The 144,179-nt window shown below is 45.5% G+C and overlaps 1 protein-coding gene across 1 annotated transcript; it reads right to left on the minus strand.

The window, feature by feature from the left end:
* Positions 1-35,100: 35,100 nt before the first annotated feature.
* GPR62 (G protein-coupled receptor 62) lies at positions 35,101-101,646 on the minus strand. Its single transcript, XM_069643034.1, has 2 exons — positions 101,331-101,646; positions 35,101-36,538 (listed from the first exon to the last, which is right to left on the minus strand). The coding sequence occupies exon 2, from the start codon at positions 36,402-36,404 to the stop codon at positions 35,181-35,183; it is 1,224 nt and encodes a 407-aa protein (XP_069499135.1). The 5' UTR covers positions 36,405-36,538; positions 101,331-101,646; the 3' UTR covers positions 35,101-35,180.
* Positions 101,647-144,179: the final 42,533 nt, after the last annotated feature.

Raw genomic sequence — 144,179 nt, forward strand, 5'->3', positions numbered from 1 at the left:
ACAGTAATTGCCATTGAGGAAGGGTACAGATTGACATCACTGATGAGGATATGTTCAGTGGCAATCCATCAGACGATGAAGTGGTGTTCAAAATGAGCATTACTTATTGGATTAGAATAGAAATGAGGGAAATCCCACAGCGAATGGTGATAGAGCCGGAACGCCCAGTATTTTTTGATGAGAATATGGAAAAGGTGCCAACCTCTTTATGGTCTACAGGCCCCTGTGACGTAGGTCTATTGAAGGGGGTGGGAGAAGTTAAGATTAAGCTGAAACCAGGAGCACATTTGCCTCAAGCAAGGCAATATCTGATGTCCTGAGGGTCAGATGAGGGGATTTTTAAGACTATATCAGCCATGATGGAACAAGGTATTTTGGTGATGTCAGAGTCACCATGTAATACTGCAGTGTATCCTGTGAAAATGGCGTTTAATCCAGGACATGAGACCAATTAACCAGATTGCAGAGGCAGAGTTTCCTCTAGTTCCGAATCCAGCAACAATTTTATGCATATTCCCACAGAGGAATGATATTTCATGGTGACTGACTTGAAAAATGTGTTTTTCTCAATCCTGTTGCCTAAGGATTCTCAAGATTTTACGTCATTTACGTTTCGTCAGATGAAGTTGAAAAGCACACGTTTGCCCCAAGGGTACTTTGAGTCTCCATCGATCTTTAATAGGATCCTGCAGATGGACCTCAGCAACATTGATTTGCCAAGTGTTGTGCTGCAGTACATAGATGACATTTTGTGTAGACGAGACTCGATTCAATTGATGACTATCCTTGCAGACAAAGGATATAAAGTAGAGAAGGAGAAATTGTAATATTGTCAGGAAGAGGTGTTGTACATAACACAGTTAATTTTGCATGAAGGAAGGAAAGTTACACCTAAAAGGGCTGAGGCAATTATGAAAACGCCAAAACGGCACACGATAAAGCAAATTCAGCAGTTTCAGTGAATGTGCAACTATGCTAGAGCATGGGTATTTGATTATAGTTCATACACAAGACCTCTTTTACAGGCTCTGAATCCATGCAGACAACGGATATAAAGTAGAGAAGGAGAAATTGCAATATTGTCAGGAAGAGGTGTTATACATAAAACAGTTAATTTCGCATGAAGGAAAGAAAGTTACACCTGAAAGGGCTGAGGCAATTATGAAAACGCCAAAACCACACACGATAAAGCAAATGCAACAGTTTCTGGGAATGTGCAACTATGTTAGAGCATTGGTATTTGATTATAGTTCATACACAAGACCTCCTTCACATTCTCTGAAGAAAGCACAAGTAAACAATAATGAAATAGAATGGACTGGGAAAATGGAGGAGGGGTTTGAGAAATTGAAAAGAGAAATTTGTACAGCTCCAGTTTTTGGAATTCCAAATTATTCTGAGGGGTTCTTGTTCTCACACAAGCATGGGGCAGTTATGACAGTGGTGCTTACACAAAGAACCACACTTGGGTACAAACTTCTGGCGTATTATAGTGGAATTCTAGATCCAGTTATGAGAGTGCACTTTCCTTGCGAACAATCACTAGCAGCAGCCGCGTTTGCTATTGAGAAATCTACAAGCATAGTAATGGGGTGCTCCATTTATTTTATGTTTTGAGCATGCATTGTTTGCTGTTTTGGACAAACCTAAAGGTACACTGATGTCTCAGAGAGCTTCTCCTTATGAAGTGGTTATATCGAACCTGGCAATCAAAATAGTCAGATATTGAACCCTCCCACGTTTGTAGCTGAACCATTGGCAGCGAATGAGCAAGTGCATGAGTGCTCAAATTACGAAGACTTCTATGATGAAATCCTGAGGGTGAAGGAGAATGCTCTAGCAGGGGGGGGGGGGTACTCTTTATTGGCAGGTCTTTAAGAATTGATCAAACTGATGGACAAAGGCATTCAGGCACTGCTGTGATAAGGCACAGAGCTAATGGGGAATTTGAAGTAGTGACGAGAGCAAGACTACCGTCTCACTTTTGGGCACAGGCTGCAGAATTGGTGGTGCTCATAGCAGCACATGAAAGACATGCAGAGCAGGAAGTGACAGTGTACAGTGACTCCGCCTATGTGACATCAACAGTGCACGCAGGGTTAGCACGTTGGAAGAGGAGGGGCTACCTCCAAGCGGACGGCACTCCAGTGCAACACGCTGCATGATTGGACAAGCTTATTAAGGCACTACAACTCCCAATAGCCATTGCAATAGTTAAATGTGCAGCACATACTAAGAGAACTGATATTATCTCTCGAGGTAACCAAGTGGCAAACGAAGAGGCCAAAAGGGTTGCATATTCACCTGATTTTATGAGTTTGATACTCCAAATGTGAAAGAGAAAATGGTCCCAACTATGATTGTAAAAGAAGGGTTTAGCCATTTGTCTAGAACACAGCTAATGGCAGATCAAGGCTGTGCTTGACAAGAAGAGGAGCAGCTATGGACAGAGTGGGGGTATTCCTTATCCCCTTCTGAAGCATTGTGGTGGCAGGACAGCACTGGAAAGCCGGTGATGCTTGTAGCCTTATTAAGGGTGGCGTTACAACAGCTACACTACCTTGCACATGTAACTAGGAAGAGCATCTATTGCAGAGGACTGGATCGTACCGATCCTATTAGAACACGTTGCTTTTCATGTAGTAAATTGCATCGTATGTCAAATGTTTACTGCTGGACACACACTGTGAACAATTAGAGGAGTGATTCCTCAACCAAATGGTCATTTTCAGCATTTGCATATTGACTATGTTGATATGCTGCATGTATGTAATGGATACGGGTATATGATAGTGGTAGTGTGCCCCTTTTCGAGCGGGATTGAAGCTGGTCCATGCACACATCCTGATGCCACTTGTGCTGCAAAGTTTTTAGTTCGAGAAGTATTCCCTAGATGGGGAGTATGTGAGGTGCTGAGATCCGACAATGGGCCCCATTTTCTAGATGAGATATTTGAGCAGATTAGTTTATTGCTTAGTATTTAACATGTTTTCTTCTGCTTATAACCCACAAGTGAATGGAATATGTGAGAGACTCAACAGTCTTCTCAAAGAAAGAATAGCCAAGTTGAAATTGACGCTGACAAAGGGGTGGCTGCACTGCCTAACCCTTGTATTATATGCATTGAGGAACCAGCCCGGGTCTGACCACCACCTCACGCCCATAGGTTAGTTACAGGGAGGTGGGTGAGAACGCCTCTGACTCCTCCATTGAGGAATAGAAGTGATGCCCACACAACTGCAGAATTGTTAGGAAATGAGCTAAATGCATATTTGACATGTATGTCATTTCAGATCAACTCAAGGGGAAGGTGTGTCTGTCTCAGAACACAGATGAAGACAATACAACTTGACCTATGAAGTTATGTCTTCCCAAACTTTTTGCCGTAGACTTTATTCTAATCAGAAACTTCTCTAGAAAGTGGCACAAACCTCGATTTAGTGGTCCTTTTTATTGGGGAAGACATTACTCCCTCAGCAGTTAAAGTCTAAGCGAGGCATGCCTGGATACATTTGGGTGATGTAAAATTGTATGCTGGTGAGCCCGATGTACCCCCACCCCATTCGGAAGAAAGTCAACAAGACGTTCAGCATGTGCAGACTCGATCGATCGCGAGGAAGAAGGATGCAAAGACTGTCAATTAGATAAATGCAAGTGTTCATTTGGACTGTGGCTCTTCTCGAACACTCTTTATAGATATTTTAGCAGGAGTGTGCAAGTAAATGTTCTTGAGTCACAGAAATCTTTAAGTTCCCTAATTTGTTTCTCACTGAGCTTCTCTTTGGTCGGACACATGGAATTATCTGATGTCAATATCCACAGACTACTTCTCGCTGTCTTCATTTTTATACTCCGAGCTTACCCAGCTCTTGTTGGGTGCAGCACTGGTGTGCGCACTTTTGTCCAAAATCCTAAAAATTGCCCTGTAATTAGAAGGCTACTTATGGCAATAATTGAGGAAATTCAGCAGCTACCTACCAGGGCTGCCTGAATAAAAAGGTTTTTTCTTCCTTAAAAGTAATTAGAGGTCTATTGAGCATAATGTTCCAGAAAGTGAGCAGAATCAACGATTTATGGAGAGACACCGTTGGTGGGGTCTAATGTATTGGTGAATTCTAAATGCGTGTTCAGCATTTATTATTGTTTTTCTGCTTCTATTGGTTCACACTGTTTACTTCATTGGCCCCAAGAGAGTCCCTTTGATCCTTCCTAGTCCAGTCACCTATGCAGAACTAGACATTTCAAGAAGGCCAAGGTCATATGTGATGATCCCCACTCCAGTGACACATGTAAAGTCACCAATCTCTCTGACAGATGTTCCAAAGATTCAAATTGTAGGACAGTCTGTTTTTGATATGCTCTCTGATCATCATGTATGAGCTCAGTTGGCCAGAAAGAGACCCAAGAGAAGTGCAATGGAAGATGATTATGTGTTAAATGATTATCTATACTGTGGGATGTTTTTACCCATGCATCCAAGCCCTACCATAAAACTGTGCAGTACTGGCATGGAAAACATCATGATGGCCAGAACTCCCCAGAGAGTGCACAGGGAAAACATGAAGAATAGGCTGCCACCCATTTTTGCCTATGTTGTGAGCACAGGAGGGCACTTCCTAAAACCACCATTGGGCTACACACACAGTAGCCTGAATCCATTGGGAATGGCAATGCTGATTGCCAAAAAGCAACTCAGAACTGTGGGGAATTCATTTTCTGAATCCCATAAATGGTTGCAATACCGGTACTCACCACCATCAGAAAGCCGGCGTTTTAAAACCACCACACTTTTGTATAAAACTGAACAGAGGAACCCAAACCAGACCAAGGAAAGACTTGCTAAGAGGTGGATACAATGTAGAACTATATTCTGAAATTACTTGAAGGAAGTAATTATTTAATGTATAGGTAAAAATTGTAAGTTTGATTTAAACTGGGAACTAAAGTGACATTTAGCTGAATTCTGCCTGACAACTACCCCCGACAGGAGAAACCTGCTCAGCCACTCTTCCCAGGCCTAGCTGCATCCTGCTTCCCCACCAAAAGGAGTTGACACCTCTCTGATTAGATTAGGGGAGGGGGACTGCAGGAAACTGAACTATGGACTCAGGCAAATGTTATATTGGGGGGGCGTAAAGTGGCTTCCTCTTGGGAGAAGTGGGAGGAGAAGTGCCTGTGAGAGCCAGCTGAGCTTGGGGGAAGTGGAAAAACCAGTTCTTCCACCATGTGATGTGGGAAGCCACACCCCTTTTTGACCAGGGCATATTTTAAAAAGATAGATAACTCATAGTGCGGACTGGTCAAAATTATATAAGTAATATCATTATTCTTGTGATTTTTCTGTGCACGTTTTAAGAGGCGTTAGGACCCTGTAGTGTATTCTGGGGGGTTGCTAGCGGAAGATAGGGTCTTACTCCAAATGTCTGCATGTTAAAAATCGGACACTTCATCAATTAATGTCCATACTCCTTGCGCACATGTGTGTAATTTTTGGTAAATGTCCGATATTGGTAAACCAGTCAAAAAGCGCAAAATGTTGTCATTTTTTAATGCAAGCCCCCAGGAAGATCAGAGGCGGACAAGCATGGACCATAAGGAATATATAATGTGTACATGTAATTTCAACAAATTGTGTATCTGGGAAATATGTATTTGAATCAAATATAGATTTGTGGGAAAATTGACCAGGGGAGGATCCTCTGACCCATAAACAGACCTCATCATGATGACAATCCATTTCCTTCCCCAATCATGGGAGAGGGGAGAATTGGGCCAATGACAAGTAGAGAGGGGCAGGCTCAGTTATGCCACGCACACACCCACTTGCAAAACACATAAAAAGAGACTGCTGGGACAGGTAGAGACATTCAATTCCATTTTCTGCTGGACGCTCTGCCGGGAGACTCCAGACTTCACATCCATCAATCTTCAGAGACCAGAAATTTACTTCAGAACTTAAAGCAAGGGCCTAAACCCACAAACTGAGAACTCTTCTCAGCAGGCCTCAGCATCCTTAAAATCATTTGCAAACTATTCCACAGCCGGGCGAGCTGTCTGAATTCTTTTGCCAAGAACTTTTGCCAGTACCCAAAAAGCAGTGTTACATCCAGAATCCACTTGATCCGGACCGGAAAGCAGAGCAGAGCTGACACAGACTGCTGTGAGCAGAACCAGAGATCCGGATCGCTGTGAGCAGAACCGGTGCCTGATTAACCCGCCGAGCAGACAGAATCGCCGCCGGACGTGTTGACCAGATCCATGACGAGGCCTAGTTCAAATTTATATTGTGAGTACCTAGCAGAACTGTGCAGAACCAATCTCTTAGTTAAAATAATCTAATTCAAGCTATTTTAACTTAAGTAGAACTGCCTCGTAGTAATCCTGTAATCTGTCATTCTAAAGCTGCGAGCTGTCATCTGTCATTCTGCCGCTGCAAGCTGTCACCTGTCATTTTGAGTTTTACTTTAAATCCGAAAATCTACCTTTATTAAATCGTCCGTATCTCTGGAACCGATTGTCCTAGGAACGAAATTTAACTTTCATTTTAAAGCTGTGATTCTAGGCTTTCCAGCAAATTTAGAACCTACTCCTTATACTTTTTCCGCAATCGCGATTTGCGCACTGGCGAAATTTACCGCGATTTGCGATTTGGCTCAATTTCTCCACTTGTCAAAATAGCAGCTCCATTCTTTCCTTTGTTAAAAATCCATTTGCAACCTGGTAATAACTCATAGAGCATTGCTAAAGTGAGCCTGAACTAATACCAACAAGCATCTCTCACTCACCCTGAATCTCTAGAGGGAATTAAAATCAGTTAGCACATTTTTCCATCCATTGACATCACATTTAAAAGCATTTTGGGCCTGTGCTTCAAACTTCTACCTGTTTCCTCTAAGCTTGCTGGTGGGGGAACTGAGTTCCGTATTGTATTTGATTGTATTCCTGAAGACTTTGTTTGTTACTTCCATCTCCTTGCATTGCATATAGGGGGGGTGAATTGCCACCAGGGGAAAAGTGAACATATTATCTCTTGTGAAACCATATCAGTTTATTTTCTGTACTGCATTTATTCCACCTTGCATTTCCTTGAAACCATAAAGCATTTCAGCTACCTCATCCTCTATACTACTCCCAAGTAATCAAGTGTACCACTGTAACATTACCCATTGTGGATCCACATCATATGTCTAAGTGTACAATCAGATATTAATTTGTTATAAAAGTGTGACACATATATATTGTTTAATTTTTCAAGTAAACCTTTTAATTTGCAAAACAAACCTACTTCTTGGCTCAGTGTGGTCAGGGGGATTCTAAGAGGGGGGTGTTATACAAGGATTGTCATCCAGAGTACTGAACTGGACATAAAAATACATCAATAAGGGTTTTCCTCAGCATCCCAGACTAGGCATTGACTAAGCTGTAGTGTTGATTGAATATCGCTTACAAGACAGAACAGCACACTTGGGAAACAACATGTGGTATCAACACACGAGGGAGGTGGGAAAGAGAACTTCTGAGGAGGATTGCTATGTATGTCCTCTCCTGCCTTATGCTATGGGAAAATCCAATATATTTATAGCTATAGAGATAGACGTCCAAACAGCTCATTGCCTGACTCACCTTGCACTCTGTCATACAAGAGGCCAATTCCATGGTCGAACGGCATCCTTGGTATGTGTGACAGAATGGTCAGCACCAGATGAAGATGATTATGTTCAAGATTAAAGAACAAAAGCAAGGTTGTTCACCAGGCATCATGTGATAAGATACGAACAGCCTGGCATAAAAGGAGCCAGAATCAGATGGGAAGTAAACAGAAAGCTCAATTGTCAAGGAAAGACTGATGAAGAAATATGAAGCTGTAAAGAAAGAGGCCAGATGCAGATCTGGGGAACAGTACTTTCGCCAAATGGCTGGGAAGAAGGTGTAGTCATATGCAGAGCTGCGGCAGTAACTGGTCATCACAAGCCAGTTATAGACCGAGTGGAAAAAGGATGCAAACCTCTCTGGCCAAGGATTGTGAAGTTACTGACATGGGTTGAAGACAAAGGAGGCCTGTTGCAGATAGTGCCTTTGGCTAGTGCAGAGCTATGCTTTAGCAATAATGGCACAAGAAAAGTTGGGGAAAATCACCAGTGTGGTCCAATCTTCGATGTACCATAAATGAAGGAGCTGCCCTGAAATTGGGGAGGATTGTGCTCTATAGTACTTGTCCATGTTCCAGCATTGGTGATTCCGAAGAGTGACCTGAACATTGGAGAATTTCCAAAAGCAGATGCACACCTGAGAAAGAGGAGATCAATCAACTTTCTTAATCAGAGAAAGAGGGAGAAGTATTTCTCAGCAAAATCGATAGAGGCCTTTAGTGACATTCCATATGAACACAGGTTGTTCAGTCAGACTTCAGCAGTGTTCACAATATGATGACAGCAATGGATGGAGGTGTTTGTGCAAAAATCGGAGAATCATGTTGCATATTCATACCTTCTCACGACAACGAGAATGGCACCTTGGCAGAGGCCATAAAGATGCTGACAAAATTGCACATAAAGATGGAAAATGAAGTAGAAGACGTTGCAGATGACAGCTGGTTTGCATCAATCTTCTAATGAGTTCCACAATACGTGGCAAATATTTTCAAGTTTCTTGGAGCCTTGTTGGTAATGATCATGTTTGGATTCTGTGTGATCAGGATAGTAATCACACAATGTAAGAAGACTGCAAAGAAAGAAGTAGGAATGAAGATCATGATTGAGGTTGAATCTGGGTTCAAAACCAAAGAGCTGATAGATGAAGAAATCAGAGACTATGTGAAGGCCAGTATTCATGCACCTAAGGGAACAAATTTCCTCTACTGGAGGCACCACAAGACGTATGTGTGAAGATGGATCTACTTTAGTTCGAATGGACAATGCATTCACATGACCTGAAGGGAGACATCAAGACATGGACTCCTAAGAAACACTACTTCAGAAGAGGATGTCTGGATGTAAAGGTTGATGAGAGAGTGGCCAATGAATCACCCAGAGGAGGAGTTTAGAGGAGGAGCCAAGTACCTCTACCATCCACATGTTGCCTATATGTTGGGAACTGGAAATTGCGACATGCACAGTACCAATGAGGGTGCCTATATCGCAAAGAACCTTCAAGACATGGTAACCATTGAGAAAAACCTATGTGCATGCACATAGAAATAACGGTCTTCTGGGTGAAGTCCTGGAAGAAGTATAAAAATGAACGAGAAAGAAGACTGGTGACGTCACGCAAAACAAGAATGAGGCACCCAAATGAGATGCCAATGAAGAAGAATATAGACTCTATGGAGAATCTGATGATGAATTATTGAAGTGAAGCAACATTTCGGAATCGAAAAGAAGATTGCTAGTGCGAAGAAGCACTGAAGAAAATGCAAAGTAATGTTATATTTGTACAGATTCAGTAACGTAAGTAGACGAAGTAATCATAAGGCTGGCTATGTAGTAAAAAGACTGCAGGTGATATGCCAATGTATATTCATAGGAATGTATAGAATCTGGATGTTCCACAACGCACTTTAGCAAACTTGAACCCAGTGAATGGAAAGGGCTTGACGTATGGCGCAGTTGAATAAAATAGCTGATGGCGAAGGAGGATTCAAGAAAGGCTGGCTGGCACAGTGTCAAGAGTCAAGACCGCCGTGAGCCTGACTGTCTGTTCGAGAAGTTCTTCATTTAATAGTATTTTATGCAACGAAAGAGCTCAAAACGTGGTCTACAGTCACATGGTCAGATGAAAATAGACTTTGGGTCGAGCTACACCAAAACCAGACGATAAGGCCATGCCTTTAATCCCCTTTATTCTCAGGCGCAGACAGCTTCTACAAGGCCAAGTTCAAAGCCTTAATTGAATGGCAGACTGCAGAAGTGATGATGGATGTGGGCTAATCTGGTGTGGAGGCGCATCCAGGCCGACCCCCATGGCACCTGGGGTATCAGCTTGCGTGCTGCTTGTGAGTGGAATATTCCAGAAGGTTACAGCATGCCAACCAATTGTAGAGGGCCACGTAGTACATAGCCCTATTGTTTGAGAAGCCGGTGTCATGTATTAGTATGACACGGAAGATGACTTGCACTTGGGATGGGCTTAGTTGTCCACCTGATCTTAGAGACCTAATCATAACACCCAGCTATGTAGAACATATACCTATATGTTCCTTCTGAGCCACCCACAATCCCAGTTAGGATTTCTTAGTTTGTCACGTAGTATGATGTCACGTATGACAAATTGCTGCTATAAAAGTACACTTTTTAATGAAATGCATTGAGAGAACGCTGTGTGACATCCGTTGATGTCCGTTGTAACTCCCTGTTTTAGGTAATTGTTAATAAAACAGTACCCTGTTTTGCCAACTTCCTGAGTCGGTCTGATTATTGATGTATAAGTAAGGTCTGCACCCCCATCCATCTCTAGTACTGCTACCTCGCCTTAAATTAAAGGGCCCTAAGTCTAAGGGTTCAGGTCAACAATGAAGTTTCTATAATGCACTGTGGAAATCCACAAAATACTTCAAGAATGATGGCCTGCTCCTGTTTTGAAAAAATAAAGGGATTGGACAGATAATTTAAGTTGCAGGAATTAATGGACGAACTGCAGTGTTAATGGATCGATATTGGGCCTGTGGATCCAGAGCCTACATACAGTTGCCTAAGAAGTGGAGAGTAAAATGTTCTACATTAATGCTACATGTACCAGCATTTGTGATTCCCCAAAGTGACCTCCATATTGATGAATTTCCAAAAATGGATTCACACCTAAGGATAAAGAGATCACCCGAACTCTGCCGACTGAAGAGAAGCAATCATTTTTTGGCAAAATCAATGGAGTCCTACGACAATATTCCAGATGACCATAAACTGTTCAGCAAGACAGCAATGATAATGACAGCTATATTCTTGCCAGGACTTCAAGATGCAGTGAACGCCAAGTGACTACAAATTACAAGATGGGAGCTGCTGCAGATGATCAATGCAACAATAAAAGGATTCAATGCAATCAGAGAAGAGTTAAGAGCCATCAGGCTGATGACTCTCCAGAACAGGCATGTCCTGGACTTAATTACAGCAATGGAAGGAGGCGTGTGTGCCAAGGTTAGCCCTTCTTGCTGTACATGTACACCATCTTATGATGGAGGAAATGGAGCCCGTACAGAAGCAATAACCATATTGTCAACTTTGGACACAAAGATGGTGGAGGAAGCAGACGAAATTGAAGATAATGATTGGTTTACATCTCTGTTCTCATGGATTCCGACTTGGCTAGCAATTTCTTTCAAAATGCATGGAGCAATACTAGTGATTGTGTTGCTAGGATTCTGTCTCCTAAGGTTCATTGTGGGACAATGCAAGAAGATAGCCAAAAAAGCTATTGGAATGAAAATAATGATTGACATTGATGATGGAATGCGTGAGCAGATGCAAACTGAAGCCAGCACCTGTGAGAATATAGAGAAAAGTACTCTTGCACCTCCAGGAACCAAGTTTCAATACCCCAATGATCGGAAAAGATATGTAGGACGTTGGATATTCTGTTCACCATCTGGAGACTATCTGGAGAGTGCTGTCATGGGACCTGGAGTGTGGATGAACACATAAAAAATGCAGTGCACCAGAGGGGGGTGACAAAGATTTTGATCCCACAAAAGAAGCAGCATGAAGAGAAGATACTAATGAATGATGAAGAGGAGATAAAGACAATGGAAGAAAAGAAGGGGGAAGGTAGAGGAGCAGGTAAACATTTTCTTGCCAGTTCCCACCCCCTCACTGCCATCATATTGGAACAGTCAAAGAAAAGCCATAGATGGGACCCCCTGCATCATTCCAATACTGCATCGAGTGTATGAGAGATGTTATGCACTCAGACAGCCCTACAGGATGAACCCTTGCACTGAAGAAATCTACATGGAAGGATGTCACTTGCCAAGATGTCAAAATGCATCAATGAATATTATGGATGGATGTCATATGGCACCATGCATAATTAAATCAAATAGCAGTAAATGGTAGGCTGAATTTGACAAATTCGTGGTCTTTTCACATGTGACTCAGAAGTCAAAAACAAAGGCTATTCATTAGAACCTTAAGCTAAGATAGTGGTGTGTTCACAGTCCCTTGAATGTTCCAGGACAGTGAGCAGCAACAAGGTCAACTACAAACATAACACTTTGGCTGATGGCCTACTGATGATATATGATAGACTAATTGGGAAAATGGGGCGTAGTCTGACAGGATTCAAACACCTAATTTTGTTTCACAAACGTGCTGCTAAGGAGCTAAAAGTCCAAGGTTGGGATAGAATCCCAACCAATCAGTAGGCTTGGGGGAAAACCTAACATACAATGTTGCAGGAGCTAATCCACTGGTGTTTTGTCCGCTATAATCAGTACTATATCTGGTTATAGGTAGTTCAAGGCATGCCTACAGACAAGGGGTAACAAATGAAGCACTGATCCTTACATGTTCTATAAGTAGATAAGTTCCCTTCACCAATCCCTTGCCTTGATAGGTTTTGTATTTTGCCACATAGAATTATGTCATAGATGACGCAAATTGGGGTATAAGACCTCCATGTAATCAAACTTGTTTGCGAGTGTGCAAGCATCAGTCCAATGTCTGCCAGTTGACCCTGCTTTATTACATTGATAATAAAGTAGTACTTTGCCATACTCTTTGAGTCTGTCCGACTATTTAGCCTAAGATCTATTATTGTAATTCCATCTAGCACAAGAACTGGGGCTATGGTGGAAGGGGGTGGGTGTGTTTTTTTTGTTCTTTTAAAGATGGAGTGGCTGGGGTCATGGTGGAAGAGGGGTTGGGGCTTTTTTTAAAGATGGAGGGTCTGGTGTGGTGGAAGAGGGGTGGTGTTTTTTTTAAGATGGAGGGGCTGAGGTTGTGGTGGAAGGTGGTGGGTGTGGGGCTTTTTTTTAACCTATGTGCACTGACCTCTATGCATTAGCAAGCCAGGGTGGGTCACCTTTTGCCCAACCGGTAATACCCCTTTGAGCTTGGAAATGTGGGGGCAAAGTGAGCGGGATATGTACACCCCAATACACTCATACTTCCTACACCCCTGCGTATTAGTATAAGTACCTGTGACACGTTCTGTACACAGTCAGAGGTCAGGTTACTAGTCATCTACTTCCAGGCAGCTCACGCTCACTTGCCAGATAGATAGCACACTGAGGTCAGTGTTTTCTGCTGCGATTTCTGGTTTTCATCATTCTGAGGATATTATGTATGTACCATTAAAATTGCTAATATGAACGCTGTTCTGTGTATGTGTGCGTGTGTCTGTGTGTCTGTGTGTGTTTCTGGTTGTGTGGGTGTGCTTGGGAGAATAATATGATAAAACAAGCGTCGGAAAAATATATTTATACCTCACTGGCCACCCACGTGCGCACAAATCTGGACCAAACAATTCAACATAATCTGCATTGCGATGCTCTTCAACATGGAGGAAAGAACACTAAAACAATATTCTAGCTTGCTGAATAGCTATTGATCAGGTTCTTGGCAAAGTGGAATAAGATGTGTGCCAAATCTCTCTTACCTTGAAGGGGTGGAGGTAGATAGAGAGGTTGTGAAATCAAATCCTGAGGTGCATAGCCAACAACTATTAGGTTTTTGGCTGACCAGATTCAAATGAAGTGATGGATTTTTCTGATATTGAAGGAGAGGAGTTATTCCGATGTGGGGGTAGAATTGGTAAAAGAAAAGTCAATGTTTATGTCTTTCCTGAATAAAATCCAGAGGTTCTTGGCTGATGGGGGTGAGCTTACGGGCTATGGGGGGTATGGTAGCTGGACAATTGGAGGGCTGTGTGAATGCTGAAGGACGATAACCAGATGATCTCAGTTTTAGATGATTTTTGCATTTGGCAGTTCTGGGCCTTCCAGCAAAGATTGACAATCACTTTAGTATGGTGATAAGGATTAAAGAAAGGGCAATTAGAGCATGTTTTCTGCTATTTAGACAATCAGAAAGTGTGGAATGTAGGTTCCAACCATCAGTAGATGCCCCTGTTCCATGCATTTCCTTTGTTTTTCTCATTATTTCCAGGTCTCTAGCCAACCAGCCAGTTTGGAATGCAGGCTCTAACTGCTTGTAATGGCTACATCCCAACATACTCTGTGTGATGTGTACACAGCAGGCAATGGGCAAGGAGACCTAGACAAGCTGTGTCACAAGAAGCTCCAGGTGAGGCTGTTCTTTTTACCACTATACAAGCTCTGATAGAGTTTGAACCCTTATCATTATGCTCTATTGTGTAGGTGACCTTCATCTAAAGGGCCCATATCTACTCCTCAACACCATTACAATGGACGATGGTCCCCTACCACACGATAAAGCCCTCTGGTACAGACTAGAAGGCTTCAATAAGTGATGGATGAACCTGAAAGTGAATATGTTGTTCTCAAAAAGGTGGTGCATACAGACAGTAAGGAGGTCCAAAGAGGGCACTATCAAATGTGGTACAGGTATGATAGGGTGGAAGCTAATATGGCCCCAAGATACAGAGAAAGACTGGCTTGAGTGGAATCTGATGAAAGCGACAAGTGCCAGTGAGGCTTACAAAGAGAAGAGACTGGGTATTAACTGAGATGGTGTGATGCTATATGTCAAAGCAAGAGAGGTGAGGGGGAATAAGAATAGAAGATAGGTGGCTATGACAGGCCATAGTGAGATAGTTTAAGCTATAGTAGGTCCATCTCCTTGATGGCATGGCTGTTATATACATAATTCAGTGCTCTATGCATATTTTGAGCAAACCTTTATATATTGAGACCAACAAAATGTATGTGGGCTGTGTTAACCCAAGGCCCATATTAAAGAACATGTGTGCCAATACAATCATGCATTGTGCCATTTTTGTCTTAGGTGCACAGACTTGCAATGCTTCAGTAATATAAACCCAGATGTTGAATGTTGAAGAGTTGGTCATTGCTGTCTGATGGCACCCATAACTATCGTCTGCCTATATAAATGTAACCTCCATTGAGTCAAAAGGTTACACAGGTGAGCCTGTAGCACCCAAGTCCCACTGCCATGTTCCATGTTGGCACTACCACTGTGCTGGAGGGAGTGCTAGGCACAACCCTCTAAGAAGCCTACCTATTAGGAAGGGCCCAACCCAGGAAGACGGCAGGCCTTGATCTCGTGACAATGGGCGCGTAAATCAGAGCAAGTCATCCCAAACTAAATCTATCCTGTACGAGCTGTACAATCTGCGGGACATCGCCAGGCTGCCTTCCTCTCATGTTTGTGAAGACAGGGTGTCACGCATCCTCCTGGTGAGGTTGTAGTTCCGGTCAAAGCTACTGGGTAGCCTTGGAGAACAATACGCAGCCCCCAATGAACATGGATGGCCCTAGTCACTTCCGCCAGAAAAAATGTAGAAAACCTCGGACAGGGAAGTCACCAGTTTTCCGATCATAGGCCAGAGCACTAATATTATGCTATTTGAGGGGAGAGATTCGGGCAGTTCCTTGTGCCTGTGTGAACCTGCACCTAGCCCTACATTTGCCCTGAGCCAGAGTACATAGTTCTTTTTATGGGGTGGTGGAATGGAGCCCGAAAACCCTGCTGGCTGCGATGAGGGGCTTTCTTTTCCAGGTCCTCCACATGCTCTCCTACTGGGAAAGTGGGATGGAACTACTCTTCCAATTGGTCACCAAACACAGTAGACCCCAGGCAAGGCATTTTTTGGATAGCTGCTATTTCGTGATGGCTCAAGCAAAACCATACATTGATGGTTTTTAGGTTTTGAATAAATTATAACCACGGGCACAGCTCTGGGCAACCCTCCAGACCACTGTGTTTCAGCCAGCCTGGCAATTACAGAAGGGGAAAGACCATATGCAAATCAGGCTTGGTCCCACCCCAAAAGGGGTAGTCCAGCCCAATCTACTAGGTCACATCCCTTCGCACGAGACCACAAGCATCACCACACATGTTTAGGCCATGTTGGGCATCATCAGTGAGGTGTAGCTTGGGCCTCTAGGCCCAGAAGGCTTGGGACCCACATCTGGGCATTCCTCTCCCACTCAGGGTGACTAAAGCAAAACCAAAAGTTGATGGCTGGAAGGTTTTGAATAAATCATAATCACGGGCACAGCTCTGGGCAAGCCTCCAGACCACTGTTTGTCAGCCTGCCGAGCCATTACAAAAGGGGAATGACCATATGCAAATCAGGCCTTGTCCCACCCCAAAAGGGGCAGTCCAGACCAAACTGCTAAATCACATCCATTTGGCACAAGAAAAAGAGCATCCCCAGACATGTTTGTTTCAGCCTAATTGGGCATCATCAGTGAGGAGTAGTTTGGATCTCTAGGTCCAGCAGGTTAATTACGTGATGGCTCAGCAGCCTTGACCCATCTGTGCCTGTGTCTCTGGCTGCCAATGGTGCCCCTGCAGCTAGGACACTGGACCAAGGTGCCATTTAAGGAAACATCTGATCGCAACCCCACATAGACCTTTTATTATTTACATAATTCCTCCACACCCTCAACCCCTTTCTTTAACCTAAATGAGGTCCTTGAAGACAGGTAGCAGAACAGTTATCTTGAGTCTATGGGGTGTACGAGGTACAGATACTGGTCCTAAATGAGAGCTGCGACCCAGCACAGCATTCAGCTCAAATTCTCTTATTTAAGGCTTTTTGGAGGGATCACCTAGCTCTATGTCTGTGAACCCCATCTTTGAAGCCTCATGTGGAAGGACCTTCATAAAATATCTTATTTTCCAACAAGGTTCTCCACTGGGTGCAAACCCCTATATCATTGCTGCCTGAGAAGAGCAATATGTGTCATTGGAGAAATGGTGAGGCCGCCACCTTTTCCCTCGATTACCTCCTTACTCAACATCCAGCTATTCCCCCACTGCCTCCTTAAAGTCTATTTTATTCTTTAACCTGTGGGTGACATCAGTGCTTCAAATAGAGATACAGAAGTGTAGGTATTCACTACCCCAGGCCAGCATACCTGCTTATTGTTGAGAAGTTCTGGTACCTTCCCAAGAAACGTATTGGCTACCTGATGAGAATTGCCTGTGCTATTCCTTTTTAATAAAGGAAGGGCAGGTACTCAGGACAGGCAACTACCTGCCCACTTAAAGCACTAGGTGAAAGATAGGGGGAGAAAAGGTGTTATTCTTCTCTTGTTATACTGGAGAGCACTATTGTTGTACCTCCTTTATAGACCTATCCTTGTACAATGAGACCACATCCAGGAGACCCGGGATCCTTCCTCATTAAAGAGCTGTGTTAGTGCTGGACGGGTTGCTCTTCACTCTGCTACTCAATATGAGAATGAAACAGACCTGCAAGCACCCACCAATACATTCCTACTTCCTGTGCCACCTGGTGCAAGCAGGGCCAGTTCGTAGGATTTGCAAGGACCTGTGTGACCAAAATGTGCACGTGTATTGACATCAGCAAAGTAACAATACAGTGCATGTCGTTCCAGTGAGCAGCAACAATATTTGAAACTCTGTTGCATTCTGGGAGGTTACATTATATTATGGCCCTCATTATGAATGAGCCGGTCCGGAATTAAGGTGCCAGTAACAAAGTTACTGGCATCTTTCCCAGACCGGCTCACTCTGTGTTGGCCAGTAGGGGCTGTGAACTGCCGGCACGCCTGACCCGCCAGTAGTTCAGGCCCCTACCAGAAAATAAATTACTGACGCACCGGCACCGTTAAGAACGGTGCCGGTGCTTCAATGTTCCCATTCCCATGGAGTCCTCTGGGTTCTCCATGGGAATGGGAACTTACCGTTTCGCCACTGCACGTAATATCCTGGCATTATCGTGATATCGGTTGGCGGAAATTGTAAGCCGAAGTTGCCGGTCGACCGCTGATACTACCGACGGCCTACCGGTAAACCTCGTAATGAGGGCCCATAACTTGGTGATGTGAAGTACGAAAAGGTCAGTTATCATTATATAAAGACCCACGCTAAAGTCTGAAAAGCCATAATCGAGGATTCTTAAAAGGCATACACCCTGAATTCAGCCAATTCCACTGAATCTCGATGTAGGCAGAAGAGGCACCATGAGGGAAAGCTCTTAGTTCATGAGCCCAGGATCTGGTCCCAATTGCAATTAAGGCACCTAACTGCATATCTCCCCAGTTCTAGTTGGTATATATTATCAACCAGCCTGGCATTTATATAAATCTTTATACAAGTGTGTCGAGCAAAAATAGTCTCATTGTAACTTCACATTCCCTACCAGAATCGAAATCTACAAGCACCACAATGCAAAGGAAATTTCAGCTCAAGTCTCCATTGGATATTTCCACTCTACTTTAATGGGTAATAGACAGCCACGGAAACTTTAATGGCGAGAGTGTGTTTCACTGCATAGCTGCACAAATGTCATAGCTTCTGTCAAAGACAGTCTTTGTTTTCTGGAAATGGCCAGTTACATTGAAATATCAAGACACAAGAAGTCTGGTAATACTTGCAAATGGAAGCTGGACTTAATTCAAATTGTTACTAAACATGACCAGCTGGTAATTACCCCAAACTGAGAAGGAGCATTTGGACTTGAACTACTGGTGTATCTAATGTTTGATGCATCTGCCCAGAAATTGATTATAAACACTGACAACGCGCGGATTGTTGTACAACATTTTTTGGGCCTTCATGGGCTTTGAACTGTCTGTGGACTAACGCTGCAGATCACTATGTTTAGCTTGGTGGGCCATACAAATGTGAAGCTATTTCACGGATGAGGAAAAAGATTAAGAATATCCTATATACACTTTTCTAGGCAATGTAATGACGGAAATGATTTAAAAAGTGTAGATGGTTCTATACAAGTGAAGGTTGTTTAATTGACGACTTGCTATATGAAAAAACCTTGAGAAAGAGAATATATTTATTACTACAAGGTTAGTACAACCCTGAAGAATGTTCTAGCAGATAAAGCATAGTGAACAGAAACAAGTTGGGACCAGACTGAAGATTTTTCTTTTTGAGCTTTTGGTTAGGAATACATATTTATATGTATTTTATTCTGTATTATAATTAAGACTCCAGGTTTATGGCATTTATTTCTCTGTCATTTCCGTCTGTATTTATCCATATTTATTTTTTGGTCATTGTTTCTGTATTTAGCCTTATTTATTATTTGTCATATAAAACTATAATTTGCGATCAATATTTCTGTGTTTAGTCAAATGAAAAAAAAATGTAATCATTAAAATGCACACAGACATACAGAATACAAATGGAACTGGGTTATTCCCCATCAATGTTAGGTCCATTATTACCATAACAAACGGTTGCTTCTGTGATCGCTACTGCCCTAACATGAATGTTGTCAACATTTTAAAGAATTGTAATACTGTTTTTCAAACAGCTTTTACACTCTCCGTGCTGCCACTGTGCAATCTGATTGGCCTACAGTCATGTTTAACAGCATAGGGAAGCAAGTAAAACACCTGCTTTTCTGTTTTTTTTCAATTTTTTTTACATTAATACAGATAGAAAGCAGATTGATTTCCATCTGTTATATGTGTAAACATCAGTAAAAATGTAAAACAGGGTGCTTTAATTTCTGCTCCCCCACCTTTGCTGGACCACTGTTATTCCTACACCCCAGGCTTTCCAATTTGTTTTAACCCGTGGTGGCATTTTTTTTAAACCTCCCCCCATGACTTCTAGAACTTTTTCGACTATGACAGTGAATTATTTCTTGGATACATCAAGTATCTCCATTGCGTTCTTTATTCTATACCATATTCTCCCTTGCCCCTCATTTGCACCATTACCCCTCTACAATCTCTATAATACTCAATTTCATTAAAGCCATTTCTACCTATGACAAATGCTCAATGTTTGAAATGAAGTTATCCAGCGTCCTTAGCATAATTAATTGTGTTTTATAAAACCCAAATCCATTTCCTTCAGAAATGTTGCCATGGCTGCATCTAACCTCCTCCATGATTCTTCTAAGACACTGTGACATAGTGCGGCCTTCCAGCTCGGCCTTGCAATAATCGCAAACCATGAAAGTTTAGTGTCCTCCAGACTGCTTCCCAAATCATAGTACCCTGTTTTTTCTGGAGCAGTGCCCCCTACCTCTTACAGAGACGTCTCTTCGCATAAGTGAATTATTAAAATGTGGAGCCAAATAAATCACCATACTTCTCCCATTCATATCTTATGTAGTCCATTCCAACTCATGTCCCCTTTTCATAGCCACTCTCACCATGCCTCTTTGAGCCTAATATCCATTCTCACTTATCCTGGTGTATACGTTTCGCTGCTCTGCTGACAAATTAGAATCTGTTCTGTTCTGCAAATTTAACATTATTTACATTTCACATTCTGTTTCCTGAACATATTTCCTTGTTCCTTCCCAGTCTGCTTCCTCTTGAAGCTACCGTTTCTGCCTATTGCTTTACTTTTTGACACTCTGCACCTCATATTCCCATGTCCAGCCATTGCCACCTCTGTCTGTGCAAATGACCTAAAATATTCATAAATGTATCACTTGCCCTAGGTGTTACGACCTATCTTATGTACCTATTGAATCCGTACAAAGTCCACCTCTCTGTCTTTTGTACCCTCTCATCCTCCAAATCTTCTCTATGTGCCACTGTTACAGACTCTATCCAGAAAGACTGCAGCACTGACAGAGCAAATCCTAGCTTTGCTCTTCAGAGCTCTCCTGAATTGGAACTAAATACTGAAAAATGGTGTCCCTTAAATTCTGGTCTTACCAACATGTACATCCCCAAAGTGTAAACTGTACAGTACTTCTCTTGAACTAAAATGCCCAACGAACCTGCCTGCCCTTTCTCTTCTGGTTCTGTTTTTGATAGTCTGGTCCTAAGCCTGACGTGATAGCGAGACTTAGTTATGTCCTCGCCAAAGCCTTGTGTAATGAATTAGTAATGATTCCCCCCAAAACCTCTACCTGGGACCATCCTCATGTGGCCTGGGGAAGGCAGACGCTTCCTGATCCGGACCCTGGGGTTGGTGTTCTGTGGGAGAATCACATGGGGGGAGGAAACAGGTCAAGAAGACAGTGAGATTCCCCCGTTCACTTTCCACAAAGCCCTAATCTTTTAATGGCTTATTGCCAAATAAAACAAGTTAGAAAAAGCTGACTATGTTTCCAGGGAGTTCAAGTCCCGTAAACCCCCAGTACTGGAATGAGGAAGAGGGATGCAAAGGAACACTACAGTGAGAGTGCTCTCTTAATTGGTGTAAATGACCAAAACCTGAAGGGACTGGGAGGCTAAAAAGCCCCCTAAGGTGCATGCATCAAAAAAAGAAGCTGAACTGTGGAAGAGGAATAATCAGCATGAGCCGTGGTTGCAGCTGAGAGGGAAGCCTGAGGCAAGAGAAGATGCCGGGACCACTGAATCGCCAGGAGCCATCGCAGGTCCTGAGAGAGTCTTAGCCTGTGGCTCTCCCAATCGTAGAGGTCACGCAGCGGGAAGTGTAAAGATGAGACGGTTGCCCAAGAATATTACGTTGTGCAGAGTATGACTCGCGGGAAGCAGCAGCAGTGAGAGAAGTGTTCCCCCCTGTGAGGATCAAGGTGGCTGGATTGCACGTGACCCTCTCTGAAGCAGAGGAGGCTCCATTTGTCCCTGACCGCGAGAAGCCACAAGCCCTGAAGACCTGTGAACACTGAGTGGAGCATACAAGAGCAACTTACCCGGTGAGTTCACTGCTTGCAAGCGACGCTGGGGCGCTCCAACGCTGTCTGTGTGTTCACAGCAGGCACTTCCCTCGTGAGTGAGTGAGTGAAAGCAGTAATAGAATTAATTTTGAATACCAAACTTTACGAAACCAACTAATGTTTTACCTGTTAAAAGCGAGTGACTGTATAAATAAATGCTTGAGAGTGTGGAAAGCTCAAATACCCCCACAGGAAACCTGTAATTATTCCAAAAGCTTACAAGCAATACCCAAGTCAAGAGTTTATAACAAACCAGAAAAAACAGTATAACAAACAGTATTCACGGCAAGAGGAGAATATTGAGAGTCTTAATGACTGTAGAGTTGCTGTGTGTGTGCTACAAAATACAAATATACATGTGATAACAACCCATACTACCAAAGCCAAGTACAGTAAACGAACGACTATCATGTGATCAGACTTTGGTTGTTAGTGCAGAGGGGAAGGAAAGGTGGCAAACAGGCTTCACTTCTGGAGTAGATTATCCAGAAGGAGAGGAGCAGAGTTGCCAAGATGTTTTGAAGAGCACTGATGTTGTTTTGTGTTTCCCCCACACTATGTTTAAAGTTTGATGCTGAAGAAGTTCAATGAAATTACTGCTACACTAAGTTTGAAGTTACCACAGAAGCACTTTTCTGTTCCTGTTGTTGAAGAAGTAGACAACCAGGTGAGTAAATCCGTAGGGCAAGAGGCGTTGCCCAAAAAGCCTGGCAGAGACATAAGCCAGATAGTAGTTGTTGCAAGTGCTGAACTGTGGTTCTAACATAGACAACTCATATTGATTTGTGCCATTTAAAGAAGACTGGTAAAAACTTGTTGAGGAAAAGTTATAATTCTTCCTGAAGTCAAGTAAAACATCCTGAAAAAGATATGTGTTGTTGCTACGAAGGTGAACTTTGTTCTTACTCCAGGAGGAGTGGGAATAGTATATTTTCTTTTTGAATCCCAAAGTTGTGACATTATACTGGCAAAGACATTTGTTGTTGCTTATGAAAAAACCCCAATGTGAGACAGTTCTTCTTCCAGGTGGAGTGGGAACTTCTCATTTCTGGAGATAATTTATTCAAGCAGTGGAACTTTATACACAACTTTCAAACTATATTGGAACGTTGTGTTAAAAACGGATTTCTTTGAACTGTGGCGAAACCCCTTGTTCTGGTCCGTGGAAGGGAAATTCACCCAGGTTATGAGAAGAGAAACTAATTATATTGCGAAGCAGATTATATAACGTTGATGAATTAAATTGCCAGATATTTCCTTATTGTTTTATTTGTTATTGTTACATGTGTGAGGGCCAGATATCCTTTTTTTAGAGTTTTTCTTTTAGTTTATTTTAGGCAGGGAAATCCTCGACATGGTGGGGATAGTGAGCCGTTAATCCAACCTTTTTATTTGAATAAAATAGCTATAGTTGAAAACTCCTTTTAAAGTTGTCCACCTCACATGTCTGACCCCTCGCACCTGCCACTCATGTCTTACTTGGATATTTCAATTAGCTTGCTCATCTCGAATACTTTGAAAAATGTTAGAGTGAACACAGTCCTAAATTCCCTTTCCTAGTAAGAGGAAATGCAGACCTCCCCTACATGATCAACCATTTCTCTCAGAACCACACAGGCTATGGCCAGTCTTGCTTCTGTGCTTGGTTTCATACCCATGTTCCACCTGCACAGTACTGCCCTGATTGCAAAACTCTTAATTGGGTCATACCATCCCTCTACTTTCACAAAATAATGTGGTGGCTGCCAGATGCCCTGCTAACTATACCTTGGATTTCTGACCGTCCGTGTCCCTTAATCCTAGTCTCAAACTCTTCCTCAACGACAGGTATATCACTTGGAAAAAATGAATACACCTTTTGTATTTCTTTCTTGTTGCATCTGCCAGAACCTTGACTGTTGCACAAACAAAGAGGGTTGTTCCCCTCACTCCCTCCATCTTACTTGGCCTTTGACCCAGGTGCTCCCTATCTGACCTAGCTCACACATGGATACCTATGCAACCTCCCTTTTCCTGTTTACCCCTTTCTGGGCCCACCCCTTGCTTGTCTTCCCTACTTAACCAGGGGGTCCTAAGTGGTGGTTGATATCTCCACTAGGTGTGATAACCTCCAACACCTGTAGCCACTGACCATTAGTTTGGCACTCCTTCCTAAACCCGGATGGAATTGTTTAACTGCTGGCTATCTTCAAGCCTGCCAGAGGTTGGTGTCAGGCAGTGTAGCTCCACCAGAGGTGCAGCTCACTGCTCGCTGAAGCTGATATAGCTCCTGCTTGGTGCTAGTGTTGCTACCTCCTCAGTTTGTGATGTGTATCACTGAAACAATCCCTTATGGGCATTTTCACTTATTGAGTTCCACTGCTGGTGCATGACCCCTCCCACTCATGTTCTGGATAAGTTGTGCTCAGGCCTGAGAGGGTAAGGCTGGTCCCGAGTTTCATGGAACCGATGACCCTGGCGGGTGCTGCATCGACCTTGTTCTGTTACTAGTTCTGGATCGCGCACAGCCCAAAGTGGCAACCTAAACCGCAGGGAGAGCTGGTGCAGCTAGAAATTGGGCTATGCCATAGTGCTTCACGAGAGCATGTAAATCCTTGTTGATGGCATGCACTGAACGTAGACCAAATGTCCCCTCGGTCACGTATACTCTTGGTGTGAGTGTTGGAACCCCATGTGTGTTCTCAATGCAACCAATGCCTGATGAATGAAGGTCTCCTGTAAAAACACACACTAAAACCCAGCAGGAGCATAGCAGAATTAACTGCATATTCGACTGAAGAGCTGTTCCCTGCAGATCCCAGATCCCAATAAAGGAATATCCCTTTATCTCCATTGACCAACAAATAGGCAATACAGGGCACTAACTTTTCTGGAACAGCTGTACCAGGGACACCCTTTCATGCAGATCCAAAGTGTATGCCAGGGAAGTAATACCCAACCCGTAAAAACTGCCCAGCAAATAGGCAGTACCAAAAGGATCCCCCATCCGCCTTCCGCTGCAGGGAGAAAGCACAGGAAATTAGGTGTCACCAACATGGTGACCCCCAGGAAGGGGAAATAGGGCCATATACGGTGGCCTATATATGTAGCGCCTGTGCAGGGGGAGCGGTCTCTTTACACGCTCACTCCCCCTGCAGCAGGAGTAACTTTGTCAGTGAGACTTATTTAAAGGTGGCTGGCGGAGAAGAGTGGGACAGCAGCATTGCAGGACACCATCGCTGGAGTGCAGGCATGAGCATCTGATTGAAGTCTGATAGTGCAGCTGGTCGACATCAGAAGGACGACATCGAAAGGTGTGTGGTTCAGCAGGAGTCAAGCCCACCATGAAGAAGCACATGTCACCAAGCAGCGTGCTTGTGGCAGGAGGCAAGCATGGAAAAAGAAGCCGATGTCGCCTGGCATCCTATTGCAAGCTGAATAGGAAGTGCGGCCTCCTCTGCGCAACATCACACTGAAAGCAAATGGGAACAGCAACTAAGCCGGAAAAAGGAAGCACAGGCACGCTTAGCACATCTGAGATGAGGGATCCTGATTAAAGGAAAATACCTATGAGCGTGGGGGCTGCGCGGTGGCCATTTTGGGTCAGTAAAAAGAATGTGACCAAAGAAGAGTGGAAGGAGGCATCTTCTTTGTCACAGTACATGCAAGGGACATTAAGAGGAAAGGACCCGTGAATGTGGGGGCTGTGTGGCAGCCATTTTGGGTCATTCAAAAGGAAGGGAAAATAATTGTGACCAAAGTTCGTCACAGTACTTGCAGGAAAATTAAGAGCACTGGAAGAGGGGTGGCTCTTTTGGGTGAAGCATGCATTTAGCACAACCCGGGCATTGAGCTACTGCAGGGGGACAGCATTTGTAGCCTGTGTGTAAGCAGAGTAAAAGATGACCAGAGCCCCAACAGCAAAGCGCAATTCAGCAAGATACTAAACACAGCGGCAAGCAGGCAGCGGCATGAGGGCCAGTGGGTGGGGGCAACAGAAGAAGCAATAGCAGTAAAGGGGCCCATCAAGAGGGTCAATTGAAGGAGGAAGGAGAACATTTCCCTGGCCCAGCAGATCGGCTTTGTTGAAGAGTTTGTGAATTTTGGGTGACCCAGAAGGAGCATGGAGAATGCAGAGGAGAAGGCAACTTATTGAGGAGAATCAGCACAGCCACTAGGGAGAAAGGCATGGATTGGCTGATAGCACAAGCCACAGCTAAGGAAGAGAAGGAGCAAGAATACATCGTATTGTTGGAAGAGTTTGTCCCAGACATACATCCACAGAGTGGGTGGTCGCAGTCCAAGGAGAAGAAGAGCGAGGCGATGGAGGATTATCCCAAAGCACCAGCAGACTGGAGGATGCACTGAAAAGGAAAAGCACATAGGAAGAAAATGACTCTCCAGCAGCCAAAAGGCCTCAAAGAGTGAGGAAGGTGTCTGTGGAGGCGGCAGAAACAAATGGTGAGAGGAAAGCACTGAAGCAGAGGCAACAGATTAGCCCTAGAACTAAGAAGCCACTGGTGGCCTCAATGGCGGCAGCGGAGCATGACGCACTAGGTGAGAAAACTGCAAAAATTGTGAAAATGCATGTTGAAAAAGCACTGAAAGGATTGCATTAAAAGTTGGGTGTCAATGTTAATTCCTGCAAGGACAACTATGGGTTGCAAGCAGGGACAAGTGTGGAAGACAACGCTAACATAACACTGGGGGAAGAAAGGAGGGTCTCCAAAGTAGGAAATTATCCAGCAACATTGGGAAGGGGCGCCCAGAGGGAGGACAGAGAGGCAGTAAATCGGTTGCCACAGAAAAGGAGCACAGCTCCTGTACTGAGTAGTGTAGACCAAGGAAAAAATGATGTAGACGGTCCTCTATCAGTGGTTTATCCAGGGGAAGCCTGGGGGCTTCAGAGGAGGGGCAGCCAAGGGGTAGACAGGCAAGGAGACACTCTTGCTTCCGCAGTAGGGTTCAGAAGCGACACAGGGTGCACACCCATGGCCACAAGGGCAGCGGGCCTAGTCTGGCACTTACGGTTGGAAGTAAAAGAAAATATATGAAGTAAGGTATTTATAGATATGTTTACATGGCTCGAGCTGGAGCAGGTCGAGTTGGACATAGGGAAAGAGGCCAAGAAGGAGGAAGAGAGTGAGGAAGGAGAGCAGTATTACGAATTGGCTGTATGCCTTCAGGAGGTACAACTTCCTAATGGTTGAAAAATACCCAAGTGACGCTTTTTTGCTGATAACGTCTGAGCAGCTAATCCATGAGGCACTCAAAGAGTATGGAGATGATGAATTGCTGAAGTACGATGAGGGTTTCAGGCTAAAAATGCAAATGTACCCCAGCATGAACTGGGATGACGAGGATGTGTCAGGGTACATACAAACAATTATAGCCAGTAATGAGCACAAGAACATCTCAAGGGGTGAGTGCCACCCATTTAGAAAGCAGTACCCAAGTTGGAGGGGCAGGAGTTATCAGAATAATGAAAGACGGAGGCAGCCCTTTCGAGGAGGGGGTGGTGCCTGGTTAAGGAGTTTCGGATCAGGGAAAGACACCACCTGCTGGAAATTTAAAAAGGGGAACTGCACTTGGGGAGCCAACTGCAAGTTCATGCACACGTACAGCAAATGCGGCGGAGCCAACACAGCAGCTCGGTGTGGAACTAAGGAGCAACAGGTCTCTAAGCAAAGGGAGCAAACAAAGCAGAAGGGGGGGCTAGGTTGATGGAAACAGCCCAACCCTGATCAAGCTCGAGACGTTGTGGCCGCTGGTGAACACATATCACGACTGAATAGAAGCTGAGACACTCGCAGGTCAGTACCCAAAAACCTGTAATCAGAAGCCATCAAACCAGGCATAGTAGATCTAAACATTAAAAAGGAGATGAAGCTAGGCAGGATAGCGGGCCCATTTAAAGGGGCCAGTTCGAGGAATTTGTGGATTCTACCATAGGGGTGGTTCCTAAGAAGGAAGAAGGGCAGTTGAGATTAATTCACCATCTCTCACATCGTAAAGGAGCATCGGTAAATAGTGGGCTAGGTACATACCAGTGTTCAGTGGTGTGCACGTCTTTTGACAAGGCACGTGACTTGGTGAAAGAAGCGGGCATAAGAGCTCTTTTGGGCAAATCAGACATTCAGTGTGCATTCCGACTATTTCCAGTCCATCCAGAGAGCTTCAATTTTCCTGGGATCCAGTTTCAAGATAAGCTCTATCTCGTGCCACTACTTCGAGCTATTCAGCACCTTCATTGAGTGGGCAGTGAGGAAGAGATATTCAGGGGCAAAAGTGGCACACTACCTGGACGATTTTCTGTTTGTGGGGAAGGAAGGTGAAGACGGATGCGAGGTAACACTAAGAACATTTGAGCAATTGGTGGATCATTTAGGCATCCCACTGGCAAAAGATAAAACAGTTAGGCCAACAACAAACCTGAAATTCCTCACTATCGAAATCAACACCATCGAGGGTCTCTGCAGGCTCTCCGCAGAGAAGGTAGAGCAGTTTAAGCAGGCTGTGATGGACATGAGGAAGAAAGAGACAGCAACCTTAGCAGAACTGCAGAAACGTATGGAGCAACTTAATTTTGTGGGGAGGGTCATCCCGGTTTACAGGGTATTTGCGAGAAGGCTTGCCCGAAAAACTGTGGGTTTTGCGCATGTGCATCACCACCTGCGCTTTGGGGACAGGAGTGAAGAGAGACCTCTAGATCTAGGAAAGTTTCCTGGAATCCTTCAATGGGTTGTCAGTATGGAGGGATCCATGGCAGTCTAGCGAAGAGATAGAGCTTTGCACAGATGCTTCAGGAGGTGTGGGATTTGGGGCGTTTCTGGCAGGAATCTGGTGCGTGAGCGCATGGTTAGGGACAGGGAAGGAAGAGAGGCTAATGAGAAACATAATATTCCTGGAGCTATTGTCCATTGCAGTTAGCTTTGACATCTGGCATAAGAGGTTGGCCAATAAGAAGATCACTGTGTGGCGATAACCAAGCAGTAGTGAAGGGGGTGAATAGCAGTGCAGCGAATTTCCCATTGGTGCTTGCCCTGCTGCATTTTTTGACACGTACCTGGCTGAGACTGAACACAGAGGTTAGGGCAAGGCATATTCCATGTGTGCAGAACAGCATATCTGACGCTTTGTCTCGTTTGCAGTGTCAGAGATTCAGTAAGCTCACAGTGGGGGCTGACGAGGAGATGTTAGTAATGCTGGAGTGGCTCTGGGGGATAGAGAGGATGCTCGGACACTTGTGAAGAATTTGTTGGCCCCAGGAACGTTGCAGCGTTACAAGGGGCACTTTATAACTTCCTGCCAATAACAAAGCCCAGTGGAATAATCATAGAGCAGGATGTGGACAATTTCATAAAAGAGGCCTGCAAGGCAAAGAAGAGCAGGACATGGGCAGCAACTACCTTAGCAGTGGTGGCATTCTTCAGCCAGACCAGAGGAGTCAAAGACCCCACAAAAAGCGAGGTTATGAGGGCAGCCATGAAATGCTGGGGGAGTCTGGAAAGCAGGGAGCCAGATCAGATGTGCCCCATCACTTTCCAGGATCTGGCAGGTATGATGATCAAGACCACACTCGTATGCGACGGTGAATACGAGACCAAACTCTTCAGAGCAGCATTCAGACCAAACTCTTCAGAGCAGCATTCAGCTTAGCATTTTTTGGGGCATTTAGGGTTAGAGAGCTTACTGCGGCAAACAAGGCAGGTAATGGCCAAATGGGCCTCAAGGAGGCTGACGTAGAATAGCAGGAGATGGCCATATTGCTGAAAAGGTCAAAGACGGATCAGGCAGGTAAACAGCAAGCGGTCTGGCTGCGCTGCGTAAGATATATCAGCTGCTGCCCGTCATGTGCGCTAAGCAATTTTCTGCCCGTTAGAACCAGGGGCGCAAGGAATCTGTGAGTCTACATTAACGGGCTGCCTCTTACAGTGTTTCTGTTCTGGGCAGTGATGGGTATGGTGTTGAGAAGAGTGGGTAGGGACCCTAAGCAGTACAGCACCCACATGTTCAGAATATGAGCATCCACCACGGTAGTGGGAGCAGGGGCAAGCGTCCAGCGGATTAAGGAGATCGGGCAATGGAAATCGGGGGCCTATAGAAAGTGTATTAGGGCCAATAAGAAGTAGAACACACCAAATGATGGATGTATATATTTTTCTTCCCCTATGCTAGAGGACGACATGTGTAGCAGAAGGGTAGCATGGGAGATTGGCCACTCCTTCGTTGTGAGAGCAACGGAATGGGCGAACGTCAGTAGGATTGGAAGAAAGAGGGCCTTGATTAAAACCGACATTCTTTGATTTGGTAAGGAAGGCATGAGATGGGATGAACTGGAGAGAACGATGGGGAGATTGGCCAAGGAGAAAGCTCCCCCTGACATACTAATAATTCATCCAGGCTGGAACGACTCGGCCCAACTGAGCAGAGGTCAACTGCTGAATGAAATGGGCCACACATTGTGGGCTTTGAGCAAGGACCTGGGGGCTTGCGTGTTGATTTGGTTCTAGATCATGATTACGTGTGCTTGGAAAGGGGCTAATTCAAACTTAGCAGTGGAGAAGTTGAGGATAAAGTTGAACATGGCAATGGCAACATTTTGCAGGGAGGCTGGTTTATGAATGATCAGGCATGGGCTGATAAACCTAGGAGTGGCCGTGTATTAAGAGAAGGATGGGTTTACCTGTCAGACATTAGTTGGGATTTCTTTTTGATGAGCCTGTAGGATGCCCTTAAAGGGTGAGGCTTTGAATAATAAGCAATTTTAGCACTGTTGGGGGGTGGCAAAGGGCCGAAAACATCTTTATGCTGTAGCTGTAAATCAGGTGATCGAGCAGTGCCAAAACTAACCTTCTGGTGGAGGGTAAAGAGGACCAAGAGTAAATTGCCTCTGGTATCCTAGCACTGCAGGGGGCGGCAAGGTCAAAAAGGATGCGCCCCACCCCCGTGATCGTCAGCTTCAACCTGGGCTGGTGGAAAGGAAAGCATAACAGCATTCCTCACAACCCATCAATGGCAGCTGTCAATGTGTTTTGCCCAGAGTGGGAGGCTCAGGAAGGGGGAGTGTGGTGTGAAATGTGTAAGAATAAACTGTGCCTTGTTCTGGTCTAGCCTCTGTTATTTAGGCAAAGTAGGCTACAGTGGGATTGTATATACCTTGCCGGGTGGGGGGCAAACAGCCCCCTACTGCCTATATCAATTGCCTTGTTCACCCCTGCCCAGCGGAAATAGAAAGGCAATGTATAGTTTAGAAATCTAGGGACGTTCTCAGCAGGCGTCATAGCCCTGTCAGGAGGACAGAAAGTAATTATGAGAGAACTGTTGGAGCTTAGAAGTTACATCCAACAAGGGGCAGGGGTCTAAACAAACAAACAGTTAAGTACTTGGATGAGTAAGAGGGACGTAGGGTAATTGAATACAGAAGAGAAATTCAATGTAAGTACCTTATTCTGGCGGTGCGTGCACATCCGCGTTGGTTGAGTGGGAACACCATGTTGAAAATTGCTGCGTATTCATCCTGGATACAGGAAGTGGCGTAGCTAGCGCGAGTGTTTGGCCTTGTTCTGGCGCATTAGGCAGAGCCATGGAAACAGGGACATGCAAAGTAAAACAGGATGCGGCATGTTTAATTTGGGTGTAATGTAGCGGGGAAATGGGAAGTTCTGTTTGCTCAGAATAAATCAATCCAAATAGGTTCTGTTTGACAGGTTATGAAATCGCGCCAAGTAAAAGCATTGCACAGGCGTCCTCTTCGATAAAACGTCTTTGGAAATCTCAATTTAAGCGTAGGGCATTCATGGACAGTACCAGTGAAGTTGCTTTAGGAGCTTGGGTGACATCGTTTCATTGTGATACATTTGATCTTCCTCTTTCTACCCTCACATATACACACACACACGACAATTTACAGATGGAGGAATAGCACTCCCTCAAACCAAGTCTGAGTCGACACCGATACTGTAGAGGAGATGGTGTTAGGTAAATAAATATTTAAGTAAAACATGTCATGTCATGTTGATGGTTTGTGTAGCGCTTTATGTCAGGTTGTGTCAATGCGCTGAGGGGGAAAAGGAGGAGATGACAAAATAATGTTGCGCTAGTTGCTGCCACAGTGCTTTTTACAGCTGCCAGGCCACCTCCTAGCTCTGAGAGTGAAGAGGAGAAACGGAGGGGCAGTAGGGGGAAGAGAGATGGAGAAGTGGAGGGAATGAGATGAGACACTGTGATGGTATTTTTGTTGTTAGTTACTTGTACAGCGCTTTAAAACAGTGTCAGGGAAAGAATAAACCTAAACCCACAAGTGTACAGAATAATGAAAAAAGAGGTAAAAATAACTTCTACTCAAAATAAAGTAAAAATTGAAGAAAGCCACAATAATATTAATTTGGTTGTTTTCAAATTTTTTTTTAACTTATACCTTCACGGTTGGTTACCACTGGTGGAAGTGGTATTTAAGGAATACCTCTGGTGGTGGTATTCTAGAAATACCGCCTCCACAAGTGGTAAACTCTGAATAGAGTGGACTTGCAGAAATAGAAATACCAATAGTCGAAGAGCATTTACCATCGCAAGCAGTTCTGTAGAAACGTCTATCCCACTCTTGATAACCCCCTAAATCAATACAAAAGCAAAACACATTTTCATAACAAACCAAATAAATACACTTCGACAGAATTCCCTATTTCAAAATAACAAGCAGAAAAATGTATTTTACTTTTTTACTTTCTTCACTTAAAATGTCCTTCTTTTTCCTCTTTACATTACTTTAAATATAACATTATTTTTTACTCTCCATTTTTAGAGCTTCGGTCTCAGTGCTGGATATTATAACGTAGAGTCCTCAGTCAGGTTGTTTCCAATAAACACGCACCTCCCTCAGATTTGACTCCTCCTTCCTCCCTTTTCTGCCGCTGAAAGAACTATGCTAACTGAGAGGGCTGGAGCTGTGAGGTTTTTGGTTGATCGGGAGAGGGTCGGGTGACCTTGCAGAATCCTTTGTATGACTGCAGCGAGAGCTGAATCTGTGCTCCAATCTCAGGTAAAGCACAATGCTGGTTTGCCAAGAATTCAACATAATAATTCTAAATGAAAAATATGAAAGAAATCATTCAGCCTCACTATGAGTTTGGTGGTATCTCGGCAGTAATACCATCCCCATTAATTGGAGTCCATAGGACTCAACGGGGATGTCGGTGGTAATGCTGGGAATTTGTCCGTTTTGGGCATCAAGGTAAAGGAATTACCTCCAGCATTCTAGGAAAGACTTGTGCACTAGGAGGGGGTGTTTGGTTGCTGGTCACCTGATTGGTAACATGTGAAAACTACAGCTACCAGAATCCCTAGAGACTACAAGAGCTGCTAATTGGAATCACCTGCATACCAGCACAGCCTCCGTGATGAATGATTGTGACAGAAAAGCACTAGGAGGAGAACAAAAACAGAGCAACTTAACAGCAGATGGGATCCAACCGTGTTAATACTTTTTCAATGTTTAGGGATTCACCCCTGTTAATACTTATTAAATTGTTTTTGGGATCTAACCCAGTTACTTTTTGTATCAGGTCTAATTTGACTGGGAACTGGAGTACGAGCCTTGCCATCCCCCTTTTTTTTACCATGTTGGAGTCCCGGGCTCCAGAGGCAGCAGCACTGGGGTTATTGTGCCCCACTTTAGAAAACCGCACTGATGGTTTTCTCCCCTCCCCCAAATTAGGGAAAGACTTGTGCACTAGGAGGGGTGTCGGTTCCTGGTCACCTAATTGGTAACATGTGAAAACTACAGCTACCAGAATCCCTAGAGACTATAAGAGCTGCTAATTGGAATCCCCTGCAAACCAGCACAGCCTCCCTGATGATTGTTTGTGACAGGAAAGCGCTAGGAGGAGAACAGAAACAGAGCAACTTAACAGCAGATGGGATCCAACCCTGTTAATACTTTTTCAATGTTTTGGGATTTAACCCTGTTAACACGTATTAAATTGTTTTTGGGATCTAACCCAATTACTTTTTGTATCAGGTCTAATTTGACTGGGAACTGGAGTGTGCGCCTCGCCACCCCCCTTTTTTACCTCCAGCATTGTGCTGGAGGTGTTTCCTCTGCCTTACCTCCAAACCTATAGTGTGGACCTGTGGTCGTGCAGTGGTAATGCAGTGGTAACTCTGTCACCACTCCATTACCACCGTTTATTACTACACCGTCAAACTCGAAATGAGGTCCATTGTTCGGTAATTTTAAATTAACACTTAAGGCAGTTCTGCGTTATTGCAGAGTGGGCTTTAATCCGGGGCTCAATTCATCAACCTTTCAGTCAGCAGCCACATGTATCAACTGATTGTGCCACAGAGACTTCTTTGGAAATGTTTTGATAGGCAGGCGTGGAATAGCATCAGAGCACGAGAACGTTCTTTTTCAGTCACAGCCAAATGTGCACAATTTATATCCAGGAGAATGCCAGGAATCCCCCACACCCACCCCTTTCCCCAATACTAAAGTGTGGTCCTGGCAGCTACTGTCAAATTGTAGTCCTACTCTTATGTTGGTGACCTGTCTGCGTTTTTTAGTCTGAAAATCTGATCCCCCTCCTATCACAGGCCCACCATTCTTGCACTAACAGCGAAGAAGGTAGTACTCAATAGTAGGTCTGTTGCACATAGTTGCCAGCTGCTAAGTGCCACGCTGCTCTCTAACAGTGTGAACTCACAGCTCCTGTAGCAGAGCAAGGCCGCACTGGGCTTCAGGCATCTCAGTGGCCTGCGACTGAGAGCCGCGCAGGCTCTTTGGCAGCGCCTTTCTATGCTTCCCTTGGGTTTAAAGTGACATGAGGAGGCAGAGAAAGTACTGTATTCCTTGTGACATCACAGTAGTGGGATATGGTTTTCATATTCCACTGCTGTGATATCATAGTTAGAGGATAGGACATTTTGAAAATAAGCTATATATTAGTGGATTCCTATGAAAACCATGCATAGCATGTCATTTCTAAGGTCCTTGTGGGTAATTATTCAGTCATAATTAATCAGTTATTACTGTAATGATGTGTTTAAATACTTGCTTAGGATTCATTTGAAAACAAAATGCAAGGGGAACAATGACAACCAGGAAGGTACCTGGGCCTGGGTTCAGTTCTTCACACCAAATTATTAGAAGACATCTCAGTGAAGGGTAATTATTTTGAGTTAAATCTGTAAAGACTATGTGATGACCTTTCATATCAGGAGAACTCTTACTATGGAGACCAAAAGCCTACCCTGTGTTGAAAGCAAATTTGATGAGAACCTAGGGGAAGGCTAATCACAATATTAATCAGCAAAGTGTCTCTCCAAACACAGTGGATTCCTGAAACCACTGCATTCACATGAAGAAGGAGCACACATGCCATGTGTCTTATATCTGTTTAATATAAGTTACACACTCCACTCTTCCGCACACTTTCTAATTCCCTCGAACCAAATCTCCCCATTTAGCTGGTGTCCTCTGGGATCTGCCCAGGGATCCTGAAGCTGGTGATAGTTCGATCAAGCGTGTTCCTGGGGCTGTAGTTTACATAGCTGGACCTGGTCTCCATGGTGCTGTGGGTCCTCTGCAGGAACTGCAGGAAGTTCTCATGGACGGAGCCTTCCTGGCTGGATACCTCCTGGCTCGTGGGCCTGTTCAGGCAGTGCTGGCCCAACTTGGAGAGCTCCTCCCTGATCTGGCGGTTCAGGAAGCCATACATGAAAGGATTGATGGCGAAAGAGGAATAGGCCAGCCAGGTGACCACTATTTCCCCCGGACGAAGGGCCACTCCAGGTGGATTGATGGAAAAGTGGAGGAGGAAGGAGAAGAATGGCAGCCAGCAGAGCAGGTACTGCCCAACAATGATCATCAGCGTGACGGCTGCTTTCCCCCCACCTAGGATGCGGTCTGTAGACAGCCTGGGTGGCAGATTCCTGGTGGTGATGATGGTCACCTGACTGTGGAGAGAGTCTGACCTCCTTCTGGAGCTTGCTGGCCAGGAGGGCACTGGTCCATGTTGCAGAGATGCCATTCGGGCCACCCTGTAAATACTGCAGTAGACAGCAATGATGACGAAGGTGGGGAGCACAAAGCAGAATACGCTGAACACGATAATGAAAATGCTCTTGTAGGCACTGGGACTCCAGTACATGGAGCACCGGCTGGCACCAAAAGCACTTGTGTGCGGTGACCACCCAAGCAAGGAGAAGCCAGCAAAGAGGATGGCCTTCATCCAGATAAAAACGACCACTGCAACCACCAAGCCCAGGGTCATCCTGACTTCGTACCTCATGGGGTGAACAATGTAATAGTATCTTTCAATGCTTATGGCCGAGACTGTAAGTATGGAGGCACTAATGAAACAGATGTTCAAGAATACAAAGGCCTGGCATTCCATAAAGCTGAACTGCTCCACACTGAAGCACGAAGAGTTAGAGACGATGCCCAGAGGCATGAGAAGCACAGCAGACAGGAGGTCTATAAGGCAGAGGTGACCCACGAAGACAAACTTCCTCAGCAGCGGGTTCTTCAGAATGACTACCAACACTGCCAGGTTGGCCAATAGGGCTACTAAGGTGAGCATGACCATGAATACAGTGCCAAGAACATCCTGTAAGAGAGAAGCTCCTGAGAAGGGGAGAATTAGGCTCAGTTCCTCGGACGCATTCAGTCCACTTTCGTTGGCCATTCAGCTCAATGGGCTAACAGCGAGCATCAACCATATCGGGAGCAGGAACAGCCTTGGGTGGAAGATGATTTCAGCAGCGTTCATAGAAGACATGCATCTTCAGCTCTGGCTGGGCAGCAATTCCACTGCTTGCTCTAAAGGAAGAAAAAAATGGGGAAAAAATCAAAAATCATATTCATTGCATTAAGTTCACAGAAAGAGCTCCTATCTAGCTGAGAAGTGAGTCATCTTTCGGATAGTTCAGACGGACATTGGATCTTCCTTCTACAGCCCATGCTCTAACTTATTTTTATTTTTATGTATTTATTGAGCATTTGTTAGGCTCTTATACAACAAAATGCTGTTTCCAAGAGCCACAAGGCAAGTAGGGAGGGAATAAGGGTGATAAATATAAAGGAAAAAGAACAGTAAATATAAAAACGTGGTCCTACTAGGCCTTGTGACATTCAGATGTGCAAGTGCAGTGAGGAGAAGTGCAGGAGATAAGAAAGGGAAGGGGGAGCGAGGTATGGGCAAGTGCTGGTGAGCCGAGAGGGAAGTGCCAAAGGGTCTAGGGGAGGAGGCCACTGCCTAAGTGCTGGATGGAGAGATCCCAAGGGTGGGATGCATAGCCACCAGGGAAATGCTGAGAGGGGTTGGTTACTGGTGTCGACTGGACAGAGGGCCTGGAAACCAGTGAGAGTCATGAAGGACCAGGCTGCCAGTATCAGTGGCAGTGGGGTGGTTAGAATGGGAGGAAACCAGGTAGAGAAAAACAGAGTTTTCAGAAGTTTCCAGAACTTAAGGAGGTCCGGCTCAAGTTTGAGAGGGCCAGGGAGGCTGTTCCAGAGAGGGGCACCAGCCGAAGAGGGAGACCTGCCCCCCACTTTCTGCTTGGAGAAGCATTTAACAATCAGATAGTTGGAGTTAGAGGAGCGGAGGGCTTTAGCAGGGAAATATTTAGGGAGGGAAAGTTTGAGTTAGCGTGGATCCAGGCCCTAGAAAGCTTTGTGGATGATGCAGAGGGTCTTGAATCTGATCCTCACGGCCACCGGGAGCCAGTAGAGAGATTCTAGCACTGGAGAGATACGGTCCCTGGACTAGAGGTCAAGGATAAGTCTTGCAGCCCTATTCTGGATTAGCTTAAGGGGGCGTAGGGAGGAAAGGGGAGGATTGAGGAAGAGGCTGTTACAATTCTCCTGCCTAGAGAGGACAAGAGCTCTGGAGACATTGAGCTTCAGGCGAGGAGAGGGAAAATGCCTCTAAGGAGGTGAATTTGAAAGTGGGCCTTCTTGGCAAGATCCAAGATGTGAGGGGTGAAGGAGAGAGAAGAGTCAAAGATGACCCCAAGGTTTTTGGCCTCACAGGATGGTGAGGGTTGAGGGCCTAAGGAGGACAGCTGAAGGGTAGGAGGAAAGCAGGGCACAAGTGTGCCAAAATGTTGGATATCCAACTTACTGGTATTAAGACAGAGGTTGTTAGCCACACGCCATGCCAGGATAGAAGCCAGGCAATCATGGATGAGAGAGGAGTATGAGGCGGTAGTGGAGCAAAGTTTGAAAGAAAGCAGTGTATCATCGGCATAACACTGGAAATGAGAAGAGAAGGAGGAGATTCGCTGAGCAAGAGGGGCGAGGTAGATATTGAAGAGCCACACTGATTGGAGAGTGTTAAAATGTATTTCTAAACTCTGACCTGGTGAGCAGAAGTTTAGGAGGCCTTCCTCGGTTTAGCGAAACAGGGTAACATTCTGCACAAGCCAGACCAATCTAGGTAGCTTGGCAGGCAGTCAAGACTAAGTCTCAGGAGGGTTGAGAGTGATCAGAAGCCCACAATGAGCACACACAGCAACAAACCACAAATTACTCTTAGACAAGTGTATAAGAAAAATATCTATACATTTATTGTCAGCTGGACCAATAGACACAAGTAAACTTTAGGTATGTCAAACACGTACCACACAAAATCCTTATAATAAATAACATATATACATTATGTTTCCTAAAGCGACACAGCAGTAAAACACATCCACAACCTGTGAAGTGAAGAGAGGGTTGAGTTAACACACAAGGAGTCTTAGGCAATTTTTCGAAATTGTTCCCTAACTTTCAAGTCCAGACCTAAGAAGATGGGAACATTCTGCTGAACAGTACAGTTGTGCGTAAAAAGGCATGATTGCGCAAGTAGCACAAAAACCTGGTCTTCTTGGGGGTGCTGTAGCGAGTCAGGAAGGGGCATGAGGTGATGAAGAGTTGGTTCTCACTATTTGAGGATGTTCTGCCCTTGGCGGCAGAGCAGTTTTCAAAAGGTGAGAATAGCTAGGGAGTGCAGGCTTTCCCAGCCAAGACCGAAGGGATATTCGTGCGTAAAAGTGATCGGTTGTGGCAGGGGGCCACCGGTAAGTGATGTAAGTACTCACTGATGCTCGGCATAGTCCGGACCAAACTTTGCCAGTTTAGTCGAGGTTGCAAGTAGGTTCAAGTCCTGCAGTTTCACGGCGCTCCGACTCTTACCGGCTGCGGGATAGAATGATTGTCTGTTACGGGACACTTGCCTTTTCTTAGCTTCTGAAGGAGATATGAAGAACATTCTGGAGAGCAGGCTTCAGGGCACAGGAGAGCACAGCAGCAAGGAACCTACAGCGACCATCACCAACAGTTAATGACGCGGGACTCACAGATGCGGGCAGTGTTACACACTCTCCTAACTGAGGACCCAGAGGAGCTAAGCCTGCAAAATTAGGCAGAGGAATGCATAGGACCACAAGCAAGCGATTTTCCAATTCTTGGGTTTCAACTCGAGACAGCTGCGGTTCTGCAGAATACCCTGAGGTAGAGCTGGACAGTTCACTGGATGGCCCAGGAACACTTCCGAAGGGGCTCGTTCGGTGGGTAAGCAGGGGGCGCCAGGAGTAGTTGTTCCTACTACTCCAAATGGGGCAAAGCCCCCTTGGCAGGCCTTCTTGATCGATGAAGAAAGGAAGGGTCCGATGGGACAGCAGAGGGCAAAGGTTACCAAAACCTTCCAAAGCGTCTCCGGTGGTTTCACAGGTCTGTTTCTTCATGCAGGAGGCTTGGCTCCTTCTGTAGTTCAGTGAGAACTCAGGTGATCGACCTGGAATAGATGCAGGGCCCCTTCTCTTATCTAAGATTAGCTTCGCCCCAAAATCAAGGACTTCCAATCGAAGATCTGCTCTCATGCAGGCTTCCCAGTCATGGTCCAATCACGATCCACGGTGCTCTCAGTCATTCAGGCACTCCATACATACTGGCACCAGTAGTGTGGATTGGGACCAGACAGTCTGAACCCGTTTCCTGGGCACACACACGTAACAGGCAGAAGCATGCAAAAGAGATCGTTTTTTGCAGGAGGGTGCATGCCCAAATAAGGAAAACCTGGGTTACTCGACCTTGGGATAAAATGGCCATGGGGCAGAACACAAGACTTTGTGGTTCGTCCATTTCTGGACCTTGCCACAGTCTTGAACCAAATACGGTAAATGCAATATTATTCCGTAAAGAGAAGTAAAACACATATAAAAGGTAACTGCTGCCACTAGTTCGTCCCTGGCACACTCGTACCATCACCATAAAATCCTTCGAAGGTGTCTAGGGCCATAAAACAAAAAGGACCCCAGCGCATGGTACTGGATGGTACATTGTGCACTGTTACAAAGTTACCAAGAAATGGCAACATAGTCAAAGACTAAGGGAAACATATTTTCCCAGTACTGACAGTCTGAAGGACGTGCCAGTTTCCCCATAACAAATGAGCAATAGCCCAGGGCAGCACAGCTGAAGGCTGGGCTCCACTGGTAAAAGTCCAGGATAGGATAGACAAACAAAAGCAAAAGGTTTGGGGGGCCCACAAATGGAGGGAAAATTACACATACATGAAATATTTCCTAACAGATAGTGCCCTAGGGATGCCGCAGGTAGCGAGTGAGGTGGTGGAGGAGAAAGTGCCCAGTCGCAGCTGGGAAGGGTGGTTAGTGAGGAAAGAAGTCAGCCAGTCCAGTGCACTGTCCATGATGCCAAGGGTATCACAGAACCGTTTTAAGGGGATAGAATGCTTTATCGTGTGGAAGGCAGAGGAGAGATCAAGGAGAATGAAAGCAGCCGGAGAGTTAGAGTCAAGAATTCTGAGCATGTCTTCATGGGTGTGGGTGATTTAATTGTATTGTTTGGAGTATAGGTTCGATCGATAGGTTGGGGTGTTCACTTTTTGGCCGGCGGTTTTTATTGGGGTCTTCTTGAATTTTGCGTCGCATTTCAGAATTTAGGTTGATATTCACGATTGAGGTGGTTGTACAGTTTGAGTTAGTTTAGACGTTTTGATTTGAACAGTTATGTTTTATTTGTCAGTATAGATCATTTGTCCTGACCTGTTTTGACGGCTGATGACCCTTGGAGATTCCGCATGGACCCGGTTTTCTGTGCACACATTGCACAGATGTGAAATTAACATTCTATACATCAAGGTGCTAACAACCCAATCATGAGGTACATATGAGGGTTCTTTAGCCTCTTTTTTGATTTTCTCTTTGAGCTATATTTTTTGGAGTCACACTAGTTGTTTAACTGTGATACAACAGCCACGATGTAACATTTTGCATAATATTAGTGGATCCTTGTTTGTATCGAACTTGTAGAGAGCAACTCATATATGATGTGTTTAAGTATCCTAAACATTCAATGGACTATGTGGTGATTTATAACTTTGTGTGTATATGTATTTGCAGATTTTGCTCCTGAAGAAGAGGGTTTCCCCGAAACGCGTAGAGCTTGAAGTTGCATTTCAACTGTTGAATATTTTCTTCTTTGTTTTTCTTTGTTTTCCATGTTGGTTATATGTAAAGCCTAATATTATCTGTTGTTTGAACAAAGCAAATCTATGCTGTTATTTATGTTCTATTATGATATTCGTGTATATATGTGTAAATTCTATCAACATTTTGACTGATTTATTTCAGCTTGAAAGGTGTGCAGGGGACGGGAGTGTCTTTAAATTTAGACACTTTTTCTTGGTTCATGTCTTCATGGGTGCTCAGGAGAGCAGTTTCCGTGCTTCTGGATGCCTGAAATACAGGTGGTGGTCATGGAGGCAAACAACAAGTTTAGTATGAAGGGTCAGTTGGGGAAGGACCAACTTCTCCAGGAGGTTGCCCAAGAAGGGGTTGGTAATGAGGAGGGCAGAAGGGGTCAGAAGATGGCATTTCTAGCAGTGGGTGCACAAGGGAGTGCTTGAGGGATAGCAGGAAAGAGCCAGTGGCGAAGGAGAGATTACAGAAATCGTCCAGTACGAGGGAGGAGATGTTGTCCTTAATGGTTTTGGAACAGCAGTGGAGCACCTGTTTGGATGAGACCTTCATAGAGCGGACAACTTTAGAGACATCATCAGGTGTAATGGGCAGGAGGGAGGAAAGTGCTGGGAGTGGAGGGATGGGAGCCAAGGGAGGCAGTAGAACATAGGCGGGAGTGGAGATGGGGGTGGTGTAGAATGAGGACAGGTAGTCCTGAGTTTTAGAAGTGAAATGGGAGGCCAAAGCATTGCAGAGAGCCTGGGAAGGAAGGATAGAGGTGGAGACTGTAGTAGGATTGACAAGTTACTTGCAGATTTTGCAAAGTTCAGACATGTTGTTAGTGGCTCCAGAGATGTGGGCTTGCACGTGGGCCCTCTTCTTAGAGCGGATAGAGAAACGATATTGCATTTAAAGCAGGCTGCAGGCCAGTTTGTCAGAGGATGAACTCAAGGTCTGCCACTTCCATTCAGCAACTCTGCACTTACGTTTCAGAGACGCTAGATCAGAGTCATACCAACCATTACACTTGGAGGCATGCTTCAGGTGGATCCTAATGACAATGGCAATGATGTCAAGGGTGTTAGAGATGGAGAGGTGAAGGTTAGTAAGGACAGAGTCAGAAGAAGAGTTGGGTGACAGGGGTGGGGGAGATGAAATTGGAAGCAAAAGCAGCGGCTGGAACACGCTTCATGGGTCCAATGACGACTAAGGAGGCCAGCAGCGTGGGAGGAGCCCCAGATAGAGGACCGAGGGACCCCAAGCGGGAGGAGAGGAGAGTGGTCCGGCCAGGAGAGGGGATTGGTGACCGGGTAAGAGATAGAGGCTTTCTCCAGAGATGAAGGCATCCAAAGTGTGTCCAGCTGAGTGGGTCAGACAAGAAGGAAGAATAGTAAGGGAGAAGGAGTCACAGAGTACGCGGAACAGTGAAGTGGCTGTTTCAGGAGAGTCAAGGTGGATGTTGAAGTCACTGAGGAGGAGGGGTTTGGAAGTAGAGGTCATGAGGGAGGAGGTGAGGTCGGCCCATTCAGAGAGGAAGAGAGATATAGGACTGGGGTGCCATGTAGATGGTGGCAAAGGTGAGAGGGAGAGCGGGAGAGACTCAGAGCCTACAGATGAGGCATTCAAAAGAGGTGTAGGGTTGAGTAGGTATGATACAAGCAGAGACCCACTCAGGGAAAATCAGGGCCACTCCACCTCTGGCAGGTTGGGCCTGAGTTTGGAGAGGAGTTTGTAGCCCTCAGGACGGAGAGTGTGCAGATAATTGACAGAGCTGGCATTGAACCATGTCTCAGTAAGGGCAAAGACATTGAGGTCAAGGTCTTCAAGAAGGAGACAGATTTCAGAGGAGTGTTTGACAGTAGAGCGAGCATTCAGAGTAGCTTAGTGAAGCTGATTACCACCTTTGATCGTTTTCTGAGGAGGGATATAGGGGCGTGGGACACCCATCGGAGGTGGTGGAGAGGTTAGAGGATGGGAGGAAGGAGGAGTAGCAGGAGAAGAGCAGAAGTTAATGAGAGAAGGCAGGCATCAGTCAAGAAGGAGAAGGGTAGGTTGAGAGCCTTTGGTCATGATAGTGCCATTTGTGATAGACATTAATGATGCACCTAGAGGATGAAAAGTATGCCAAGAGTACTTCCCATCTAGTGTCACCATTAATGGGTGAAGAGGAGAAAGGGCAGAGAGTAGAGACCAAGTGGGGAGTCCATAGGTCTGAGGAGGGGACAGAAAAGACGATGTAGGTAATAGTCTGTCTGGAAGTAGCATTGACGTAGGTGTCAGCAATAGGTAGTCCTGGGTTAGAAGCCAGAAGGGCTTTTTTAAACTTTTTTCATCCAGACTTCATGAAGGGGATAGGATAGGTGATAGAGTAGAAGCTAGAGTAAATAGGGGAGATAGAGAGCACTGTGTTAGTGGTGGGGGCGAGAGAGACAGACAAGGGTACTGAACAGTGCACGAATAAACTCACCAGGCGACCTAGCATCCAAGCAGGAACAGAAGGAGGAGGTTCTTTAACACCAGCAATATACACAGGGGCACAGTTACAGGGAGGGAAGGCAGGGCCACACAAGGTTGCAGCAGAAAGTAGTTTAAAGGCTATGCTTTCAGTGTGCCAAACATAAGGATGAAATGATTGGAAAGGAGAGAAAAGGTTGCAAATCACGTTCAGGACATGAGGCTAGTTGCAGCACTTTACACACCAAATCAAAGTCCGGTACAGCCAGATTTTAATTTTAGAGCAAACAGTCAAATTACAGAAACATTGATGCGGCCAAGAACAAGGTCACGCAATAGTTAAATAACAAACTCAAGCAGAAGTTAACTCACAAAATCAAAGTCCTGCATAATCAAGGCAAGTCCCTGTTTACGCTCACGCCAGAATGAATACAACCATCTAGGGAAATAGACCAAGAGATAGCTTGCAAAGATAACAAGGTTTAATTGTACAGAATACAAAAATATCAGCAAAGGACTCTGCTGCTCAAGAACGTTCTGGCTGCAACTAGGACAAGCAGAGACATAAAGGTCTGCAACACATCTTCAACATATAGCAAAAATTAGCACCACTGATTGGTGAGACCCTATACATGGGCCTACTCCATAGGGGATGCCATGCTACAATTGGTTTGCTTTTCCATGCCGTCTGTCAATCCCTACATGGGTCAGCTGGGCTCATCTCTCCGCAGAGTGAAGGTCAGGTCTTTCATAAACTGCTATGATACTACATCACTATGGCATGCACCTGGGAGGCTCGTGGACTGGTGCCAGGGAGAATGGAGGAAGAAATGAAGTCACACTGACCCACACATTCAGTGCTTTGTTGATACCGCACCTCTTGCACCTCAAGGCCTCCATCCTTGCATTGATCTATAATGTATCCCTCTGTGTACCTCATGTTACAAAGGATGTATTTATGTGAAGAGGTGAAGCAGTCGCACATGCTTAGATCTTTTATGGCCAGTTGGTTTATGATTTGGGCTGGGGTCAGTCACTATCATGGAATGCATTAGTGTCGGGGTCAGGTCAGTGGTATGGTCCATGGCTATGGGTAAGCTAAGTGGGGGTTTAGAGGTCTGCTGGCAGATTTGCTGTGATGAATGGGCACTGCGAGGAGCCTGGTGTTGTCTCACAGCCTTGCAGGGCGCATTCTTCCCAGTGATACTGAATAATTGCAACAATGGAGGGACAAAGGGAATGCAAGCTTCTGTGAGAACTGGTGGTGCAACTCATTCCGCCTTAATGATCTGAGGCTAGTCGATTCCTTCCATGAAACTGAAGTTGTGCTGCGGGGCCCTCTCAGAATATGCGTCCGTCATAAGTACAAAATGGCGTTCCTTTCTACGCGCTCACTACATCTATGCATCTATCATTTGTGCTATATTATGTCCGTGCCGAGTCTCATAGCATGGTCCTCTCCCCCCTTATACACTACACAACTTAATATGGATTCGCTTCACCTTAAAGCGCCTTGGGGGACTCATTTCCATCCCAACAATAGCCAGATTCGAATTTAAATGCAAACAGCCAAATTGCAGCACATTTATGAGACCAAGAACAACATCAAGTAACAGTTAAATTGCAAAATCAAAGTCCAGCATAGCCAGATTCGAATGTAAGAGCAAACAGCCAAATTACAGAAACATTGATGAGGCCAGTTGTGTTAAGCAACCAGAATCGATTTTATAGCAAAGGGCAGTACAGTAGTTAAAGGAAAACACAGATGTACACAGGATTGTCTTAGCAACTTAAAGAAGAGGAGCACAGTATATATTGTGTGGTCAGTTTATAAAGGCGTAGAGAGAGCCACTCCCAGAGCAGATGAGTTAAAAAACACACCTAGATTCGAGAATCAAACACTCATGGAAAAAGGCAGCATTTTTTGAAGGGCAAAGGTGTTGAATACCCAACCTTCTGTTTCCAAGAGGAGTACAGGGGAATGCAGCTAATCACATAGGGGACAGATGAGTCAAAACACCCCTAGATTCGAAAATCAAACACACATGGTAACAGGCAGCACTTTAACAGGGCAAGGTTATGAGTAACCAATATGGTGCATACAGAAAAGGTATAGAATTCAACAAGATTTGTACAGTGTAAGGTTTCCGAATTGAAGCAGAGCTACCACTTCACCCGAACTGGGAATCCCCAGAGCCAGACACTGAACTCATAGCGAGAGCATGGAAACAACACAACGAAAAGGAAAGTCAGGCTCGCTGAGCACAACACAGAGTTACAGACTGGAGATCCGTGCTGGTCAAGAACCAAGCACCACGAAGAAAATGTCACTATCATACGAGTGTCACCCATGGACTGTGCTATCCTATCACATGGTGGTGACAGCTGCCAGAGGACACAAAGTAGTAACTCGGAATGTGTCCCAGTGGAAAGAACAACCTCCTGCCATGGCCGAGGGACCAGAAGCACCAGACCGGCAAGGAGAAGAGATCAGAGGGGACGAGATTCCCGGCATAGAGGACGACACACCCCCAGCACAGACAATGCCTGACACCGACACCCCAAGGCTGGAGGAGCAAAGCCGGATTGCAGGAAGAACCACCACATGATACGGACTGAGGCAAAGACCATGACTCTCGTCCCGCTTGCAAGGGTACGTCCTACATGAGATATATCGTCAGAAAGAACACGCCAGCGAACAAGGACTGAGAGACCAGTCCAAGGCACCTGGGAGATGTCACAAAAGAGAAACTATTTGCAACAATATTCAATATAACAATATAGTCTTGGAGGAATGTGGTGCTCCGTCGGACTCTTTGTCACGTGAGTGAGGGGGTGCCCGCCTCGTGAGATGAGAAGAAGGGGGAGGGAATAAAGTAAATAGAGATGGCGCGCACCAGAAATGGGGCAGAGCCTATCCGACACTATTCCGTGCTGGCTGTGTATTCATTTCGCTCCAGCTGACTGTGGCCCGATTACCCTGATACCCTCCCCGCCTGGTCAATGACACAGAGTCTGGGATACACATCACAGGTGGCAGTCTGCGCTTTTGTCCTCCTTCCTCTTCCACAGGTTCTCTTGCACTGCCACTGTTTAGGGCTTTGGTGTCTGACATAAAGTGGCACATACATCAGGAGATCTCTAGCAGGTTTATGGGATGGCACCTTCCTTCGTTTCTCCCAATTCTCAAGTTTGCAAACCCAACCTCTGCCTTTCTGCGGGCACTGTTCGTCAGCACCCGTTACGCTCTGGCAGTACCTTCTCCCTCTTTTCTTCTGGCAGCTTTTCTCTTTTCTGTAGAGCCATGGGTCCACTAGTGGTGAACTGGGAATCAAAAGTTGCCATGGACATTTTTTTCAAAGTGGCGCTAGAAATCACCTTCACCAGCTGAACCCAATATCAATCAACATAATCAACTTTCTTCTACAAAGGCAACATTATTAATTTTAAATAAAGTTATCTGTGTTCAAGCACCGTCAGTTAACCTCAAATTATCCCAAAGTGCACATGTAGACATTACTGAATTGGAGTAGCCATATGTCGATTGTTATTCCAAACAAGGGAGAACATCAGACAAAGTTATCATCAGTGTCTCCAAGAACTCCAACAGTACCTCTCCCAAAGTCGATTGACAGGGTATCAGAATTGAGCATTTCCAGGCCAGACAGTTGAAGATTCCCTCCCCCTCCCGCGCCCCCACCAACACACATTATAAGACCTCACCCAGCAAACCCCCAAAGTCCAGCCATACAGTTACATATTGCTTCCGGGACATCATCCAACTCCATTTGGAGGCAACTATTTCCAAGCAAAATGCAGGAGGACATTGATTTACAGCACGGCTCACAGTTCATGTCCAGACCAACGTCCGTGCATACCCCAGTTGTACAAGTGTACATATTTCCGTAATGTTCACGATGCACAGCCCACAAAACCATGTCTGCAACAAAGCACCTCACCTTGCTGGATACATGTTGTTGGGGATTTGAATAAAATAGTACAATGCAACTTGGATCGGGTGTTGGCGAACATCACCTTAATAGTCAGGAAATGGGAAAGTTGAACTTAAATCTATGGGCTAAAATAAATGCCATTAAGATGGTGCTGTTACCTAAAATATGATATATTATTCAATCTATTCCATTGTTGATTTATAAGAAACATTTCTTGAAGATTGAGAAACTCTTTCAAAACTTTTTGTGGGGAATTAGGAGAAGACCTCGTGTTCCAAAATTCATGTTAATGCAGAAAGTGGAAGAAGGTGGTTTTGGCTACCCTGATCTGTTTAATTATTGCAAGTTCTTTATACTCAAGAAGAGTTCCTATTACTTTAGGGCTGCAACTGCAAAGGAGCCTTTCTGGCTACGAATGGAGAGGGAGATGTGTGCGCCATTCTGTTTAGATAATCTATACTGTATGGAAAAACTATCTGGAAGAAAAATGGTTTTGAAGCCAGTTGGGACTACTAGACAGGTTTAAGGCTCTTGGTTTAGAGAGAATGGTCAGGCGTATGGCTTTAGCGCAGATGCATCAATTTGGCATAATGATGCATTAATGATTGATAACAGATGTCTTCATTGGAAGAGTTGGATCTCAAGGGGTATTCTGAAACTGGGAGATGGTTTGGATGGGACCCGGGTGTTGAGTTTCGAGGAGTTGGTAGGGAGATATGATTTGGGTAAAGAGAAAAAACTAGATATTGGAGCCTGGTCTCAATGATTGAACAAAGGATTGCTATAGCAGGCGGCTCACTTGGAAAGAAGCCTGAGATTAGTAAATTATTGGATGGTCCGGAATATGGTGCACAATATGGTGCACGAACATATATGAATTTCATGCCAGTGAATGTAAAATACTTGTTAGCATCGGATAGATTGAGAGAGACGTTAATAGAGTCATTTCTGATATTGACTGGAAAGACATTTTGAGGGTAGGTGTGGATTTGGGTGCAGATATGAACTTACGACTAATTTGTCAGAAGATTGTGGGGAAATTGTATTGGACGCCTGTGAAAATGTTTAAGTTGAAGTTGAGATTGGATGACTTGTGATGGAGCTGTGGTACTGATAGAGGTACTCTTTTACATTTATTGTGGGAATGCCCGAGGGTTTTGTCGTTTTGAAGTGAGGTGATAGATAGGATTGATTTCATTTTTGGAATAAGTTTGCCTAGATCTGCGGCGAATATCATATTGCTTTCACATGTTGAGAGGAGTGTTCAAATTAGAAAACATAACTTTTGGATTGATAGGGCAGTGATGATTGCAGTCAGATTAATCCTCAGGATTTGGAAAACTAGAAAAAAACCTAGTTTAGAGGATTGGTTGATTGACCTGAGGGTTTTGTCTAGATATGATAAGGTTTCGTTGAAGAATAAGGGCAAGGAGGAGGAATATTTATTGCTGTGGGAATCGTTTGATACCCTATATGATTGATTCTACACTCTGTGAAGAACGAGTCGATAGGTGGTGGATGAAGTAAATAGGTACTTTTATTTATTGTATTTTTTGTTTTTTTATCTCTTTTCTCTCTCATCTATTTCTTCTTTTCGGTCTCCTTTGTTTTCTTCTCTTCTTCCCTTTTTCTTTTCTTATTCTCGTGACGGTTGTGTTGTCTCTGTGTTGTCTGGCGTGTATTGGGTAGAACACTTGATGGGGTTAGTTTAGTTAAGTTTTGTATAGGTGATTTTCTTATAAGATTTGGTTAGATGACTTGTTCATGTCTTTCATATATAAGTGAATACTGTATTGTGGATTTGAACCTATGCGGAATTGATGTGTTCTATTGTAAACCTAATAAAGAGAAGTTAAAAAAAAAAGTTAGCTGACGTACAAGCACATTAAATACGCCCACGGCCCAAGCACTTTGATTTCAAAAGCAATTGCACTTTATTTCACGATCCCTTACTAAACCCACCTTACTAATCTAACCAAAATGTACATCACAGAAATTATTGATATCTGCATCCGGTCCATGGATTACTTCCGATTCAGTTTCCGCGGACACCTCTGAACCAATCAGAGAGCCATGTAACATTCACGGACACCACCCGTGTTCACTGATTGATCAATTAAAAACATGAGTTGCATCAAAACCTTTGAAATGGATGCCATGTTATATTTGTGAGTTGCACCGGGAATCGGCGGACATCGCAGTAAAAACATATTGAAAAACACAACATTACACTTGCCAAATAAATGAAACAATTTCTGGGGAACTGAGGGGTAATGAGGACGGGAGGTGATATGGACATAAAAAGCCAAAAATCTGGTGTTTTTTCATCTCGGATGTTTGGAAACATATCCATGCATAAAAAACAACACAACCATTATCACAAATAGATAATCATGAAGCCTTCCTAAAAGATCAGTAGCAACAGATTTAATAATGTGTACGTGATAGCATAAAATGTGAAAAATATGTCATGTACAATTAATACAAATAAAATCAATTCACAAAATGTCTAAAATGTTATTTATAGTTATCCACAGCTTAGTCAGATGATATATAAGGGAATGTTCTGCAGTAAAGCTGCAAATTCAGCACTGCCAAAGGGGTGCACCTATCAATTAAACGCAGGTGCAGCAGGAGAAGTCCACATGGGAAGGATGGATCAGTGCTACAGAGTGAGACATGGGGGTGAGAGGCACGCCGGAACAGGGATAAGGGGCGGTGGTAGCGGGTAGAAAGGGTAGTGTAGCACAAGGTGAACAATATAACAGCAATTGTTTAGTATATATAGGCCTAGGAATTTCTCGAACGCTCAGCCTAAGGCAGTGTGCTGGAGAAATGTTGAAAGTTGGTGGTTCCCAGGAGAACTTAGCTGTAGTGGAGTGGGCCCATTAGATACTTTTGAGGCCGGTGAGCTTGGAGCCTGGGTGGTGCTGGGAATTTGTAGAAAATTAGAAATTAAATGCTGTCAAATAAAAATTCAACCACATTGAGGTACAGGGTTTCAAATCATACTTGGCAGATGAGCATGGGAAGAAAGCTGAGGGGCGAAGGGACGACGGAAGGGGGACCAATCAGCAGGAGAGGTTTCAGTGTCCCTTGGGTGTAACAGTGTTTTGCGTCCTTGCTGATGTACGCGCGGCACCCTATTGGTTGGATGCTGTGTGAATGTTTCCCCTTTGCCAAACTCAGGTTGTCCTGTATGTTTGATGGGAATGAACCAATGGCAGATGAATAAAGTTCCATTGGTCGGCACAATCAAGGTTTGTAACTTAATTGTGGGGCATTGTGGGAAGGTAATGCTTTGTAATTTAATTGTGTGGCATTGTGGGAAGGTTTGTGACATCACGAGGGATGGTGTTGTGCAGTGGGGGCAAGGAAGGACTGAACCAATTGCGATAATTCAATGTATGTCTGATATAGAGGACTGATGCAGTCCTACCAATCGGCTTTTGCAAACGGTTCCAAAATGTTTCAACTGTGATGTATGCAAATGATGTTAGTAGTGTATAAAACCTTTGCACGCTGCGGGCGGTGTTGACAGCTCATTTCACTCACTTCAGTTCCACAGGGCTGTTTGAACCACACTTTCCCAGCTGTACTTTGGGCCTAAATAAATTGTGTTACTTCTTCCTTGTGTGTGCTCTATTTTGGTTACCTTTGTGTTCCAGCCGTCTCTTGCCATGGAGGACCCCTGACACAGATCTTTGCCATTTAAGTACCTCTCCCACACATGATTACTAATATCCTGGCTAGTAGTATTATTGCCGCAAGAGCGCACTGGCAAACTCTGTAGAGAGGCATGCCAAGTCTTGGGGGTTAACTTTTATTATTATCTAATGAAGCAGGGAGATCTGAAAGATGCAGATTAAACAAGGCTGGAGCCAATATGAAGCCCTTTTTTAAAGCAGTGTGTGTCTAATCGTTCTCACAATAAAACGCAATTAGCATCCTAAGCAGGCCTCTCGAGACACCCAGTGAAACCAGTTTATACCAGAGCAATTCACGAATTACTGTGCCGAAGGTAGAATTGTAGTTCACAAACACCCCAAAAAGGGGTTGAATTAAGACATTCCAAGAATATTCAATCGTGGAGACCAAAGAAAGTGTGTTTACAGAAGTGCCATGCCCCTTTTGGAAACCTTTCTGATTCATGGATATGATGTTGTGTTCAATAATACAGACTGTCAATTCCTGTAGGAGTACTCTGGCAAATCATTTTCTCGGGACATCAAGCCTAGCCAGCAGTGCTTAATTTGTGCCGGTGTTTTCCGGTGGGCAACAACGGCACTCTTTTTTGGGCACCAGAACTAATTGTTGCAGCCGGTGCAGGTGTAATTGTCATGTTTGTTTGTTTGAGTTCGATAAATCATTGTGATTTATCTCACTCTCTGCTTGCAGTTGCAGGCCATGGCTAGCTGGGCCTACAGCAGTGAACAACAAACAGCCAATGAAAACTTTCTGTTGTTACTATGCAGTATTTGATACATTCTGTAAAGTAACACAGAAAGTATAGTTTACATTGACTGTTCTTCTGAGCCAATCAAAATTACATAGTGACATGTGGGGGTGGGTCACGTGGGTGTTGGACACAGGCAGCGCCACCTTCGCTTCACAAGTTGCTTGTTAGGGCGGGCTGATGTGTTGTGTGAGAGGAGAGAGAGAGTTTGCCTGCACGTGTGGTGCATGCCTAGTTGCTTCCCTGCCCAGGCCCTGCTTATTTTGTGTGGCGGCACAGACCCACCTCGACCTCTCCCGGCAGAAGACCCAGTCCTCGGCCGACTCCAAAGCAGGTACGTTTAGGTGAAGTCGGTACTGATTCAGGGGTCCAGCACAGTCCCCTGGTGTCCTGTCCTGATGTCCACTCCACACCGTGACCAGACTCAGACTTAGTTACGGTCCGACTCTGCTGCGGCTTGTGATGGGCCCTAACATTTTTTCTTTTAAAACCTGACCTTCCCTGTTGTTGCCGCCGCCACGCTGATAAATGACAATAAATACCCAGTGGGGCGGGCCGGGTAAGCCCGACCCACAGGTTATTTATTGTGATCATCAGCGTGGCAGCAGCGGTCCCACGGAAGGTTAGGTTTTAAAAGTAATAACTTATTTTAAGTGGCAGGGCGGCCTAGCAACAATAATGTTTTTCTTTTAAACCTAACCTTCCGTGGGGGCCCCCCGCACGCTGATAAGTACAATAAATACCCAGTGGGGCGGGTATGCTTGCATACATCCCGAGCACTAGTTCGCCCGTCGCCCCATCCCTCGTGTGCATGTATAGGGTTGTAACCGTTTTATAAGGTGCGGCCCTAGGCCGGCTAGCTGGGAAACTATGGAGCACTAATATGTGCATCGCCACAAGTTTCATAACTCATCACAGGGGTCCCCCATGCAGCACTCCCCTGGGGACTGCGGGCACCGAATTCTAGGCGTGTGCTTCTTATGTATGAGAATGAATGTTTCGGCAGCAATGCTGCTCTCCTTCGCGTTCATGATGCTGGCCACACTTGCTATTCTGGCAGCAGTGGCCCATGTGTGGATGCTGATAATGTCTGTGTGTTTCAAATTGCAATGCCTCCTTGCATTGGAGCGTAAGTCCTGCTGGGGAAGAGGGGGCGAGAGTGGAGGGAGCCCCTACCCAGCGGTTGGTGGCCCCAACCATACGTCAACCTGAATGTACTCTGCCTGAGCTTGGCTCACTGGCATGGCTTAAGGGAACCGTATGCCTACTCTTTTCCATGAGCAGCAAATGAGAGGATACATTTTTCTGTTTTTGAGAGCGAGAGGATGGAGATACGTTCTGTTGTGTTGTAGCTCTGACCTGAAACTTACTAAGAGCACGGCAGACAAATTGTGATCCTCAGGTATAAACTCTGCAGCTGGCACGTTAACATGCTGAGCTGTCGTGCCTCTTTTACACTAGTAATTAATTATATTGCATGTATTCCGAATTGTTTTATATAGCTATTTTGCCTTTCATGCCAGTGACAGTTTATAGTAGCTGAAAAACTTGACCACATCTGTAAGGCCGCGCCTATCCTTCATAGACCACAAAGCGTACACAGTATCCTTAGTTACTTGCGCTTCGTAAGCCTCCAACACTTGTCAGGCCCAAACCGCAAACGCTCTTCTTGATTTCTCATCCGTTTTAAATCCCTAAACAACCCACTATAAACACAAAAACCTGATGGAAGGAAAGCTTTGAACTAATAACCACTGGAATTAATCTGGGCTCCTTCCATTCCCTAATGTGTAGCGTGTCTACTCTACACCATTAAAGCCTGCTGACTTTAACCTGAAACAGAAAGTCCTGGAAAGTACATATTGAGAATATTTGGGGTGGGGAGCAATGGGCCGGGCTTACTTTTAATTTAGAAGTATGTTTTCTGCTCATGCTTTGCTTTGTAAGAGACGTGGGTCCCCTGGTCACAGCACCCCAGGGAATCAAGCTGCACTTCAGTGAAGTGGTAGTGGCCACATGTTGGGTTGCTAGTTTCCCCAAGCAGAGGCCTAGCTGTTCAAGCTGCCAATGCCGTTATTGGCGGCAGCACCAACACTGATTTGCATATGGATGGTGCGTGCACTTGTGTAATGGCACAGATGGGTATAAAAAGGATGGGTGGGATTGTTTTCTGAATTAAGACCTGTGTTGACAATTTCAAAACCTTTCACCCATCACTTTTAGATTTTGCTTTACTCTCTATGGGAAAGAGGGTGGAGGGGATTGTTCAGCTGGGGAAGGGCGTCACTGGATCAAAGCCACAGGGAAGACACTTCATCCCAGTGATGAGGCCTGCAAGACATCATATACATGCCCTGGTTTGAGGAGAAGGCAGGCGTCTAGCAGGCCCGACTGGAGCTGGGCTTCTCGTGTTATTAGAAAGGCCAAGGCTAATTTGCATATGTAATGACGCTGACCGGCTAAAAAGTAATAGTATAGAAAGCTGCCTAGGATTAACACGTTATAATAATGTGTGTTCTTATAAGCGCTTCTTGCCAGATACTTCCCTTGTCTAAACTTCCTGTAGTAAGAGGCAATATTAACCAATATTATAACACTCTTTTATTTTTATTTTTTTTAATTGATTTATTGTGCAATCGCCAACAATTGACTCTTAACACGTTTGCAATCATGCAACAGAATAATAGAACTAAAATACTTCAATCAATTTACAAAATTCATGTCAGTAAAATCTTCATCTATTTTTTTAAAAAGATTATTAAGAGGAAAAAAAAGAAAAAAACAAAGACTCAGAAAAAAAAACCTTTTCTCACAAACACAACACTCTTTTATACCTAGAAGCTGGTGCTAATCATGGATGAATGAATGGGTGCTTATAGCTGGTTGTTGCCGATCATGGGTGATGCATTGGGACACCTAGAACCGGCTGCTGCTGGGATGCATGCGACACCTAGCTGCTGCTGCTGATGATCATGGCTGATGCGGTGGGACACCTAGAACCTGCTGCTGCTGGGATGCATGCGACACCTAGCTGCTGCTGATGATGATCATGGGTGATGCGGTGGGACACCTAGAACCGGCTGCTGCTGGGATGCATGCGACACCTAGCTGCTGCTGATGATGATCATGGGTGATGCGGTGGGACACCTAGAACCGGCTGCTGCTGGGATGCATGCGACACCTAGCTGCTGGTGATGATGATCATGGGTGATGCGGTGGGACACCTAGAACCGGCTGCTGCTGGGATGCATGCGACACCTAGCTGCTGCTGATGATGATCATGGGTGATGCGGTGGGACACCTAGAACCGGCTGCTGCTGGGATGCATGCGACACCTAGCTGCTGCTGCTGATGATCATGGGTGATGCGGTGGGACACCTAGAACCTGCTGCTGCTGGGATGCATGCGACACCTAGCTGCTGCTGCTGATGATCATGGGTGATGCGGTGGGACACCTAGAACCTGCTGCTGCTGGGATGCATGCGACACCTAGCTGCTGCTGCTGATGATCATGGGTGATGCGGTGGGACACCTAGAACCTGCTGCTGCTGGGATGCATGCGACACCTAGCTGCTGCTGCTGATGATCATGGGTGATGCGGTGGGACACTTAGAGGTCACCTTGCAAATCTGTGGCAGTTAAAGCGAGCAACACAATAAAACACCCTTGCTTTGAAAATGTCCCACCCATAAAATATAAGTAATGTCTAATAGCTTGATACACTAAAATGTTTGCTTTGATGTCCTTAGTTCAATGTTCTTAAAACCATACAACACGCTGGAGGTTTGTGATGAATCTCCAAACCTAAGTGAGTTTATGACACAACTTATTTTATTGTGTGTCTTAAAAGTTCTGAAAATAAAGTGGGTACATAGATATTTTGCCTTTTGCATCCTATAGTTTTCCATTCAGGATGTGCAAACTAAAGGTACACTGATATTATTTTGGGCCAACATGCTGCTGTAAGGATTTGAAGCTTTTATGCAATATGTGTATTTTGCAAGTAAACCCTATAGGACAGTATTATTGTAGGTCTTGTTGACACCCAAAACTTAAATATTTGTTCCATGTAAAGCATGGAAGAAGGTGGCTGTTCTGTTCACAAATTGCAGAGTGGGTTAAAATCCCTGCTTCGCTGTTCAGCATAATTGTGTGATCCCGGGCAAATAATGTAATCTCACCCTGACTTCAACTGCAAAAAGTGGAGTGCTTATAAGTGATTACATGTACATCCATAAGTTACAATAGGACAGTTTTAATAAGTGTAGGGACACATTGGTGTACCCTGGTGATCCTCTGCTACTGGCTCAAATACTATCATACAGAATTGCATTATTGCTGCACTGGCCCTCCCCCAGTCTTGGAGTCGTAAAACTTGATTTTACAGGCAGACATAGTCTCACCAGCCAGTGCATCAGAGATTCTAGTATGTATAGCGGACTAACTGTGGTCGAACCAACATTACATTTTCTCCCGTTGCTGCAGTCACTGAAGTTGCTCGGGTTGTCCAGAGTACTGCCCCAGACTCTGAAATGTCCTTTTTTGCTATTACGTTGAGTCTTTCATTGCACACCATCTGCCATTTCCACACTTTCTAGGACCTTCAGGATGTGCAAGAAGTGGGTGCTTTCAGACTTAAAGGAGAGAGTTAGCTTATTGTAACATTGAAGCTGCACTAGAAAAGTCTCATTACAATGAGTAATGCAGTTAGATGCCCCTACACAGGTAAGGCTGCCACTTCTCCACCGTCTCTGAAGTTAGCACTTCTCCCAACATTTGAAGGGTTAGCCACCCCTCTCCCCCGAAATTTTAGCCTAGGGTCACTCGTGGATTTGCGCACTTGCATTTTGTTAAGCAGAGAGGTGACAAAAGCCTTTTCCCCGAAACTGGCGGTGTTAAAGTTTTACAACTCCTCAACCCATGTGTGCCCTTCCTCATCCATCCCACTACTAGCCTGTGCCAGCAGTTGCTGCAGCGCCAAACATGTGACACGGAGCAGCAGCAGTGTGATGGGCTAGTGGTGGGCCGATCTAGGTCTAGCACTGAACTGGCCCGGGCCGTTCTTATGGGGCCAAGATTTTTTGGGCCCTTGCACTTATTTCTTTAACAAATTAAACACTGCTAGCGAGAATCCAGTAATTGCTTGGATCAGTATGCAGTCCCTCCTTGTAGACTGGTACACATACTCTCAGGCCAGGATTTGGGTAAAATGCCATGATGACTAACTGCAGTAAACAATGCATGTAAGAACTTGCTCCACCAGTTAACATTGAGCTTCATAAGCTCATTCCATAACTCATTAGGACCTGGAGCACGTGAGGTTTTCAGAGTAGTAATAATGCCAAGAAGGTCTTCTATTTTTAGAGTATAAGCCATCTGTTAGTGAGGGATATAAATCTGCCAGAGACAGTGGACTGTTTACCTATCGTGTCACCAAAGTACTTAATCCAATTTTCTCTGGAAGCGGATGTTACTGATAAGAGCGAGAACTTAGATGGATTCACAAGCCTCCAAAAGGTCTGTATATTATTTTCCTTAGTTAATAAAATAAGCTCACACCACTGCTTTGAAATGATTTTTCCAATGAAGTTTAAGCCACTGATTATAGAGAGCCTGTCGAACACGGGCAGCCCTAGAATGCTCTACATTGGCTAAATGTGACAGCGCAAACAATTCATGACAGAGTTTTCTTTTCGCCTCTCATAAGCTTTATCATAATTATGTCTATGGTAGGGTGACCAGATTTTAAAAAAACAAACCCGGGGCGGGCCATGACAATAGACGTAGGACTAAAGTAAATACATATACAACCTTAGTCCTACTTCTATGTCCCTGGCCTATTGCTGGGTGGGGGGGTTTGCTAACAGACACACTCTTCACAGTGAGCAGGGAGTCCACTGGTGAACCACTGAACAGGTTATCAAGCCTTGTTCCTTCGAGAGAGGGGCACCTGCTACCTTTTTTGTATTTTTGAAAGGAACTTGGGGTTGGTCACCCTAGGTTACCTGGGGGCAACCAGACGTGGACTCCCTGCTCACTGTGCTTAGGGAGGCTCAGCTTCACCTCACTGATGATGCCCAACAAGGCTGAAACACGTGTATGGGGTTGCTGATGGTACTCTTGTTCAGAGAGGAATTGTCATAGCATTTCGGTGCTGGACTGCCCTTGTGGGCGGGACAAAGACTGATATGCAAATGGATATTTCCCATATGTGAAGGTACAGTGAGCAAAAAACAATGGCTGCGAACTCTCAATGTGGTTAATAACCACTGAACAGGTTATCATGCCTTGTTCCTTCGAGAGAGGGGCACCTGCTACCTTTTTTGTATTTTTGAAAGGAACTTGGGGTTGGTCACCCTAGGTTACCTGGGGGCAACCAGACGTGGACTCCCTGCTCACTGTGCTTAGGGAGGCTCAGCTTCACCTCACTGATGATGCCCAACAAGGCTAAAACACGTGTATGGGGTTGCTGATGGTACTCTTGTTCAGAGAGGAATTGCCATAGCATTTCGGTGCTGGACTGCCCTTGTGGGCGGGACAAAGACTGATATGCAAATGGATATTTCCCATCTGTGAAGGTACAGTGAGCAAAAAGCAATGGCTGCGAACTCTCAATGTGGTTAATAACCACTGAACAGGTTATCATGCCTTGTTCCTTCGAGAGAGGGGCGCCTGCTACCTTTTTTGTATTTTTGAAAGGAACTTGGGGTTGGTCACCCTAGGTTACCTGGGGGCAACCAGACGTGGACTCCCTGCTCACTGTGCTTAGAGAGGCTCAGCTTCACCTCACTGATGATGCCCAACAAGGCTGAAACATGTGTAAGGGGTTGCTGATGGTACTCGTGTTCAGAGAGGAATTACCATAACATTTCGGTGCTGGACTGCCCTTGTGGGCGGGACAAAGACTGATATGCAAATGGATATTTCCCATCTGTGAAGGTACAGTGAGCAAAAAGCAATGGCTGCGAACTCTCAATGTGGTTAATAACCACTGAACAGGTTATCTGTTAGGCGATCCTCTGCACACCAGTCCACTCCACATCAGAACATTGTGCACATTCCCCCAACATCTCCTCCCACGGTTCGGGCTCAGGTGATTCGGTGAACCCAAAGGACCGAAAACACCGTACCAGCTTTGGTGTACGGGCTCGATTGCAACCCTTTCTGCATTGGCAATTGCCTTGGAGAACGTATAGCAGAAGGGGCGGCGTTACGTCTTCACGTCGGTCACGTGATCCAGTGTGGCGTTCCTCACGTGACCTTGGTGGACGTCACATGACCCAGAGACACACAGTATAAAGGTCTGAGAGACAGAATGCTCATTGCTTCTCAGCTGTCTTCAGACCCTGTTTGGCGTTAAGAATTGCTCCTTGTTACTTTGATCACGGAACTCTACCTCGTACTCCTTCGGACACCCCTTTGTACCTTTGCTTGGAATTGTTTACCTGTTGCCGGATATTTGGACTTCACCTCGACTTGTCTTTGGATCATCCTTTGATACCTTGCTAAGCTTCTACGCCATTTCCCTTCTTGGGATTCAAGTCAAGCCCTCTCTCCTACAGGTGGTCAACCCTGCATTCACGATCACCTGCGGTTCTACTATTCCTGGGACCGCCGCATCATCTGAGTCTCGAACCTCTCTACTAGGTTACCTGGGTTTCCCCAACACCAGATAGGTAAGACTCTTTAGATCCTATTGTTTACCTGATTGTATTGTAATTGCCAAGTACTTAACCTCGTTCCCTTTTGATAGCAGCATCGGTGTTCCAGAGGTTCCGTGGATCTGGGAAGACATCTCTCACCTGTGGCCTCAAAGGTCGCACAGCGGGTTTCTATTTAGTTCCCCTGTGCGTCACTTGGGGACGGAGGTCTCATCGATCTACACGACTCTCAAGTCAGAACATTATCATGCCTTGTTCCTTCGAGAGAGGGGCGCCTGCTACCTTTTTTGTAGTACTGTACTACTGCAGATCCCCCAGAAGCTCTAGAGAACGCCCTACACCTTGGCTCTTGGGCCTGGTCCTTCCTCCTTCCCATCCTGGCCCTCCTTCCTCCACTCCCCCTCCTCGCCCCATCCTCCGATTGGCTGCCTCGTAACGCCAGCAGGGAACTCACAAAATCATCTCAGAATTCAAGGCCCCTTTCAGCACCTCTTCCCCACCTCCACACTCCCATGTGACGCCTTCTCAGACCACTTCCACAGCATAGCAGTGGAAAGAAACAGCACCATCAATGCTAAATTAACAGCGCTCCTGCCCCAATCGCTTGCACCTACATCCAACCTCATAGACCCTCTCACAGCCCTCCCTTTCTTCTCCTCCTTCTCTCCCATCTCGCCACCTGAATTCCTGAAGCTTGACACTATCGACCACCACACCCTCACGGACAGACTCCTCTCACTCGGCATACCGCATTGATGTGGATACCCCCCTTCCTCACTAACATATTGCAAATTACTCACCTTCCACTTTTGTCCTTGATCCCTCGCCCTGTCACCAACAGAGAACCACAAGGCGCCTCTCTATCCTCCCTGCTCTTTAACCTATACCTGAGTCCTCCCCCGCTCTAATCTGCTCACATGGCCTAAACTCTTACAACTACGCAGAGGACACCCAGATCATCATCAAAATCCCTAAGACCTCTTCCAATGCCTCCCACCCCCGACTTCGCCTCGTGCCTCTCAGAAATGGACCACTGGATGACATCCAAGTACCTCCTCCACAACACAAAAAAACAAAATCATGATCTGCAGGAAGACTGCTCTCTTCCCCCAACCCAACCCATAGACGTCCTCCATAGGCCCTCCTCCTGCTACATCCAACTCAGTAAAAATCCTGGGATGGACCATGGATGCAGATCTGACACTTTCACACCACATCAACTCTGTTTCCAAATCATGCTATCTACACCTTCACTATTCTCTGTTGCATCTTCCCTTACCTCTCCTACCTTCATAGAATCACAGCAATCATGATCAAGTTGCCCCTCTGAAACCTGTCGGCCTTAAAAGTCGTCTCTCAGCCCCATGGTTTTCAGATGAGTTCAAGATAGCCCATCTGAAGCTAAGGCAAGCTGAACATAAGGGGTGCATGTTGTATGACCTGGCAAATAAAGTGGTCTACCAACCGCTTACTCGTAACTATCAGAAAACCTTTGGAGAGGCAAAGCTGGCTTTTTTAAGCTTAAAGTGGAACCAGCACTGAACCGATCTAGAGAATTGTTCTCTGTGGTTAAATAATTTTCTTCCTCGGCTCACTTTACACCAATTAGTGGCCCTTCATAAATTTCTGCTGTTTAGAGTAGGTGGCCGTGAGTTTTCCATCACAACTGGCAAGTTGCCGGTTACTCTCAGGTGTGTTTAGAATCACTTACATTTCTGGGGGGTTCTAAAACATTGTTATTCTAGGTCCCAGTTGGCCTTCCTCCACCAAGGTGCCCTTTGGGTGAACGTGCACGGTAAAAGTTAACATAACAAACAGAATATACAATAGAAACATAAGATCAGGCGCTGCGTTCCTCCTTGTCATCCCACAGTATGGAACATAATTCCCTTTAGCATCAAGAGGATCATATTGCCTTCCAGAAGTCCCTCAAGACATGGCTTCACCACCCCCCCCGACATATTTCATAAGTACACAGTACATTGTATTGGGCTCTTGTTTCTTTTAATATAGTGAATGGTACATGATTGTAGTTGGTGATAGACATTATTACAAAGAAGAACAGTATATAAGCATTGATGTACTTTGGAAGGAAATCTGTTATATTTAAAATTCGTAATTTATTTTCAAAAGAAATGACTAAAAATATTTGTAATACAGTTCCCATGTCCATAATTAATAATTACCTTCTAATCTTCACTTCTTTTCTACAAATGTAATTCTTCCATTCTGTACTGTCACAGTGCACACGAGTACTTGCTATCACTTTTCATTTAGAAGAGCATATGTGCGCATCTCCACGACATCCAACAACACGGCCAAACTTTTCAAAGTCTGTAAGGAGCTGGCCAACCCTGCTGCAGCATCATCCTCTATTGCACCCACCCGGCCCTTTGCAGGGCCTGGCAGCACACTTCACAGCCAAAACACAGGACATCCTGTCCTCTCTCTCCTCTGCACCCACTCATTCACCATCATCTCCTGGGGCCCCTTCGGCTGCCCCTACCACACCCCCTTATCCCTCCCTCCCCCCTCTCCCATGTCACACCAGAGGAGGTTTCTAGACAAGTCCGGTCTATGAAAGCCCCTTCCAAGCAGGTGGACACCTGCCCCTCCAAAACCATCAAGGACAACATTGACTCTCTAGCTCCAGCCTTAGCAGACCTCTTTAAACGCTCCTTCGCCACTGGAGTTTCCCCATTTCTCTCAAGCACTCTCTTGTAAACCCTCTGCTCAGAAAACCCGACCCTTCTTTTCCGGCAAACTATCGCCCGATCTCCATTACTCCTTTCCTGGGAAAACTCTTGGAGAAGTTGGCTATCTCTCAGCTTACACTCCACACCAAATCTGTTGGTTGTCTCCATGACCATCTGTCTGCTTTAGAGCATCCAGAGGCATGGAAACTGCTCTTCTGAACACATGTGAAGACCTGCTCGCAAACCTTGACTCTAACTCTCCCTCTGTCTTCATTCTCCTTGACCGCTCTGCTTTTGATACAGTAAACCACAACATCCTGATCTCCCATCTCCGTGATGCCTTGGGCATCACAGATCAGGCCCTGGCGTGGCTTGTGTCCATTCTCTCTGACCGGCCTTCCCAGGTGGAACTTGGGTCCTTTGCTTTCCGCTATCACTCTTTCTACTTGTGGTGTCTCCCAGGGATCTAATCTATCCCCCTGCTTTTTCAATGTTTACATGGCCCCTTTGGCCCACATGATCTCTGCCTTCACCTCCAAATTTCAGTGTTATGGGAATGACACAAAGCTCTCTTTCAGGCTACCCTCGGCCTCTTCTTCCTCCTCGCTCATCCCAGACTGTCGGACCGCAATTCTGTCTTGGTGTGCTGCTAATGATCTCTGCCTTAATGCCAGCAAGGCAGAGATCGTCTGCATTAGGACACCCGCTCCCACTTTCCCACTCTCACTCTGGCAAGCCTCCCATGGTCCTGCGCCCCCACCCACCGGTGAGGCAAAATATCTATGGGTCATCTTCGACTCTACTCTCTCCTCCTCTTCTCACATCTCGGACATGTCCAAAAAATCTCAACTACCAGCTGCATCTCCTCAGAGGTAATCAGGCTTTTCTCACCTTCTACCAGAGGCTCACTGTCTTCAGAGCCCTAGTCCTCTCCAGACTGGACTACTGCAACAGTCTCTTTCTCAATCTTCCTACTTCCTTTCTCTGCCCTCTTCAACTTATCCAGAACAGAACCACAACACTTATCCTTGGCCTCAAGCCCAGGGACTGCATCTCTCCGGCGCTGAAATCACTCCACTCGTGCCCTGTGGCTGCAAGGATCAAGTTCATGTCCCTCTGCATAGTCCACAAGGCTTTCTGGGGCCCGGGCCCCTACTATCTACAACGCTCTCTTCCCAAATACTCTCCTTCTAGAGCCCTGCGCTGGGCCTTCTCCAACTCTCTCCGGGTGAGCTGTCTTTTGCAAACAGAGATTTGGGGGCAGATTCTTATCTTCTACAGGTGCCTACCTCTGGCACAGCATCCCTGACTTTTCTGGGAAACTCCTCAAGACATTCCTTTTCTCATTCTCTTTCTCTCTCTCTCTCCCCTGCTAATCTCCTCTTTCCTCACTTCTTTCCCTCCTTCCTTCTCTTCCCAACCTGCTCAGTTCGCTAACTGGTCGCTAGGTGCACCTCCAGACCCCTACAGGCCCCAGGTTCCCCCGCTAGTCCTGACCTTGCCTCCGGGCCTCTACACTTTGCTTTTCACTACTTTATTATGCTCCATGAGAGGTGCTACTACTCTGCACTTAACCCTGACCCCTGCTGGAATGGGCGCACTTGTCCCCCTCCCTCGCACTTCCTGTCTCAGCACACTTGTACGACCGTAAATGTACTAGAACTAGCAAATCTTGTCTGTGTGGTCCTCTGTCTGTCTCCCCTCCCTAGCCAGGGCTAGTACTGTAGTTTATTGTACTATACGTTCCTTTCCCTCTCCCCTCACCCACCCCATGCTTCTCTCCTCTCTCTCTCTCTCTCTCTCTCTCTCTCTCTCTCTCTCTCTCTCTCTCTCTCTCTCTCTGTGTGACGTACTTCACTAGCAGATATGCCTCCGGCATAGTATGCTAGCTATTGTTGTTAGATCCTTCTGGAATCTTTAAGGCCTGAGAATGATGACTATAATCCCTTGTTCCCTTCCCGCCTTGCAGCGCTTTGAAGCACTTCACTTGTGTATAAGCGCTTTACAAATAAACAATTACAATTTACAATTCATGTGATGTTTTTACAGTAATGGGAATTCGAAAATGTAAATGCGAACTTTGACAATTTTCTTATAACTTACCATTAAACATTTTCTACTACTTTCTAGTCTTTGTTTTCAGCATACTCCCATTCATTTTCCCATAGAGAAAAAGTCAACATTTGTTAAAGCCAAAGCACAAAACCTGCTGGGCGGATTTGGACCAAATAAGAAACAACATGGGCACGAAGTGTTGACTTAATTTCCGAGACATGTTTAAGGTGAATCTGTCCAATAGTTTTTTAAATATTTGAAAATATTTGACGGGGAAAGGAATGCCCCCTGATCCCCAAATAAATAGATATATTTCTCACAGTGCTTTGCAGCAGAGAGTCACCATTTTTGTTGTTCGATGCAAGAGATATCTAGGGTTAATATAGGTATAACTGAGGTTGGCCAGGGCTGGCCTGATGTTTGTGAAATATCAGCCAAGACCGTCATGCAAGTCAAAAGTTATTAGCAATTCAATTTTTGGTTTTCCTATGGAACTTGACGCTCAACTTAACTATAGTGCAGCTACCGCAGCACTATATATATATATATATTGTTTGTTCTCTCCTGAAACTGCTTGTCCACCGTGTTTTTCAAGGCAAAATAAAGGACGTATGATGGAGATCCTTCTTTGCATCTGGTGCATTTTTATTTGGGAGAAGAGTGCCGCCTAAAAAGCTGTGAACAGCTTTTCTTTTTTGTTTTCTTTCCCTTCGATATATATATATTATGAATAAATACATAAATAAATAACGAGGGCTCCGGATCCTTATCCTCCATTGCAGCCCCTGCAATGGGGGTAAAGACCATTAGCACCCCTGGTTCCCAAAGCGGGAACCTGGGGTGCTAAAAAATAGATTTTTCTTCCTACAGCGGGACGCTGCAACGTCTTGCTGTATGAAGAAAAATCCTTTTCCAGGATGGCCACCATGGAGAGAGAAGGCAGGGCTCCGTACAGAGCCCCTCTTCACTTTCCATGGCAGCCTGCAGAAGGCGAAGTCAGAACCCTATGACCATATTATCACATGCACATTTTCTTCCCATTCAAACCTATCCTACTTTCGAATAGCTTTACCAGCTAGCCGGTCACAGGTGGACATGGCCACTTTAATACCATTTTCCGTCCCTCGTGGTCATGGCCAGTAGCCAGATTGTCCGGGTCATGACCTTATACCATCACCTGGACAATCTGGCCAATGCCCATGGCCAAAGGCTATACCTCAGTCACCAAAGGTATATTACTATTTTTTGTACCTAGATAATGACACTTGTCAAAAAATAAAACATGCACACATTTGCCAAACCACAATTTAAGGTCCTTGCCAATGCTCCTTACACGAGTTTGCTTGAAATCCACCCATTTTTTATTTTTTCCAAAGTGTCAAAATGTATGTACATACAATAGTCATATAATTTAGCCCCCATTTGACAAAATCCATTCATTCTTTACACAATTATTGAAGGTTTGGTCTATAATCTTTTTGAAAACCTTTGTGCACATTAATCAAATGGCAACAAAGTTATAAGCCATCTGAAATTGTAGAAACCCCCTCTAATTTAGCCCCTTCTTGAGAAAATCCCACCAAACTTTACAAAAACATTGATTTATCTAGATTTAAAATTGTTTTGCAAACATTTGTGCAGATTCGTCAAATGACACCACATTTATAAGCCTTTACAATACTTCGGAACCCCACTTCTAAATTTGTTCCCTCTTGACAAAACACACTTTCCGAAACCATTCAGAATCAAGTCTAGAATGAAATTCCAAAATGTCATGCAGTTTCATTGAGTTGCACCAAAGTTATAAGCCATCCAAGTAATGCAGAAATAGGCACAGATGTCCACGAACATCTGAAGTGTTCGCGAACATCACAGGGCTGCCTCGAACATCCTGACTGTTTGCGCACTTTTGGGGTGAAAACGCCAGTTTTCTGGCTTCTTACAACCATATCCCATCCCATGCTCATCACCACTTATCTCCCCAGAGACTGTTTGATAAGTTTGACAAGTGCCATGTTTTTTTTTCATATTTTTCTACTGCGGTGTCCGCGTACACCCGCAGATATCCGCCAATCCTACATGGCGGGCATTTCTAAATATCTGACACACTTCACGCTTTTCACCATCCAATCAGGGGGCACAGCCGATGTCTGCGGACATCACGTCGCCTTCTAAGCCAATCGCTTTCGGGACCAAGCCACCGCTTCTGATGCAAATTTGGTGAAAATCAGCCCAGCGGTTTGGGCTTTAGGCGTGAGCAAACTTTTTTCAATTATGTCTATGAAAAAAAAAATGTTGGGACCACCCCTATTACTTTCCCCCCCTTTGACGAAACCTCACGAAACTTGCCAAAAAAATTCTGAGTGGGCCATATCTTTTTTTGCACCATTTGGTGAGGATTTGTCCAGGGGGAGCGAAGTAATAAGCCGCCAAAAAAGTGCTCTTCCTATGGGTTTAGCAACATGGCCGTGTAATATATTATAGTGTGGTAGTCGCCAAACTATAGTTAAGGTGCATGGTGAGTACCACAGGAAATCAAAAAAATGAATTGCTAAAAACTTTTAATTTGAAAATCTTTTTTTATTCTTTTTATACAACAGCTTAAAAACAACTTCAACAGATATATGGGGCGTGCACAGCCCAACATATGTTACCTCACATTGATCACTGTTATACAGCAGTAACATCAAGTTTACTATCCGAAACCTCTGCTGAGGAACCCTGCCTCCCAACCAGATACTGCTTATACGGGCCGCAAATGTCAGCAGGTCTTGCTGTTACGTGGGTAATTTGCCTATATTCCGACTCCATATCAAAACATTTGGCTACATCCTTCATCTACCAATCCTTTGTAGGGACCCTCCTCAATCCCCACACCATTGACACCTGCCTTTTCCCTAAGGCTAACACTAACCCTGCAGGATGTCTCACATGCCGTGGCATCTCTCTCATGTATCCCAATAATGCTACTACGGGATTAGATTCCAATCATTCCCCGACAATCTCCCCCAGGCTCTCGAACACCTCGGCGCAGAAGAGCTTGATCGATGAGCATTGCTAAGCAAGGTGCAGGAAGGCGGCTGGGGATCGTGAACATCTCACACACCCATCGGACCTGCATCTACTTAAGGCTTCAGGTGTGTAGTACTCTTGATGGAGATATTTCGTAATTTATACCAACTGCTCAGGGCTACTCGATGCGTCTGCCTAGAGCAGTAGCGCCACATCCCCTCTGGTATTGGGTGGCCCAGAGTTTCTTTCCATTTCTGATGCGGTTTGTTAGACCACCCCACCTTACTATCAATGACCCCGGCATATATCTCTGACACCAACCTGCCCATGCCCGCTGCCTCTATAAGATAGTGGAACAGTGGCATGGATTATGATGCCTTTGGGAAGGTAGGGAACACTCCATTTAAGGTATGCCGAAGCCTGAAAAAGACAAAGACATCCAATGAGTTAGCCCCAGAGACTTTTGAATCCTTCTAGCGTGAGGAACTGCCCCTGCGGGAACATGTCTGGAAAGGTGCTAATCCCCACTCAATACATGCAGTCTACGCATTAAATGTCCGCAGTAAGAAGTATCCCTGAAATGTGTTCAACCGGCAGCCTGAGAGAGTAAAAAGACTGTTTCCCAAGCCTCTGACCGAGCTTCCACATGCCTTGCATGAACACTGAACTATACTACCTGATCCCTTTGTCACAGGAGGTTTCGTAACCACTACTGCTCTCAAGAGCGACGGCGCCACTACCAATAAGATAAGTATTGTGCATGGGTGGCTAAGTAATACGTTTCAAAATCCGGGAGCAGCAACACCCCTCACTCCAATGGTGCAATTAGTTTTCCCCAGCTCATCCATGATTGTCCAGCAGCCCATAAGAAAGCAGAGACTATAGTTTTAAGTGTTTTGAAGTAAGACCCCAGAACTACTTCAGAAACATTCAGGAACACGTATAGAAACATTGGAACCAACACCTTCTCAACTAGCAAGACCCTGCTATACAGAGAAAGGGGGAGATTGGTCCATCTCTCCAATGCTGCCTTCTCATTCTCCAACGCTCTACCATATTTGTTTTCACATAAATTTACTGGCAACCGAAACAGTTTCACTCCCAAATATCTGGTAGAGACTAAGTGCCAATGAAAACCAAACCTGTCCGGTAAACTGTCACCCCCATCAGTAAGTGGAAACAGCACTGATTTGCCCAGATTGATATCTTTAAGCCAGAGACAGTCTTGCGCCTCTGTACATCAGCCATGACCAGATGTACATTCTGTATTGGATCCTGAATATACAGAACCATATCGTCCACCCACGTACAGTGATATGACCATATTGTGCATTTTATTTAGCTCTATCTCTCTCTTAATATGTTTCCTCCTCATCAATTCGGCCAGGTGCTCAATTGCCAACACAAAAATCAGCAAGGACATCGGGCTCCACTGCTTTGTACCCCTACCCAGTGCAACCAGAGCAGAGTTTTGACCATTTACCCATATCTTAGCCACTGGTGATGTGTGTATCAAAGACACCATATCAAGAAACCTCTTCCTCATCGCCATCCTCCGGAGCACTGTAAAGAGAAATGGCCATTCCACAGAGTCAAGGGCCTTTTCTGCATCCAGTCACACCGCTACCACAGGGGTGGCCTGATCCTCCGCGATGGTAAGCCAAACATTTGCCCATATGTAGTCAATCTTCCCGGCACGACCCTGATCTGCTCTGACACATTTCGCCATCAATGGTGCAAGCCTGGTAGCCAGTATATTAGCGAAGATGTTATTATCCACATCAATGAAAGATATTGGCCGATAACAGCCGCACTCCATAGGTTACTTTCCCCCTTTAAGCAATACTGTCACCACTGCTTCTCTCCTAAATTCCGGGAGGCATGCCACCTCGAAGGCCTCTCCGAGGACTCTCAACAGATGTGCCTGCAGTACTGCAGAATAAGCCTAGTAAAAGTCCACTGTGAGGCCATCTGGGCCCGGTGCCTTCCTGAGGGAAGCCCCTTGATTGCATTATGTACCTTCTGCAGGGTAATGGGGTTACTAAGTAATTCCAGTTCTGCTTGGTTGCACCAATATAGGGCTATCTGGTCCAGAAAGGCATCCAGGTCAGTCTGTGAGGCCGGAGTCTGTGATGAGTACAGTCGGGAGTAAAGCTCCCCCAGAACCTGGGTGACATCCTCATCAGATCCCCTCAACATCCCTGCATCATCCTTAAGGGCCAATATGTGCTTACTTGGTTTCTACATCTTCGCCAGCCATGACAGTACCCTACCGGGCCTCTGCCCCTCTCCGTATTGTCTTACCATTTCTCGCCTGTTGAGAAAATTGACCTCACGGAGCGCTGCATCATTAAACCTCTGCAGCTCCTCCATTATCTGGCTCTGCTTACAGGGGTCTGCCTCCAGAGCCCTAGGTTTAACCTTGCAGTCCCTCAGTTCTGCTCTGATCAACTTGAGTATACTGCTCTCATTAGCTATGCATTCCCCTTCTAGTTATGCACTTAAAACCCTCCCATAGCATCACCTCAGAGTCTACCGTACCCAAGTTCTCCTGAAATAGTTGGTGATACTATCAAGAATATGTGCTCGGAAGACAGTGTCCGTGAGCCCTTTGTTATTAAAAATCCATCCCCTTTTTCCCTGCTGCATTCACGGGAGCACGATCCGACAGGACACAGGCTCATGGTCCGAGAGGGTACAAGCTAATATGGGACTGCATTCCACCCACTTTACTGCTCTATAGAAGATGCCGATTCGTGAACTGCTGATCAATAATTGAACCCCTTGATGCCCTCATTCTTCACCCTCCATATGTCTTCTAACTCACATAAAGTTTTCAAGTGCAGTAGGTTTTATTTTTGCTTTTCGGTACCACCCTATACATTGCACTCAACCTGACAACTACTCTATCCATTATGGCATTGAAGTCTCCGGCCCATATAATTATGTTCTTTGTGTAGTCTATCCACTGTAACGTGTCTGTTGTGCCTGTAATGGGACTGTAATTGTTGACTAATGTCAAGGTATAGTTCTGAATAACCCCTGTAACTATCAGGAACTGCCCGTCGGAATCTCTTTCCACCTCTAACAACCAAAACCCCAAGGATTTATGAATCATAGCACATACCCCCCTGCAATAAGAAGAATATGAATCAAAATAGCGATGACAGCTCCACACTTTCGTGAACTGAGACTCAGTACTCGCGGACAGGTGGGCTACTTGTAGGAAAGCTATCTGTGAGGGATCAGAAATGAGAGGCAGACACAAAGTGGTAGTGTTTTCAACATCAGAAATCTTTATTAAAAGAAAAGGGTTGGAGAAGGGCCTCTCTGTCCCTATCCTAGAGAGAGTATCTCTACCTAGGAAACTAAAACTAAAGATCAGTCTGTGTCTTGTCGTCAGAATTAGCTAAACTGTCCATGTGTCCAAAATATCTGACCCTCGCACTAGAAAATGAAACAACTAACAAGTGTTAATGGAATTGTCTGAACTGTCTTTGATCTAGGTTTAACCCAAAAAGTGTTCAAATGAAGCAAATAAATATATCCTACAAAAAGTAGTTTCTTCCAAGGAGCCATCCTTGAACACAGAGGATAGTTTCCTTCCCCTGTATTAATTCAGAAAGGATGGCAAAAGTGGTCTTTTCCATGCAACAACTTCTCAAAGCTGGCAAAATTTTCACTTTTATGGAACAAATGCTCCAAGGAAGGCAAAAGTGTCTCTTCCATGCAATATCTTTCTAAGCATGACACAGTGTCTCTTTTATATCACTCCTTCCTGGTATACTCCCCTGCCAGGAATCCTTCAGTAGATTATTTAGATTCCCTGTTATTCCTACCAGGTATCTATTCACAATGTATTTTCCTTTCATGTACTTCACAAGGATTACCTGGTGTACTCTCCTGCCAGGAATTCCCCTCTCAGAAGCTCACTGCCTGATATAGTTTGTTCACCAAGACTTAATCTCACGAGATTACAGCGGCAATGTCGCAAGACGCCCTCAGAAAGAAATGTACATCATACGAAGCAATGAGTGATAGGGGGGTAATGGGAGAAGGTTAGGAAGGAAAAAAGCAATTCAGTGGAGTGAGGGAGCCTGACAAATGAAGGGGATCACATGTTGAGTGCCTGTGGGGACGTGGTAGACTTTGTCATTCTGAGTCATTGTTCCCGATATCACGGGATGCAGCAAACCACTACTCTACCACAGGAATTTCTGTTATTGGAAATGATTACTGTGAAATGATTGCAGGAATAAGGAGTTAGAAAATAAAAGGCTTCACATCTGCGTGCCTACATCTACCGGGCAGGGGGCAATGGGTGTTCGGTAACATAGTGATGGTTTTAAATGTCCAGTGGCCATGGCTAGTGGGCCCAAAAGAAAGATATAAGTGCAACATGCAAAGAGGCCACGGCTGAAGGCCATAACTAGTGAGACCTCAAGAAACTATCCACCCCCTCTTTGCGCAGTGTATGACCACAATGACGGCATCACAGATGACATCACTTATTACTTCATAAATGCCATCACAGCTGAGATCAAATGTGACATTACTGAGTGCTAAACCGAAGAATAATGACCCTCTGACTGAACAAAACATAGCTTACTACGGTTCAACCTGTGAATCTACGTCAGAGTACCGCTACCACGAAACATGAGGACGACTACTGCCAACTCATCCAGATCAAGGATGTAATCCAAGAACAATGGGTAGATCATCCATTGCAGACACTCTCCTCTCCTCCCACTATGCTCACTCTCTACTTTACACCAACACACAATAGAGTGAAGTTATACCCCTCGATCAATTTCGGCCTAGCTGCACACATTCGAACAATACCCCATGAACACATCAACATCCTCCTAGAATGCAGCTATACCCCATGAGCAAATCGGCCTAGCTGCACACATAAACTCCCTACACAGTCCTAACGCTGCCAGAATGCAGTCTCAGAGACCAACCACCTGACTGCACATATTCGACTGATCTCTCACTACCACCACACCTAGTGTTAGGATGCACCTACCATCAGGCAATAACACTAGCTGGACACTTATTGAGTGCACCCAAGCATCTTATACTACCCTACTCGCTCAACTGACCTGGACTATGGTCCCCAAGGGTGTTCAACCCACAAGTGCTTTGAGAACATACCAATGATATATAGGGCGCTATATAAATGCCAAATAACATAACATAACATTAAGTCTGACCTTTTTTGATGCATATTTTATTGTATTACATTTAAAAAAATAACAACATGGATTGGAAACAATACACTGATACGGAAGCATGATATGATTACATATGGAGCATTCATTTGTAGTAATTATCAATTTAAAATGTTTCAAATACAAATATGCAACATTAAACAACAGAATTTCATGTATTAGTAAAGAATTATAATACTTAATTGCAGGGCAAGTACCTGATTCTTGTAAATGTATTTCAATCATAACATAATAAGTATATGTAGTAGTAAAAAACAAAAAAGAATAGAGAGAAGTAAAAAACATGTGTTATGAAAATAGTCAATGTTCACATTTAAATTTACGTTTCTGCTTCGTGTAATAATATTACATGAACACATTCTTTGCTAAATGACAGGCAGGTTTTATAAAACAAATAATCACATATAAACGAAAGTACATTCCCATGTGCATTATGATCATATATAATCTCAGAATTTGAAGTTTGGTTAATATGCAAAAAAATCAGTTAGAAAAGAAATGCAGATTTTAAAGTAAATATTTATTTATTTATTTATTCATTCGTATTTGTTAAGCGCACAGAGTCAGCCCTGAGGCATCGTGGCAATGGTTACAGAAACAGCGCTGGTTACAGAAATAGCGCAACTTAGTTACAGCATAGAGGCATACAAGTATACAGGTTTAGACAATAACAATATTAGTAATGTGTGCCTGTTTGGCTGTAGGTAGAGGAAGTTTAGTTAAAGAGAGAGTTTTTGAGTTTTTTTCTAAACGCTGTGAGGGAGCGTTTAGACATAGCAATTACTGATTTATATTTATAGTTTTGCGTGTATAGCATGGAGCATGTATAATGAATTGGTATGGGGGTGCATGCTTGATCCAGTCCCTTAAAGTATGTGTTATTTGGTCCAAATCTGCCAAGCGGTTTTCACGCTATGGCTGTTCGAAAACTGCACCTTTTTTTTCTATGGAGAAAGTGAATGCGGCTAGGCTGAAAACAGCATTTTTATGTTTTCTTCATTACTTTTTCATTTTCTCATGAAAGGTTTCTATTTTCTTGTGACTATATCTAACAGCTACTACCTCATACACTTTTGCTAATTAGTAGCACCTAGAATACTTTTATTGGGTTCAGTAATTATAGTTTTTGACCGCATATATTACACTTATTGCATATTGAATTTCGTACATGTATGTATATTCAGGGAAAAAGCTTTAGTTGCGGCGACGTTAAGGCGAGCACTAAATTGTAACAAAACCTTTCAAATCCAGGGAAAACACTTTTAGTTGCAGGGATGTTATGGTGACAATTGAATGCAACAAATCCCCTGAAATGCATCAGACAATTGAGACAAAGCCACATTAACTTGTCGCCCCCTGTTGCAAAACTTGACATCAGACATTGATGGCGTCACCGATGACGTCACTGGTGACATCCCTAAATGCATCATATATGACATCACTGATGACATCAGACATAAGATGACTTATTAGGTATGTTACAAGATTTATAGGACCCCCTCTATATATGTGCTTTCAGTATACTTAATAACGAAGGGAAGATTGTATACAAAAATTGAATGTCTACACATGCATGACATCAGTATTTGTGAAGTTTTCATTTGTTATTTTATAAATATCTTTACTTTTATTAAATAGCAAGCAAATACAATTGTCCATTGTATAGAATGAACGTGATTATGGCAAACATATTTCAGAAATGTGTAAGATAATATAATATGTATATCCAGTAGCACATAAATAAATAACAGAATACAATAGAAATAGAAAAATGTTGAAACCAGATGGTTTATACACATCTTAAATGTACAGATGTAAATGTTTGGGTGTGCTTATTATACAAATAGTATAAACATGTATTTTTTTGTAAATTAGAAGAGAAGGATTATAAAAACAAAGAATGTGTATGCATTAGGATATATTATAGAAATTCTAAGCACGGGTATTCTTAAAAAATAGTACTGCAAAATTACACATATATATCTATATAACACAGCCACTTAAGTGGCTGTGTAGTTATGGTTAAATTACTAATCCCATAGGAAGAGCACTTTTTAGGCAGCTTATAACTTCGCTCCCCCTGGACGAATCCTCACCAAACTTTGCAAAAAAAGTATATGGCCCACTCTGAATTTTTTTGCAAGTTTGGTGAGGTTTGTTCAAGGGGGGACAAAGTTATAGGGGGGTCCCAAAATGTATTTTTCTACCATAGACATAATGGGAAAACACTTTGCTCACGCCTACAGCCCAAACCGCTGGATGGATTCTCACCAAATTTGCGGCAGGAGCGGTGGCTTGGTCCCAAAAGCATGCTTTTGTTAATTTGGTGTAAATCCGTCCAGTCGTTTTTTTTTAAACGACAAAAATGTAAGTAGAAAGAATGAGTGATATCTATGTCCGCTCCGCGGGCTCACTTCCCTATTCGGTCTGCGGACTGGCCTCTGATTGGCTGTGCTGTCCGCAGACTGCCCTCTGATTGGCCGAAAAATTTGCTGACTTTTGCGTGGTCCGCGGACATCGGGACGTGGCCACTGATTGGCTGGTGGGAAACCGTAAAATACATCGGTTTTCCTGAAACGCCCGCCACCTTGGATTCGCAGACTTTTTTTTAAAAAGCAGCATTTCACTTGTCAAACTCAACAAACAATCTCTGGGGAGGTGGGGGGATGAGGATGGGATTGGATATAGCCATAAGAAGCCAGAAAACGGGTTGTTTCACCCCCCGAAAGTCCACAAACACTCCCGATGTCCTGGTGCAGTCCTGTGGTGTTCGCGGACACTTCAGATGTCCTAGGACATCTGTACCTATTTCTCCATTACAGGGTTGCGGAAAAGCAGTTTTTGGATGGCTTATAACTTTTGCGCCACTCAGTGAAACTGCATGTAATTTTTCAATTTTATTCTAGGGCTAATCCTGAATGGTGTTGCAAAGTTATGCAGGATTCTGTCAAGAGGGGACAAAATTAGAGGGGGGGTTCCAAAATATTGTAAAGGCATATAAATGTTGTGTCATTTGACAAATCTGCACAACAATTGGCAAAACGATTTTTATCTAGCTATAAATGGTTTTCTAATGTTTGGTGGGATTTTCTCAAGAGGGGGCGAAATTAGAGGGGGGTCTCAACATTTTAAGATGGCTTATAACTTTGTTGCTATTTGACGAATGTGGACAAATGTTTTGAGAAAGATTATAGACCCAACGTTTGTGTAAAGACTGAATGGATTTTACCAAGTGGGGGCTAAATTATATGACTATTGTATGTACATATATTTTGACACTTTAAAAAAAATAAAACATGCGCGGGTTTCGAGCAAACTCATAAGGAGCATTGGCAAGGAAATTAAAGCATGGTTTTGCAAATGTGACCATGTTTTATTTTTTGACAAGTGTAATAATGTAGGTACAAAAAATAGTCATATACCTTTGGTGACTGAGGGATAGCCTGTGGCCGTGGGCAGTTGCCAGATTGTCTGGGTCATGGCATAAGGTCATGACATGGACAATTTGGTTACTGGCCATGACCGCTAGGGACGTAAAATGGTGTTAAAGTGGCTATGTCTACCTGGGACCGGCTATGTGGTAAAGTTATTCGAAGGTAGGATAGGTTTCAAAGGGAAAAAAAGTGCTTGTGGTAATATGTTCATAGGGTTTTGCAGGCTGCCATGGCAAGGGAAGAGGGGCTGTGTACGGAGCCTCCCCTTCTCTTTCCATGTTGGCTGTCTTGGAAAAGGATTTTCCTTCCTACCGTGGGAATGTTTTAGCACCCCAGGTTTCCACTTGGGATCCAGGGGTGCTAATTAGCCTGTAATGGACGATAATGTTCTGTAGCCCTCCTTATTTATTAATTTATTTATAACGCACCAATGCCCGCAGACATCAGGCTGTGTGGTTACAGTATTTGTTAAAGAAGATGAGGTGGAGGAAGACAGCTTACTACTTGCTGAGAAAGGAACAACCTTTCTGAGAGCATTGCCGTCATTGGATTTGGTGGTCCCGTAGGAGTAGTGTCCAGGTAGTCTGAGACTGAGTACAAAATTGCACTCAGTGCATTTCACTTTGGTAGCTTTAGCCTTTGGTACACTCCCAACAGTAGCAAAGAACTGGCACACCCATGATTCGATCTTGGTGCTAGAAGTAGGCACTTCCTCTACCTCATCTTCTTTGTCCTCTTCATTGTCTTTTTTTGTTGTGAAGGTCCTCCAGCTGGTGGTGGCTCTTGGGGAGGAGGGATGGCAATAACCAATGCCATTTTTAAGATGAATAGCAGTTTTGATAAAATTCTTCCAAGTATGTACTGTGTATTAGATTGGTAATGGATAATGAGTATGAAAAGGTGTAGGAGGTGTGCAAGGGACATTTTGAAGTTGAAAGTTCCTAGATCAGTAGAAAATGCAGTTCTGAACTGTCCGCGAAGGATGGATCTTATTGTGAAGTGTGGACGGGTTCTTGGACACGTCATTATGATGCGTGCTAGCGTATGATCATGTGCAATGTCCGGAAGGTCTGCAATGAAGTCAGATGTTCGTAGACATCTACGGATGCAAAACTAGTTGAAATAGTTGTAGAAAGTGTATAGAAGTGTTAAAAATGATTCTAGAAGGTGGGAAAAGGTGACACTTTGTAAATTGGACACAAATATTGTTCTATTTGGTAAGTATGATATTAGTAAGTTGTAGGAAAATAGCATGCACTGGTAAAAACCCATGAAATTCACTGAAAAAAACATTGTTAAAAGGGGGTTATGGTTAAGTTGGACTAATAAAAACCTATGAAATGCAATGAAAATACTTTGTGAAATGGACATTATGGTTAAGTTACACTAATAAAAATCTATGAAATTCAATGAAAAAACTTTGTTAAAGGGACGTTATGGTTAAGTTGCACTAATAAAAACCTATGAAATTCTGTTAAAAAATGTTGTTAAAAGGACGTTATGGTGACAAGTAAAATCGAAAACCCCTGAAATTCGCCAGTTATGGTAAGCTAAGCAACCATAACTCGCGCCACCACCGTGCACTGCTAAGACTAACACCCAGGACATCAAAGATGACATCACAAATATCATTGATGACATCACATGTGCATTTAACTTTCATACAAGGGGTTGTGAATGTAATGTTGGCAAAAAAGTATCAGGGATTATCAGGAGATGTGAAATAAACTACGTCCTACATTACGCAATGTAGTGTTCTAAAGAACATTCCATTGCAGTGTTCTTTCTAGTACAGGAACCTACTCATACAGAAATGTAGGTATTGGCTGCAGCATACACCACAGAGATGCTATATTTTTAATTTTCCAAAGTTATATAAAGAAACAATGAATGCTTCTGTATCAGACTTATCCGTACTGTGAAGCATGTACTAAGTAGCTAATAATGCATCACTTACTACATATTTCTAGTAGTACGCACAAAACATAAATAGACTACAATGCATACACATATGGGCTTATATATGAAGAGTAAAGTAAGCAAACAAGAGGCGCTATCATTAGCAACTGAGTATAATCTACATGATTGTATTCACGCACAAAAGTGATTGCTGCGTTTCAGGCCTGCTTCTTCCCCTATATATGTACATCATAAGATGCAATTAAATTCTAAGGAATGTAGTGTAAGAACATGTGGGAATAGCAATATCTATAAATGTAATACCTTTTTAAAGTTAAGTTTCCGACTGTCAGTAAATAAAACCACCTGCCCTAGATATGGCAGTGAACAAAAAAGAAGGGGCTAGCCATGTGATGTCATCAGTGATGTCATTAATGATATTTGTGATGTCATCTTTGATGTCCTGGGTGTTAGTTTGTTTGTTTGTTTATTAATTTATAATGTGCGCCAGACCCAGAGGTAACTGGGCCCAGCAGAAAGAATATGCAAAGCTTACAGAGTTACAGGAATCTAGCAATGACAATGTTACAAAAATGTACAGTTTACATACTTACAGGTGCAGATAATTACAAGGGGATAATATACAATGTACAATAGGTTTTGCAGGCAATGTTAGAATTATATACATAAATTGGTACTTTTCTAATAACACATCAATACTAACCAGTTAGGCTAAAGATACATGGGTATCTACAAGTTATTAGAATTGATGTGTTTGATGAAATTCCTTCTGAAGTGTAAGAAGGGTTGGTCTGCTCTCAGGTTATGTGGCAGAGCATTCCATAGTTTAGCGGCTATCACTGGGAAGCTGATGCCGCCAATTTTGGCAAGTTTGAATCTTGGTACTACCAGGCAATTAGAGTTGGCAGTTCTTGTCGGTCTGGTAGATGTTTTTTTTCTTGATTTTATCCGTCAGGTAACTGGGAGCAGAATTGTTAAGGGCTTTGTGGGTCAAGGAGATCATTTTCAGATGGATTTTGTTATCAGTAGAGAGCCATTTATGTTGGCGTCTAATAGAGGAGATAGGCTCCCTTTTATTTATGCCAAGTGCAGCTCTTAGGGCATTATTTTGTAAAGTTTGTAGCCTTTGGGTAATGGCTTTGTTGGCACTGCTGTAAAGGCCATTACAGTAGTCGAGTCGGGAGAGTATTAAGGCTCTCGCCAGGATCATACAACTGTCATTGGATAGGAAGGGCTTACCTGCTCTTATTAATTTACAGGTGTAGGCTGTGGTTAATGCTAAGGAATTGACCTGTTTAGTGAATGACATAGTAGAATCAAGGTAAAAACCAAGCGTTTTTACTTGCCTAGAGACCTTGATAGTATTGCCGTCTATAATGAACGCAGAGTAGTCTGGGCCTAGTTTGTTGATATTGGCCTGCGTGCCCAAGATGATCAGCTCCGTCTTGTCATCATTCAGGCAAAGACCATGAGATGCCATCCATGCCTGAATGATGAGATACACTCTATTCACCACCTCCTTGTCCTTACTATGATCCCCGTAAAGCAGGAGGAGAATCTGTGTATCATCTGCATAGTTAGTGTAGGTGATTTCTAGATGGTCCAAATCATCGAACAGAGGTTTGGTGAAGATGTTGTATAATGTAGGGGAGACACAGGAGCCCTGGGGGACTCCGCATGTGATGGGTGTTGGATCAGCTGCTGCCGAGGGGGAGAACACTCTCATAGTTCTCTCGCTCAGAAAGGATTCTATCCATCTGATGGCCTGGGTGGAGAAATGGGCAGCAGTGTCCAGATGTCTACAGAGGACCTTGTGGTCCAAAAGGTTGAAAGCAGCTGAGGGATCAAGTAAGAGGAGGAGTGCACTCTTTCCTTGATCTCTCAGTTCATCTATTTGGGTCTTTAAATCAACGAGGGCTGTTTCAGTACCATGTAGTGGACGGAAGTCAGATTGTCTAGCTCCTAGTAACTTATGTAGTTCGAGGTGTTTTTGAATCTGTGTGTAAGCCACTTTGTCCAATATCTTCAGTAAGAATGGTATTGTGGTAATCGGGCGATAATTAGTAGGGATGAGAGGGTCAAGAGTCTGCTTCTTGAGAAGCGGGAGCACCCAAGATTGTTTTAAGTTGGCAGGGATGTTGCCTGTGGAGAAGGAGGCATTAATGAGTTTGGAGATGAAAGGTGATAGATCTCTGGCAGCGGCTTTTATTATCTGTGCAGGGCAGGTATGACCTTTGCAATTGGAGGGTTTAAGGGAGAGGATGATTTTCTCTCTATTGTAGTTGTTTTGGTAAAGGAGAATGTATTAGTCTTGTTGTTGAGGGTAGCATTAGGTGATGGCTTGAGCAGATTAGGAAGGTTTAGAGAGTCTTTTTTTTAGTTGTATTTTATTTTGGAGGGTGTTTATTTTGTTAGCTAGTGCGTATTGGATATCTGTACACCAAGTTTGATCCTTGGTGCAAGTATCTGGTGTGGGAATAGGTGACTCAAGTTCTTTCAATATGGAAAAAAGTTCCTTCATACTTGAATTAGAATTGGCAATGCGGTCATTATATGAGTTCCGCTTTGCCAGGCAAACTTCATTTTTATAGTGGATAGAGGTTAGGTTGCCTTGTTTTCATCAGTTAGGCAACATTTCCAGGCAGATTCACATTTTCTCTTTGTTAGGCATAGTGCCTTAAGTTCAGGCGTGAACCATTTATTTAAGTGGGCCTTAGGTTTACTTACTAGGTTTAGTCTTAGCAGTGCACAGTGGTGGCGTGAGTTATGGTTGCTTAGCTTACCATAACTGGCGAATTTCTGAGATTTTCCGGTTTTACTTGTAACCATAACGTTCCTTTAACAAAGTTTTTTCAGTGAATTTCATGGGTTTTTACCAGTGCACGCTAATTTTCTACAATTTACTAAAATCATACCCCAATATAGAAACATTTTTGTCCAATTTACAAAGATTCACCTTAAAACTCTGCCATTTCCCATCTTCTAGCATCATTTCTAACACTTCTATATACTTTTTGCAACTTTTTCCACTGTGTTTGCATTTGTCGACGTCCGCGAACCTCTGACGTCATCGCAGACTTTTCAGACAATGTCACGTGACCGCACGCACGCGTGTGTTACGATGACGTGTTCGCGAATGTGTCCACACTTCGCGATCGGCTCCGTGCTTCACGGACAGTTCGGAACTGCACTTTCTAGTGATCTAGGTACTTTCAAGCTCAAAATGTACCCCTTGCACAGCCCCTACACCTATGCTTACTCATTATCCATTAACAATTTAGTACAGAGCACATACCGGAAGAATATTAGCAAAACCACTATTTATTTAAAAATGGCATCAGCCATTGCCATCCCTCCTCCCCAAGAGCCACCAGCAGCACCACCACCAGCTGGAGGATCTACACAACTAAAAAAGTGCAGTACTTCCAAAGACAATGAAGAGGACCAAGAGGATGAGGTAGAGGAAGTGCCTAACTCTAGCACCAAGAAAGAATCATGGGTGTGGCTGTTCTTTACTGTTGGGAATGTTGGGAATGTACCAAAGGCTAAAGCGACCAAAGTGAAATGCACTGAGTGCAACGTTGTACTCAGTCGCGGATTACCTGGACAGTACTCCTATGGGACCACCTCCATGCGCCGCCACGCAGAATCCAACCACTGCAATGCTCTCAGAAAGGCTGTTCCTTTCTTAGCAAGTAGTAGGCTGTCTTCCTGCATCTCATTGTCCTCAACCAATACTGTAACCACATAGCCTACTTCTGAGGGACACAAAATCCCACCAGCTACCTTGCAAGCAATAAAAGAGGCTGTTGATCCATATCTTTCGAAGACCACAGCCCTCTGCATATTCTGCAACACACCACTCTGCAGCAGGAGCATGAGAAACACTGCCCCCCACCTTAGATGTAACACACGTGCAACATCTTTCCCTGTCCACCTTACCATTCATATTAGTGCTTGGTGCCTCTTCCCTCATTTCCCTCCCCACTTTATGTTTTAACAACTCCTGCAAAACAAAACTAAAAACCACCATTCACAGTTAAAAAATAGAACTAAAAATGATCTTATATACTCCATCTATTTTACATTTCTCAGTAAAGTAAACAGACGTTTTCCATCATTTCCAGAGAGAACCCTATGACCATATTACCACAAGCATTTTTTTCCTTTTCAAATGTATCCAAATTTCAAAAATGTTACCACTTTACTGGTGGACTTCGCCACTTTATTCCCATTGGTAGTCCCTCGTGGTCGTGGCCACTAGCCAGATTGCCCGGGTCATGACCCGGACAATCTGACCACTGCCCATGGCCACCGGCTATACCTCAGTCACCAAAGGTATGTCACTATTTTTTGAACCTACATTATGACAGTTGTCAAAATATAAAACATGGACACATTTGCAAAACCATGCTTTCAGGTCCTTGCCAATGCTCCTTACACATAATTGCTGGAAATCCACCCATGTTTTATTTTTTTTAAAGTTTCAAAATGTACGTACATACAATAGTCAAATAATGTAGCCCCCACTTGACAAAGTCCATTCACACTTTGCAGAAACATTCATGGTTGGGTCTCTAATCCTTCAGAAAAATGTTGTCTAGATTCATCAAATGGCAACAACGTTATAAACCATCTATAAATGTTGAGACCCCACCTCTAATTTAGCCCCCTCTTGATAAAACGTCCCACTGTAGGAAGAAAAATCCTTTTCCAAGATGGCCACCATGGAAAGGGAAGGCGGGGCTCCGCACAGAGCCCCTCTTCCCTTTCCATGGCGGCCTGCAGAAGGCAAAGAGAGAACCCTATGACCTTTGAACAGATTTGGAACAGGTCAGAAACATCTTGGACACCAAGCATTTACTGGAGGCCTTTTGTGGTTTGAGGTTATTCCGTGCAGCCATTTTTTAAACTTTTGATGGAGAAGGTGGTGCCCCTTCTACAAAATAGATAGCTATAGCTCGAGTAAATTGCCAAAACTAGGTGTTTTTAGAAATGAAACAGCAGCGATTTGTTTTTCTCTTGATGTGAGAGATAGCCGCAGCGATAGTTGAGGATATCGGAAAATGAAATGCAAGAAAAAAGCCATTTGCTGGTCAAAAAACATGGAAATGCCATCACGCTAGAGGTTAGGGGGGGCCGCTAGAGGGCACCAACTGGAATTTGGGAGTTGGATAGGGGTCTAGGGACTGAGTTTGCAACACAAAGCTTTTCTGTAACCTCGCCTATACTCGTGAATAGCTGGAATCTCAAAGCAAACAGCATCACAGGGGAGGTGAGGAGGCCATCTATGGAGTGGGGGGCGGGCTGGCAGAAACGATGAGTGGTGCTTGGTGAGAGCATGGAGGAGAGAAAGCATTGTTTTGTAGGTTCCAGTCAACATGGAGGAGAATAATGCCACAATTGTATACTTTTTGCCTACCATTTCTATAAGGATTTATATATTTGAGTGACAATATTGTATGTGTACTTTTCAAGTTATCTTTATAAAGCAGAGTATTGTTGAAAACCAGACATGGGAGTGAGTAGGGGAAATGTTGCTTGGGCAAGTAAGTCATGAATATTTGGCCATGATGTGGTAAAACAGATGGCAATCCTGGACATTGCAGCAGTTATTCTCCCCTAATTGTGACTGTTCTTCAGGACACAAGTAAAGGACATGTGAGTGGACAGCAACCCTTTGGTTTTTTTGAGGTTGACAACCTTGCTTAAGTATATGGCTACCAGTTACTCAGGTTGTCATGTTCCCAGTGAAGACGCTTACCCACAAGATCACAAGCACTTGTTTTGTGTTGGGATTTTGTTATCCAGGGAATATTTCACGTCAGATTGCTGAGTTCAAAAGGTGAGGGCCTTTTATACTTTGCCAGCATATTTACTGGAACCTTTCCTCTCTCAGGTTATTTTGATGGTGGTCATTACTGTTTTGCTATTTTGTCTTGTGCACTTTCTTCTAAGGGGAAGGTCAATTGAACTACATTTGTATATTTCACTTTAAGATATATGTTCACTTACTGTGCGTGTACTCATTGGTGCCTGCTTTTGGTTTTCGTTATAGAGGCAAGAGTACCTGGGCATATGCTATTCTTGCAGCCAGTAATGTTTTTCCCTTTTCTGTGCGGCTTAAATGGAATTAGTTGGGGTTGTGTGATGTTTCACAATCATCACCTAGAGACAGGCCATAAAACAAAGGGCGTGTAGCACTCTGCTTAAAGAAAGTGTGTGATCCATGGCAAAAAATATAATCTCCTAGCGCATTGCCTAAAAACATTGTGAGTTCTCAAAGCCTGCAATCTTTTATACATAACAATACCACTGACAAAACAGGACAAAATCATTTTGTGATTGATGAACGTCTTTGAGTGATAGGTTGCAAGTGTTTTAAAATATAGAGTGGCGTGCACACCGGCCAGGGCTAGTGTTTTTGTAGCTTTGTCAAATAAACAGAGGACCTGGCCAGAGGCCATGGCTAGTGGTCTGGTAATGTTTTGCCTGTGCCCATTGCTCATGGTTGAAGGCCATGGCTAGAGTTTTGGTAGTGTTTTAAAATGGACAGTGGGCACGGCCGAAGGCCATTGCTATTGGTCTGATGGTATTGTAAAATAACCAGTAGGCACAGCCGTAGGCTGTGGCACTGGCCATGTAGAGAAAACATCTATGGAATAACAAAGCCTTGAAATTCAAGGAAGAAACTTTAGTTGTAGTGACGTTCAGGTGAGCAATACATTTTAACAAAACCTATTAAATTCAAGGGAAAAAAGTTAGTAGTAGGGACATTAAGGTGAGAACTTAACACAACAAAACCCGTGAAATTCAGGTAAAGCCACCTCAACTTCGGGCCCCCCTGTTGCACACCCTATGACCACAAGGATGACATCACAGATTACATCACTGATGACATCACTGGTGACATCACTAATGACATGATCTATGACATACACAACATTAAATGTATTACAAAATGGGATACTATTTAAAGATTACTTCTACTTTGTTCAATATGTTTTTTATTTCAATTTTTCAATTTTAACATGTTTAATCACTTCACTTACAAAAAAGGCACACACTCCCTGTCCCCCTGCCCGCCTCCCCATTCACTGCACCCTTTCAGGGGGAACACCCCAGGTGCCCCTGTCCGTTTTGCCGACCCCACCTCTGTGCTATCTTTTTCTGGGGATACCAATGACACCCCTGCCACTTGCCCATCCCCCTTGCTATCTCTGCTATCCCTACCCTTCCAATCCTAAATCTGCTTCCCGATTCCCTGAAACACCCCTGCCCATTCCTCACCTCTTCCTCCACTAGCCCAGCCCATCTTGTTCCCTTTCATTTGCCATGTATTGTGCACAGTGCGCGTTGCACTGTTTTACGTTTGAAAAGTACTCTGTAAAAGACTTGTGGCACACCACTCCTGCGACAGGCAGCAAAACGGGAGGAAACAAATGTTGGTTCTGCTGCAGGCATCCACAACAATGGAGTCTCTGGCGTATTGATTGACTCATGGGAACACACATCCCTGTCAAATCAAGTGATAGGGGACTGATGGGTGGCTAGGTTTACAGTACTGCAATTCTAGGTGACCACCAACATGGAAAAAATGGTGGAAACTATTTGGTCACAAAAAACATTAAATCTGCCCGATTTTTTTTAAAACAAATATTTTATTAGATTTTCAATTTATAACACATAGAGCAGTAATGATAAAACAGTTCGATAGAGTTCTTCCTAAGTACATTCAACAAGAATAAGCGCAACAGTAGGTCATCTCCTAAAGCCATTGAACAGTTAATAAATAATATAATATAATAATAACCTCCCCAAACATTTAGCAACCTTATTACATAGTCCGATTTGGCTTGAGATCCAATATGCAACATATAGGGGTACATTCGGGAAGTATTTTGCCCGCAACAATGGATTCTAACTTAAGGTTCCCGTTGTGAAACTTTGCAATACATTGCTTTCCCTGCTTCGTCTCCCCGTCAATGTTTTACTGAAGCGTTAATAAATTCGGACTACCTCTGAAGGCATTGTGAATGACAACTCTGTTCAACTCAATTAATTACCACCAGTGCTTAGGCCATGCTCCTTTGGTATTGTTTCGAAAAGAAATTGTGCTTTTAACCTTCTTTATATGTACAAAATCAATTTCACTTACATACGTTATATAGGATCGAGTTGTGTCTTAGTGACAGTCCATTCTAAGCCTGTTTTTCAGTCCGACATTACCATTTCGGTCTAGCTTCCATGTCTATTTTTGGTTCCAGGGCATATAAGCTATTACAGCATGGCTTTTGAGCACCTTGAACTATTATGTTCTACATTTTACTCATGTTCTTGTCTTACAGAACAGAACGTTATAGTTTGCATTACCTCCTGAGATTCCCCAATTCTCTCCTTCCCTCCCTCATCCCTCCTCTCTTGCCCCCATTTCTTTTTATTAATCCCCCCACCTCTATACAATCCTCAAACCCCTACAAGTATTATTTTATATTTCAGATTCCAGGCTTTTACCGTTTTCTTCCCTTTCTTAACCACAGTGTCTCTTTATCTTTATTTTTGAGAGAGTTCAGGTTACATGTGTGTTTCGGAACAGGCGGTGTTTGAAGAAATGGGCTTCTCTGTCCCGTACGTGTTCATGAAATGGATTCCATATAGTTAAGAATCTTAGGTATTCTCGGTGCTTATGGCGCATATCTTCTCCATAGCCATCACACCCCAGATCTTAACTCACCAGCATGCTGAGATTGGACCTTCTTTGTTTTTCCAATTTTGTGCAAGAGTCATTCTAGCTGCTAATAGTAGATGGGTGATGAGTTTAGCTGTCGCTCCTGACATCGCGTATTTCCCTTCTATAGGGACTCCTAAGAGGATTGTCTTCGGAGATCTCGGTAGATCCACCCCTGAGATGTCTTTTATGTAGCTTAGTATTTCCTTCCAGTAGGCAACTGCTTTAGGGCACGTCCACCACATGTGGAACAGGTCTCCCTTCTCCCAGCAGTTTCGCCAACAGTTTGGTGAGTAAGACTTTGCAATTTTGTGGATGCGGTTCAGGGACATATACCATCTGAGGCACATTTTGTACGCAGATTCCTTTATTGTGGTGCATCTGGAAGTGCTGTGTGCACGTGCCCATATTTGGTACCATTCCTCCTCCATTAGTGACTCTTGCATATCTATCTCCCAATTAATTTTGTATGCGAGATGATCAGTTGGCAGGTCATTGGAGAGGAGTTTGTAGAGTCTAGAGACCCCTTTCGCAGTATTGCCTTCTTGAAGCGACAGTTCTAGGCCTGATGGCGTCCTCGTGCCCGCTTTCTTCGCCGTTGGGTGTGTAATCCAGTGCCTGATTTGCGCATATCTATAGCGTTCGTTTTCCCCTATGTTGAATTTTAACTGGCAATCTGTGAAGAGCAGTGGAGCGCCGTCTTTGTACATGTCTTTCAGTTGCATCGTTTCTGCCCCTGACCAGCCCACCCAGTATCCCAGCCGGAGACCCGGTGTGAAGTCTGGATTGCCCATCAGTGGCGTATATGGACTCATTCCACCAGGAATGCGTTTCTTTTTCCGGGCTTTGTCCCAGCTTAATAAAGACCATTTCGTCATTTCTAGTAGAGCTTCTCTGTTTCGGTTTTCTTTGCTCAGGCTCAAGAGGGCTATTAGGGGGACGAATGAGACTGATTGTTCGATTCTGCACCAACCTTTATGATCCTCTGGTTTCACCCATCGCAGCATTGGTGCTAGTTGTGCCGCCATAATGTATCTGTCCATTTCTGGAACTCCCAGACCGCCCAGATGAGGGGAGCGCATTAGGATTACTTTCTGAATTCTAGGTTTCTTATTATGCCATATAAATTTAAATATTGCATCTTGCAGTTCTCGGATCTTGGCTGGTGGTATTGGCACTGGCAATGAGCTTACCACATAGAGGAGGCAGGGAGGATGGTCATTTTGACCGCTGTGATGCGGGCGAACCATGACAACTCCTGGGGGTCCCATCTGCGCAAGTCTTCCTGTAGTTGTTTCCACAGTGGCGTTATGTTTGTCTGATATAATTTGTGCGGATCGCTGGCACGATAAATTCCTAGATATTCCAGTTTTCTTTCAACCCAGCTCATCGGGAATGATCTCGCCAATGTCTTGATATCTTCTCTCTTTGCCGTTATGTTCATAGCTTTCGATTTGGAGAAATTTATGGAGAACCTCGAGACTCGTCTGAAATCCTCCAGCTGGGCTATAGCTCTGGGCATTGTATTTTTTGGGTCTCCCATGAAGAGCATGATGTCATCCGCGTATAGGGCTATTTTAAGTGAGACTTTTTCGATCTAGCCTGTTTACTTGTAGGCCCATTTACTTCAGGCACATTTGTTCTCCTTTTTTTCAACACATTTCCTCAAAGATATAATAGGTGGTTGAGTTTAGGTATTTAATTCAGGGGCATGTGGCGGGGCTGCAGGGGGCCTCCCCCTGCATTTTGTTTGCAAGGAAATGTGTTTTTTTTAAAACAAAATTACAAAACAGATGGGCCTCGTGCAAATGTTCTCGCGCAAACATCATAGAACTAGACTTTTTTGAGTAGATTGAACTTAATCACTTCTGAGGACTCTGACTTTTACAGTTAATGATTTGCCCAGGATCACAAACTTTGTTTAAGCATCAAAGCCAATATTTTAACAAAGCTTCTCTTCAGGCATGTGACCACATATCATCTGAGCATATCATATACCTGAATCCAAGACCAGTGCAAGCATTAGGTCAATGAGGCTGGTGCCTAGAACACCAGCCAGCAGGGGGCACTAAAATGCAGGTTTACCCTCTGCTGTCATAAAAAGTAAACAAAATAAGAAGTAAACAAAATGGTAAATCAGATCTTGAGTGGAAACAGCCCCTTCCTCAAATATTGGGCGCCCTCCTGCAAACCACAGTGCACAAGACTCAGCATTAGAAGCAGTGCTGCTTTCTGTTGACACTTCTGTTTGGACTGTACCACCACAGGGTCTAGGGAAAACAAGGGGGCTTGGCAGGAAAAAATCTTGTCACAACAGTATGGTCAGGGCTGTTGGCAGTCTTCAATGACCGCCGCACCATGAGCCCCCCACGCCCCCAGACACAAGACACGGAGACTCTGCGCTGTTCTTGCGGGCTCCCCGGTAGCTCTGAGGCCGCCGGGAACACCCCGTTTATTTATACCCGCATGCGACGGAGTGAACGTCACTGTATCGCGTGAGCGCCCTTAAAGGGCCAGCGCAACACTCCTCCTTTTCCATAACAACAAAACTGAAAAGAGAGGATCTAAACTAACACACATTAAAAGCACACATTAACAAAACCCAACTGTCCCCCGTTTATTAGTGCCCACCCCAGATCCCCAGATGGAACCCCACATAAACAGGATTACAGTCTTTACCACGCCGCACCGCCTTCTTAGTCTGTCACATAGTCCGTAAAACGGGCAGGTTTCCCACGCCCTGTTCTCAGGGGGTACCTCCTGCCTGTCTCTCTCTAGCCGGTTTCCCTTCGCTTGGCCCACTGCGGGCCGGAGACTCCACTTGGGAGGAACAACCCCCCCTTCATCCAGTGCTTGCTCTGGGTCCATGTCCTCCATAGAGTCTGCTCTTGGCTCACCCAGTCTCTTAAAGAAGCTGGCGTTTCTGGTAATAGATGGTGTTCCGTTGGACGTGGTCACCATCGATCCCTTGACCGCCACCACATCCAACGGAGACGGTTCATATGTGAGAGACAGCTTGCCCTGCGGGTGGCGATTCCTCACTAGTACTTCATCGCCCGGGGCAATCCTTGGCAGTCTTAAACCTCTTCTGTTGTTTTCCATTTCTGTCCTCGCCCTTCTTTCTTCCTCTGCCTGTTCATTATTGATGACAGCCGGCTCTCGCTTTCCCACCTCCAGTATTATGTCCCTCAGGCATCGCTGAAACAGTGCCTCTGCTGGTGACACACCCGTGGACGAGTGTGGTGTGGTCCGATATCCCCATAGGAACACATACAGTGCCCTTTGCAGGCACTGTCCCTTTCCTTGCGCGATCCTGAACACCTTATTCAGCGTGCGCATCATGCGTTCTGCCTCCCCATTTGCCCGAGGCCATAACGGGTTGACCTTCCTATGATGGATGGCATAGTCCTTCATGAGGTCCGCAAAGCTGTCTCCTTGGAAAGGGGCTCCATTGTCGGAGCACAAGATCGTGGGCAGTCCATGGGTGGCACAAATCTTCTCCAGTGCCACCACGACCTTGTCAAAGGCCACCGACTTCACAAACTCTACCTCCGGATATCGGGACCATTCGTCCACTACTACTAGGAAGTGGGTGCCTCTTGTTGTGGATCCAAATTCGGCATGAACCACTTCCCATGGCCTTGTCCCACAGAGCATGGTCTCGATGGACAGCTCACATTGTGCTGGCGAGGCTGCCTGGCACCACACACAGGATGCCACAAACTCTTTCACTCTTCTTTCCAGTTCCGGGAACCACACCTTTTGCCTGAGGCGAACTTTTCTTTTGGGAGCTCCTTGGTGCCATTGGTGCGCCAGAGTGATTATTTGTTGAACTCTGGCATGGGGGACCACAATCTTGTCTCTCCTTAGCAGCAGGCCTGAGTCCGAGAATGTCAGTTCCTCACGCACCCTCCAGAGCTGCTCTAACGCCACCTTTGCCTCCTTTGTTCTCCGGCCTAAGGCTTGCAGCACAGTCTTCCAGACTCCCTGTTCCATTGCCGTTCTCAGGTTTCCAAAGCACTCACCACTCTTTGATGCGTGTTCTAGTTCTTCCACCTGCATCGAGTTTGGGGTGGCTGTTTCTATCACCAGCCGAACGTGCTCCTCTGCCTCCTCTGTGCCTGTGGACGGTTGGGAACCCCCTCTCGGGTGCCTGGAGACGTAGTAGGCCACGTTGTTGCTCCCGGGGCGGTAGATCAGTGACATTCCATACTCGAGGAGCGCCACCATCCAGCGCTCTATCCTCACTGGTGGTTTGGATGAGGATTCAGCCATTATGGGAAGCAGGGGCTTGTGGTCTGTGATTACAGTGACTGGTCTTGCCAAGATGTATAGGTGGAAGTGTCTGCAGCCCCACAGCACAACCAGTGGTTCGCACTCGATTTGCGAGTATCGCTGCTCGGTTTTGGAGAGCACCTTACTGGCATAGGCTATCGGGCGGACCGCCTGGTCATTCCCGACTTGCGTGAGCACCGCCCCCAGGCTGTAGGGGCTAGCATCCACAATGATCTCAGTCTGTAGCCCTTGGTCAAAAAATGCCATGGTATCATCAGCAGCAAGGGCGCCCTTGATGTCGTCAAAGGCCGCCTGCTCGAGCGGCCCCCAATGCCATGTAGTGTCCTTCTTCGTGAGGGTCCTCAACGGCTCGGAGCGGGGTGCCAGGTTCCGGATGAAGCGGCCACAATACGTGAACATGCCCAGAAAGCTTCTCACCTCGGCTACATTCTCTGGTGGCCTTGCCTCCTTTATGTCTCTCACCTTGCGCAGATCAGATGACACGCCATCCGCCTTAAAGACAAAATCAGAAGAACTCAATTGTTGTTTTGAGAAACTCGCACTTGTCCCTATGCAAAGTGAGTCCCAGTGAGCGTAGGCTCTCGAATGTATTAGCCAGGCATGCTAGGTGTTCGGCCTCCAATCTCGCAAACACCAGGATATCATTGCTGATGTTGAGGACTACCTCCAGGTCCGCCAGTGACCCTCTGATGATGTTCTGGAACACCTCAGCCACTGAGGAGACCCCAAAACTCAATCTTTTATACCTGTACAGCCCCCGGTGCATGGTGAATGTTGCTTTATATAGCGTGATTCTGGGTGCAGGACCACCTGATGGTACCCAGCTCTGAGGTCCAGCTTGGAGAAGAACCTCGCCACCTGTAGTTCCGTTATGATATTGTCAATGGTGGGGGTTACGTGCCGTTCCCGCTTCATTGCCTTATTGGGGAGGCGGATATCCACGCAAATTCTCACTGCATCGGGTTGCTTGGGCTTGCAGGCGATTACATGGGAGGCAACCACGGGGTCGGGCCCTCCACCTTTTCGATGTTATCTAACCCCACAAGGTTGTCCAGTTCCTGATCCACCAGGTCTCTGAGGTGGAAGGGCACTCGCCGATGTTTGAGCGCCACCGGTTGAATGGACTCATCTATATGTAGCCATACAGGTTCACCCGCCATCTGTCCAATGCCTTCAAACAGAGGAGCATGCTTGCCCAGTAATACCTGTATGTCGTCCAGGTATACCGAGTATGCAAATGTCATGATACCAAGGGCCTCTGCCGCAGCAGAGCACAGCATGGTGTTGTTGCTCATCGGTGTACTGTAGAACCTGGCCCGGACTGATGTGTTCCCATACTTAATGCTTGCCACAAACGCACCATCGAGGGGAATAAGCTGTTCACCCCCAAAAGTGAAGATGCGCACCTTTGGCGCAGCCAGGACCAGCAGGGATTGCATGGCGTCATAGTGTTCCCTGGCCATTACATTAACTGACGCAGCAGTGTCCACCAGCTTCGGTATTGAGTCCCCATTCACCAGCACATTACACCTGGGATGTCGCTTGGAGTTGGCTCTTAGGTCACCCACACGGGACACGAAGAACACGTTTTCTTTATCTTCTTCTTCTTTGTCACCCTCAGGAGGGGTGCCATCGTCCCCTTGGTCCACTTGTGCCACGTTTGATGACCTCTGGGGGCCGAAGAAGCCAGCCCGGACAGGCCCTCTTAGGACCACTATGGGAGTCATGGCCCTACACATCCGGGCATAGTGGTCAGCACCCCCACACCGGCCACACGTTTTTCCAATAGCTGGGCATTCTGCTGGGTGTGGGAGATAGTATCCGCATTTCAGACATGAACTGTTCACTGCTTGTCCTCTTGGTCCTTGGACACCCGCCGGGCGTATGGAACCACGGCCTCTGCCAACTGCGCAGATGTCATCCGCTTTGTTGGGGCGCACTCCGGCCTCCATTCTGGTTGCACGCAGTTCAGAGACCTCATGGCACCTTCCCAGTTCTAGAATGCGGGGGAAGGGTGACGCCCGGCTCGCGCAGGATTTGATGGCGCAGTTTGCCAGACACACACCCCTGGATGAGTTGGTTTTGTATCATGGTGTCTGGGTCATTCCATGCACATGGCACTGCAAGTCTGCGCAGCCTCCCATAGAACACGTCCAGAGTCTTATCATCCTTTTGGCGTGCAGCCCCCATCAGGAAACGTTCATAATCTGCATTCCATTCGCCATGGGCAGAAAATGATTGTGGAGCACATCCTTGGCTGCTGTATATGACCCATCCGCTGGTTGCAGCGACAGGAATATTTCATGTACCGCAGGGCCTGCACAATATAGGAGGATGGCCAACTTACTGTCATCACTAGTCTCCATTGTGGCCCTGAATTACATCTCTAATCTGTCCATCCACATCTTCCACCTTAGCCCCAGACTCGATGGAGTGCCCGAGACATCAAACTCAGGCATTGGCTGTAGGGTGCCAGGTGGCTTGGGTAACAGTCTTGATGGTAGGATGGGTGGCTGCTGTGGGGCTGCTGCAGGAGCGCCTGGCTGTTGGGCAGCGGCCACAGCTTGTCCTTGGCTCATGGTGGCACGCGCACAGGCACCCGAGGGATGTAAAGAAAATGGGGGCGCAACTCACCACCATACCAATCAGTATTCCTCTGTAGTAGATGGTCATGGATGTGGCCACTGGCAAACCCACAGATGTCAAAGTTCCTCAGGTGCAGTAAGGCATGAGCAGTTCTACAATGTAGCAGATCAGGTAGCCAGGCAAAGTAGAGGATCCAAAAATTGAGCAGGGTGGGCCCCAAAGTATAAACACAGCAGGCCTTCCTTGGTTCCACACCCAAACACTCGGTGAAAAACAGTGAAACAGCGAAGAAATCACTATGAAAATGGCATGTGCTGCTTCTAGTAGCTATCCGCCACTGGATTGTCCAAATATTATGCTTGGATGGCTCACCGTCGCTTCGTCATGAAGCCGTGACCTCCCAGGGCCTATTGTGCGAAATGGCCGCCGACCGCGTATGTCACTCCCGTCTCCGTGGCATATTTCGGAAGGTGCGCCTCACATCTGATCATTGCGCACATTTCAAAAATCACTGCCTGTCCTGGGTGAGTATTCCGACGCTCGTCGCCACTGTTGGCAGTCTTCAATGACCAATCGCACCGTGAGCCCCCCACTTCCCCAGACACAAGACACGGAGACTCTGTGCTGTTCATGTGGGCCCCCAGGTGGCTCTGAGGCCGCCGGGAATGCCCCGTTTATTTATACCCGCACGCAACGAGTGAACGTCACTCCGCTGTGTGCGCGCCCTTAAAGGGCCAGCGCCACAAGGGCCAGGTGACTCACCCAAGTTAGGTCAAAGGTCCAGTAACTTTCCTACACCTATGAGCTCTGGAGGCAAACCATGTTCCAGCCAAGCCAAACAGACAACTCACAAGTAAGGCCTAAAGGGTGAGAAGGGAAGCAGGAGGAAGTTGGGAGTCTCCTGGAGATACAGCAACAGGGACCCAAATGCCTTTGGCCTCAGACGATTGGAACGAGATGGTGTGAAGTGTAATTGCAGCACATATGCTTTAAAGACTTTCATTAGCCTAAAAACGTTGTTTAATTGATACGTCATAACTTTTGAAGCAATGTGGACCTGGGTGCCTCTGATGTACTGACTCAAACGTTGCATCTGCTCTCGTACCAAAGTATATTCATTCGTTAAGTTTTCAACATTATTGGCGGAGTAAATAGACGATTTGGGGCGCAGGAAGTATTTCAAGTTGTAATACTTTTAATGTCTGTGTAAATTCATGAGTGTGAGCATATTCTGGCATTTTCTAGAGGGTAGTGCGGAAAAGCTGCTCAATTGATTTGACACTTTATAGAGTGTCTAAATGAAACACAACTATGTACTTTTTCTTGGATAACTTTCCAAGCAATGCTGCACCACACTCTTCAGGGAGAGTCACGCATGTTCATCCAGTGTCGATGACACAGCCAAAATAAGCCACAGAATATGTGCATGTTAATGCAAATGTGCAGCGCTCCACCTCTTATAGTTTTAATGTGTGTCATGTGATGTTAATATGCTGGGCCAACATTAAACTTACATTGAAATGCATTCGTTTAAAAAAATAATTTGGAGGGAAGTTTAAGTAAATAGGTCATTTGATTATGGAAATATGGTCACTTCAAGTCGAGGCCGAAGCAACTAATAAGCTATGGGGCTGACAGCAAATGATAGAGGTCCTGACGGCACTTTGCCTATAGTACTGTCATACATCACAGGACCACTTGCGCTCCATCTGAGTCTGCCTGCCCTGCAGTGTGCCCACGTGCCCATAGCTCAACCAGGACAGCCTGGTGTTGGCTGGCAGGCCCTCAGCAGCCACATCACCCTCCACATATCCCTCTGCATACCCATCATCCTCCATATATCCATCTGCATACACATCATCCTCCAAATATCCCTCTGCATACACATCACCCTCCACAAATCCCTCTGCATACCCATCATCCTCCACATATCCCTCTGCACACACATCACCCTCCACATATCCCTCTGCATACCCATCACCCTCCACATAGCCCTCTGCACACACATCACCCTCCACATATCCCTCTGCATACCCATCATCCTCCCCATATCCCTCTGCACACACATCACCCTCCACATATCCCTCTGCATACCCATCATCCTCCACATATCCCTCTGCACACACATCACCCTCCACATATCCCTCTGCATACCCATCACCCTCCACATATCCCTCTGCACATACATCACCCTCCACATATCCCTCTGCATACCCATCATGCTCCACATATCCCTCTGCACACACATCACCCTCCACATATCCCTCTGCATACCCATCATGCTCCACATATCCCTCTGCACACACATCACCCTCCACATATCCCTCTGCATACCCATCAGCCTCCACATATCCCTCTGCACACACATCACCCTCCACATATCCCTCTGCATACCCATCATGCTCCACATATCCCTCTGCACACACATCACCCTCCACATATCCCTCTGCATACCCATCATCCTCCACATATCCCTCTGCACACACATCACCCTCCACATATCTCTCTGCATACACATCACCCTCCACATATCCCTCTGCATACCCATCATCCACCACATATCCCTCTGCATACACATCAAGCTCCACATATCCCTCTGCATACATATCATCCTCCACATATCCCTCTGCACACACATCACCCTCCACATATCCCTCTGCATACATATCATCCTCCACATATCCCTCTGCACACACATCACCCTCCACATATCCCTCTGCATACCCATCATGCTCCACATATCCCTCTGCACACACATCACCCTCCACATATCCCTCTGCATACCCATCATGCTCCACATATCCCTCTGCACACACATCACCCTCCACATATCCCTCTTCATACCCATCATCCTCCACATATCCCTCTGCACACACATCACCCTCCACATATCCCTCTGCATACCCATCATCCTCCACATATCCCTCTGCACACACATCACCCTCCACATATCTCTCTGCATACACATCACCCTCCACATATCCCTCTGCATACCCATCATCCTCCACATATCCCTCTGCATACACATCACCCTCCACATATCCCTCTGCATACACATCATCCTCCACATATTCCTCTGCACACACATCACCCTCCACATATCCCTCTGCATACCCATCATGCTCCACATATCCCTCTGCACACACATCACCCTCCACATATCCCTCTGCATACCCATCATGCTCCACATATCCCTCTGCACACACATCACCCTCCACATATCCCTCTGCATACCCATCAGCCTCCACATATCCCTCTGCACACACATCACCCTCCACATATCCCTCTGCATACCCATCATCCTCCACATATCCCTCTGCACACACATCACCCTCCACATATCTCTCTGCATACACATCACCCTCCACATATCCCTCTGCATACCCATCATCCTCCACATATCCCTCTGCATACCCATCATCCTCCACATATCCCTCTGCATACACATCACCCTCCACATATCCCTCTGCATACACTTCATCCTCCACATATTCCTCTGCATACACATCACCCTCCACATATCCCTCTGCATACCCATCATGCTCCACTTCCAAACACCTCTGGACATCCACTTTACCCGACCTCCACCAGTACTTAACACTTTACCACAGTACAGACCTACATTTTGTCATTCCCATTGGGTAGTCAATAGGGAGGGCCTAGAAGCAGTCAACCCCGCCCCCAGCTGGCACCACCACCCCCGACGCAATAGATGTATATTGTGGCATTCTTGCTACAGTCCAGCATATCAGAAAGGACTCATGGCGGTCACCAGCACCACATGGTCCTGTAACTGGTAGAGGGGTATTTTATAAATGTCCCCTAGCATGACAAAAATGAACTCCTATGAGCTGCATTTCATACAATCAGAGGGCTCCACATGGGGCAATAACAGGTGGTATGGAGCCAGAATCTGAACCATCTGAGGCAGGGCACAAGTCCTTAGAAAGCGAGGGGGACTCATTAAAATATGCAATAAGGGATATCAAGGAAGTGAACTATCCTTAAAGTGAAATATGCACATTTCATCCAATTGGCCTATCAAAAGCGAAGAAAGTGCATAGTCAAACAAGCGTGTTTTTCTTGAAGAAAATGACCAAAGAAAGATGATTTCCCTATAATCTTGCTGGCAAATTATAAAAGGTGTGCAACTTTTAAAACCGAAAATCTGGTGTGATATATTCCCTGTTGGACAAATAACAATATGGGACATGTTACACGGGTTCTGATCAATGTGCACTGTGGTGTGGTGAATAGTGTCTGGCCCATTGAGCACACAGGCACACTTGATTATTTTGACTACTAGCCTCAAAAAAGCCTAAAGGGGACTGGGTCAACCCTTTGAAAAACGTGGGCGGACACCATGCACCCGCGTGTACGCTCTCCGTGTGCATTGATCTGAGGGGCTATGTGCACACCCCAGCTTTCCTTTCACTTGCGTGCTCCTGACTCGCTTGGCATCCGCTCTCTGCAGCTGCTCCTTTCCACCCTGTCTTCTTGTGCCGGTTGCTCCCTCTAAATGTCCACCATGGAAATAGAAAGGGGGATGCTTTTTATATGAATTAGCAAACTTCCGGTTTACATGGCACTCATATTATGTTCTCAATGAGTGAAACGTATTTGTGCTCCAAGTGCGTACGTATTCAAAAGAAAAACTTTAAAGAATTGTGGAAAAAGCCCCTCAGCGATGTATAACCACCTCGGCAGGTCATGGTGCCAGAAACCTTGAAGAAGACCATTGCTTTACTCTAGGCTTTAAATGGACCTATTTGCCTTGAACAGACAGTAGTGGGGCTCATTACGGGTTTGCTGGTAATCCGCCAGTAATTCCGGTGGGTACCGGCAAACCCGCCTTACCTTTACCAGCACCCGATATCCCGGTATTACAGGTGCCCGGAATGGTGGTAAATTCCCATTCCAGGGTGTCCCACAGGCAATCATTTGCCGGTAGGTGCCTGATATTATTTTATTTATTTTTTTCCTTCTCGCTCCGCACTCTCCTTTTGTTCCCCCTTCCATGCACTTCTCCCCCTTCTCCCTCTACCCTGCACTGGCACGTTCTCAATGTCACTGGACCTAGTAAGATCGTTGTTTTTGTTCTCCCCTGTTCCCTTTCCCTGCCTGGTCGCGCTCTGAAACACTTGTGTATGAGCGCGATAGAAATAAAATATCAATCAATCAAAACTACCAGTAGGTGAGGCCTGCCAGTGGATACAAGGCCCTACCGGCAAACTCAGGGTGTGCCGATTTAATTTTTTTAAAAAAGGCCATTTCTACCAGACCGGCACACTCATAATGAGCCTAGGTATGCCTTCTCTGGTAGGAGATAAGGCTATGGTAACCTTATTTCCAGCATGAAGTCCCTCCTTCATATGTCACATAGAAAGCATCCTATTTTGGAGAGTGGGTCACCGCGGACAATCTCCTGCCATAACTGTGACAGGCTCACCTAAGCTCATGGGAGTTATTTTAAGAGTAGGAGGGTTGTGAAGGAATTGCCCACACCAACTTTTGTGGGACTGCAAAATGACGCGTCCCAAAGTTTTTGGTGATTCTCTTTCTGATGCTAAAACGTGGTTGTGGACCCTCCTGAGAGGGAACCTACCCATAGAACAGGTTATTTGGCCATGTTCGTTCTTGGTAGAGGGGCTCCCAGACTTGGTGCAGATATGTTTCGAGACTTGGGGTTTCACCCTAAATTACCGGGGGTAATCCAGTCATGGACCCCTTGCTAACTGTGTTTAGAGAGGCACGGCTTTGCTTCACTGATGAGGCCCATAAAGGCTGAAACATGTGTCTGGGGTTGCTGTTTGTACTCTTGTTGAGAGGAGACTTGAATAGGATTTTGGTACTGGACTGCCCTTCTGGGTGGGACAAAGACTGATGTGTAAATGGATATTTCTCCTCTGTGAAAGGTACGGTGAGCTAAAACGTGGTTGTAGACCCTCCTGAGTGGGAACCTACCCATAGAACAGGCTATTTGGCTGTGTTCGTTCTTGGTAGAGGGGTTCCTAGACCTGTTGCATATATCTGTCTGATGTGTTCCCAGTCACTCATGCACCATTGCCTCTGTGGGACACGGGAGAGGCAGAGACTGAAAACAAAGTATAACTTGTAAACTCGTTCACCCCTTGAAAGGCGGCTGCCTCACTGTTTTGCAGTTCTCCATCTCTTGATGGGTGGCTACTGCACTATTTTGCGGTTCTCCACCACTTGATGTGTGTCTACTGCACTGTTTCACAGTCTTGTAATTCCCACAACTAAGTGTGCTAGACGGCAGTCCTTATCTGAGTATTGCTAATGTATCTGAGTATTGCTAATGGGGACTGAAACGCTTTTTAAAGAAGGGAATCTCAACCTGTTTTATGTACTCATTGGAAAAGACACCTTTGACATGAAAAAAAATCAGGTGTGTGTATTTCCCATTTGTTTAACATGTGTATAATTGTGTACTATCAATAAGCGACATGCTCCAATTATATGTCATTACACCTCTATATTGTGCACATCACACCCTATATGGCAAATGTACATTTTATGTTCGAAGGCTTTTTTTTCCTTGTGGTATTACAAATACATACTTTAATCAACAATCTCAAAGACCCTACGATTTGCCTTTGACTTTGCCGTTGTTTCCTAAAATCGAGCGTGTCCTGCTGTGATTCTCAGAATTTTCCATTCATTCCCGTGAGGTCATGATGCCTCATTGCTCAGGGGCAACGTGCACGCCTTCCAAGCAAGACGACACGGAGCACCACAGGTTCGATCCCCGGTTCCGCGCTTAAAAACCTCTGGGTATTAAGCGCGTTACAAATAACCTATAATATCATATCATGCTGCTCCAGTCAGGGCACGAGTTGCCCCCCACTCACTTGTCAGCGGGCAGTGCACATTGGTGGTGTACCTTGTGCGTGGCAAAATTACCGCCGGCGGGACGAAATCAGTGAAATGCACGTACCTTGTATTTCAAGTTCACCTTTTATCGTTGCAAAATGGGATTCTGGGCGCTACAAAAGCCAAAAGATGATTAATCCGGCCTAAAAAGACACGGGGGCAAGTGACTGATTGCACGCGTTTCGTCACCCGCTTCGTGCGCTCTTTTCACGTTTGCCCGGCGCTATATACTGTGTTTCAGCAACAGCAAATGTCCGTAAAAGTTGACCCGAATTTGCGCTTCTTTCTACATTTCATTCAGAAACTGCATGCAAGCAAACCCACCCCTCCTCTGCCGCACCCCTCAGACTATCGTGCCCAAAATGGTGTTGCCATGTACCCCTCACCCCAACAACTTCTCGGGGCAAATGCCTTCTCTGACGGAGGTGTCAGGTGGCTCTGCCTCGGACTGGCATGGGATGTTCCAAATACATTATTATAATAAATAGTATTAATGTTAGAAGCACTACTACTAAACTTGCCACCCAGGCAGCCGAGACCTCCACCACAAACAACCCCATGTGTGTCATGTTAGGTGGGCAAAGGTGCTTACCCCCTGCCCCCACCCCCCGCCCCAACTTCTGTAGCACACCATTTTGTCCAACTCATTTGGCAGAGACCCTTTAATTTAGACGTCATGACCCACGCCCCCCAACATTTTCAGCAACGCAACTCCACTGCCCACCCCAGCCCTCCATCCGCACGGGAGCTGCGAGTGCCCTGCTCACCTGGGGTGCCCTTTCAGTCCGGCACGCTGCAGAACTGCCCCCGTCACGGACAGGTGGGAGCCGGCCGTGGGGAATCCTCGGAGACCCGCCGAGCAGGGGCTCCTCTGCTCTCCCCTGAGGCCGCAGTGCCCGCCAGCCTTCCGTCACTCCCGATCCCTATTCTTTGCCGCCGCACGTGCTTCCCATTCACTCTCCCCTCTCTCTCTCCTTTGGCGGCACGCGTGCGTGTGCTATCCCTTTCACTTTCCTCCCGTGGCGCGTTCCTAGCCCATCTTTCCTACTTTGCATATTCCCCTCTGGTTCGCATCTCGCTGGATCTCCTCTGTACTCTCCTCTCCTGCCTCGTGCTCGCTCCTCCCCCGTGCCTCATGGTCTTTGCCCCCTCTTGACTAGCCCTACCTTCCTCTTCCCTGACCCTCCCATCACTCTCCTTCTGTTGCTCCCTGGAAGCAGCATGGTGCGCTGCGAAGACTCCATGCGAAGCGCATGGCCTGCCCCTCACTACCATCCAGTGCCTGACCTCCACAGTCCCCTCATTTCCATGGAGACATCTGCAGGCTCTTAGCCCCACCTGCCACACCTGTTCGATCTTCGTGCCCATGCAGCGCTCAACAGCCAGATATAAAACACACCATACACACACAGACAGGAGACACGCACTCGCACATAAAAAAAAGCGGGCACGCCCGTGCACTCACACTTGAGACCTTTACAGGCGAGTTTCCTAGACCAGCAGTATAAAGGTTTAGCTGTTGTGTTCCCTTTACTGTTTTCCCTTTACTCGTCCCATTCAGTGTACCGTAGCACGCGAGTACAGCCACGAATGCTGCTTGATTATTTGCGTCCACTGCAGTCAGCTGTGGACATTGTGCAAGGAAAAAAGAGAAAATCAGACCTTCTGCAGCTACGGCTAAGACTCTGGAATAACATATCCACACACATCGGTCTAACCTTACATAATGTAAAGAATGTACTGTAATTATCCTACTATGTATTATATGCAACTTGTAATGTACAAATAACGTGTAATGAGCCAAGATACCTCAGGGTGTGGAGCGCTATATAAATAAATGAACAAACAAACCCTATTTTCTCCAGCAAGTTAGAAAAGAACTGAAGGGACATCTCACTGATTGCCCAGAGACCCTTGAGAGCATTTCTCCTCCCTCTCTGTCTCCTCTCGGCAGGGGAGCCGACTTATGAATTTCCCTGTGGGAGCCCAAATATAGGAAGTGACATCACTGGCAGTTATGACCGCATTTGCACGTAGTCGGCAACTTGGTGCAAGGGGGGGTGGGTGGAAACATTGGCTAGCATGTACTACACAATAATAAAGTCAAGTAAGAAGGAGGTTTAAGCTTCCAGTTGCATTCCAGTAAGCCATCACTGCCCCTACTCCACCCCTCTATAATCATCCAGGTTGTAGTATCCCTCAAAAGGAAGAGCAGCACAACTAGGATGGGAGAACGAGATGTTTGCTAAACAAAAGGTACAGCTACAAGGTGGAGAACCACCACCAACACCAAACAGAAGTTCCTAATTCAAGGGAAAACAAGTAAAGAAGTTTCAACATCCCTCGACAGGCGGCTCTGGCATTGCCAGTTGGGGTACAAGGCATTTAAGTGTAATGCTTTTGGGACTCCAAAAATTATCCGATTTCTTTGAAACAGTACCCTATTTCTAACTGAGTGCTCGTTTAATACCTGATTAAGCTTATGGAATCCATTGTTACCCCCACAACGTTCATGTTACCTTCAGTCAAATTCTCTAGGCAGGCTTTAGACTTCTTAGATGAATGGAATCTGTGATGATTTCTGTTCTTGATGTCATGGCTATGCTCCAGTACCACGGTGAGGTCAGAGTTTTCATTTTACTTGACCTCTCCACGGCTTTCAATACGACCAACCATGCCATCCTGTTTTTACTGTGAAGATGTGGTATGCTCTCCCACCTCAACTTCAAGAGCTGTCTGACCACCTCCATTTTCTTAAGGCCTTGAAGACATTCCTTAATGTTTAAATCTCTCGGTTAGGGGATCTTCGGCAGTCCTGCTCTTCAGTGCCCCGATGTCTTCGAGCCTTGGTTTCAGGCTTTATAAAGCAAAATACAAAACAATATCATCTCAAACTCTGTAATGAAGTTAGGTAAGGATATTGGTCCCAGAGGAAAATAAGCAAGATAGCTAAACGGAACAATGCACCACCTACAGATAGTTGTGTGCATAAAAGGTTTTCTATGGGAAGGAGTGGACCTGAAAACAAATGTATATTTACCATCTGCATTTTTGCATAGGGTAAAAAAATGGCTTTCCCTCACCCGGTTGAAGATTATTGTATCAATAAACCAGGGGAAAGAACTTCAAGTTGCAAGTTACTAGCCAGGCATAAAAAGCCACTCGCCCCCACACATACCCACACACCATTTCTTACTCAGCACTAGCAAATTGCAAATTACCATTAGATAATAGATAGTCGGAAGTGCGAATTTTGAGGACCAAATAAACTCATAGTTAAAGGGTGCTTCTTGGTTGATCTAATTTTTATACAGTGGTCGGATACGCCAAATAGGTCACCTAGTGCTGTCCACTACAGTCTCAATGATGGAGATTTAAAACACTGTACCCTACTCTAAAAGGACTACTTCTAAGGGCAGTGTGGGCATCTGTAGACTCTGATAAAGCTATTAAGAGGGTTGTTCAATCAGGAAACACAAATTTCTTAAGGTGTCTCCAAAAACTAGTATGGCCTGTACTGAAGTCCCCTGTCAGGACCCTGGTGCATGTGTGAGGGTACCTCAAGGGGTTGGGTCCCACCACCCACTTCATGATGGAGGTCCTGGAGCAGTGTAGGGAGGGTCCCCTCTGCAACACAAGGAGTGGGTGGCATGGGACGGCTTCATAGTATCATAGAGTGATGATAACGGTAGCTGGACTATCAGTGAGATGTAATGGAATAGAATAGAAATGCCTGCAATATTAGAGCACCTGGGCATTTCGTGACAACACAGCCAATGATGGAACTCTGCTACTTGGTCATACTTTGGAGACAGCTGGCAAATAGAGCAACTACCAGAGGGCCTGGCAAATGCCTCTCCAGTGCCTACACAAAAGAAAAAAACTGTTGGCTTTGTCAAGGTTTGCTTCTCCTGCAGTCAACCCACACATGCTTACTACTTATGCAGAAATCTAGCTACAATTGCACTCTATATATTCAGGATCATAAAAGTGTATCAATAATCGGACATCATATTCCACGCTTGATAAAACAGAATACACCTTGTTCAGTGATACATAATACATTTATCACAACTAGTAAGACGACCATTCCCAAAACCCTAACTGAAAGGAGTTTTGAAAATATAATACTAGTTTTCACCATTACGGGCCCCTCCTATATCGTGTACATCCCAATACCCCTCTATTTCACACCCTATCCCTCACTTGCATACCATATACCCAGTATTTGACTTCTATGCCCAATATTTGCAGTAGAACATGCTCCGCATTTGTGTTCTTTACTATGCCCACATGTTCAACTCAATACTAACTTCCTTCTGCACTCCCACATTCCCCTCATTTGAATCATAAGATTTAAAAACATTTCCTCATCTTTTGTGTCATCACATGTGCCCTCATTAGCTCTTTTGCATCCTACAATGAAACTCTATTCACCAAAATGTATGCATGCTATCTATTCCTAGGAGCCAGTACAAATGTTTGCTTTTAACAGGAATTCAGTGCAAGAAGCAGATGAAAAGACATACCAATTGAAGGCACACTTGGTTTAGACATTTTTATTTCACCAGGATTTTTAGAAAATGAGGGACAGATGCAAAGCAAGAGTTTCTTGCTTTGCATCTGTGACTCCATTTCTAAAAATCGTTAAAATCTGTCCCTCACTTTCAAAAAATCGTTTTGGGTTGGTTGTACCTCTACATTAGAGGTACACCCAACCCAAAACGGATGGAGGCACAGATGCAATGCAAGAGGGGTGCACAGATGTACACATACATCTTGCTTTGCATCTGTGCCTCCATTTCTAAAAATCGTTAAAATCTGTCCCTCACTTTCAAACAATCGTTTTGGGTTGGTTGTACCTCTACATTAGAGGTACAACCAACCCAAAACGGATGGAGGCACAGATGCAATGCAAGAGGGGTGCACAGATGTACACATACATCTTGCTTTGCATCTGTGCCTCCATTTCTAAAAATCGTTTCGGGTTGGATGTACCTCTACACCTGTGCCCCAGGGTGCACAGAAGTAGAAGTATACCCAACCCAAAACGATTTTTAGACATTGAGGGACAGATGCAAACAAGAGCCTCTTGCTTTGCATCTGTCCCTCAATTTCTAAAAATCGTTTTTTACCCGGCTTTTACCCGGGCTAGAGAGAGACACAGTATGGATTAAACAAAGGGCCATCGATACTGCGTCTGTTCTCTACGGCCGGGGGGAGGGGCTCAGCCCCGACTTCATTCTGCCGGTGGGTGCCCAGGCCCCGGAGCACCACATACTCGGTGCCCCTAGCTCTCGGTATTCTCCCAGTGCTTAATTTGTGGGGGTTGTTTGCCAGGGCTCAACCCTGGCACCTATTTCTGAGCCCCGACACTTATTGACTCAGACTCAGTTTGATTATGAAGTGACAATACAGCATTCATCAACCCCAAAGAACAGGCGCCAACTGTAGTTTAACCCAAAGTGTGTCAACACTGTGGGGAGCAGATGTGGGTGGTGGCAGCAATGGAGGGAAACTGACCACCCGCAGTGTCACAGGTGTGCTAGTAACTTGGGCCCTGGCACTTATTTTCTTACAAATTAAACACTGTTTTCCTGCTTTATTGCGTATCGCGCAGTTCCTAACTAGCTACTGTAGGTCTGCACTATATAAATCCCACATATTACGTCAAAACAGACTTCAAGATAAGCTTTGTGCCTGTCACATTTAGAACCTAAAAAACCGGCAAATACTCAAAGCAAAAATAGGGATGAACAATGCTCCCAACACAAAATAGGAAACAACAGAGACTAGGAGCTTGCACAACGATTCCATCCACACAGCTTCACAGATATGTTCTGGCCGGTGGTGCCAGGAGAGCAGCTCAATGATCGCTGTGGCGCTTTAGGAATGTTCAAAGGACACAGAGCTGTACCCAGTAGACAGAGGCGTTGCTAGGGTGGGGGTGCTGAGGAGGCTATAGCCCCGGGTCTTTTGGTTGTAGCCCCGGATACAAGCTCAGGGACCACAACCAAAAAGATATATCTAGCCCTGAATCCAGCCATTCCCGGCATTAGCTTAGCCCCTGATCTTTTCCAGACCTAGCAACACCTGTGCTAAATATCTCCAATTACTGATGATTCTGTGTGGTTTGTGCGATTGCGCATCACAGAAAGATGTCCCACCCTCGATGCATGCTCTAGAAATGCTGCAATGAAAGCTTTGGTCGTTATATCCAGTACTTCGCACACAAAATTCCATAGAAAATTTGCAGCACTAACGACTATCGAGGTAGTTGGCCATAACACATAGGGGCTAATTTTGGAGTTGCACAGAGCATAAATGGAGGCGCTAAAGTTAGGCATAGCATAGTTGCGCTTGTTTTAACGTATCCATTCACGCTCTGGGGCTTTTTCATTATTTTTTAAGGCTGAGGGTGGAGGCAGAACACTTGTGTATAGGCACGTTATAAATGCCACATCATATTGTATGTTGACACCTCCCATTTGCCTTCCGCCTGCAAAAACAATTTGGTTTCTGCCAGTGTTAGATTTTCATGCTGGCGTAAAACCAATGATTTCCTATGGAATACACCAAATCATTGTAAACACTGCCTGCTATGCGCACATAGCTGGTGGTGTTCACCCTATTTTCACTGTGGAGTGGAAAAGAGAAGTGGAAAGAGTCTTCCGCTGTCTCTTTACACTTCTCTTTTGTACTCTGCACTATGGGGGGTATTTTTATCATGGTGTGGGGTAAAATGCATGCGTATAATTTACATGAACACTTTTGCCACACCATATTTTCATTCGTTGTATGATGCAGAGGGGGAAAGTGACAGAATTGTCATTTTCCGACACCCCATCCTCTCCACCATACAAATACACTAGCATTTATTCTGGCATGTAATTTTCATGCAGGAATATATGCTGTGAATTCCTATGGTATCCACCTGCTTTTTACACCAGCAAAAATACAGTGCTTAATTTGTGGGGGTGGTTGCCGGTGCCCAACACCGGCACTCTTTTTTAGGGACCGGAACATGGCTGGGGTACGTACAATTACTTTGTTTGTTCAGTTTGCAAAGTTCCAAGATCATAAATCATTCCGAGTCTGCTCTGCGGCTCTGCTTGCAGGTGCAGGCCATGGCTGGCTGCTGGGCCTGGGAGTATAGCAACAAACAGCCAATGGAAGCCAATGGAAACCAACATTCTGTTGTTACTATGCAGTATTTGATACATTCTGTATAGTAACACAGAATGTACAGTTTTCATTGGCTGTTTCATCTGAGTCTCCAGCCAGTGAAATGACATGATGACGTGTGGGGGTGGATAACGTGGGTCTGTTGTTGTTGCCGAGACAGGCCAACTTCACCTCACGAGGCACACTTGCTTTGTTAAGGTGTGGCGTGACTTGTGAGGAAGGAAAGCCTGCCCCTGCACGTGTGGTCCCGTGCGCGGCCTACTTGCAGGCAGCTTACGAAGGCCTGGCTGGCTGGCTCACTGTGGGGTGTAAATTCAACTCAACTCAGTAACGTAATGGTAAGTACTAAGCCCCCCCTTACCCCACCAACTTTGACTGCGGTCGGCCTGTTTTGCACGCTGTGGTGACTGGTGCGTGCAGGAGGCAAGCAGCTGCTTGCCTGCTCCGCTCGTCGTGTGCCCGCGGCCGCCGCAGGCTCAGGATTTGACCCAGCTGGCAGGCAGGCCGCGGGGCAATGCGAGCGGAGCAGTGTTATGGCTGCTGCTCTTAGCATAGTCCTAGCAGCGGGATGGTACGGCAGCTGGGTGTGTGCAAATGTTTTCTGGGTTTGCCGATGGGCCTTCCCTGCTCAAAAGATGGATCAGCAGGCAGGTGCGACGAAGAGTTAAACATTAGTTACGCCCTGGGTGATGGTGAGGGAGCCGCGGGTGTTATTTGGATAACCCGTGACATCTGCTTTCCGGGGGAATTAATTAGGCTAGCGCATTAGCCGCGTTAATTGAAAGCCATGTTGCGAATTGGCCGTACATGGCGGTTGGGCATGGCTGGCGCAGCCGCATGTTGCATTTGATTATTTATGTTACTGTAAAGCTGATGGCAAGATGCGCATGGGACATCAATAGCTCAACGTGTAGAGCATCAGTCTATCAGAAACCACATGCAGGGCTCGAGCTACCTATCATCAGGCATGTTGCATTTGGCCTCTGGGACGCACGCCTTTTCAGTGTTCTGAAAATGTTTTATAAAAAGTGCACCTGTGAGTTTAGGACCCCCCTCCCCCCACATATGTATCTTGATAATTATCTGATGGCAGTTACGCTCAGCTGCGCATTTCCTCCATGCTGCAGCAGCCTTTGCAGGAATAAACTTGGAATAAAATGTTTTAATTTTTTTTATTTTTTTTTTTTGAATGCCGATCGCCATACTGGCTACAAGTGGCCATGAACAAGACGGGCGTTTTTAATTAAGCTCTCTAGCAAAAGGAAACAAATAATGTTGTGGGACTGCAGTCTAGCATTGCAAATGAATTAATATTAACACATTGATATCCGTCACCTCGATTAAGGTCATATGGGAAATGGGCGCCATAACCGTAGTTTCTTTCGAATTCAATCGTGGATAGGGTTTGTTATTACAATCACTGTAGTGATGGCCGGGACACTTTAAGTTACGATGTTTCATTAGGATGGCTTGGCGCCTGCTCCCATTTTTCATTCAGTGTTAAAGATCTCTTCTTTAGTAGGATTACACGCACGGGGCAGCGAGGCATGTAGAGTTTGTTCCCCATAGGCGTCACTATTTCTTGGTGTGATTTATTCACGCTTTTTTCCCCCAGCTGGTGTGGGCGCCTAAGTGGGGGTGGGGAGCTCGCCAGCATAGCACTATGTGGATGGACACCAAGCCGTACTCGTTTTAAGACCATTAGGCCATATGGATTACGCCAGGGGGGTTATTGCCAGGAACTGGAATGAGAGGGGTTTATGTGCTGTGTTCAAATACGTGCATGGATTGTGATTTGCTTCGCTCGTTGTTCCATCCAATGCGGTGCACAGGAACAACAATTTTATTTGGCACAAGTTTTTGTGCTTAAGGGGCTTCGCTTCGGCTGGTAAAATAGCTCAGTGAGTTGAGCGCCCGCTGTGCCAATAGGGACGTGCCATGTCTGTCACAGGTCCAAACAGGAATTGCATTACAGGGTGGCCCAGTTATGGCAACAGAGTGTGTGTGTGACGAATTTAGTTTTAAGAGGTGATTTTTATCACGGTCCGTTCTACCGACACTGCGAGGGAGGTGTATAAAGGGTTCAATCAGCCAGAAACCTCCTATTTATTGCCTCGGTCTGCTTAGAGAGAGGGCGCAGTCTGAAGGGGGACAGCAGTAGGGCTCCATGCCTGCAAGTTAGGTGGCTACCCTACCGTTCACGTCATTATGCAAGCAAATATATACAAACAATAATAGCACTAAATGGCCATTCTGTGTTATTATACTCTTGTCAGGTGCCACTAATTTGACCTGGCCATTATTAAACATGGTGATGGTATATACCAGTGGTTCAGACGTTCATCTTGGTATGTGCCTTTCTTTTTAATGTGTAGTGGATGTGAGCCGGCATCAATGACGCATTAATATTTTTAGAAAAAATGAAAATGAAGCAGTTGAACATGTCACCCAGTGCAATTCATCCCCATTCTCCACAATATTGCCTTGTGCACAGTGCAGTTTAGCACCGGTGGAGCAGAATAGCCAAGAAATGCAATGCAGCGCCGCATTCTTCATTTGTGAGTTTGTGACACTGGTGCAGTTGCCCTAATTTGGGCCCCTGCCGGTAATGATCAGAAAGGCCAGAAGGGGGGACTCAAATAGGCACCGGGACTTAAAATGCCTTTTCAAACACAATGAACGATTTATCGATAGCAACATTTACTTCATAGAACACCGAATAATGTTCAGTTTGTGCACTTTGGGTGCCAGTGGCGCGTTTGAATAGTTAATCTGTATAATTCACAAATACATATAATAATGTATACATTAATTCATAGCAACTGAGATTTTAGTTTGGGGAAAGTGCATATTTAATGTTGCTTTTTCATGCACACTGTGCAAGTGAAATTGGTCAATACTGCCGACAGCACGTTGCACTAACACTAAGTGATGAAACATGCCCACGGTAGCATACAAAAGAGACCCCCTGTTTCCCTGTTGGACCAGGCCTTTGGGCATTACCTTATTGACATTTGGGACAGTTGAGTCTGAGGAGGAGGAGGTGTTGCTAAAGTGGGGATTGATTGAGGGGGCTATAACCCAACTCTTTTGCCTCTGGCACTTTTTGGCACTCTTCTGCCTCTGGGGTTGCCAGAATACTGAAACCACTACACCTACCATAACAAGTGTTTTCCAACTTTAAAGCATTATACTTTCTCAACCCATGTGTGCCCTTCCCCATCCATCCCACTACTAGCTTGTTCCAGCAGTTGCTCATGCAGCGCCAAACATGTGACATGAAGCAGCAGCAGTGTGATGGGCTGGTAGTGGGCCGATCTAGGTCTAGCACTGAACTAGTGCGGGTGGCTCGCCGGTGCCGCGCCCGCACTGCGGGCGGCGCTGCGCCCGGTATTATGGGGCCAATATTTTTTGGGGACTGGCACTTATTTTTTTTACAAATTAAGCACTGGGATTCCATGTAAATGCTGTCTGCCATGCATACTTAATTTGCACTGTAAAGTCCAAAAAGGAGGCATAAAGGCGACCCTGCCAGCAATTTACACCTCCCTTTTGCACTTCACAGTGAAAATGACAAATGTTGCCCAGTGCAGACCTTTTTGCACCTAGGTCCAAATGTAACAGGTCCCCTCTCGGCAATTTACGCCTGGCGGGAAATGATGTACTCTGTCTTTGACCATTGAATAAGCAGCAAATAAAATCAGGCGCATTCGGAGTGGTGGCATTATTCATCTATTTTATATCTTTTAGGAGTTTTTTCGAAGCACCCAAGTAAGAGTTCAACACAAATGATGTTCCCCTATACAGTAGTCTCCAGTTACTGCACTTGATTGCATGTCTTTGATAGAAATCTTGTCTACAGCTCTGCTCTCTCACTTAACTGTTCTGACCACCTGGCCGTGCCTTTCAACATCCTGCACACAACACCAATGAAGCACTCTCAGCAGAAACCCATCAGATGAACCTTCAGGTCTTTTAAGAACTTCGCTGTGGAAGCCCTCACGGAAGACCTTGCCAACTTCCACCTCACATGGACAGAGCACCTCCAACCAAACTGTGACTCTCTACTGGAAGCACTCAGTGGCACCTTCTCAGCATCCATCGACCAACACGCGCCTCCGAAACAGCAGACCTGCAAATCAAATCTGTCAGCACCCTGGTACATGCAAAAACTCAGCGAAAGAGTCATCAGGAAACAAGAGAAAACCTGGCACCGCTCCAGGACCGCATCCACCATGGCACTCCTCATGGAACTTCGGGCAACCCGCCAACAGCTAATCAACACACCCAAGACCTCCAACTATCAGAACATCATAGCAGAAGCTGACATTAAAAGCAGAGCCCTCTTCAAAGCAGCCAAGCACTGGGTTGACCCGCTACCCAACTCTGCCATACCACACTCCATCAAAAAATCCACTCCCATCAACACTTTTCTTCATCGACAAAATCAGCAAGATTCGCCAACACATAGACACCAGCTCTGCATCCACAGACCAACCTCACAGCCCTCCTTGGGAAATCTCCACACCCATGACAAAATTCAAGAGACTTTCTACAGAGGACCTTGTAGAAACCCTTGCTGCCCTGAAAGCCACATCGTATACAGACAACATTCTCCCAGCAACCATCCTCAAGACACTCCCCTCAGAAGCTCTCCTTCCCTACCTGGGGATCCTAAACAGCTCCCTAACTCAAGGCACCTTCCTATCAAAAGATGGGACAAATCCTCCCTCCCTGGTTGAAATACTATCTCGCCGACCGCCAGCAGTTTGTTCAGATGGACTCCTCTAGATCCCCATTACTACACATCACGAGTGGAGTCCCGCAGGCTTCCATCATCTCTCCATTGATCTTCAGTCTATACATGGAGCCGTTGGAAACCTTCCTAGCCACCACAATATACATATCCACCAATGTGCCGATGACACACAGCTGTGCATCAAGATTGACTCCATCAAGGACATGCGCATGCTCAAAACCTGGCTCTCGCTGATCCAGTCTTGGATGTCCAGTGTTGAAGTTCAACCCCTCCAAGACTGATTTCCTACTGCTCACCAACAATACAGAACACCCAGGCATACAGACCTGGCTATCAACCATGAATCCTGAGGGCTTCACACCCGAGCTCACCTCATGCACCAAGTCCCTCATGTTCCACATCAAGAAACACCTCTCTTTCAAGACACACATAGCTAAGAAAGCTCAGACAGCTTGATATCACCTCTTCCTCCACTGTGCAAGCACTGGTCCTATGCCACCTGTAAGGGGGCAATGCACTCCTCGAAGGCCTCCCGTTGTCCTCCTTTCTGCCTTTGAAAAGTGTCCTACACATGGCTGCACGCCTCATCAAGCCTCTATGCAGATACAACCACATCACCCCGGCCCTCATTGACCTTCACTGGCTCCCACTGCACACACAAATATTAATTTGTCAGAATGATTCCACAATTCAAAGTGTACTTTAGTGACCTTGTCATTTCTTCATCTTCAACACTTATAACCACAGCACTTTAAAACTTTTCACCAAATCTACAACTAAAATGCCCCTTTCCCTGGTGCATTCGCCTGCCAGGACGAATGAAACTACTAACACTACTACAACTACTTCTGAGGCACTGTTTACTTCAAACAACTTATAAAGTCTTTTGACATTCCACAACATCAGCTTTGAATACTTCTTCTGGGAAAACATGAATCACATCTGTGTTGTTTGTTCCACACTTTTGATTGCCACATGCAATTCAGGTTATGCTCCTCTCCTCCTGAATACATTTTGTCAGAAGGTCAGATTTCCTGACACTCTTGTATTCCCACACTTGTATTAACCAGGTGCTGATAATGTCCTTATCCCCCTCTTGCTCTTCTTTGGCTTAGGCAATGCGTGTTTAGATCAGTTCCCCCTATTGCTTCTTTCTCCCTCTGACAATAGGGTCTATAAACAACTTGTGTTTTAATTGTCCTTCATTGCTTATGCAATGTTGGTTCTTTTAACTTTCATTGCTATTTTCCTCTGTTGATGTTGTCAATTATTCTGACCACCATATACACAATTTCACTTTTCTGGCCTGTTCGCCAAGTTCTTATTCTTCAACTTTCTCTTCTTCTTATCAGCTCGGTATTCAAAATAATGATTATTCTGCTTTACATCAGTCTTGCATGTTAATGTTTTCACCCACTTTTAACTGGGCATGCTTTGGATTTCTTCTCATGCTCTACCGCTGGTTGGCTTCCAACTGTCACTGTTGAACTGTGTTGTAGTCCATCCTCAAAAATTGTCTCATTGAATACTTCCACCGGGGATATCCCATGAGGAACTTGCACAGCGCTGTGGGCTGGGGTGCCCCTTGATCACACACAATTCTGAAAGTCTAATTTAGAGTTTGAATAGATGGCTCTGCCTCGCCACTGGCACTCAACCAGCAGGGATTCACTCCCATGTCAGCCATGAAGCATCATTTTTGAAAATGGTGTACAGTTGTCCAAATCTAGTGATTACGATAAGCCATGGGCGGCAAATAGACATTGCAATCGAGGTACGAACACTTGTGCTGTAGTTGATGGTACAAACTCCACCTCATCTTTGGTTGAATACTCATCCAAATCACCATGAAAACCGAATCACTTGAGACAGGGCCAAGGTCCATGCTCCCTGCTTGCCAGTATCTGCTGCTTTTCACCGGTGATTGGATGGCCAATGATCTGGGTTGGACAGAATTTGTTTGGCACCTTGAGCATTTGCTCAGTGCTGCATCTTGAAAGCCCTGTGGGCACAGTCATTCGGCTCCAAATATTAATTCAAACAGTCAGAATCTCCCAAACGAGACCAGGTAAAAACATACTTGAAAACTCTCCTTCGGCTGTGAGCGGGTTCAGGGCCCACTTTTACTGCACGTTGGCTTATTCACCAAGTCTACTGGACCAAAGGTTGAATGCATCTTACAAAAGCTGCCCCTCCCATTGCATGCCATCATGGCGCTTCCATTCAACCAGGCTTTTCTATCCTGGGAACCAGACTTTTTCACAAAGTCTAGCTTTCGTTTTGACATCCCACTGGAGTCCCATGTGTACTAATGACACCACCTCGTTCACTCATTATGTAGCGATGACAATTGGGCATTTTCTCAGTACAAAGCCCTCCTCTGACACCGAGAGCTTTGCAGGTGCTTTCTAGAGCCTTTATAACACATCTTGCTCCTATACTGTGCGTTTCAATTGACCCATTAAAATGCCTTCCCATCGTCCTAACTGAATATGTGATTGAACCAGTTCTGTTCATATATCCTTTTGCATTGCTTTCGTGAAGACGAGTATTGATAACACTACCGGACTGTGCACCTGAGTGAGTGACAGGCATGTTCCTCCACTCCAACCTCTTCCACCCCAGGCTCAGTGGTGATCGTAGACCGGTGGCAGAACTCAAAGTCAGCCAGGTAGACTGCCCCTGTTCTGTAAATGAGGGAAACTCCATATTCCTAGATTTGGAGGAACCACCACTCGATGCAGCCTGGGTTGTTGTACCACTCATGATAGGACAGAGCAGATTGTGGTCCTTCATCACACACACAGCGCGTCCATGAATGTAAATGTTAGTACTGTTGCTCTTTGAGGGGGAGGACCCTGCTGGCGTAGGCAGTGCAAAAGTTCACATCATGATGAAGAACACCAATTTGCATGAAGACTGCTCCAATGCCCTCAGGATTGGCATCTAGCAGTACCGGAGTCTGCCGAGTCAGGTTGAAGATTAACATTGTTTGTTCTGCTATAAGTGCTTTTTTGATTTGTTCAAAAGACAATTGCTCAAGCTTTTTCTGTTCACAGGGACAGTTTTTACAGATACGCTGCTGAAGAAGATATGTGAGCATAGCGAGGTCCGAGCTTAATCGACCACAGAATGTCACCAAACTTTAGGAAGCGTTTAACCTCCATAAGAGATGTTAGCAGAGCGAACAGTCATATGTCGTCTACTCTCTGTGGGCCCGAGGACAGACCAGCGACCTGAAAAATGTCCCCACGGAATTCGATCTTCTTCTATAAGATGGAGCATTTTTCTCTACTGAGCATTGTCTTTCAAGATTTGTTGAAAAACAGTTCTCAGTCTTGCGATTTGCTTTTGAGGGGAGCATGTGTAAGTAAGAACATCATAATTAAATTGAACATGGCAGGTAACCTTGCCAGCACACCTGCTGGAGCACCTCTGCTGCTGACGAATTGGCAAAGTTCAGTCATTTATATTGAAAAAGGCCAATGTGAGAATAGATGAGGTGATGTACCTTGAGTCACTGTGCAGAGTGACATGGCAATAGCCAACGTTTAGGTCTAGTTGGGCTTCTACCTTTGTCTGTAGATGGAATGGGATCCTCCTGTGGGGCTTTGCGATAGGTTGAATGTTCTGATTGCTATGAGTCTCGCCTGATGTCCTCATAAACAGCTGATACTTTTGAATAGCTCATAAAGGTCATCCAGCAAATTATCCATGTCTGTTTGGTTTGGTTCCCCTGTAGGCAAAATGCACCAGGCCCTATAATTCTGCGGCTTCACATCTAAGAAGGGTGCCCTTAGCTTCCTTGGCCACATACAATCTTGCTTTGAGTCTTTGTTGTGGCAAACAGTTGTAACCAGGGGTAACAGTTTGGCGCTTCCTTAGTGTACATTTTGACCCTCGGTGGCTTTAACTGTGGGCGTCGATTGAGGGCAACAAATTGGCTTTGTGCCATAATGTTCACGGATCCCCCCGTGTCGATGAGCACTGGCTGGTCCATTCTTTGTATCATTACATGGCAACGTGGTTGCCTTCATCTGCCTTTTCCCCTATTCCTGCAATTAGCTGATATGAAAAAAAGTCCTCATCATCTTCATCTTCACTAAGTGGAGGAGCACTTGCATTCAGTGCCAGAAACACCATATCAACTTTCATCTGGTGCTGTCTTGGTCTCGATGCTTTTCTGGTGGGAAATGGTGTGTGGCACACTTTGGCATAGGGATGCAGCTTTTGGAAATGTCCACAAGTGTGTCCAGCCTGTCGACATCCAGCTGCGTGTGGGAGTGAGCCACCACAGTCCTCGCATGCTTCTCGATGTGCTCCTGTTTGTGGCTGTGATGAGGTTCGATGAGTCTCTCTTCCTCTGGAATGGCCACATGGAGCTGGCCAGTCTTTGAAAAAGTTGACACGCTCCCCACTGAGGGAGTTGAGAGTGTCCTCCATATGATAAACCCTTGTGCCCACTAGGTCATGAGACCTCTCCAGTTTAAGGATTCATTGTAGCAATATTCCTGGTTCACATAGCCCGCTGAGTAACAATTATGGATGTCATCCTCATCTCTAAACATTCACATCAAAGCCAGATGGCTCAGTCGAGCATGGTATGCATTCAGCGACTCCAGTGTTTCTTAGTGAGCCTGACAAGAGTTTGAACCACTCATAGGGGGTCATTATAAGTTTGGAGGTAGCCATGCCGCTATTAGCGGCATGGATACCCCCTTACCGGGTACCGGGTCTGGGTTCCCTGAATGCAGAAATAGCAGGCCATTCCAACCTTGGAGGGCCCGGTATTTCCCCATTCAGGGAACCCAGACCCGGTACATCTCCATTCCCATATGAGCCCCCATAGGGCTCAATGGTAATGGGGAGCATGCTAACAACAGGCCCGTTGTTAGCATGCTGGTCTGCTTGGGGGACCCGCTAAGGCCGCCTGGTAAAACCAGGCATCCTTACCGGGTCCCGCGAGCAAACCTCGTAATGCAGCGATAGGGGTTTAACTGGGCCGAAAGCTCTACCAGCCGCGTAAAACCCCTAACGCCAACCTTGTAATGACCCCCATAGTCTATATTCACCAGTGGCAGAAAATACATTGTCGGAATAGTTTTTACAGCATCATACGAGGTGTCTGTCAGTTTAAGGGTTGTGTACATCTTATTTACTGCATTACCTGCAGAAGCCCTTAGCGCCCTTAAGCCTCGGGTCAGTGGCAGGGCTATACAAATGTAATAAAGTAAAGTAAAGAAAATAGCAACATGGACTTCTTCGCCACATTGTCAGTATCTATCAAGGCAATGAAATACATATCAAGTCTGTCACTCCCCCAAATTGACATTGTCGAATGAGGATCTGGAACATGCTGTCGACGTTGGTCGGGAGGAGTCAGAGCAGTCCTCTATTTATAAGAGAAGATTGCCAGGGCATCATTGTCATCTGATATGATGACAGACTCCTACCTTGGTCACACTTGACAACGGCGTGTGTATGTGTGGTTTACAGCTGAATATAGAAGCTAATGGATTGTTCTTCTTTCTAAATGGGTTAGGGACAGGGTTGTTGCTAGGTCTGGAAAAGGTCCGGGGCTACGTAATTGTCGGGACTGTCAGTACTCAGGGATAGCTAGCCTTTTGGGTGTAGCCCCTGAGCTCCTATCTGGGGCTACAACCAAAAGACCCAGCGCTTGAGCCCCCCCCCCCTAAGCCCTCCCTAGCAATGCCTCTGGAAAGGGCACACGAAAACCCATGCAAAAATGAGTGGCACAAAAGTGATCCCTTCCAAGACACTGAACAGCATAGCACTGCTAACCTTGTAATGCTTGACCCAAGCGATTCTTTGATAAAATTCAGAGTATATGTAGGGTGTTCATATGGCACAATTCCAGAAGTAGAATAGCATTATGGAAACTACAGAATGCATACTAGCAGGGAGGCGTTAGATTACCCAACTTTGAAATTTACTATTTGGCTGGCCAACTACAATATGTGGTGAGATGGTTATCAGAGAACCCTACGCCGGAGTCCAGATTGTTGAAGGCTGAGTGTGCTCTGTATTTTCTGAATGAGTGGATATGGATGCCAATACCGCAGTGAGGTGAAGAGACGAGACAGTTGGATTTAGTCTGGAAAATGTGGCAGAGAGCCTGCCGGGTCATGGGGAACCCGTTTCCGTGCTCCCCCCAGATGCCGCTGGTGGCGCTGAATGGGGTGGATGAGCAAATCAGGAAAACAGTCAGAAAGCACTGGCAACCGGTCGGAATAGCAAATCTGGGAGATATGTGGCAAGACGGGAAGATGGTGGAGTTTGACACATTGGTGGAAGATACTGGTTTACACCGGGGACAATACATTACTTATACCAAGCTGGTGCAGAAGATTAGAAATATGTGGTCGGAGACAGTGTCAGCTAGACAGCCCGATACGGCCATAGAAACATTTTACGACATATTGATTGGAGGACATGAGGTCACCCGTATATGAACTGCTGATGTCGAAGGTGGGGAAGGATGTGATCCAACTGAAGCGAGATTGAGAGGAGGAAGCCAGGGAATCAATGAGTGATGGGCTGTGGAAGAGGGTACAAGGATACCACAAAAAAGTGTCCAGAAATGTGAAATTGCAACAGATCCAATTATATGTTACCCATAGAGCACATATGACTCCAAAAAAGATTGCTAAGTTTAAAGATGCGGGTACACAGGCATGTCCTAAATGTGGGGAGGTAAATGCGGGACTGGTGCATATGTTCTGGACATGCCCTGAAATAAGAAGATTTTGGGAAGAGATATCCCACCTATTGGCGGGAAAAGAGATAAACCTGGAAGTAAACTCTTTGTGGGCGTGCATGATGGGGGGGTTCCCCAGACCGCGTGCCTGGAAACATGTCAGTAAACTCAAAGATCTGGCTTATATACTAGCTAAGCGCAGAATAGCTATGAGCTGGAAGGCAAGCAACAGACCGAGAGTAGAAGTCTGGTGGCATGATCCTCGGAAATGGGCAGATGCGGAAACTGTGGTGTGGAGCGAAGCAGTTAAACAAAGGACAGAAGAAGAAGCTGAGACTCTAGTAGCCTAGGAGGCAATTAATAGCTACATTGGCTGGGCCTGACCAGGTGTGCAGGGAGGACGGAAGTTCGTCAGGGGGAACAGAGGCGGAAGCGCTCTCAGAAATGGTGGTGGGTGATGGTGATGTGGGGTAGGCTCGGGATAGTTGGGCGGACAGGAGAAACAACAAAGGAACTGTACATAAGAATTGAAATGTATAATTGCTGTAACTCTTATGGCTTTCATGTTGGAATTAATAAAAATTGTTTTAAAAAAAAGAAATAAAAAACCTTGCAAAGCTTGCAGGATCGGCCACTTCGGACTGATCTGAGCGGGGAGCACGTTGGAGTTCTCTCCACTGCTGCCAGTATTTTATTTGCATCTGCCTGGAGATGGTAGGAGTGGAGCCACAGGAAATGACCCGTCTGGTCAGGCGGGTTACCCGCCAGGAGAAACAGAGAAAGTCTCCTGAATCAAGCAGCAAACACTAGCACCATGAATAGTGGTTGGCTCGTCGTCCAACGCCGCCAGTTGTTATGATGAGTGAGTGCGGGTGACTTGGCTCTGGCGGAGAACCACGTGGACACGATGCTGAAGTTATAACCACTGCATGATTCAGGCCACGTCTTGGCTTTAATTAAACAAGTAACATGATGATGTGTCCTACGTCATTGCACCTGCTCCACAGTGTGGCGTCACCACTTTCCTGAAGTGGTGCTGCCCGCAACACCTCACAGTCCCCATAGCCTATTGAATGGAGCCGCTGCATGGATGGAATCTCTGGAGCCCATTGACCGTGCCCACAGGATGAAGCCGTCATCTCTGAATTCCCTCAGAAATCTGTTTTGAGAGATGTGGATCAACATTTGTTCTTTGCACTGAATAAATTCATAATCACAGAATAACCTCGAACAGCTTCAGCAGAGCAGGATTCTGGTTTAGAAATTTGAGCTGTAACCACTGCATGCACAGAGAAAAGCTGCTATCCTAATTAAATCTGCACAAGACTTTTTGCTGTGCCCAATGCAGCCACAATTTACTTCACTACAACATATTCAGGCATGCATTCCAGGAACAGACAGAACTGGAAACAACCCTTGACGGTTTTCTGGCATTGTTCTCGCTGAACCAGCAAAGCCTAAACTCAATTTCCTAGTGCGTCATTCTGCAGGGGTTACCTAGTAGATGAACTCTGAATGCGCAGGCCACGTAATGGCGGTTTTCCAGCTACAGCACCTGCAGCATGTGCTGCAGCTGTCTTTCAGCCGCCAGAAAGGTCACCTTAGCCTGAGCGTGAGCCCCACCCCTAAATACTTTGGCAGTTTCTTGACCTGCTGCACCGACCCCCCAAGCACCCCAAACCACAAAAGAAGCCAAACATACAGGAGAGGGGAGCTGAACCTGCCGCCACTACTCCTCTGTTATGTCGCTCTCTCGTGGCGACACGGGGTACCCAGATCCAGGCTGCGGCATGCACACCTATCACAACATGCAAAACTGAAAACCACCCCACATCCCACAACACGTGCACCACCCATCATCGTACCTCACCCTCCGTAACACAATCCAGCAACATGCTGTGAATATTCACTATGTAAATGTCTGCAGCAAATCACCACACAGGACAAGCATCCATGGGAGTGCACTGAACAAAACCACCAAGGGAATCCACTGCTTGTCACAGGGCCTCCACCACCACAGAAGTGCAGCATGTCACCATGGGAATAATCAGCGCTGAATGGCAAATAATGCAGAGACTACTGCCAGTTACAAAATCATACAGAACACTACACATCACATATTTAACACAAACACAGCGGTGTGCGTCCACAATGCATGAGCAACATCAAGGCAGTGTACACTGTGTATCATCTTGAAGATGCAACCCACACCATAAGTCCATGGCACAGAACACATTGAGGTCATGGGAAATGTGGGCATACAACCAGGGACATGTGCATGTGACGAACAATTATCTTCAGGCATGTGTGACAAGTACAGCTGTCCATCATGAATCGACTAACATATACCTTTTATTTCCTCTCATGCAGGCGATGGTGGCTATCCCTTGAAGCCGTGGCTCCTCAACCCGCAGAACAGGCACAAGGAGGACTACAATTGTTCCCATACCCATACCCGTGTGGTCATCGAGCAGACCTTTGGCCTGTTGAAGGCACGGTTTCGCTGCCTTAGCGGTTAGTGGGGCACTCCTCTACAGGCGATGATAAGGTGGCCAAGATCATCATGGCATGTGTCATGCTGCACAACATGTGTATCCGACGGAACGTGCTGAGCATCAGTCAGTGATTGCACAATATGCTCCAGGTCCTGTGTGGTGAGAAAGGCAATGGATTGTGTTTTTCAAGATGGCCGCCGTGCTCTTTCCCGTTCCTGTGCGATGACGCTCCTTCTGGTTCCGCTTATTAGGGGGCACCGCTAAAAGCGGTGCCCGCTAATGCCGTATCCATTGATGCCGGTAGAGCTGTCTGCGCTTTCCATGATGCTGCTAAGGGCCCTTTTTTGGACTTTAGTGGCATGCCGGTAATGTCATTGCATTTATGAAGAATTTCAGATCCCAGCCCTTGCAGGTGTGTTATCTCTTCTTCTAACTTGAACACTTTCTCCCAGTATCCTTGGCATGGTAGGGCACAGTGACTGCACTGCCAGCTCTACTTTTAGTTTCTCAGGGAAATCAGTGTGTGAAGCCTCACCCTGTGTTTCAAGCCTGCCCAATGCATCTCATTAATTTCAATGCAACTGTGGCTTCCATCTTATTTTCATGGCTGTTCATGGTAGTTGCTTTTAGGTGTCAGTGAGCAGTTCTGGTGTACTCCTTTGCAACTAGCAGGTACCTCTACGTGTGTGTTCAGCCATGTCACCTCTTCATGATTACTTAAGTGATGTCATCCTGTTATGGCATGTGGGGCTGCTTCAGTGCGTGGCATCTGTCATCTTGGAGGTATGCTGCGGGGGTTGAGGCTCCATCAACACTGTGATCACATGGCATCAACTTGCAGGCCAGGGTTGCAGTACCATGATCACACAGAGCCAGCCTGCAGGCCTATTAAATGAGATATGAGACAGAAGGGCCATTCATGGAGTCTGCCCCCATTCTAACACATGTGTCGGCTGAGGCGCCTTTTATTGGTAGTCGGTCATGACAAAGTCAGGAAATACATTCTTAAAGGGGACAACACCACACTCCTCCTTTTTCATGACAAACAAATTAAAGACAACATCAATGGACATCAAATAAATCAAGTCACAAACATCAATACTTGGTCCCCTTGTGAACCGTGGGGTAAAAAAATAACCACTTACATTAAGTCTCAGTCAGTTACAAGCATTAACATACCCACAACTACTATTAGACCTCTTTGCTTGGTTTGCGAGTCACGGTCCGAGTTGATGGAACACATCAGAAAGAAAACCTTATTCAGCAGAGGAGGGAACTCCAACCAATAGACGGCACCATTGTAAGTTACTGGAACCATATTAAGCATGTCGACAATATGCGGGATCACAACTTCACACACACATAATTACTGTGGCCACTTTAAGCACATCAATGACATGCAGGCTCACAGCATCAAAAGTACATATTGACTGAGTCCTCTTTGAGCATTTGTGGGGCTGCAGGAAACCAGTTCAACCTCACATGCCATTGTCTGTTTGGGAGCAGGGTCATGACCAGCTCCTGGTGTGTGCTCTGTGCTAGCATGGCCACAATGATAGGCACAGTCATGGGGTTAGGAGACCACCCACTTCTATTAGTCCAAGAGATATACGGGATGCTGGGCTCCGCCACGCCAGCAGGAAAAGCTGTACCTGGGTACCAGGGGCCACACGCTGCAGCACATGGTGCTAGTGGACAGGCTGCGTGCGGTACAGGGGCTGTGATTGGCCACGGGCAAGGAGGCTCCCCCATCGGGTAGGGAACTAGTGGCAGCGTTTCCGGGCAGTGACACGTGTGCGCTGCAGTGACAGAGTCTGCACCTTGCCCTCACTCCCCCAGGTGGGAGGTAATCAGTGGTGGTGGGTGGGCTATCCATTTGTGCGACACAGGCCCTCTCCTACTTCTTGGGCTCTACGGGACAGAAGGGACAATGTTATTCCGTGGAATAAAGAAAGTAGATGCAGGAGCTGCTGATGTTACATTGTCAGCATCTCTCCCTATTTCCCCTAAGTCTTGGATGTTTGCTAGTGGTTGCAGTGTGTTTACTTGGTACTACGTTTTGTATCAGTGAGAATACCAGCTCTACGACTCTCTCACAGGTAAAACGTTACAGCTGTTGATATCCAGTTGCTTAGCAACCCCTGAAGCACGGATTGCAGTTCTTCATTGCTGGTCCTGGAAAAAGGAACCATAACAGTCCATTTTGCCTTGCTGACAAATATGCTGTAAAACGCATCACAAGAGGTTGGCGCGCAGTATACATGGAATGCATGCTTTTATAATGAATTCGGCGCAGTATATTGGAAGCAAACCGTGTGGGACTGTTCCAGAGGTTTGGAAAGTTACTTTGGTTGCCGTAGCAGTCGTGCATAGGGATACGGGTTTCCACACAATGTAAAACGGGCACTGTCAAAGTCAAAGGTAGTATCTTTTTTTTCCTTCCGCTCGGAGCACAAAAAAGCACTGTTTTTGCTCCGATTACAGAGCGCATCAAACCCTTTTTTTTCTCTCCGGTCTGGTGCGCACACCACAGGCATCTTGTTTCTCACCTGGTATGGGCAGCTGCGTAACTTCTTTTCCTTTCCGACTTTTTTTCTTTTTCAGCTCCCATTTGGCCTGGGATCAACCTGGGACGAGTGGCCTCTCTCAACTCTTACATTTTTTTTCTTGAGCTCCGACCACAGTGTACCCCCTCGGGCCTGGGAACACTCTGGGAGAAGAGCAATCTGCAAGCGAGGTGGGGCAAAGGAGTGCTGCACACGACACGGTCAGCAGCTGTTGGGCTCCCCAGCCACTGGGCGGCCGCAGCAACACCACAGGGTTCAGAATCTTTGTCGCCATTATTATGTTGCTGGTTCATGGTCACGTGGGCAAGTCGGATCCAGGCTGTGGGCACGCAGCATACAGTTACATTGGGGGTCATTACGACCCAGGCGCTAATTGCGCCAACTTTACCACCATGGTGTAAACTACGTTTACACCATGGTGGATGGCGGATTTACCGCCCCATTCCAAGGTGAGTGGGGCGGTAAATCCCCATTTCCTATTTTCCCTTCCCCATTCCCATTTTTGCCCCGTAGGGCATAATGGGAGTGGGGAAGGCGCTAATTACGCCACCGTAAATTACGGTGGCGTAATTAGCATCATGGCGGGTTAGCGCCATGGATTTTAACGGCTGCTAAGAGCAGCCGTTAAAATCAGAATAGGCGTTAAGGGTTAACGACAGCGTTAACCCTTAACGTCTGGGTCGTAATGAGGCCCATTGTCGTGTTCACATGGCAGGAGACAATTGCCAGGGTCACTAGGGATAAATAGGTCAATTTCGAATATTATGGAATAATAAGAGGAAAAAAAAACAGTCTTCTAGGATGACTTACCAAATAATAATGGATCAGTTATTGGGAAACAGGCTGTTGTCAATGTGAGTTCGGTTTTGTGTAAAATTCATAAACCCCCACAAGCAGATCACGACACTTGTAGGTATGTAGGATGTAGGTAAGCGTGTGCGATGAAGTCAGAGAAGTGTTGTGATAGAGACGAGGTCCAGGGACTAAGGCAACAGGAGTTCCACCATGTTGGATTTCAGGGCACATTATAGGATGCGGTTGTGAATGTACAAGAAACAGGCCTAAATGGAGCTCACCAGTTGATCCAGTTGATCCAGAGACAAGTCCCCCTTCCATCCCGTCAGAGAGAAGTTATGCTGCCACACTGTGCTAATAACTGCTAATTGGGTGCAGAGCTCAGAAGAGCTGTGAAAGAAATGCTAGGTCTTGGGAGGAAGGATGGGGATGCACCCTTTGAAGGCTGAATTCACGTGAGTAGGGGAAGGGGCTCTGTGATGCTAAGAAGCCTGGTGAAGATTTAGAGCACTACTGTCCTCACCCAGAGAGCGGTCATCCTATTTGAACTGCAGGCGCTGAGCTCTAGGGATCCATAAATAATCAAAATTCAAATATAAGAGTGGTGCCCTGATTTCGTCATTCATGGCCATCTTGGCTCCCATAGAGATAAGGGAGGGGACGTGGTAGGGCTGTACCATGATCTGGGACAGGAGAAGCATACATGAAGCCAATACATGTTTCTACAAGGGCAGGGAGCTGTCTGTGCATGCTACAGTGTCTGGTATAATGAGGAGGGCCATTGTTTTTTTCCAAGCAGAGTTGACCTTGCTATTCAAACTTTGATCAGCAAATCACATGATGGTCAGAAATATTTACTCATTAAAGCAATGTATAATGGAATTAATGTACCTGGTTAACTGCTGAGTTTTATAGTGATGATATAGTAGGTCACATGTTATGGGAATGTGTTTTAGATAATGTGTGACCAAACGGATAATGGACTATAGGGGACAATTTGAATGCTATATAGGTGTTAGCCAAGGGGGAGTGCAAGATCATGTTGTTACCTTTATTATGCCCAGATTTGTTCGTTTGTGGTTTTCCGCTATAAAATATGTAACTCTTGGGGGCGGGGAAAGCTCTGTGTTAGTTCGGTTCTATTTACAGTCTGATACTTTCTGCATGCAAAAAACCCTTTATTTTCCTTGCAAATCGCGCATTGATTATTTGGCATACATGAAATTGTTTTTTATCGTTTGGGTTTTCGGTCATTCACTTACAAATTCGGTGACCCAGACATGATCCCAGACTCTCCGTGCAGCGTGGGGATCTTCTGCCATGCATCCTGTGTTGCAGCGCCTGTCTGCAATGCCAAGGCCCACGTGCATGACTTGAGGAGGTCTGCATGTAAAGTGTTGTCAGAAAGTCTGCCTATTCCTTGGAGCAGGGCGCTGCACCCAGCTGTGCAGGTGAATTGCCAGGAGCCCTGTATCAAATTTCCTCGGGAGAACGCATAGAGGTAAGTGCACCATTGCAGAGAAAACAACGGGGGAGGGAAGTGTGAAGCTGAGTGGGGGTGGGGGGACTGAGTGTGTGTGTGTTTGTGTCTGTAGAGAATAGGACATGTGGCAATATATTGGTTTTTACAGTAGTGGCCAGAGGGAGCTCATCCAACTAGAGGAAATAGGACGTCCTACATAGCATAACAGTGATAGAAGAGAAGAGAGGAAAAGGGATCCACTCATACAAGAGGGAAGGCAGCACTGCAGAGTAGTGGTCCAGTATATAGAGGGCCAGGGTGCCTCCAACAGGCACAGAGAGGCATGAGGAGGGGAAATTCCCTCATCACGAGGCAAGGAGTCAGAGAAATGGTCTACACCATCATGTAAAGAAGGTTTATTTTTATTTTTCTGACTGTTCTTTTGGTATATATTGGGCCTCATTACGACCCAGGTGGTAAGTTACCGCCTGGGTCGTACCTTTACCACCATGGCGTAAACGATGTTTACGCCATGGTGGTTGGCGGACTTACCGCCCCATTCCGAGGTTGGCGGGGCGGTAAGTCCCCAATCCCCATTTACCCTTCCCCATTCCCATTTTTGCCCCATAGGGCATAATGGGAGTGGGGAAGGCGTTAATTACCCCACCGTAAATTACGGTGGCGTAATTAACAACAAGGTCCCTTAGCGCCATGGATTTTAACACCTGCTAAAAGCAGGTGTTAAATCCTCCATTGCGCTAAGGGACCTCGGAATCAGGCGGTAAGGGTCGGCGCTGTTTACGCCGCCGTAAACCCCTTACCGCCTGGGTCCTAATGAGGCCCATTGTGTTTTAAAGTGTAGATAGAATTGTGGTATGGGGCGATGGTTGCCCAGGTGTATTAATAAGGGTGTATAGTGGTGAGTGTGAGTGTTAATGAGAAGGGACAAGGGAGGGGTGAGTTTTGGGTTGAGGGACTATAGGGAGGGGATGTGGGGAGTATCTCTAATCAGAGTTGGCAGGGAGGGTATAATGGTGCAGCTGAATCGGCTATCTGAGAAATACATATTTTTGGTCAGGAGAGAAGTGGGAAGAGTTGTGAGTACCCCACTGGAGTAAATGTGCTCTGCGCTCATGCAGTAGAAGGAAAAGGCTCCCAAATATCATAGTGAGTGTGTTGCAGATACCAAAGTGGGAATGTACGAGCCGTGGCCCAAAGAGAGCGCAAATAACAAAGATATGTTGGGACATATGTATACATATTTGGCTGCGAAGTATAAAGGGAGAAAGTTAAAAAGTAGGGATGGTATCCTTGAGCTTTGGAGAATGGTCGAGGATTTAGAAGAAGCCCTGGATAAACACAAAGAACAAAAGGTGGTAGTACATACACCCAGTATTGTCCACACGGCACACACCCATATGGGTGTTTCCCCTTGCAAACTGCAGCAGGTTATACCAACCCCCGGTATGTGCCCCAAACCGCACAAAGGCAGGTAGCTCCTACAACTAGCGCCAATACCATGAGTACCTTAGTGGCTAATGCTACCTGAGATCCATTGGGCTTGGAGAGAATTAAAAACGGTGCTCCACAGGCTGAGCTGGCACAACCATCACAGGAGCAGGGGGAGGAATGGAAACTGGCAATAGGCGCAGACTAATGAAGAGCAGGTGATATTTTATTTTGAATCGATAGCAGAGTGCTTCAGGACGTGCATGTAGCTGCAAATGAAGATAAACCCAATGCTGGCGGGTATCTTGAGGGACCACCACATGCCTTCAGAGAAGATTATGACTCATCTTGAATGACTATAGATGCAGACGTCACAGAGGAGGAAGATGAGTGGATGTCAGAGAGGTAGCCGGGGGAGGACCACAAGGATGAGATGCCACCAGTACTGACATCAAGGGTAGAGGACCTATGGGGACCAAGGCTTAGGACACGACCATGTCGAATGGCTGTAGCAAAAGGCAAAAGAGGAAAGAGAACTGTACAGGCTAAATGGGCGGGAACACAGCTTCCATTACTATGCAAGAGACATGGAAGACAACAATACGTGACCTGGCCACACATGGATAGAAACAATTCAATGAAGGCATAACCCTCACTCATGGCAGGGGCAGGTAAATGGATATATGTACTAGAATAACAGACTGCCGGATTATATAGGTAGTGGGTGACATGACAAGTTTATTCACTGCACTGCTAGGAGAACAAGCAGATGACATATGGAGGAAGGCATGGTACCCAGGGGTATAGATGAATAATGACAACCATGATGGAGCACAGTTTAATGACTGTCATATGAGAGTATGGAACACGTTAAGTGCAGCATACCCAGACACACCAGATGTAATTCGATGATGGCCAACACCTGAAGTTAGATGAAGACCCTGCATTGTATATCAATCAGATTCAAGAAATGTGGAGGGTGGAGACAGGGGAGCTCTGCAACAAGAATATGGTGCTAATTTATCAAATGGTATGGAAGGGATTTCCCAAAGACCTACAAAAGGATTTAGATAAGGTAGTAGGGATAGAGGCAAAGGAATGGGCTGAGATTCATACGATAATTGTCATGCTTACCTCTGGTGCCCTGCAAGAGTGCCTTGTCTGGTCTGTACCGATGTGAAGCCCCCTCTTTGGCTGCCTTCTCCCGGATGCTCGCCCAGCCACTCATTCTCCCCCTGGTCGACTGGGGATTAACCTGGGTGGTTTCGGTACTTTTGGGATGTATCGTTCTGGGGGTCAGGGTGACCTAAAGGTAAGTAAGTACAGGGTAAGTATAAGCGCAGGGCCTTCCCTTCTGCCCCTCCCCTTCAGAGCCTGGATTGGCTGGCTGGCTGCTCACTGCTCACCGTAATGTTTGTGACTACGGTCGTGGTCATCAGGTACGTATCGTCCTCTAGTTACTTCACTAAAGGTGCATGGTCCAGGCTGGCTGCAACACACAGGATACGACTAGGGGTGTCACGGGCTTTTTGTTTTATGACGGTACGATAACCTTCTTGCCAAATGACGGTATATCATGGTTATCGCGGTATGGCAGGTGGAGTTAACTGATCTTAACAAATATTTTCTAAAAGGTCATAAATTGACAGATGTATCATCACAAACAAAACCAGGCACCCAGGGCCAGAATTGGGCTTTTCAACATACTTTCCACTGAAATGCCTTGCTTCCACCAAACACAAACACACGTGTGGAGAGGAGGGGGTGGAGTGGAGGCCTGCTGCAACTGGAAAAGCAAACTGAATAGCTTTTCTTAAGTGGTCATTTAGGCTTTTTGCTTCCCCACTGGCTACTGGTGAAGATGAACATGTTGCCATCTTGATAACCTGCATGTCACAGATCAATGGAGGCTGATGGTAGTATACGCTTGTGCACATATACACATACACACACACACACACACACACACACACTTTCTCTTTACGTTACAGCCTTTAATTTACTTGCAGGCCAAAAGGTGTTCAGTAATCACTGACATGTTACCCTTTGGTATGGCAGCAGGGAATACCCACAGAGATGAGTGAATTTCGCAGTGTGACTTATTATATGTAAATTCAATGATAGAACCAGGGAAATCCCCCATTGCCATATGTTTAGAGAACATTATCCATTATAAATATATAAATCCCAAAGCCGCCACCCCAAAGTAAACCCTTTCCTTCTTGGCACTGTATCTATTCTTCCTATTGCTAACATATTGGTTTTGTGTAAGGCACGTGTGGTTTATGGAATGGCATTAAAAACTGCTCCAACTGAAACTACTTGGCAGACGGCACATCCAACAGTGCAAAACCAAGACTGCGCGGCAATTGCTTACTGCAGCCTTTCCAAATCAGATTGAAAAGCACGCTTAACGGTATGAACGGTATAACGGTATAAACAATGTGACGGTTATTATTGTTCAATTAAGTGGTTCACGGTATCTTTAACGGTATACCGTTATACCGTTACATCCCTAGATACGACGGTGAACAGGTAAGTCTTGATTAAACACGGGTGTCAATATTGCTGTGCTTGTAAACTTGTTCTGTACAGTGACTGAACTTACTTTCACAATGTCTTTGTCTTTCTTCTTCACAGGAGCTGAGCGACTGCAGGCCTACACCGCAATGAGATGCTGAAGGAGCAGAGCTGGACTCAATGCGCAGGTGAGCAAATCTAGGCACTGGGACGGGTGGCAGGTCAAAGAATGGAATGGGATCTCTAACACTGTTGCTTTGCTTTTCAGGTCCTCGGATACTGCGGGAAATGACAACAGTTGGAGAAGTAAGGAAGAACCAAGTTGAGCAGACAAAGAAGAACCAATGTCAAAGCTGAGCAGCCCTACCGGTCCACTACGGGTGCTGTTTGGGAAAAAAAAAAACAAACGCAGAGACAAAGGGCCTCATTACGACCCAGGCGGTAAGTTACCGCCTGGGCCGTGACTTTATCACCATGGCGTAAACTACGTTTACGCCATGGTGGTTGGCGGACTTACCGCCCCATTCCGACCTAGGCGGGGCGGTAAGTCCCCAATCCCCATTTACCCTTCCCCATTCCCATTTTTGCCCCATAGGGCATAATGGGAGTGGGGAAGGCGTTAATTACGCCACCGTAAATTACGGTGGCGTAATTAACTCCATGGTCCCTTAGCGCCATGGATTTTAACACCTGCTAAAAGCAGGTGTTAAAAGCACCATGGCGCTAGGGGACCTCGTAATCAGGCGGTAAGGGGCGGCGCTGTTAACGCTGCCGTTAACCCCTTACCGCCTGAGTCGTAATGAGGCCCAAAGTCTTTACCTAGGGGCATGGATCCTCGTTTCAGGTGAGTTTCTTCAGGTGAGTTTCCACAGCTTCCCATCCATGTAAAGTTGTTTGCAGATACACTGAGAGCAGGAGCAGTAAGCGAGACACTGCTCTTGCAAAGAGCAGAAGAAACGCTAAGCACTGAGTGTGGTCCGGGGCATGGTTTTGTAGCCTTGGGCCATGCTCTGTCACCATTAGACTGCCAGGGGCGTTGGTTCCTCGCACGTGCTTGGCGCTCCTTTGCATGTGCTGGGTGTTCCCTTTCCCTTGATAGGCGTGCTGGTGCAGATTGCGGCCTTGCTCCATTCTACACGCTTATGCCAGCCAGCTACCATACCTGTCCACCACCTCCCTACTCTATGATGGAGGAAAACACCTCTCCCCTGGGCCCACAGCACTGGGCCCATAATGGGATCGTGACAGCACTCCCCTCCAAAGCCCCCCCAAGGAGGGCCACCCCAGGTCCTGGCTTGCTGGGATGGTTGCGGTGAAATCGGGCTACTAATCGTGGGGCATGAATGTTTTCTTCGGGTTCCCATGTCCTATCTTGGGTACTATACCCTTTCCAATCCACTAGGTAATATAAACGCTGTCTGCTCATTTTGGAATCTAGGATGTCTTTTACTTCATATTCCTTTTAACCCCTAGGACATCTATTGGAGGAGGGTTAGTCAAGGAATTTCGTGTGCCTGGATATACGGGCTTGAGCAGCGATACATGAAAGACTGGGTGAATTTTCATTGCCGGTGGGAGTTCAAGTTTGAGTGCAACAGGATTAATGACGGCTGTCACTGGGTAGGGACTGATAAACATGGGGTGCAATCTTTTTGGCCTTTTAATTGAATATACTTGGTAGAGAGCCAAACCCTGTCGCCCACATGGTACTCGGGTGCTTCCTTTCTTTGTTTGTCGGCAAATAATTTTTGTGCGTTCTTTGTTTCGCGTAGAGTTTGGATGGCCTTTTGTAAGGTTTCTTGGATGTTGGTGTGTAACGATGTGAATGCGGGCATTTCCAGAGCCGTGGGTGGATCGAGAGCTGTGGTCCACGGGTTTCGTCCATAGAGGAAGTAGAAAGGTGAGAACACAGTGGAACTGTGGATGCTGTTGTAGGCATATTCTGCCACCCAGAGAAAATCTACCCACCCATCGTCGGCTTGAGGAAACATACACTGCAAATACTGTTACAGGGTTTGGGTTGTTCTCTCGGTCTGTCCATCCATTTGTGGGTGGTGACTGGTGGACAGCCGGATATCAATTTGGTCCTTGATGCAGCAGTGCTTCCAGAATTATGATATAAACTGGCTTCCTCGATCCGAAATGATGACTGAAGGGAAGCCATGTACTCGCACTATGTTGGTTAAGAAGGTATGTGCAAGGGTTCCTGCGTTTGGAAGGCCTTTCAGGGCTATGAAGTGTGCCATCTTGGTCAGCAGGTCCACGACCACCATGATGGTATTGTACCCATTACACGGGGGGAATTCTGTGATGAAGTTGACGGAAATGGTGTGCCATGGGGCCGGCGGTATAGGTAAGGGGTTGAGCAACCATGAAGATTTGGTTTTGGCCGTCTTGCTGCGGGCACATACATCACAAGTCTTGATGTAGCGAATCATGTCCTTTTGCCACGTAGGCCACCAATAATGTTGCCGAATCTTCCCTAGGATTTTGGTGATTCCTGGATGACCCACTGTCATGGCGTCATGGTAGTTATGTAGTATTTCATCTTGCATTCTGGGTTCCGGGACATATAACCTGGTAGTAAGGGAGCCCGCCCTCGATGGTTTGTTGCAGATCTTGGGTAACCCATTCCTGCCATTGTTCTGGGTTCAATGATTGCTGGATGCCGCGATGTAACTGGTCTAAGGGCGGTAACGTAGAACTGGTCAAGCCCAGCAACTTGCTCCCTGGGATGATGGGAACGGGTTCTGGAACCGCATAGGCATCTCTTTCCTCTAGGCTCCATCCGATGCGTGATAGGGTGTCTGCCTTCCCATTTTTGACCCCTGGGCGGAATGTGATAACAAATACATACTCCGAGAAAAATTGGGCCCACCAGAATTAGAGTGGGGACAGGGCCTGCACTGTTCGCAGGTACTGCAGATTCCAATGGTCAGTGTAGACAATGATAGTATTATGTTGCGCGCCTAACAGATGATGGCACCACTCCTTGAACGCTGCCTTGATGGCCAGTAACTCTTTGTCGGGTATAGAGTATTTTAGTTCAGCTGGTGAAAACTTTTTCGACCAAAACGCCACGGGATGTAGGTGGGTGGTCGTCGGGTCGCTTTGAGAAAACACCTCTCCCATCGCAACACTGGAGGCATCTGTTTCAACCACGAACGGTAGCCCAGGGTTTGGATGTTTCAAGATGGGTGCCGTCGTGAATTGCGTCTTGAATTGTTTGAAGGCTCGCTCAGCTTCTGGGGACCATTTAAAGGCCTTGCACTTCCTAAGCATCGAGGTGACAGGATGTGCAATATCGGAGAACCCAGGTATTAACCGTCGATAGAAGTTAGCGAAACCCAGGAAGCTTTGCGCAGTCTTGAGTGATGTCGGCGAAGGCCAGTTCAAAATTGCCTCCACTTTCCTATTATCCATTTGGATGCCATGTGGGGTTAGTATAAAGCTGAGGAAGTCCACTGTGGTTATGTGGAAAAAGCATTTCTCCAGTTTTGCATAAAAGTGATACTGGCAGAGCTTTTCTAGGGTGGCCCTAACATGATGTACATGCTCCTCTTCCGTCGCGGAGTAGATTAATATATCGTCTATATAGACCATGGTGCAGATGTCCAATAACTCCCGCAGCACATCCATCATGAAGAACTGGAAGGCCGCCGGAGCTTTGCACAGCCCGAAGGGCATTACAGTGTATTTGAACAGTCCATACTTCGTGCGGAAGGCAGTCTTCCTTTCGTCTCCCTCTTTAATGCAGACTAAGTGGTATGCCCCACGCAGATCCAATTTGGAGTATATTTTTGCGTCCTTAACTTGGTCCAGTAGCGTGGGAATCAACAGTAAGGGGTACCGGTTCTTCACAGTGATTTTATTGAGCGTTTGATAGTAGATGCAACTCCTGAGGTCCCCTTCTTTCTTCGGTATGAAAAACAGGTCTGAGGACGTCAGGGACTTGGACGGCCGGATAAACCCATTGGCCAGATACTGGTCTAGATACTCCCACAGATGTTGGTTCTCTTTTTCTGTAAGCGCGACTGCACGGTAGCTGGGATCCTGGTATTAGATTAATTTGGCAATCGTATGGTCTATGTGGTGGAAAGAGTGTTGGCTGATTCTTTCTGAAACACGTCCTTGAATTCTTGGTACCTTTGGGGCAATTATCCTGCCATGCTGGGTGAGGCCGATGCTCCCAACCTTAGCACTCTATATACTGGAGGTAGGTATGGGTAACAGGTGCGCAGGCATTCGGACAAAAAGATCACTGCATGTATTTTCCAGTTAATGACGGGATTATGCCGTTCTAGCCACGGCATGCCAAGCATGAGTTGAAACGATGGGGCACTGATCAAGTGAAAAGTCATGCGCTCTCGGTGGCTGTCTTTGCACAATAGTTCCACTTCTTCTGTGCACTACGTTACAGGTCCAGATGACAGTGTAGACCCATCCCCTGAAATGATGTTGTCTATCTTCTCTTTGGCTGCCCCGGTATGCCCAGTCTTTGAGCTACTCCGATATCGCTATAGTTGCCGATGGCCCCGCAATCAATATAAGCCTCCAGGGCATACATCCGGTGAGGTTGCCCTGGCCTGATCAAAATGACAGGTAAGGTGAGGTGTGAGACCGTGATTACTTTAGTTCCCCTCAACAAGCCGATCCCTACTCTTGTCGAGTACAGGAGTTTTCCGACGGTGATGCGGGATCCTCAGGACTGGTCACTGCCTCCCCAAAGGCACCCAAGGCCCGTTTACTCGGCTTACTAGGGCAGTCTTTCAGGAAGTGGCCTACCTTGCCACAATATAGACACAATTGTTGCTGCCGGCGCTTCTCTCTTTCCTCCTTCGAGAGTGGTCCCCTCGCACTGCCCAACTGCATGGGATCCGGGGTATTTGCTTGGGGACGCACTTGTACTTCGCACGGGTGCACATATACAGGCCGGGCTTCTGCCCTTGTTCAGTCTGCCTTTCTCTCTTGCAAACGATGATTCAACTGTATCACTAGGTCTATATAGTCTGTACACCTTTCAGGTGGGTTGACTACTTGTGCTAAAAGATCTTTCAGCTCACACCAGAGGCCTCGATAGAAGAGGGTGGTTCTTTTCTCCTCTGGCCAATTCGTTTCAGCCACGAGCCGATTGAATGTTGTGACGTATACCAATAGATGTTGGGACCCTTGCCGTAGGAAAAGCAGTTCTCCGTCTAAGGCTGCCCCTTGATTTCTGCGGGCAAATAATTTGTCCAGTTCTTGCTGAAATGCGGCAAAGTTATGTAAGACGGGGTCATCTCAGTTTACTAACAGTACAGACCAATTAGCTGTGTGACCCCCCCAGGTAAGACAAGACAAAGGCCACCTTGGCTTGGTCCGAGGGAAAGGCCCCTGGTTAGCACAGGAAGTGCAATCTACACTGGTTCATAAATATGGCGTACCTCTGCGGGTCACCTAGGAAGCATTCGGGAAGGGCTAAGGGAACAGAGGGCGGTGTTGTCACCTGAATTCGGGGCACCCCCTCTGACGGACCTGGTAGGGGAACCTGGCCGGCCTGAGCGACCAATAGCTGCTTGGCCAAATCCTTTGTTTTCTCTCTATTGACTACCACCTCAGTCATGATTGTATTGGTCTCTGAGTGGGCCCCGTGCAATTCCCCCAAAAGGGTTGACAACTGTTCTACCCCTGGATCCATGCTACTCGGGCAGGGCTTGTGACGTGGCTTAGCGTTTTGTCACGCTTACCTCTGGTGCCCTGCAGGAGTGCCTGGTCCGGTCTGTACTGATGTGTAGCCCCCTCGCTGGCTGCCTTCATCCTGACGCTCGCCCCAGCCACTCCTTCCACCACTGGTCGACAGGGGATTAACTCTCAGGGGACCGTGAGGTTGGGAGGGTCCTGGGTGGTTTCGGGACTTTTGGGATGTATTGTTCTGGGGGTCGGGGTGACCTAAAGGTAAGTACAGGGTAAGTATAAGGGCAGGGCCTTCCCTTCTGCCTCTCCCCTTCATAGCCTGGGTTGGCTGGCTGGCACGAAGCGAGCCTTGCTCACCGTAATGTTTGCGACTACGGTGGCGGTCCTCGGGTACGTATTGTCCTCCAGTTACTTCGCTAGAGGTGCGAGGTCCAGGCCAGCTGCGACACAAAGGGTACGATGGTGAACAGGTCAGTCTTGATTAAACGCGGTGAACAGGTAAGTCTTGATTAAACACGTGTGTCAAACTTGCTGTGCTTGTAAAATTGTTCTGTACTGTAACTGAGCTTTCTTTCACAATGTCTTTGTCTTTCTTCTTCACAGGAGCTGAGCGACTGAAGGCCTACATCGCAATGAGATGCTGAAGGAACACAGCTGGATCAATGCGCAGATGGCTTTGCTTTTCAGGTCCTCGGATACTGCAGGAATGACAACAGTCGGAGAAGCAAGGAAGAACCAAGTTGAGCAGGCGATGAAGAACCAATGTCCAAGATGAGCAGCCCCACCGATCAACTCCGGATGCTGTTCGGGAAAAAACAAAAATAAACGCAGAGACAAAGTCTTTACGTAGGGGAGTGGATCCTCGTTTCAGGTGAGTTTCCACTGCTTCCCATCCGTGTAAATGCATTTGCGGATACACTGAGAGTAGGAGCAGTAAGTGAAACACTGCTCTTGCAAAGAACAGAAGAAATGCTAGCACAGGGAGCGGTCCGGGGAGTGGTTTTATAGCCTTGGGCCATGCCCTGTTAGCATTAGACTGCCAGGGGTGTTGGTTCCTCACACGCTATATAAACTCACATTACAATACGTGCTCGGCACTCCTTTGTACGTGCCGGGTGTTCCCTTTCCCTTGACAGGCGCGCTGGTGCAGATTGCGGCCTTGCTCCATTCTGCAAGCTTACGCAAGCCAGCCACCATACCTGTCTACCACCTCCCTACTCTATCATGGGGGAAAACACCTCTCCCCTGGGCCCGACCACGGTGGGCCCATAATGGGATCACGACAATAATAGTGCATCATTGCAAGTGAAAACAGGAGCAGGAAAAGGAAACAGTGGAGCAGGCGCAGAAGGCTTAAGCGAAGTTAGTTCACAACAAGCTGGCGAAGTTAGGTGTCTGAAAAGAACTGACTATCAGCTCCCCTGATGTTCATCAAGATGCAAGGCAGGCACCAGACTGGACGGACGGGTACCAAGGGTACCCAGATTATAGACAGAATGCAGGAGGTTATAAGAGAGGAATAGGAAGTTTATAGGGAGGATGAGGAGGTGGATACTGGGCCTGTAGCAAGACAGTAAATTTGTACAACCCCAGTGTTTATCCCAATGGACCCGCGTATGTGCTCACATATCACTCTCTATCAAAGATGATGCCCCAATGGCCCCAGGTCCCCCGCAAGCACCAAACACTGCACAGCCATGGGAGTATCAGTACCCATCAACTCCACACGAGGAAGCACAGAGCCCAGGTTCAAAACCTGCACCAGCGTATATACAGCAGCAAGCTCCACAGCCCCAATCTCAGTCTTGGGACAAGAACCCCCTGCCATAGGGGTCGTACACTTATCAACAACAGGACAACCCATGTAGAGCCTCGACAGGCCCAGTCCTGTCAATCACTACCAACTTGGAAGAAGAACCCCAGGTATGTGTGAGGATAGGTAGCAAAACATTCACCTTCATGGTAGACACAGGCTACACAGTCCTGTATTAAAGAATTTCATTTTCCCCTATCAGGAAAAGCCATGGACACGCAGGGGTTCTCTGGGGAAATAATGTTAGTTCTGTTCACTGTAGATTTAACCATCAAGGGAGGTACCCAAGAGGTGGTAGCCCCATTATTTCATTATTTTCAAAAGATACCCCAATGTACTTGCTAGGTAGGGACCTCTTAATTAAGTTAAACAAGACTATTGTATTTACTCAGGACGGTGTAGGGTGTTTCACCCCAGGAATATGTTATGCTAGTGCTGCTGTGATAATACAAGCACTTTATAGTGATGGCAGAGGGGTGCCAAAACATCCAGATTTGTTCATATATGGAGCAACAGTGTCAGTGGGATGGGTACCAGGAATGAAAGACAAAATACGGAGAGTGCTAGCAATTTTTTGTTTAGGCCAGCAGTCCTTCAAGAGCATGCTCCAGGTACCATCCATGCACTAGTTTTAGAGGTGGCACTAATCAAAAAGGATAAGGTGATATAGACGGGGACTGACAAGGAAGGAGATGAGTGGTGCACAGTTGTGTGTATTGATCCTAGCCAACAGTTAAGGGGATTATCTGTCAAGGAGTTGTTTGAAGATGTTGACAGTGATAGGGAAATAATTTCTGAACTATGTATCCCTTGACAGTCATGATGCAACACAGAGAAGTAACGCACAAGACAATTATTGTTGGAGAAGTACCCACTTACCTGCAGGAAGACATGACAAAAGTGCCTAGCATCTTGGGGACCAGTAACCTCCACAATGTAGGTTTATTGAAGAGCATAGGGGCTGTCCACATAAAGGCAAAGTAGAGTGCCATATTACCTAGCATATTACAATACCCATTGCCCAAGGAGGCAGATGATGGGATTTATGACATTATGCCAGCAGGGCACAATAGTACCATCACAATCCCCTTGTAACACTGCGATATATCCTGTCAAAAATCTGAAGGGGTCAATTTGGAGAATTATAAAGGATCTCCACCCTGTTAAAAATATTGTGGAAGCTGAGTTCCCGGTAGTACCGAATCCTGCCATGATCATATGTAACATAACCACTGAAGCCACACATTTGACTGTAGTTGATTTGAAAAATGCCCTTTTCTCCATCCCACTGCACCCTGATTCTCAGTACCTCACTGCGTTTAAGTATCGCGGGTGACGATTTCAACACACAAGGCTCCCTCAGAGGTACTGTGAGTCCCCCAGTATATTTAACAGAGTATTACATGTGGATTCAGGTAACATGCTTGTTCAGAGTACTATCATTCAGTATGTAGATGACTTGCAAGTGTGTAGTAACAGTAAAGAGCAGTGGAGTATTAACATTGCTTGCAGAAAAGGGATTCAAAGTGGACAAAAACAAGATGCAGTATTGTCAGTAGGAAGTGGTATACTTCAGGAAAATTCTATCCTCAGCAGGAAAAAGGGTAACCCCAGAGAGGGCAACTGCAGTACAAAATACACCACAACCTACCACAGTGAAAGAAATGCAACAGTTTTTAGGATTGTATAACAATTGTATAGCTTGGATTCTTGACTACTCTAGCGACACAAAACCCTTGTTGCAAGGACGTAAAGAAGCACAGAAGGTTAAAGGGTCACTCGCATGGACAGGAGAAATGATCACATGTTTCCAAGAATTTAAGGATGATATAAGTAAAGCTCCAGTGTTAGCAACCCTTGATTACACATAGGAACTCTATTTGTTCTCACATTTCAATGGGGGCTCAGGCAACATCTATGGGGACGCAAGCCCTTGGCCTATTACAATGGGATTCTGGACTCAGTAATGCAGGGTCAGTTCCCTTGCGAACAAGCATTAGCGCTGCAGCTTTCGTGATTGAAATATCATAGGCCATAACTATGGGGTGCTCAGTGACATTATACGTGGAGCATGCAGCGTTTACCATTCTGGAAAGGTCCAAATCAACCTTCACTATTCAAAGAGTATCGGGTTATGAGATGATATTATCCAATACCTCCATTCACATTGTAAGGTGTCAAGAGATGCCAGTGATTCTGACATATGGCAGGTACCTGAAAGCATAGATAGATACATGTAATATAGGGAGGCATGTCTTATCATGTAACAGCCTCTGATTTCTCTGACCTCTAAATGAACGCATGGTGACTAGATTTGCTCATTTGACCCTAGGATGTGTTGAGTTGCAGTGTCATACTATGGTAGAGTTGTGAAGGCTTTTCCCATCTAAGCGCTTATCAAAATTAAAAAATTGAGATGACCACATGTGGTTTGGAGAGATGGCTGGGAACTCTGCAAATTAAGGTAATCACATGTATTAAAATAAGAAAAAACCCTTTCAGGTTTCCATCCAGAATGACACTGGAAATTCTACTTTCTCGTTTTGTGTCATTCCATATTTTTTACCATTGATGAACAGTCTTAAATTTGAAGACCCCGTCCCTGCAATGAACAAATGTCTGTTTCCATTGACTGTGTTCCGGGCCTACTGCCCTCCCCTCATCTACATCGATTCCCCTCTGGTATCAATGGAAGTTCGTACATGTGGCCGTGTGCTCGCAAGTGGGCTGCATTGGCGGGATTGAGGAGGTCAAACATTGCCATAGAAGCCTGGTGGGTGGGAATGAACATGTCAGACATTCACATACACACCCACTTCTGTAAGCCTTTATAAACAATTTAGAAGTTACCAAGAAAACATCTGTGAAATTGACAACAGATATCTCCATCCTCCACTTTTTACCTTACTGGCAGAATCGGCTCATCTGTCCTTCTAAGTAATGGTTAGTCAACTTTTAGTATTGTTTTCTCTAGTGTCAGTGTTCTCTGATAGGCCACTTTCTATTGCATTATACTCAATGTGCACCCTATTCTCATTTTATTTTATTCAAAAGTCTGCACCATTATCAACCGCCCTACGCATCTTTATCCCTGCAATTAGCACATAACATAAGTATTTTTTTTTATTATCAAAGGAATGTGATGTTTGGTTTAGTCACTGTGATACTTTGTAAAAATTAATATTTATTTATATTTATTTAACAGATCATAAGGACAATACAACAAAGCCTTCTTGTATCATTTTGGGTTGAACTAATAACAGCATGCTAAAAGTCTGTTACGCTCACCTGGACCCCCACAGGGGTGTCGATCGGACCAGGACAGCTGCGGTCTCCTTCAACGTGATGCGTAGTGCAGAAATGACTGTCTGGACTGGCCCGCCTAGTCTTGTCTGCTGGACCCGAAGAAGTATTTTCCTGCAAGTGGAGACAGGGATTAACCACCTGTGGGTTTTAGTGATGGCCTCCCAACTGTTCTCGCTCTCCGTCACTAATCACCTCCGATATCCCCTCAGTAACCTCACCTTATGTTCGTAACAGATGAGCTCTCCATCCTGCGTGTCTTGCAGGGGCACGTAGATACCAGTTACTTCACTGGGAGAGTTCCGGTAAGTATTGACTCTGAAGTCCCTGGCGGGATTGGTAAGTATCAAGTTCAAAGAGTTCAATGTGCCCGATGTTCACCCTTGTCCCCTTCCTTCCTTAAGTTGCAACTGAGTTCGTGAGAAGAAGGTCTCGTAGCTGCTGCTGGCGTTCAGGTAAGAGTCTGTGTTACCCAACGCTGTCTGGTAACTATTGCATGCGTTAACGTGTTGTTTTTCTCCCTCTTTACAGATGCGGCATATGAAAATGTGGAGAGTTATGGAATAATACCGCCGGTGGTAAATCAGGTAAGTCTATGGTGGTAAGAGGTTGTATTTGTTGATTCCCTTGGCTCACCTTATTTTTTCTTGTGTCCCCTAGATGCCGGATTATGGCGAAGAAATGATGGAGACAGTGCCGGATCGAAAGATGCTGTGAGAACTGGTGAGTATGGCGCCGTGCTGGAGCTGGCGAAGCGACGCGTGCAGGACTGATGTACTTTCCAGGTCCGGAGATGAAATGGTTCCGGAATTAGGTGAGGAATTTGAAATAAGTTTGTTTACTAACCTTGTCCTTTTCTTCTTCTTTATTCTAGGAGCTCCGGATTCGAGGCGGGCGTGGCAGAAGACTGGATGCTGGCTGTAGGCACGGTGAGCGTCACGCTGCTGGATGCAGAATAACGCGAAGCATGTGCTGCTGTTCGCGTGTGGTTTAAATAGCCTCCAAAGTAGTTCCAGGTAAGAAGTTCCCTAGAGCCACGCCCGAGTAAAAAATAGTCCCTGTAACAAAATAGTCCCATTCAGGCCTGTAGGCTTGGACTCTTTTGCAGCATGGTCTGCATCAGGTAAGTAAAGTCTATGTGTCTGCCGCCTATGGCGCCAGGACTGTTTTCTATGATGAGCCTGGCGCGTAAGGAGCCAGGACTGAACCCAGACAGCCCCTAGCCGGGGCTGCTGAGGTTTAAACAAATGTCTGGATGCCTGCTCCCGGAGCTGAGGGCCTTGGTCCTGATGCCCGGGGGTAGGCATCATGACAAAGTCAGAGTACAGTCCTGCATGTTTTTCCAAAGGGTTTACATTTATAAGAAAATGGCCCTTGTGTTGCGGATTTCCGGTGTCTGAATTTGAAAGCAGAGCCAAGGATGTCTTGGATGACGTGAGGGGCACTTCTCAGAAGATATGTACGAATAATCACAGTACACTGAAAGCTTCACCCCACACTGCAATGCAAATTACTTCCCAATGCAGTTCCAACTGAATTTCTGAACACACTGACCCAGGTGAGTAATGGATGCTGAATTTTTAAATGTATTTTACCATTTTCTAAATTTGCCTGCAAAATATGTCTTCTAAAGGACCACTCAATATATTGAAATAGTATGTGAAAAGGCAAAATAATGAAAGTTTTTCAGTTTTTGGGGAATAATTCCATTTATATTTTATTACACAAGTTTCCTTCATGACACAATGTACTGTGGTTTATACATTTTCAACTTTAGATTACTTTGTGTTTCACTACTTTAGGGATACTCGAATAGCACAGTGCCAGGGGAGCCTTTCCAAATACACACTCACAAAGCGTTCTTTAAAAATAGGTAATTTAAAAAAGATTACCATGTCTATCTTTACGTAGACTGCACTGATGAAGTACAGACTGTTACCATGGGAGAAACCACAGACACGTCCAACATCCTAAGGGTGAGGCCAAGCGACTTGTACACAAACCTTTGTTTATCGTTTTTGATTTGGTCTAAATTATAATATTAATGTACATTTTCTATCGAACAATGATATGAATATATACATCAATTAAAGGACTGTGATGCTACATCGACCACTATTCCGGAGTGTACAGCAACCTCACTCACCTTTCAAGTACATTTTTTAGAATAATCCTTCAGATGCAACTGTACAAAATATGTATTTGTTCAAGTTAAACTTAAAACATATAGATTATTGTTATGTATAATATTAGCCTTTGATAGAAAGTTGCTTGTAAGCTTCTTTGTCAATATCGACCATCTTTTGCATGTAATTATTTTTATTTTTATTTTGCATTTACATTTTTTTATGGTTACAATTACTGGTATATAGGCAGAGCCTGGAACTTCAACAACATATTATTATTCTACTGCAACCATTAAGTAAGGTGAGGTATGAGAAGTGAAAATGTATTGATTCATATTAATAGTTATAGATTAACAATATCTTTTTTACAGTTATGTTTTTGATAACTTGCAATACTGTCAGGAAATTGCAAAGCATTACATCAACAACCTTGATGTATTTATCGCAGGAACACATGCAACAATGAAAGTAAACCTTCAGAAAAATGTACTTTGTCACTGAGTGACATAGAGACTTTCAGTATATGCATGGTGTATATTTTTGCTCATAAACTTTAGCTGCTTAGCAAAAAATAGAATAGGTGAAACTAAATAACATTACACTGTATTAAAGGGGCCACAATTTAATCAATATGTTTTGCAGGATGATCTCGCACCAACTCCCTGCAACATCTCTGAAGGTTATCAGGTACACTTTTCAAATATGTCTTTTTAAAATTTTCCATGTACATAGTGTTCAACTTTATGTTAAT

The sequence above is a fragment of the Ambystoma mexicanum genome, chromosome 2p, assembly GCF_040938575.1.
Source record: "Ambystoma mexicanum isolate Mex_15411 chromosome 2p, UKY_AmexF1_1, whole genome shotgun sequence".
In the NCBI taxonomy this organism is placed as follows: domain Eukaryota; kingdom Metazoa; phylum Chordata; class Amphibia; order Caudata; family Ambystomatidae; genus Ambystoma; species Ambystoma mexicanum.

Excerpts from the sequence above, each read along its gene's own strand:
- GPR62 (XM_069643034.1), bottom strand. The coding sequence starts at position 36,404 with ATGGCCAACGAAAGTGGACTGAATGCGTCCGAGGAACTGAGCCTAATT.